The following is a 143,221-nucleotide window of genomic DNA, read 5'->3' as shown; positions in this document are numbered from 1 at the left end:
ACAGCCCTTCCAGCTGCCAAGCACACCTGCCTCCCCAGGAGGGACCCACCTGTTGCTCCTCTGCCTGGATCTCCACCTGTGGTTCATTTTCCTCAGCAGACATGGTGGAGCGAGATGTCCCTGCAAGACCCAAAAAGGAATATTGAGTGGCTACAGCAGGAAACAATGAAATCAATGTTGTGTAGGAACACCAGGAGAGCTGCCCCCGGTCCGTTCTCTCTGAGAGCCAGACCAGGTTGTCCCCCTGTAATAAGTCTCTCTCTACAGAGAACAGGCCAGGGCCTTAAACCTTTGATCTAAGGCAGGCTCAGAGACAGCCAGTTCTTCAAGCCCAGGGATGCACTTGTAATCCATACACCTTCTGGGTGTGTTCTTCTGTCCCATCTCGTGGCACCAGGACCAGTTGGAGAGACAGAGATTAACGCATCGGCTCTGCATCTTTAGCTAAGAGCCTTATGGCTTTTAGCTCATGCAGTATAGGCTCATGCATTTAGCTCCGGAGGACCCAGATTTGATCCTGCCAATCACCAGGGTCTGTTGGTGTTACACACTCCCAAAGCTTCTCCTCAGACTTCTAGACCCAACAATGCCTCCCAAAGGGAGCACCAGGGCACCTGCACAGCTCATCAGAGGCATCTTCCTAGTTTAGTCTTTTCCCAGATAATACCAGGGAAAATTCCATTTGTCCCAGAATACAATCACTGACAGAAGTTATCCTGCTGAAGGTAGTAGCCATTGACTACGCACACAGAACACTGAATTCAGAAGGTACCATTGGCGAGCCTTCAGGGACCTCCAGAGTGAGTAGTGTTTAAGTCTCCCCGGATTCTGAGTTACATAGGAGATGATCATAATGGTCCCTTCTGACCTTATGATCTATGAGTCTATATAGGACATGCCCACTACGGCAGGCTAGTTATTTTAAAGCCGATTTAGCTGGTAAAAAAACAAATCTTTTCTATTGTCAGTTAAAGACTGGTCTGGTAAAGAAACAGATTCCAGTTCAAATAAATTGACACCATCACCCCTAGAGGCGAGAGTGAGACCACTAACTAGAAAGCTAGGGCCAGGAAGCATTTCCCTTCCAGGAAGGCACCAGGCCTGTTTTCCTTTAGTGTTTCCTGCATTATCTGTTTCAGATACATATTGGTTAGCCAGCACTCCAGTCTCAGCTGAATCAGCCACCTCAGTCAAGTGTTTCCACCTGCAGATCATTAGGACAAACCAGAATTCAGACCACAGCCAGCAGTCCCAATCCCCATCCCAGAATGGGGGCAACATAGCTTAGCTCAGCTCAGGTAGAGAGGTGAGTGGAGAGTTTTTCCAAGTCCAAGCTCTAATTTAGTTCTCCTTGTTAAATAGTCTATTCTCCTCTAGGGAAGCCTCCATCTCCTAGAACATACCATTAATCCAGGCCTCCCAGTCTGGAAGGCAGACAGTTACCTTCCCTGGACTGTTTGCTCCAAAGACTCAGCTAGAAATGCTTTACACAAGTACAGCTAGAAAGTACTGAAAGTAGCTAAGAGCTTCTGATCATTCAATCCTAGCTATTACTGGCCACCAGGCAAGACATTGGGTCACAATCTGTGGAAGAAAGAGCCCCCATCTAAACACCCAAAGAACCAGAGACATAGTAGAGAGCTTAACCACACAACTTACCAAACTTCTACACTCCTAATCTTTCACCAATACTCAGACCTTCCCCCGGTCTCAGCCATTATATTCCTGTGATGATGTCATCATGGGGCTGGACACACTTGACAGACAGCTCAGGAGACCAATCACACAGCTGCATTCCCAACTTTACCCAGTGTGGGCTGTGAGCCTCTGAAATGTTACAGGGTTTTGGAGTTGCCAATTTTGGCTCCAGTTGGTCTCTCTGAAGAGCGCCTTTATGCTCCATTTCTCTGGTAACATTTTCAGTGTAGAAGGTTTTTTCTCACTAAAACAATCTAAGAGAGGAGAGTGCTGGTAGCTCAAAGAGAGTTAGGTTGCCCCACACTGGGCAATGAGGGGTTAAAGACTGAGGGCAGTTAGCAGTTCCAATATAAGGGTCAGTTCAATACGTGGAACCCCAGGCTCAGGGGAGCATTTGGGAAATGATGGGGATGATGCAGCCATAGGGAAGGACAAAGTGGGGAGACAAGCTCAGGGAAAAGTTTGGGCAGGGGGGAGTCAGTCATAGCCACTATGCTCGGCTCTACCCTCTCCCCATTGTCATTCCTGGCCTAGTTACTCCAGTGCCAGGGCCCTTCCCAGCTGGAGTGACAGCAGATCACAGCATGTATAACTTCTTCCCATCACCTCCCCATCGCCCTTCACACAGGGAGTAAAATCAAAGCAGGGAGTGACAGTGGCCTGGGGCTGAGGCAGGTGCTCACCTCCCTCCTTTAAAGCAAGCCTAGATGTTCACACTCATGTGTCTGTCCCACAGGGGGATGTGAGTGGGCCTCCATCCAGACACACGACCTTCAGCGGTTGCAAAGGCCAGAGTGGGGCAGTGTTAGGCCCTGATTCTACAATGAGCCCTGCACAAACCAGCCCCTGCCTTTACTCAGACCCCCAGTAACTTCAACAGGCAGTTGGGAAGAGTAGCTGGGTTCCAGAGAGCTCTGCACAGGTGCAAGTAACACCAGCACAGAGAGACCATTGCATGCTCAGGGCTTAGAAACCACCTTCCCATCCATAGCCCTCCCACACAGGCAGCCAGCAGAAGAAGCAAGCCCAACCATGTTCAGAGCACACTACAAGTCTTCCAACCTGGTAGCTACAATCACTAATTATGCAGGCAGTAGTGCCCTGGAAAAATAGCCAGCTGGGGGCAGGAAGCATCTCTTTCCTTTTCCCATTTCTCCTTCTAATATTCAGACCATTGGAGTGTAGCGAGTGTGATCTCTATGCTCACACCTTGGATCCTCCAACAGGCCTTTGGATTAAACACTTGAGCCTGTTGGTGGATCATGCTGGGGTTTGCTGAAATAACTCACTGCTCCTTGTGCCATAAATACTGCATCTGGTGGGTTAGTCAGTTACTGCATTTGCTTTGTATAACTTGAGATTGGTCCAGCAACTTTTTTGATGTGGTATCTTACGGCTGACCCTAGCTTGAGGATGTGTTAGAACCACCCCTTCCCTATGGAAAAATTAGCTGTAAGGGCTGTGCTGGGGAAATGTAGGCTGCAATGCTCTTCATGGTGTAAAGAAAATCCAGCTTCTTTCCAAGTTTGAAGCAAATATCTGCTGATGTGAAATCCACTCATTGACCTCACACATTTTATTAGACTTGGACGAAAGAGGAAAGAGCTTCACGGGGCTTGAACACAGAAGTCAGATTAGCTGACCAGTACTCCTGCAGTCTGTACTTCCTCTTCCATATCCCTAAAAGGAGCAGGCTAAGACCTTTACTCATTCCAGCAGGGCTCCACCTAGGTATTGCTTTTCCTCACTCTTCCCTGTGAGTTTGCTGGAGGGGCCATTTTTAATCCATAACAGAGCAGGGTTTAAAACACACCTCCAGTTCCACAGGCAGACTAGCTTCAGTAATTGCTCCCTGTCAGTTAGGGAGTTTCTGACTTTTCTGCAGAAAAGGACCTAGGGGTTACAGTGGACAAGAAGCTGGATAGGAGTCAACAGTGTGCCCTTGTTGCCAAGAAGGCCAATGGCATTTTGGGCTGTATAAGTAGGGGCACTGCCAGAAGATCGAGGGATGTGATCGTCCCCCTCTATTTGACATTGGTGAGGCCTCATCTGGAGTAGTGTGTCCAGTTTTGGGCCCCACATTACAAGGAGGTGGTAAAAAAATTGGAAAGCGTCCAGCACAGGGCAACAAAAGTGATTAGGGGACGGGAACACATGACTTATGAGGAGTGGCTGGGGGAACTGGAATTGTTTAGTCTGCAGAAGAGAAGAATGAGGGGGGATTTGATAGCAGCTTTCAACTAACTGAAAGGGAGTTCCAAAAAGGATGGATGTAGACTGTTCTCAGTGGTAGCAGATGACAAAACAAGGATCAATGGTCTCAAGCTGCCGTGGGGGAGGTTTAGGTTGGATATTAGAAAACACTTTTTCCACTAGGAGGGTGGTGAAGCACTGGAATAGGTTACCTCGGGAGGTGGTGGAATCTCCTTCCTTTGAAGTTTTTAAGGTCAGGCTTGACAAAGCCCTGGCTGGGATGATTTAGTTGGGGACTGGTCCTGCTTTGAGCAGGGGGTTAGACTAGATGACCTCCTGAGGTCCCTTCCAACCCTGATATTCTATGAACAGCTTGGTATCCTCAGTCAATTGGAGAACAAGGCAGGCCCTTTCCAAGGAGATGACCACTTTGTTACTAGTCTCCATCTTTGGGAGCAACACAGCCATTCCTGCTCATGGTGCTGTTGCAGTGCTGAACCCAAGAGACCTTTCTGTCCTAACTCAGGCTTGAGCTACTAAGGAAGAGGGATGGAGCTGCCTAGATGACACTACCTACTTGTGACTTCAAGCATAGACACAAGCTCTCAGGAAAATGCATTACAAGCCCAGCACTCGTCTGATTATGGATCTCCCACAACCCTGAGCCATGTGCCTGTAGTGTTATTGACCTGGCTAGGTTTACACTAGGAAGTAGGAAAGGTTAGGCAGGTGCTTGGCTAACAGCAGGGAGGAAGGACGCAGGCTGGCTGATGTCCATGCTTCAGCAAGACTGTCTGCTGCTCCCTATCTTGCAGCTAGTCTCCCTGTGTGTGCGTGCAGGGGTGCGTTTTGACAACTCCAGGCAACTGGGATTTAACAATTCACCATCCCTTTTCCTGGACACTTCCAACCTGTTGAGCTTCTTACACTGGATTAGAGGCAAAGCCTGGCAGTCTCCCACCCCTGTATATGACCCTTTTAAATTCACTCATTACCAATAGGGGTGTGTGGAGAGCTGAGAACCTACATTTCCTCTCAAGGCCATAGTGCCATAACACACTGGGCTCTTCCCTCTGTTACTTGGTCTCACAGTCTGTATTGTTGCCTTCCTACACACTGGAAGCCAGATGAGTGTTCTCAATGGGCTGTTGCCTCCTTCTACATGAGAAAAGTCTCAACGGAAGAGAGTCAAATGGAGGCACCTGAAGAGATGCCTTCACCCAGGAGACAAGCTCAGCCCATTCTGGAGCCCTGCCAGAGAGAAAGGGGGTGTGTGAAGAAGAGGGGGAATGGGGTCATCTGTACAGTAAATGTTTGTAGAGAGCACAAGTCGGGGAGGGAATCACATTAAGCAGACAGGAATTTGAATGCAGTTGCAGTTTATTGGGACATTAAACCCTTGTTTTACACATTACACAGCTAGGGAAAAGATCAAGCTCAGGAGCACTTCCTGTGTACAGAGGAAGACAGCTGTATGTCTGTCCTGAGAGAAGCAGACTAGCCCTGCAAGGGATGCAGTCCTGCATGACTAGTGATGCCACCCTGTAACTGGTAATACATGGTTCTGGGGAAGTGTGCCTGGGAAATGACATTCAGGTTCTGCAGAAGGAAGACCTGACCTCAGTCCACCATCTGCCAAAGCAGGACTACAGCCTCAGTGAGGAGACCCCACACTAGCTATGCAGGAAATTCAGCTGGATTCCTTCCAGCAGCAGGGGGAACCCTTCAGGCCTCCACCTTCTTTCCTTCCTCCACCAGCTCATCAGGACACTGTGGGGAGTCTCCCGTGGGAGTGAAGGGTCCCACGATCCAATCCAGGGGAATGTTCTGCGTCACGTATTCCAGGAGCTCATCCAAGGACTTCTGGGCCTTGGTCACCATCTCCCGACCCCGGGCAAGGGCACTGCTGGACAGATCCTGGAAAGAGCTGGCACTGGAGAAGGAGGCCTGGAGCTCTTGTATACTGCTCGAGACCTGCTGGGCCTTGTCCTGGATAGTGCTGGGAAGGCCCTGGATGCTGCCCAGGAGAGTAAGGCAGGTGGTTTTCAGTTGCTGGGTGAGGCTCTGGGACGTGGCTAGAGCCTGAGCTTCAACCTGCTGAAAGGAGAAAGAGAGACTGGAGTATCTACAGGTCTCCCCTGCAGATGGGGGGAGTTCACTGGAGCAAGGCTGTGAGGGCGAGAAGGAGGAGAATACCTTTGCGGAGTCTGGTTCCTCCTGCCCTTCCAACTTCCCCCTGCAGTACTGGAGCCACATCTGGTACAGACGGTCCTGGCCATTGTGAAGCTTCTGATCTACGGCCTGCTTGGCATGGCTGATCTGCAGGGGGAGAGGGCAGTTAGCTGGGAAGAGCAGGAGGCGGCTGGCCAGGGAAGCTCTCCCACAGCTAGGTGTGGGCAGCAGGCGGGCAGCACGACTGCAGCGACACAGCTGGGCCCCGGAACAAACAGTGCCAATGGCACTGAGCATGGGAGGCTGCAGAGACCGTGACCCACAGCAGCTACAGGGCAGGGGAGAGGGGTCGTGTTCCTACCAGGTCAATGATTTGCTGGAGCTGGGAGAGGGCCTCCAGGGTGCGCTGCCTGGCTTGTCTCATCTTGCCCAGGGCGTGCTGGTAGGCTCGCTGGCGCAGCGTGCTCGACAGGGAACCCAGACGCACGTAGTAACTCCGCTGCTCTGCAGGAGCCTCTCCAGGCCCCTCCAGGGGAGTTGTGGCAAGCTCAGCTGGAAGGGGGAAGGGGTCAGTTGGCAGCAGTGGTGCTATTAAGCCAGTAAGGTCAGGTACGCCGCACCATTAAGACATTTGTTGCTGGGATGACGTACTGGAATGACGTTCGGTAGCCGCTGAAAACCGCAGGGCTCTCAGGAACCGCAGCAGCGAAAGGAACAGAACGCTGGCAGCTCCTCCAGTTTGGCTGTACCACCCCCAGCTGGCCCCCCACCAGCCCTTCCACGTAGTTCCATCTCCTGTCTGGAGTCTGTAGAGACCCCCGCACAAGGCAGGGTAGGGTCGTTTGGGGGGGGTCACGTGCCTCCCCCCCGCTTTTGGGTCCCTCCCATGAGTTGCCGTACTGCTAAGAGTTAAAATCTACTTCCACCACCGGTTGGCAGGGCCAGGATACATGGCAGGGATGCGTTCAGCCCTCCCAAAGCTTGTGACCGATGCAATCTTCCCCAGGGCACGTTTGGGTGCCCTGCAGCACCGACCAGTAAGGTAGCGGGTAGCTGCACAGGGAGAAGCGTCAGAGCCATCAGACAGGGCAAGCAGAGGGCCCAGCATGAAGGAACTAAGGGAGGGCTAGTAGCCAAGCTAGGTTGCAAGCTAGCCCTAAGGAGAGGTGGCTCTTTTGGCAGCTCAGCTGTGAGCTCTGTGAACAGCTGTGAGTCCAAGCCGTGCCCGAAGACGCCAGGGTCACATTGGTTTGTTTTCAGCAGAGGGGATCTTACCGAGCTCCTCCTCCGTCATGGGGAGGTAGTAGTCCACCAGCTGCTCAGATTTCCCCAATGCTGTGTCTATGACACTCGCAGCCATCTGCCCCATGCGGGAGCCCATCACTGTGCTCATGCTGCTGGTCACGGCAGATTTGGTGACCTCCACGCTCTCCTGGACAGCCCCTTGGGCCATGCCCACCATGCTGGTCACTGCATCCTTGGCCTTAGTGACCGGGCTGCAGACTGCATCCTTGGCACCCACCATTGTGGCACGCAGAACTTCTTGGGCATCCAAAGCCACCTAGAGGGAAAGGGGTCAAGAGAGGTCACTGAACACCTAGCAGAAGTGAAGGGCCCACAGCCTCATCCTGCTCCAGGACCAGTCGTGACACTCATGTGGTTACCTTCTCAATCGGCTGCTGCAGGATGGGCAGCTGCTCCTCCAGTCTGTCCAGACCCTGACAGGCATGTTCATTGGCTGCTGCAACTGAAACATAACCACAGAACTCGTTCCCTTAATTCCTTCACGTCCACAGATCTCGTGGGGCTGCTAATCTGCGTACATTGGAGGACTGGTGTTCCTAAGCAAGTCTCCCCAGGTTACTGATGGGAGAGCCAAGGAAGAGGGGTTGGGCAAGTTGCCCAAGGCTATGGAGCCAGTCAGGTTCAGAGCCAGGTTTAGGAGTCAGGAGATCCGGCTGCCAGTCATCTGTTCATCCACCCCCAGCTTCTCCTAGAGGGTTTCAGGAGTCTCCAATGCCTGCCATGGGCTCAGATCCTTTTAGCATTGGAGCTGCTTCCTGTGCCCTCTAGCAGGTATTGCTCCATGGCATTAGGTGCCATACACAGTGCATGTGGCTGTGTGGTACTGGGCCAGCCACGCACACCAGGGATTGTGCGTGGGCACTGCCTGCCTCTAGGCTGGCCCAGCTCACCGCTGGTACCTGAGCAGGAATCCACCAGCAGCTGCTACAGCCGTCAGAACTCCTCCGCAGAAGGCCAATGCCTTGGCCAGATCACGTCTAGGAGCTCGCTGAGTTCAGGGGAGCAGGAGAAGGGAGTCTGTGGATTCTGTTTCCTGCCAGTTGGAGGCAGAGTTCAGTAGTGGGCCTAGAGCCACTGTAGGCTGAGCCTGCCCCCAGACCCACCTCCCCCACCACACACACAGGAGTGTTCCTGCCTCCCTTCCCTTACTCACGCTGTGGCTCCAGCTGGTCCAGGATGGGCCGTGCCCCAGTGATGGCAGCAGAGGTGATGGCCCTCACCCCAGTCTCTACTACCTCACAGACCCCTTTGATGGCTGGGTGGGTCTCTTTGGTGGCATCGTAGCTGGCAGAGGCCATCTCACAGGCAGAGCTGACCAAGGGCAGGCCAGCCACCCTGTCCCCTGCAGTCTAGGGGAGGGAAAGAGGAGTCAGTTGAGGAAGAGCTCCTGGCTTCTCAATGTGCCCCTCCTGTCTCTTTTCCTCTGCAACTACTGATTCTGTAGGAGACTGCCCAGCTCTGAGGACAGTCTCCTGTCCATTTCAGCTGGGTTTCAGTGGCCTGCCTGTGACATTAGTTACAGGCCCAGAAGCCTGGTTCCATTGGAACAGCTGCCAATATTCAGCAAGGTCTCAGGAATGCCGTTTCCATCCTGGCACACCCACCAACAAAAAAGAATTGTGACACGATCTCGTTCCGTCAGCGGGAGCAGGAATGGAGAGACCTTTTGTCTTTCCAAGTGCAGTCTCTCTCGATCAGGAGCCATGTCTCGGTCCAGCACCCGGTACAATGCCCCCACTGGGTATTGCAATCAACGGGATTTGCCAGTGTTCTAATGCAGACAGCATTCACAGGGTCACCTGTGCTCCTCCCGGATTCAGGAGGCACTTGTGGGCAGTGACTACGGCACTCAGAGCTAGAATCATTGCCTAGTGTTGTGGTTACGAGTCCCTGTCTCCAGCAGTGGAGACTTTCAAGCTAGAAGAGCCTTTCCAGCCGCCAAGCACACCTGCCTCCCCAGGAGGGACCCACCTGTTGCTCCTCTGCCTGGATCTCCACCTGTGGTTCATTTTCCTTAGCAGACATGGTGGAGTGAGATGTCCCTGCAAGACCCAAAAAGGAATATTGAGTGGCTACAGCAGGAAACAGTGAAATCAATCTTGTGTAGGAATACCAGGAGAGCTGCTCCCGGTCCATTTTCTCCAAGAGCCAGACCAGGTTGTCCCCCTGCAGTAAGTCTCTCTCTACAGAGAGCAGGCCAAGCCCTTAAACTTTTGATCTAAGGCAGGCTCAGAAACAGCCAGTTCTTCAAGCCCAGGGATGCACTTGTAATCCACACATCTTGTGGGTGTGTTCTTCTGTCCCATCTCGTGGCACCAGGACCAGTTAGAGAGACAGATTAATTTATCTGCTTTACGGTCTTAGCTAAGAGCCTTATGGTCCAGAGGTCCCAGGTTTGATCCTGCCCATTACCAAGGTCTTTTGGCGTTACATACTCCCAAAGCTTCTCCTCAGACTTCTAGGCCCAACAATGCCTCCCAAGGGGAGCACCAGGACACCTGCACAGCTCATCAGAGGCACCCTCCCAGTTTAGTCTTTTCCCAGATAGTACCGGGGCTAATTCCATTTGTCCCAGAGTACAATCACTGACAGAAGTTATCCTGCTGAAGATAGTAGCCATTGACTACACACACAGAACACTGAATTGAGAAGGTACCACTGGGGAGCCTTCAGGGACCTCTTGAGTGAGTAGTGTAGGAGTCTCCCTGGATACTGGATTACATAGGAAATGATCATAATGGTCCCTTGTGACCTTAATATCTATGAGTCTACATAAGAGATGCCCACTATGGCAGGCTGGTTATTTTAAAGCCAATTTAGCTGGTAAAAATACAAATATCTTCTATTGTCAGGTAAAGAAACAGATTCCAGTTCAGGTAAGTTGACACCATCACTCCTAGAGGCGAGAGTGAGACCACTATCTAGAAAGCTAGGGCCAGGAAGCATTTCCCTTATGGGAAGGCACCAGGCCTGTTTTCCTTAGTGTTTCCTGCATTATCTGTTTCAGATACATATTGGTTACCCAGCACTCCAGTCTCAGCTGAATCAGCCACCTCAGTCAAGTGTTTCCACCTGCAGATCTTTAGGACAAGCCAGAACTCAGACCACAACCAGAAGTCCCATTCCCCATGCCTGCGTGGGAACAGCATAGCTTTGCTCAGGGCGAGAGGTGAGTAGGAATTTTTCCCCTAGTCCAAACTCTAATTTAGTTCTCCTTGTTAAATATTCTATTCTCCTCTAGGGAAGCCTCTGTCTCCTAGAACATACCATTACTCCAGGCCTCCCAGTCTGGAAGGCAAATAGTTTCCTTCCCTGGACCATTTGCTCAGAAGACTGAAGTCAAAATGCTTTACACAAGTACAGCTACTAAGCACTGAAACTAGCTAAGAGCTTCTGACCATTCAATCCTAGCCACTACTGGCCATCAGGCAAGACATTGGGTCACACTCTGTGTAAGAAAAGAGCCCCCATCTTAACAGATACAGAACCTAGGAACCAGAGACATAACACAGAAGTTAACCACACATCTTACCAAACTTCCACACTACTAATCCTTCACCAATACTCAGACCTCCCTCAAGTCTCAGCCATTATATTCCTGTGTTGATGTCATCATAGGGCTGGACACACTTGACAGACAGCTCAGGAGACCAATCACACAGCTGCATTCTCTACTTTGCCCAGTGAGAGCTGTGAGCCCATGAAAAGTTACAGGGTGTGAGAGTTGCCAATCTTGGTTGGATGTGTTCCTGGAGGTCTCATCACATGACAATCTTTAATTAAAGATTAATCTTTAATTCCTGGAGAGTTCAGGACAATCCTGGAGGGCTGGCAAACCTAGTTTCAGATTATGAGCTGTTTGGGGCAGGCCTTTTACTCTGTGTTAAGACAGTACCTAGCACGATGGGATTCCAGTTCTGATTTTGGCTTTGAAATGCTACGGTCATACAAACAATAATAATGGTTCATATTCTCAGAGTACTCCGGTTGTTCTCTCTGAAGAGCGCCTTTACGCTCCATTTCCCTGGTAACATTTTCAGTGTAGAAGATTTTTGACAGTAAAACCATCTAAGAGAGGAGAGTGCTGATAGCTATTGTATTATTTTCCTTTCCTGCCCACTCCAGAAGAGGCTGGGGAAGTTATTCTGGCCCAGCTGGCACAAGATACTCCTCAGTTCATTTATAGCTTTCCTGTTGGTTGACTTGTCCAGGGAAGAGAACATGGCACAGGTTTTTAAAGGTATTTAGCTATTGCTCCTCTCAGCATTGCAAGGCCTAAGTGAGTTAGGCCCAGAACCTCAAAGAGAGTTAGGTAGCCCCACACTGGGCAACAAGGGGTTAAAGACTGAGGGCAGTTAGCAGTTCCAATATAAGGGTCAGTTCAATTCGTGGAACCCCCAGGCTCAGGGGGTATCTGGGGAGCATTTGGGCAGATGCTGGGGGTGACACAGCCAAAGGGAAGCACTAAGTGGGGAGACAAGCTCAGGGAAAAATTTGGGGGGGGGGTGTCAGTTATAGCCACTATCCTCGGCTCTGCCCTCTCCCCATTATCATTCCTGGCCTAGTTACTCCAGTGCCAAGGCCCTTCCCAGCCGGAGTGACAGCAGATCACACCAGGCATAACTTCGTCCCATAACCTCCCTACAGCTTTCACACAGGAAGTAAAATCAAAGCAGGGAGTGCAAATGCCTGGAGCAGCTGAGCAGAGTGACAGTGGCCTGGGGCTGAGGCAGGTGCTCACCTCCCTCCTTTAAAGCAAGCCTAGATGTTCATACCCATGTGTCTGTCCCACAGAGGGATGTGAGAGGGCCTCCATCTAAACACAAGATCTTCAGCTTCAGTGGCTGCAAGGGCCAGAGTGGGGCCATTTTAGGCTCTGATTCTACAATGAGCCCTGCACAAACCAGCCCCTGCCTTTACTCAGACCCCAGTAACTTCAACAGGCAGTTGGGAAGAGTAGCTGAGTTCCAGAGGGCTCTGCACAGGTCCAAGTATCCCTAGCACAGAGAGACCATTGCATGGTCAGGGCTTAGAAACCACCTTCCCACCCATAGCCCTCCCACACAGGCAGCCAGAAGAAGCAGCGAGCCCAACCATGTTGAGAGCACACTACAAGTCTTCCTACCTGGGATCTACAGCTACAATCACTAATTATCCAGAGGGTGCCACCCAGGAGAGAAAGCCAGCTGGGGGCAGGAAGCATCTCTTTCCTTTTCCCATTCCTCCTTCTAATATTCAGACCATTGGGGTGTAGCTGGTGTGATCTCTATGCTCACACCTTGAATCCTCCAACAGGCCTTTGGATTAAACACTCGAGCCCGTTGGTTTGGGGTTTGCTGAAATAACTCACTGCTCTTTGAATAAATACTGCACCCGGTGGGTTAGTCAGTCACTGAATTTGCTTTATATGACTTGAGAGTGGTGCAGCAACATTTTCCATCAAGTTTCTTAGGTCTGACCCTGCTTGGGGATGTGTTAGAACCGCTCCTTCTCTACGGAAAGATTAGCTGCAGGGGCTGCGCTCGGGAAACGTAGGCTGCAATGTTCTTCATGGCGTAAAGAAAATCCAGCTCCCACTTCTATCCAAGTTTGAAGCGAATATCTGTTGATGTGAAATCCACTCATTGACATCACACATTTTATTAGACTTGGACAAAAGAGGAAAGAGCTTCACTGGGCTTGGATACAGAAGTCATGTTAGCTGACCAGCACTCCTGAAGTCTGCACTTACTCTTCCATATTCCTAAAAGGAGCAGACTAGGACCTTTACTCACCCCAGCAGGGCTCCACCTAGCTAGTGTGTTGGAGGGGCCTCTGTTAATCCAGAACACAGCAGGGTATGTAACACACTTCCAGTTACACAGGCAAATTAGCCTCAGTGATCGCTCACTGTCAGTTAGGGAGTTTCTGACTTTTCTGCAGAAAAGGACCTCGAAGTTACAGTGGACAAGAAATTGGCTATGAGTCAACAGTGTGCCCTTGTTGCCAAGACGGCCAATGACATTTTGGGTTGTGTAAATAGGGGCATTGCCAGCAAATTGACAGACATGATTGTTCTCCTCTATTCAACATTTGTGAGGCCTGATCTGGAGTACTATGTCCAGTTTTGGGCCCTACACTACAAAAAGGATGTGAAAAAATTGGAAAGTGTCCAGCAGAGGGCAACAAAAATGTTTAGGGGACTGGAACACATGATTTGTGAGGAGAGGCTAAGGGAACTGGAATTGTTTAGCCTGCAGAAGAGAAGAACGGGGGGGGGGGGATTTGATAGCTGCTTTCAGCTACCTGAGAGGGAGTTCCAAAGAGGATGCATCTAGACTGTTCTCAGTGGTACAGATGACAGAACAAGGATCAATGGTATCAAGTTGTAGTGGGGAAGGTTTAGGTTGGATATTAGGAAAAACTTTCACTAGAAGGGTGGTGAAGCACTGGAATGCGTTACCTAGGAAGGTGGTGGAATCTCCTTCCTTTGAAGTTTTTAAGGTCGGGTTTGACAAAACCCTGGCTGGGATGATTTAACTGGGGATTGGTCCTGCTTTGAGCAGGGGGTTGGATTAGATGACCTCCTAAGGTCCCTTCCAACCCCCATATTCTAGGAGTCTATGAAAACCTTTGTAGCCCCAGTCCATTGGGAGTACAAGACAGGCCCTGTTCAATGAGATCCGGAGTAACTAGCCCTGGGAGCTGCATCCATCACCACTTTGATTACTAGTCTCTATCTTTGAGAGCTACACACCCATTCCTGCTCATGGTCCTGTTGCAGTGCTGAACCCGAGAGACATTTCCTTGCCTGAAGCTTATTAATAGCTCAAGCCGGAGTTAGGATAAGCAAAAGTGATGGAGCTGCCGAGATGACACTACCCCCTTGTGACTTCAAGCATAGACACAAGCTCTGAGGAAAATGCATTACAAGCCCAGCACTGGTCCTACTATGGATCTCCCACAACCCTGAGCCATTAGCCTGGCTAGGTGTACACTAGGCAGTAGGAAATGTTAGGCAGGTGCTTGGCTAATGGCAGGGAGGAAGGATGCAGGCTGGCTGATGTCCATGCTTCAGCAAGAGTATCTGCTGCTCTCTCTCTTGCAGCTAGTCTCCCTGTGTGTGTTTTGTTAAATCCCAGTTGCCTGGAGTTGTCAATTCACCATCTTTTCCTAGACACTTCCAACCTGTTGAGCTTCTTGCACTGGACTAGAGGCAAGGCCCGGCAGTCTCCCACCACTGTATGTGACCCTTTTAACTTTGCTCATTACCAGTAGTAGGTTCTCAGTTCTCCACACACCCCATTTCCTCTCAAGGCCATAATGCCCTGTCTCAACAACCTGGGTCTTTCCCTCTGTTAGTTGGGTCTCGGAGCCTGTAATGTTGCCTTGCTACCCACTGGAAGCCAGACGAGTGATCTCAATGGGGAGAACACTGTTGCCTTCTTCTACATGAGGAAAGTCTCAATGGAAGAGTGTCAAATGGAGGCACCTGAAGAGATGCCTTCACCCAGGAGATGAGCTCAGCCATTCTGGAGCCCTGCCAGAGAAAGTGGGTGGAGGGGGTTTGTGTGTGTAAAGAAGAGGGGCATGGGGTCACCTGTACAGTATATGTTTCTACAGAGCATGAGCCAGGGAGGGAATCACATTAAGCAGACAGAAATTTGAATGCAGTTGAGGTTTATTGTAACATTAAACCCTAGTTTTACACATTACAAAGCTAGGGAAAAGATCAAGCTCAGGAGCACTTCCTGTGTACAGAGGAAGACAGCTGTATGTCTGTCCTGAGAGAAGCAGACTAGCCCTGCATGGGATGCAGTCCTGCATGACTAGTGATGCCACCCTGTAACTGGTAATACATGGTTCTGGGGAAGTGTGCCTGGGAAATGACATTCAGGTTCTGCAGAAGGAAGACCTGACCTCAGTCCACCATCTGCCAAAGCAGCACTGTGGCCTCAGCAAGGAGACCCCACACTAGCTATGCAGGCAATTCAGCTGGATTCCTTCCAGCAGCAGGGGGAACCCTTCAGGCCTCCACGTTCTTTCCTTCCTCCACCAGCTCATCAGGACATGGTGGGGAGTCTCCAGTGGGAATGAAGGGTCCCACCATCCAGTCCAGGGGAATGTTCTGCATCACATATTCCAGCAGCTCATCCAGGGACTCCTGGGCCTTGGTCACCATCTCCCGACTCCGGGCCAGGGCACTGCTGGACAGATCCTGGAAACAGCCGGCACTGGAGAAGGAGGCCTGGAGCTCTTCTATACTGCTCGAGACCTGCTGGGCCTTGTCCTGGATAGTGCTGGGAAGGCCCTGGATGCTGCCCAGGAGAGTAAGGCAGGTGGTTTTCAGTTGCTGGGTGAGGGTCTGGGATGTGGCTAGAGCCTGAGCTTCAACCTGCTGGAAGGAGAAAGAGACTGGAGTATCTACAAGTCTCCCCTGCAGATGGGGGGAGTTCGCTGAAGCAAGGCTGTGAGGGCGAGAGGGAGGAGAATACCTTTGCGGAGTCAGGATCCTCCTGCCCTTCCAACTTCCCCCTGCAGTACTGGAGCCACATCTGGTACAGACGATCCTGGCCATTGTGAAGCTTCTGATCTACGGCCTGCTTGGCATGGCTGATCTGCAGGGGGAGAGGGCAGTTAGCTGGGAAGAGCAGGAGGCGGCTGGCCAGGGAAGCTCTCCCACAGCTAGGTGTGGGCAGCAGGCGGGCAGCACTACTGCAGCGACACAGCTGGGCCCAGGAACAAACAGTGCCAATGGCACTGAGCATGGGAGGCTGCAGAGACCGTGTCAAGGTTCCTCCCCGACTCTGAACTCTTGGGAACAGATATGGGGACCTGCATGAAAACCTCCTAAGCTTACTTTCACCAGCTTAGGTTAAAACTTCCCCAAGGTACAAATTAATTTTACCCTTTGCCCTTGGAATTTCCACTGCCACCACCAAACTAACTGGGTTTACTGGGAAACATAGTTTGGACACGTCTTTCCTCCCAAAAACCCTCCCAACCCTTGCACCCCACTTCCTGGGGAAGGTTTGGTAAAAATCCTCACCAATTTGCATAGGTGACCTCAGACCCAAACCCTTGGATCTTAGAACAATGAAAAAGCATTCAGTTTTCTTACAAGACGACTTTTAATAGAAGTAAAGGAATCACCTCTAAAATCAGGATGGTAGGTACCTTACAGGGTAATTAGATTCAAAACAGAGAATCCCTCTCGGCAAAACCTTAAGTTACAAAAAAGACAGACTGGGATAGTCATTCTAGTCAGCACAAATCTTTTCTTAGCTATTTAAAGAAATCATAATCTAACACATACCTAGCTAGGTAACTTACTAAACGTTTTAAGACTCCATTCCTGTTCTGTTCCCGGCAAAAGCAGCGTACAGACAGACACAGACCCTTTGTTTTCTCCCTCCTCGCAGCTTTTGAGAGTATCTTGTCTCCTCATTCGTCATTTAGGTCAGGTGCCAGCTAGGTTACCTTTAGCTTCTTAACCCTTTACAGGTGAGAGGACTTTTCCTCTGACCAGGAGGGATTTTGAAGTGGTTTACCCTTCCCTTTATATTTATGACAGACCATGACACACAGCAGCTACAGGGCAGGGGAGAGGGGTCGTGTTCCTACCAGGTCAATGATTTGCTGGAGCTGGGAGAGGGCCTCCAGGGTGCGCTGCCTGGCTTGTCTCATCTTGCCCAGGGCGTGCTGGTAGGCTCGCTGGCGCAGCGTGCTCGACAGGGAACCCAGACGCACGTAGTAACCCTGCTGCTCTGCGGGAGCCTCTCCAGGCCCCTCCAGGGGAGTTGTGGCAAGCTCAGCTGGAAGGGGGAAGGGGTCAGTTGGCAGCCGTGGTGCAAGTAAGGCAGTAAGGTCAGGTACGCCGCACCATTAAGACATTTGTTGCTGGGATGACGTACTGGAATGACGTTCGGTAGCCGCTGAAAACTGCAGGGCTCTCAGGAACCGCAGCAGCGAAAGGAGCAGAATGCTGGCACCTCCTCCGGTGTGTCTGTACCACCCCCAGCTGGCCCCCCACCAGCCCTTCCTAGACAGGAGATGCAACTACGTGGGTCTGTAGAGCCCCCCAGCACAAGGCAGGATGGGGTCGTTTGGGGGGAGTCATGTGCCCCCCCCCACTTTTGGGTCCCTCCCATGAGTCGCTGTACTGGTAAGCATTAAAATCTACGTGCACCACCAGTTGGCAGGGCCAGGATACAAGGCAGGGATGTGTTCAGCCCTCCCAAATCTTGTGACCGATGGAATCTTTCCCAGGGCACGTTTGGATGCCCTGCAGCACCGACCAGTAAGGCAGTGGGTAGCTGCACAGGGAGCAGCGTCAGAGCCATCAGACAGGGCTAGCAAAGGACTCAGCATGAAGGAACAAAGGGGAGGGCTAGTAGCCAAGCTAAGTTGCAAGGAAGCCCGAAGGAGAGGTGGCTCTTTTGGCAGATCAGCTGTGAACACGAAGTCCAAGCTGCACCCCAAAACACCAGGGTCACATTGGTTTGTATTCAGCAGAGGGCATCTTACCAAGCTCCTCCTCTGTCATGGGGAGGTAGTAGTCCACCAGCTGCTCAGATTTCCCCAGTGCTGTGTCTATGCCACTCACAGCCATCTGCCCCATGCTGGAGCCAATCACTGTGCTCATGCTGCTGGTCACGGCAGATTTGGTCACCTCCACGCTCTCCTGGACAGCCCCTTGGGCCACGCTCACCATGCTGGTCACTGCATCCTTGGCCTCAGTGACCGTGCTGCAGACTGCATCCTTGGCACCCACCATTGTGGCATGCACGAGGTCTTGGGCATCCGAAGCCACCTAGAGGAAAAGGGGTGAGAAGAGAGGTCACTGAACACCTAGCGGAAGTGAAGGGCCCACAGCCTCATCCTGCTCCAGGACCAGCTGTGACACTCGTGTGGTTACCTTCTCAATCGGCTGCTGCAGGATGGGCAGCTGCTCCTCTAGTCTGTCCAGACCCCAACAGGCATGTTCATTGGCTGCTGCAACTGTAACAACCACAGAACTCGTTCCCTTAATTCCTTCACGTGCACAGATCTCGTGGGGCTGCTCATCTGTGTACATTGGAGGACTGGGGTTCCTAAGCAAGTGTCCCAGGTTACTGATGGGAAAGCCAAGGAAGAGGGGTTGGGCAAGTTGCCCAAGGCTATGGAGCCAGTCTGTTTCAGAGCCAGGTTTAGCAGTCAGGAGATCCAGCTGCCAGGCATCTGTTCTGAAACCCTCTAGAAGAAGCTGCAGGTAGATGGAGTCTCCAGTGCCTGCAATGGGCTCAGATCCTTTTAGCATTGGAGCTGCTTCCTGTGCCCTCTAGCAGGTATTGCTCCATGGCATTAGGTGCCATACGCAGTGCATGTGTGTCAAGGTTCCTCCCCCACTCTGAACTCTAGGGTACAGATGTGGGGACCTGCATGAAAAACCTCCTAAACTTATCTTTACCAGCTTAGGTCAAAACTTCCCCAAGGTACAAAATATTACACCCGTTATCCTTGGAATGGCCGCTACCACCACCCAACTAATACTGGTTACTGGGGAAGAGCTGTTTGGACGCGTCCTTCCCCCCAAAATACTTCCCAAAACCTTGCACCCCACTTCCTGGACAAGGTTTGGTAAAAAGCCTCACCAATTTGCCTAGGTGACTACAGACCCAGACCCTTGGATCTTAAGAACAATGAACAATCCTCCCAACACTTGCAGCCCCCCTTTCCTGGGAAATGTTGGATAAAAAGCCTCACCAATTTGCATAGGTGACCACAGACCCAAACCCTTGGATCTGAGAACAATGAAAAAGCATTCAGTTTTTTACAAGAAGACTTTTAATAAAAAATAGAAGTAAATAGAAATAAAGAAATCCCCCCTGTAAAATCAGGATGGTAGATATCTTACAGGGTAATTAGATTCAAAAACATAGAGAACCCCTCTAGGCAAAACCTTAAGTTACAAAAAAGATACACAGACAGAAATAGCTATTGTATTCAGCACAATTCTTTTCTCAGCCATTTAAAGAAATCATAATCTAACACATACCTAGCTAGATTACTTACTAAAAGTTCTAAGACTCCATTCCTGTTCTGTCCCTGGCAAGAAGCAGCATACAGACAGACACAGACCCTTTGTTTCTCTCCCTCCTCCCAGCTTTTGAAAGTATCTTGTCTCCTCATTGGTCATTTTGGTCAGGTGCCAGCGAGGTTACCTTTAGCTTCTTAACCCTTTACAGGTGAGAGGAGCTTTCCCCTGGCCAGGAGGGATTTCAAAGGGGTTTACCCTTCCCTTTATATTTATGACACGCCCCCCAAATCTCAGCTAGGGTGGAACACTGGCTGGGATTTCTTCCTGGAGCTCTAGGAAAAACAGAGTTAATAAGACACATGCATCTCTAAATATACTACCAAGTACATAAAGACTAACAATATTTTCCACATCTCAAGGACAATTTTAACCAGTTGATTCTGGGAAACTTTCACGGGAGAGTGCATCAGCCACTTTGTTAGAAGCTCCTGAGATGTGTTGGATGTCGAAATCAAAATCTTGGAGAGCTAAACTCCACCGAAGAAGTTTTTTGTTAGTTTCCTTGACGGTGTGAAGCCACTTCAGTGCAGCATGGTCGGTTTGCAGGTGGAAACGCCGTCCCCAAACATATGGGCGTAGCTTTTCCAGAGCTTAGACAATGGCGTAACATTGTTTTTCAGTGACTGACCAGTTGTTTTCCCTCTCAGACAGTTTTTTGCTGAGAAACACTACAGGGTGGAATTCTTGATCAGGTCCTTTCTGCATTAAAACTGCTCCCACACCACGTTCGGACGCATCCGTGGTTACTAGGAACGGTTTGTCAAAGTCTGGGGCCCTTAGTACAGGGTCAGACATGAGAGAAGGCCTTTAACAAGCTTAAAGCGACAGACACTTTTCGGTCCACTGAACAGCATTTGGCTGTTTCTTTTTGGTTAGGTCTGTTAGTGGGGCAGCGATTTGGCTGTAGTGCGGTACAAATCGTCTGTAATAACCGGCCAAGCCTAAGAAGGATTGAACCTGTTTCTTTGACTTTGGGACAGGCCACTTTTGGATAGCATCCACTTTGGCCTGTAGGGGGCTGATAGTTCCTTGACCCACCTGGTGTCCAAGGTAAGTCACTCTGTTTAGGCCTATTTGACACTTCTTAGCCTTAACAGTTAGTCCTGCCTCCCTTATGCGCTCAAGGACTTTTTGTAGATGTTCCAGGTGGTCTGCCCAGGAATCCGAAAATATGGCCACGTCATCAAGGTAGGCGACTGCATATTCTCCTAATCCCGCTAGGAGACCATCTACAAGTCTTTGGAAAGTGGCGGGTGCATTTCGCAGCCCGAAAGGGAGTACATTAAATTCATATTGCCCGAGATGTGTGATGAAGGCTGACCTTTCCTTGGCAGATTCATCTAGCGGTACCTGCCAGTACCCCTTGGTTAAGTCCAAGGTAGAGATGAACTGGGCCCGTCCCAGTTTCTCTAATAGTTCATCTGTGCGTGGCATTGGATAGTTGTCTGGCCGAGTTACAGCATTTAGCTTACGGTAGTCCACGCAAAAACGTATTTCCCCATCTGGTTTGGGAACTAGAACCACTGGAGATGCCCATGCACTTTCAGAGGGGTGGATTACCCCCATCTGTAACATATCCTGGATCTCCCGTTCTATAGCAGTTTTAGCTTGAGGAGACACCCGGTAAGGTTGGACCCTAATTGGGTGAGCATTACCTGTGTCAATGGAGTGGTATGCCCGTTCAGTCAGTCCTGGGGTGGCTGAGAACGTTGGCGCGTAGCTAGTGCACAGCTCCTGGATCTGCTGTCGCTGCATACGCCCAAGGGTCATGGAGAGGTTCACCTCTTCCACACCACCAGCACATTTCCCTTCGTAGTAGACACCTTCAGGCCACTCAGCGTCGTCTCCTCCCTGGGCTGTAAACTGACAAACCTTTAATTCTCTGAAATAAAAGGGCTTTAGAGAATATGGTACACCTTAGGCTTTTGGTTGGAGGTGGGGAATGCTATGAGATAATTAACAGCTCCCAGGTGCTCCTAGACCATGAATGGCCCTTCCCACAATGCTTCCATTTTATGGGCCTGGAGCGCCTTTAAGACCATGACCTGGTCTCCTACTTTGAAGGAACGCTCTCTGGCATGTTTATCATACCAGGCTTTTTGCTCTTTTTGAGCATCCTGTAAGTTTTCTCTAGCAAGGGCTAAAGAGGTTCGGAGGGTGTTTTGTAGGTTGGTTACAAAGTCCAGAATGTTAGTTCCTGGAGAAGGTGTAAATCCCTCCCATTGCTGCTTCACCAACTGCAATGGCCCCTTAACCTCATGGCCATATACAAGTTCAAATGGGGAAAACCCTAAACTGGGATGTGGTACAGCTCTGTAGGCAAAGAGCAACTGCTGCAACACTAGGTCCCAATCATTGGAGTGCTCATTTACGAATTTACGTATCATGGCCCCCAAAGTTCCATTAAACTTCTCCACCATGCCATTTGTTTGATGATGGTAAGGAGTGGCAACCAAGTGATTTACCCCATGAGCTTCCCAAAGGTTTTTCATAGTTCCTGCCAGGAAATTAGTCCCTGCATCGGTGAGGATGTCGGAGGGCCAACCTACCCTGGCAAAAATGTCTGCTAGTGCCTGGCACACACTTTTAGCCCTGGTGTTGCTTAGAGCTACTGCTTCCGGCCATCGGGTGGCAAAATCCATGAAAGTCAGTATGTACTGCTTTCCTCTGGGTGTCTTTTTCGGAAAAGGACCCAGAATATCCACAGCTACTCGCTGAAATGGAACTTCAATGATGGGGAGTGGCTGGAGAGGGGCTTTGACCTGGTCTTGGGGTTTTCCCACTCTTTGGCACACCTCACAAGACTGGACATAGGTAGAAACATCCTTGCCCATTCCCTCCCAGTGGAATGACCCCCCCAAACGGTCTTTGGTCCTGTTCACCCCAGCATGGCCACTAGGGTGATCATGGGCTAAGCTCAAGAGCTTGGCCTGGTATTTAGTTGGAACTACCAACTGTCTCTGAGGATGCCAGTCTTCCTGGTGTCCACCAGAAAGAGTTTCCTTGTATAAAAGTCCTCTTTCTATAACAAACCTGGATCGATTAGAAGAGCTGAGAGGCGGTGGGTTGCTCCGTGCTGCCGTCCAAGCTCTCTGGAGGCTTTCATCTGCTTCCTGTTCGGTCTGGAACTGTTCCCTTGATGCTGGGGACATCAGTTCCTCATTGGATTGGGGACCTAGGCTTGGTCCCTCTGGAAGCGATATAGGGGATGGAGCTGTTTCTGTTGACTGTGAACCGCTCTCCGCTGGTGCACTATGTTGGGATTCAGGCTCCGGCTGAGCCTCTTGTGTAGGGTTATCGGCTGCTGCCAGTTCAGGTTCGGTGGGGCCCTCTGGTGTTGAGGTTGCAAGTACTGGATTCAGTGCTGACACGGGGTCTGGTGTTGGTTGTTCGGCTGGTTCCGGTTCTGGGACTGGTTCCGTCTGGGTCTCTGGGACTGGATCCACTACTGCTGTTGCAGACATTGGCCTGGGGTCCAGGTCCATCACCTCTGACCAGGTCCTGATAGAAGTTTCCGGAACAGAGCTAGGCCTCACGGCTTGTTTAGCCTGGCTGCGGGTGACCGTTCCCACCCTCTTGGCCTGCTTCACATGCTTGGCCAAGTCTTCCCACAACAGCATGGGGATGGGATAATCATCATAGACTGCAAAAGTCCACATTCCTGACCAGCCCTTGTACCGGACAGGCAACTTGGCTGTAGGCAAATTGAAAGAGTTGGACTTGAAGGGTTGAATCGTCACTTGGATCTCTGGGTTGATTAAATTGGGGTCCACTAAGGAAGCATGGATAGCTGACACTTGTGCTCCGGTGTCCCTCCACGCGGTGACCTTCTTCCCGCCCACACTCACAGTTTCCCTCCGCTCCAAGGGTATCTGGGAGGTATCTGGGCCTGTGGACCTCTGGTGTGATTCCGGTGCAATGAACTGTAATCTGTTGGGGTTCTTGGGGCAGTTGGCCTTTACATGCCCCAGCTCGTTACATTTAAAACATCGTCCAGCTGACGGGTCACTGGGGCGAGGAGGGTTGCTGGAGAACGGGGTGGTGGGACGATAAGGGGTCTGGAGGGTTCTTTGGGAGGTAGGTGGGGCTTTGGGCAGCCCCTGGTAATAGGGTGTGGTCTGGGGTGGTCCCTTCTGGTCTCCGCTCCAACTGCGACCAGTTTTCTTCTTCTCTGCCACCTCCACCCATCTGGCTCCAATCTCTCCTGCCTCAATTACAGTTTTGGGCTTCCCGTCTAGGATGTATCTTTCTATTTCCTCAGGAACACCCTCTAAGAATTGTTCCATTTGCATTAGGAAGGGCAAATTTACTGGAGAGTCAACACTTGTTCCTGATATCCAGGCATCCCAATGTTTCACAATGTGGTCATTTACCCGACATGCCTACATGTCTGGTTTCCACCTTAGGGCTCTGAACCTCCGACGAGACTGCTCGGGTGTTATCCCCATTCTGACTCTCACCTTGGATTTAAACAGTTCATACTTGTTCATGTGTTCTTTAGGCATTTCAGCTGCCACCTCAGCTAAGGGTCCACTGAGCTGCGGCCTCAGCTCTACCATGTATTGGTCAGTAGAGATGTTGTACCCAAGGCAGGCCCTTTCGAAGTTTTCTAAGAAGGCCTCAGTATCATCACCTGCCTTGTAGGTGGGGAACTTTCTGGGATGGGAAGTGGTGCTTGGAGAAGGATTGCTAGGGTTTGTTGGGATATTCCGCTGAGCCTTTATCTTCTCCACCTCCTCCACATGCTTCCTCTCTTTTTCCTTCTCCTCCAGTTCTTTGTCCCTTGCTTCCATTTCTTTGTCCCTTGCTTCCATTTTCAGCCGCATGAGTTCTATCTGTCTTTCATGTTCCCTTTGTTTTTCCGCAGCCTGAAAACTGGCTAATTCCAGCTTTTGTCGAGTCGTGGATTTTGTCATCCTAACCTCTCTGTTTTTAACTAACTTTACACCCGAGGTTTAGAAATAAACAAACAAAACGTGGCTGTAAAATTTTGCTGTGCTGGAATAGAATACCTATTCTCTGATGGTGATTGTCAGCCTACAGAAAAAGACAATTCCCTTGTCTCTGCTCTGGGCCCAAATCAAAGCAAAAAACCTCCAACTACTTGGAAACCTGCTTACCAGCAGCCCAAAGGAAAAAAAAATTCCTTTTCAAACCTGTGCTCCTTGTAAAACAAAAAAAATCAAAATCCTAAAAAAAAAAAAACCCTGCCACTTTTGTCTCCAGGCAAATGGGTAGAACACACACCCCCTATTTACTTTTAGGAAGAAAAGAAAAAAAAAAACTCTGGGTTGGAAGACTGAATTTCCCTGCAGGAGTTAAGTACCCTGCCTCCAGGCAAAGAAAACCTGCAATTCACAAAGATAATCCCCTTTTGTCTCTGCTTGGCCACAAAGCAGAGAGAAACTAAGCTGCTTTCAGTTTCAAAGCTGCTTTCTGGACTTCCTAAAAATTCCTTTTTAAAATCTGTATTTCTAGTTCAAAAAATCTCAACTGGATCTCAAAATGATTTCAGGTTAATCCCCCACTGTGCCACCATGTCAAGGTTCCTCCCCCACTCTGAACTCTAGGGTACAGATGTGGGGACCTGCATGAAAAACCTCCTAAACTTATCTTTACCAGCTTAGGTCAAAACTTCCCCAAGGTACAAAATATTACACCCGTTATCCTTGGAATGGCCGCTACCACCACCAAACTAATACTGGTTACTGGGGAAGAGCTGTTTGGACGCGTCCTTCCCCCCAAAATACTTCCCAAAACCTTGCACCCCACTTCCTGGACAAGGTTTGTTAAAAAGCCTCACCAATTTGCCTAGGTGACTACAGACCCAGACCCTTGGATCTTAAGAACAATGAACAATCCTCCCAACACTTGCAGCCCCCCTTTCCTGGGAAATGTTGGATAAAAAGCCTCACCAATTTGCATAGGTGACCACAGACCCAAACCCTTGGATCTGAGAACAATGAAAAAGCATTCAGTTTTTTACAAGAAGACTTTTAATAAAAAATAGAAGTAAATAGAAATAAAGAAATCCCCCCTGTAAAATCAGGATGGTAGATATCTTACAGGGTAATTAGATTCAAAAACATAGAGAACCCCTCTAGGCAAAACCTTAAGTTACAAAAAAGATACACAGACAGAAATAGCTATTCTATTCAGCACAATTCTTTTCTCAGCCATTTAAAGAAATCATAATCTAACACATACCTAGCTAGATTACTTACTAAAAGTTCTAAGACTCCATTCCTGTTCTGTCCCTGGCAAGAAGCAGCATACAGACAGACACAGACCCTTTGTTTCTCTCCCTCCTCCCAGCTTTTGAAAGTATCTTGTCTCCTCATTGGTCATTTTGGTCAGGTGCCAGCGAGGTTACCTTTAGCTTCTTAACCCTTTACAGGTGAGAGGAGCTTTCCCCTGGCCAGGAGGAATTTCAAAGGGGTTTACCCTTCCATTTATATTTATGACAATGTGGCTGTGTGGTACTGGGCCAGCCACGCACACCAGGGATTGTGCCTGAGCTGGGCCAGCCTAGAGGCAGGCAGTGCCCACCGCTGGTACCTGAGCAAGAGTCCAACAACAGCTGCTGTATCCGTTAGAACCGCTCCGCACAAGGCCAATGCCTTGGCCAGATCATGTCTAGGAGCTAGCAGAGTTCAGGGGAGCAGGAGAAGGGAGTCTGTGGATTCTGTTTGCGGCCAGTTGGAGGCTGAGCTCAGTAGTGGGCCTAGAGCCACTGTAGGCTGAGCCTGCCCCCAGACCCACCTCCCCCGCCACACACACAGGAGTGTTCCTGCCTCCCTTCCCTTACTCACGCTGTGGCTCCAGCTGGTCCAGGATGGGCCATGCCCCAGTGATGGCAGCAGAGGTGATGGCCCTCACCCCAGTCTCTGCCACCTCACAGACCGCTTTGATGGCTGGGTGGGTCTCTTTGGTGGCAGTGTAGCTGGCAGAGGCCATCTCACAGGCAGAGCTGACCAAGGGCAGGCCAGCCACCCTGTCCACTGCAGTCTGAGGGAGGGAAAGAGGAGTCAGCTGAGGAAGAGCTCCTGACTTGTCAACGTGTCCCTCCTGTCTCTTTCCCTCTGCAACTACTGATTCTGTAGGAGACTGTCCTCAGAGTTAAGTAGTCTCCTGTCCCTGTCAGCAGGGGTTCAGTGGCCTGCCTGTGACATTAGTTACACACCCAGAAGCCTGGTCCCATTGGAACAGCTGCCTATAGTCAGCAAGGTCTCAGGAATGCTGTTTCCATCCTGGCATGCCCACCAACAAAACAGAACTGTGTCACAATCTCATTCCATCAGTGAGAGCAGGAATGGAGAGACCTTTTGTCTTTCCAAGTGCATTCTCTCCCGATCAGGTACCATGTCTCGGTCCAGCACCCGCTACAATGCCCCCACTGGGCTTCTCAATCAGCGGGATTTGCCAGTGTTCTAATGCAGACAGCATTCACAGGATCACCAGTGCTGGTGCTCCTCCCGGATTCAGGGGGCACTTGTGGGCAGTGACTATGGCACTCCAAGAACTAGAACTTGGAGCATTAGCTAGTGTTGTGGTTACGAGTCCCTGTCTCCAGCAGTGGAGACATTCAAGCTAGAACAGCCCTTCCAGCTGCCAAGCACACCTGCCTCCCCAGGAGGGACCCACCTGTTGCTCCTCTGCCTGGATCTCCACCTGTGGGTCATTTTCCTTAGCGGACATGGTGGAGTGAGATGTCCCTGCCAGACCCAAAAAGGAATATTGAGTGGCTACAGCAGGAAACAATGAAATCAATGTTGTGTAGGAACACTAGGAGAGCTGCTCCCGGTCCGTTTTTTTCTAAAAGCCAGACCAGGTTGTCCCCCTGCAGTAAGTCTCTCTCTGCAGAGAACAGGCCAGGCCCTTAAACCTTTGATCTAAGGCAGGCTCAGAGACAGCCAGTTCCTCAAGCCCAGGGATACACTTGTAATTCACACACCTTGTGGGTGTGTTCTTCTGTCCCATCTCGTGGCACCAGGACCAGTTAGAGAGACAGAGATTAACACATCAGCTCTATAGTCTTAGAGAAGAGCCTTATGGCTTTTAGCTCATGCAGCAGAGGCTCATGCATTTAGCTCCAGAGGAGCCAGATTTGATCCTGCCGGTGTTACACACTCCCAAAGCTTCTCCTTAAACTTCTAGACCCAACAATGCCTCCAAAGGGGAGCACCAAGACACCTGCACAGCTCATCAGAGGCACCCTCCTAGTTTATTCTTTTCCCAGATAATACCAGGGCTAACTCCATTTGTCCCAGAGTACAATCACTGACAGAAGTTATCCTGCTGAAGGTAGTAGCCATTGACTACACACACAGAACACTGAATTGAGAAGGTACCATTGGCAAGCCTTCAGGGACCTCTAGAGTGAGTAGTGTTTAAGTCTCCCCGGATTCTGAGTTACATAGGAGATGATCATAATGGTCCCTTCTGACCTTAATATCTATGAGTCTATGTAGGAGACGCCCACTATGGCAGGCTGGTTATTTTAAAGCCAATTTAGCTGGTAAAAATAGAAGTATTTTCTACTGTCAGTTAAAGACTGGTCTATTTAAGAAACAGATTCCAGTTCAGGTAAATTGACACCATCACCCCTGGAGGCGAGAGTGAGACCACTAACTAGAAAGCTAGGGCCAGGAAGCATTTCCCTCATGGGAAGGCACCAGGCCTGTTTTCCTTTAGTGTTTCCTGCATTATCTGTTTCAGATACATATTGGTTACCCAGCACTCCAGTCTCAGCTGAATCAGCCACCTCAGTCAAGTGTTTCCACCTACAGATCTTTAGGAGAAGCCAGAACTCAGACCACAGCCAGCAGTCCCAATCCCCATCCCTGAGTGGGAACAGCATAGCTTAGCTCAGGTAGAGAGATGAGTGGAGAGTTTTCCCATAGTTCAAGCTCTAATTTAATTCTCCTTGTTAAATATTCTGTTCTTCTCTAGGGAAGCCTCCATCTCCTAGAACATACCATTAATCCAGGCCTCCCAGTCTGGAGGGCAGATAGTTTCCTTCCCTGGACTGTTTGCTCAGAAGACTCAGCTAGAAATGCTTTACACAAGTACAGCTACAAAGTACTGAAAGTAGTTAAGAGCTTCTGATCATTCAATCCTAGCTACTACTAGCCATCAGGCAAGACCCTGGGTCACACTCTGTGTAAGAAAGAGCCCCCATCTAAACACCCAAAGAACCAGAAACATAGTACAGAGTTTAACCACACATCTTACCAAACTTCCACACTACTAATCCTTCCCAATACTCAGACCTCCCCCCCCAGGTCTCAGCCATTATATTCCTGTGATGATGTCATCATGGGGCTGGACACACTTGACGGACAGCTCAGGAGGCCAATCACACAGCTGCATTCTCTACTCTGCCCAGTGAGGGCTGTGAGCCTCTGAAAAGTTACAGGGTTTCAGAGTTGCCAATTTTCGTTGGATGTGTTCTTGGAGGTCTCATCACATGACAATCTTTAGTTCCTGGAGACTCCAGGATGATCCTGGAGGGCTGGCAAACCTAGTTTCAATTTATGAGCTGTTTGGGGCAAGCCTCTTACTCTGTGTTAAGACAGTACCTAGCACAATGGGATTCCAGTTCTGATTTTGGCTTCAAAATGCTATGGTCATACAAATAATAAGAATGCTTCATATTCTCAGAGTGCTCCAGTTGTTCTCTCTGAAGAGCGCCTTTACGGTCCGTTTCCCTGGTAACATTTTCAGTGCAGAAGGTTTTTTGTCAGTAAAACAATCTAAGAGAGGAGAGTGCTGATAGCTGTTGTATTATTTTCCTTTCTTGCCCACTCCAGAAGAGGCTGGGGCAGTTTCTCTGGCCCAGCTGGTACAAGTTGCTTCCTCAGTTCATTTATAGCTTTCCTGTTCGTTGACTTGTCCAGGGAAAAGAACATGGCACAGATTTTTAAAGGTATTTAGCTATTGCTCCACTCAGCATTGCAAGGCCTAAGTGACTTAGGCCCAGAACCTCAAAGAGAGTTAGGTTGCCCCACACTGGGCAACAAGGGGTTAAGGAGCTGCTCTGGGCTCAGCCAGCGCCGCCCTGCCACACCTGTTGGAAATGCACCAACTGGAGGAGGAGTTTTTTTGAAGCAGGAGTGCTGCTTATTTTGGGGGACAGCAGGGAAGAGAGTGGATCCATACCACCTCCTCCCCTCCTGCTTTTCTTTCTTCTCTGTGGAGAAGAAGTAGGGTTACTCTTTTTCTTTAATAACTATCCATAGGTCCCTCCCTGAGGGAAGGAAGGGCCTGCTGCAGACACAGCCTGTGTGGGAAGCATTCCTGTTGGCTATGAATGTGGGACAGTGCTTCTATATCCTGGGAAATTTTCCACAATCTGGGAATTTTTGAGTAAAATGTTTTGAATGAAAATTCCCAATTTCCCACGTTGAAGCACTGCTGGGATTTTTTTTTACCAGATTTGGGAAGACGGGAAATTTTTAGTGCTAGGTTGGGAAAAGTTGGCATCGTGATATAGAAGCACTGATGTGGGTAGAGTCCCCCTTCAAGGAGGCTAGCCCCTGGTTCTGCCCCTGGGCAGCACTGACTAGGGATGGTCTGGCCACCTGGCTTGCGATGTTCTGGTGGGAAGGAGAAACATAGAATGAATATCAGCGAAATATCCTGAATGGAATTAGACATTCAGTCGTTCCAAACTAACAATCTCTCACATTTGTGGTCTCCTGAGTAGGATGAGTCCCAGAAGTGGGGAAATCCAGGAGAAGCTAGGTGCCAAAAGTTCATTACTTTTCCTCCTAGTTTGTACTAGTGTGATGATTTGTTGCCACATCACCTAGTGGATGGCTTGTTAGCCAGTGGATCATGCTGGGCTCTCAAGATTTCCAGCCCAGTATTAACTCTGTCAGATATGGCGGGAGGGATAGCTCAGTGGTTTGAGCACTGGCCTGCTAAACCCAGTGTTGTGAGTTCAATCCTTGAGGGGGCCGTTTAGGGATCTGGGGCAAAAATTGGGGATTGGTTCTGCTTTGAGTAGGGGGTTGGACCAGATGATCTCCTGAGGTCCCTTCCAACCCTGATATTCTATGATTCCTTCAGAGGTTGTAGGGGAGGGACGGGCAGGGACAGAAGAGAAGACAAACTCTGGAGTTGCAAGCATTCAGGATGGGAGAGAGCCAGCAGTTTTCCTTCTTAATTTACAATGCTTTTCCACCCTACTACCCTCCCCTGGGGTGGCATCACCTTCACGTTCATTCAGTTCTAGAATCACTGTGGCAAAGGCTGTTGGACTTTAGTTACAACAACTAGTCAATGTTAAACAAGTCAATGTTAAACAAGTCAAGTTAAACTAGTCAACTAGTTAAACAAGACAATGGTTGTCCTAACAGTTTCCATAGATTAGTTGGACACCTAGAACAGCCCACGATGTAAGACGCTTTTGTTTCTGTCTCAGAAACCATGGTGAAGTTGACAGCCATTGAACGCACAGAGGGGGGTTGTTAAGGTGTAGCAGCCAGCAAGTTACCCTGTTTTATAGCATGGCCAGATATGGTTAGAGTGAAGAGACAGTATGCAGTGCCTAGCAGTGTTGTTGCCCACTGACTGAATGCACCCAGCTTGCGTGGAGAGGGCACACAGAGACCCCCATTTTGGAATGCTGGTGTGAGAAGGTTCCGTGGCAGTTGGGAGTGACAGTTGGGCATCTCAGGCCAGCATGGGGGAGGGAGCAGCTCTTGCATGGCCATTTCCCTCATCCATCCTGGCCCACGGCACCCAGTGCTATGGCTGACAGAAGGGCTCGGCATCTCTGGGCTTAGCTCCAGGGGACCCAAGACAAGCAGCCTCCCTCAGGTGCAGGCACGCTCCTGGCTGCTATCCATAGGACACCAGTGGGTTTTCCTGCCCCGCCAATGTCTGCCACCTCCCAGTCACACTGCTGGAGCTGAACCAGCCCTCACTGCTGCCTGGCATGGAGGCGCCAGACTAGAGCCTGCCAAGGGGTGATGGAGGGTGTGGAAATGTAGAAGGAGCCTGCCCATGACCCAGTAGTCCACAGGCTTAGTCAGGGTCCTTATTTATTTAGCTTCATACCCTACATAGAAAAGCACCAAGCTAGGTCTCTAGGTGCCTTTGACATAGGTTAAGCAGGATGTGGATAAAAGTCAGATCCTGCCAGAAAATGAAGGATCCTCTTGGATCCATGGAGACTGGCTGGACTCCAGATTTGTTGGCACCATACCAATGGTTGGAGAAGTGCTTTAGGTGGTACAGCTTGGGGGCTTGGGCACAAAAATTGAGAGGATCTGTTATTTTCTGACAGGATCTGACTTTTACTCACACACATGATCTGGTGCCTAGCAGTGGCAGTGTAACATGCTGCATCTTGTAGCCCAGGGCAGCAGGACAACCGGGAAAGGGAAATATCCTGTGAAGGTCCCACAACCCATGGTGAGAAAAGAGGAAGTCCTAAGCATAGGTGTAGTTTGACTTCTGTATTTGGGGGAGCAGCTCCAGTCAGACCAATGGGGGCGGGGAGGGGGGGGAGCAAATTCCACACCTGCCCAAGGCTTGCAGTTTGCCCTCCCCAAAACACGCCCATGGTCCTAATGTCCATGAGGGAGAGGGGAAATAGGAGATAGTTGGGGACAGGTTCTTCTACGTGGTGAGGTCAGTGAGCATCCTTAACAGCTTTCTCTCCTCTCCTAGCTTCCTGGCTTGTGATCTCAGGCAAATGACTGTGGAGGTGGGCGTCTGCAGAGACAATACATTGGCAGAGCTCCAGCTACAAGTATGCCATCTTCCTTTCCTGATTCAGAACCAATACTGTCTACAGTATTTGCTGTTCTTATGGAGCCGAAGGATGTCCTTATGACTTGCTGTGACTTCAATGGGGCCAGGATTTAACACTGGGACTCAGGAACCCCACCTGAGAGCATAAAAGGAGCAGGAAGGTGCAGTGAAGAGGGAAGTGGGAGCTCAGGAAGCTGTGGTACAGAGTGAGACAAGCTCTGTGGGCAGTGAGGCCTGGGAGAGAGAGCAAAGGCCCCAGGCAGACAGGTCTGGGAGGAGCAAGAGAAAAACTGGGTTGTGTGTGGACTTTGTTTTGGAGAGATGTTGAGTTTTATTTGTACTCTTTTATATTAATAAACCCAGACCCCAAGGAGAGGTATTTCTGACCAAGAAAAAGCCTAAAGTGAAGTTTATTTGAATAGTCCAGGAGGGGACGCTGAGGCAAGTTGTCTATAGTGTGACCATAAGCCCTGAGGAGGTGCATGGGAGACAGCTGGCCTGTTTAGATTGTAGGCTCTTCAAGGACTGTGGCTCCCTCTCACTATGTGTATGTACAACATTTACCACAATGGTGACAATGTTTGATTGGGGCCCTCATGTACTACTGTGATATGAATAAATATCAATAGTTATTAAGAACTGTTATCATAGAATCATAGAATATCAGGGTTGGAAGGGACCTCAGGAGGTCATCTAGTCCAACCCCCTGCTCAAAAGCAGGACCAATCCCCAATTAAATCATCCCAGCCAGGGCTTTGTCAAGCCTGACCTTAAAAACTTCTAAGGAAGGAGATTCCACCACCTCCCTAGGCAACGCATTCCAGTGTTTCACCACCCTCCTAGTGAAAAAGTTTTTCCTAATATCCAACCTAAACCTCCCCCACTGCAACTTGAGACCATTACTCCTTGTCCTGTCCTCTTCCACCACTGAGAATAGTCTAGAACTATCCTCTCTGGAACTACCTCTCAGGTAGTTGAAAGCAGCTATCAAATCCCCCCTCATTCTTCTCTTCTGCAGACTAAATAATCCCAGTTCCCTCAGCCTCTCCTCATAAGTCATGTGTTCCAGACCCCTAATCATTTTTGTTGCCCTTTGCTGGACTCTTTCCAATTTATCCACATCCTTCTTGTAGTGTGGGGCCCAAAACTGGACACACTACTCCAGATGAGGCCTCACCAATGTCCAATAGAGGGGGACGATCACGTCCCTTGATCTGCTCGCTATGCCCCTACTTATACATCCCAAAATGCCATTGGCCTTCTTGGCAACAAGGGCACACTGCTGACTCATATCCAGCTTCTCGTCCACTGTCACCCCTAGGTCCTTTTCCGCAGAACTGCTGCCTAGCCATTCGGTCCCTAGTCTGTAGCTGTGCATTGGGTTCTTCCGTCCTAACTGCAGGACCCTGCACTTATCCTTATTGAACCTTATGTCATGATGATGATCTGAAAAGCAACATGTTAAGTTAGGACTATAAAGGTAGCTGTGGAAAAGACTTTAACTTTTAGGCATGGAATTAACCATCATCCTTGGATACAGGTTTGTATGTCATTAAGGACTTGTTGAAGCTCCTCAGTGGTATTGAGGAGCTGGGGACTGCTCAGATATGTGTGGGTAGAAACAGAACATTGAATACCATAAAGGGGCATGAAGAGGACCAGAAGTCAGTGAAGAATTAAGATGGGCATTTGTAGATAGAAGTAGAATGGCTTGGAGAAAGAGTGTGATAGGCTTGTCAGAAGAAGGGGACCTTCTTCCTACCACCTGCAACAGATTGACTAGAGGAAGGTCAACTATCTTGACCATCTCAGGGTGAGGAAGTGTGACAGGAAAACATAAGCATCCCTGTGCTGATCACAGCTCAGTGGTTTGGTAGAATGAGAGAGGCTGATTCACTCCTCTGAGCAGATCAGTCTTAGAAGTACATGAAGAAGAAGAGCTCTGTGTAAGCTTGCAAGCGTGTCTCTCTCTCTAACAGAAGTTGGTCCAATAAAAGACATTACCTCACCCATTTTGTCTCTCATCGGTAACTAAAAGCTATTAGGAAATGAGGCATCTGTTGTCAGCTACTTGTAACTGAACTGTAACTTTTTCAAACTCAGTGCTGGTGTTTCAAAGTTCATTGCACATTCATTAGTCCCTGCACAGGCTCTGGCACAGTTGGAAATTAGGACAAATAAAAGTTGTGCTTGCTGTGAGAGGCAAGGCTGTACAAAACCAAACTCACACCGGAGCCTTGTATTCAATGTGGAAATTCGTTTCTGTCCCCTTGAACTTGCACGCTTGGCAAAATGAGAGAAGAATGGTCCTTGACCCCACACAGTCAAGGAAATATTGGCCAAAACCAATGTATCTCTATTTGGTTTAAAACAATGAAAATGTTGCTGGGGTTTATAGTGATTTAACACAATTCACAGCTGTCTATTGGAAACAAATGTAATGCACAACAACCAATGACAGCAAGTGCTCCTGGACATCCATTCCCACCGCTCTCCTGTCATACCAGGGCTGAGAGCCCTAACTGCTCATAGTGTATAGCTCTGAAATAGAACTCCATCTTCTGAAAGTCCTAAGGGGCAAGTCACCAGCTGTTCGAGAGTCTTCCAGTTTCCACCTGCAGAGTAAGCTAGACACAGGGGTTCTGTGGCGCATCACTGGCACCGGACTGTGCGTTAGGCTTCCTGAGTTCAGTGAGCCTGGGGTTGTTGAGAAGGGTGTAGAGCAGCAACCACCGTGTCCTGGCTCTGGTTGACACTCTGGGTTCTAAAATGAAATACATACAGAACTCAACACACTCCACTTCTTTTTAAATCAACACACTCCACTTCTTTTTCTCTTGTAATTCAGAAACTAATGACCAGCTCCTCAGCTGGTATCAGTGGAGTTATATCAATAGACACGCACTGAAGATTCATAAATTCCAAGGCCAGACGGGACCATTGTGATCATCTAGTCTGACCTCCTGTATAGCACAAGCCAGAGACCTGCCCCACAATAATTCCCACAGCAGGTTTCTTAGAAAAACATCCCATGTTGATTTAAAAATTGTCAGTGATGACCCTTGATAAATTGTTCCAATGATTAATTGCTCTCACCATTAAGAATGTACACCTTATTTCCAGCCAGAATTGTCTAGCTTCAACTTCCAGACATTGGATTGTTAGATCTTTCTCTGCTAGACTGAAGAGCCCATTATTAAATATTTGGTCCCCACATAGGCGCTGACTTTTGCTGGTGCTGGTGGGTGCTCAACCCCCCTCTGTCCCTGGCCCCACCCTGACTCCACCCCTGCCCCACTCCCATTCCAACCCCTTCCCCAAATCCCTGCCCCAGCCCCGCCTCCTCCCCTGAGCGCACTGCATTCCTGCTCCTCCCCCCTCCCTCCCAGAGCTTGTTGTGCCGCAAAACAGCTGTTTTGCATCGGCAAGTGCTGGGAGGTAGGCGGAGAAGCTGGGATGCGGCACGCTTAGGGGAGGAGGTGGAGGTTAGGTGAGGTGGGGGGACGGGGAGGGGAGCTTGGCTGCCAGTGGGTGCAGAGCACTCACTAATTTTTCCCCACACCCTCGGAGTTGGCGCCTATGGTTCCCCATGTAGATACTTATAGACTGTAATCTATCTATCTGACCCAAAAGACATGAGGCCAAATTCTCCTCTCGTTTACACTGGGGTAACTCCACTGACTTGTGTGGAATAGCACTGATGTAAGTGAGAAGAGACTTTAGCTCAGAACATTGTCAGCACCACTTGATAAACAGCATGATTAATATCCTTCCTCCACCTGAGGGCCAACAGCTTCACCTTCACTGCATGCATTAACTCGAAGACACCGGCTCCCAAATATGACCCTTTGTAAAAACAAAGAGCATAGCAAGATTCAATAAAGGGTTATGGTCATAAGATTACAGGCCATTTTTGTGGGCCTTAGGGCTTATCTTTCAGATGCACATTTGAAGCCTGATTGACTTCAACTCAGTTGCACCCATTTAACGTTGAGCAGAAATGTCTCTTTACTGCATATGAATAAGAATAGTTTCTGCACTTAGACGTGCTGAGATAATATGACAGGGTCTATCAGTTCTCATACCTTGCATCTGATCATCAGCATGGGAAGCAGAGGGAGGTTAGAGATAAAGGATTCCCAAAGAGTAATATAATTTTAGAGTTAAATAGCTCATAGTACTCACTTAAGTGGCATATATGTTAATACTTCAGTCAAAGTGCTTACTTGATATATTATTGAAGATATAATATTTGGTGGATTTCTGCAGTTTTTTCTCAGTGGTTCCGGCCAGAAGAATGTGACAAAAGCTGAGGAGGGTGGGGTTAGTGTGGTAGTGGTCCATAAATATCATACCAACCCATGTGTTGAATCCTGCATTAAAAAAGGGATACATCTACAGAGACGTGCAGCTTAACTCCCTTCTCTCTACACGGCGGGCCCAGTACAGCATTCTTTGTGAACCTATGACTCCCATTCAAGTCAGTAGGCATTTGTGAGAACAAAGAATGCAGGCTCAGGCTCTTCATTCATATACAGCCAAAAGCTTTTCAACCCAAGTCCTCCCTGGGCAAGGTGTGGATGTAGGTAGCCTTTGACAGGTTGGGTGGTGCTTGCTCCACAACTCATCTTGAGGGGTGGGGGCACTGGAAGAGTTAGGATTCTTTCATTCCAAAAAGAAATCAAGAAAGAAACAATATTTGCTTAACAGACCAGTAGTAGTTTATAAAAGTTAGGCCATCCAATCAGGAAACAGAAACCATACCATGTGACTTAAGTGGCCATTCTGAATATCAAGGACAGTCTGAATACTAACTACAAAGAGTTTGTAAACAACCCTCAGCTCAAATGCGTTTGTGAACACACCAGGCCTTTGGAATAGTTAATCAATTGTGATCTGGTCTCCGAAAATTAATAAGCAAGGAGCAATAAATATATTGACCAGCTGTACCCTAAACTCACAAGTCCAATCCACAAATAAATTACTGATTCTACATTTTAAAAGAAAACTCCTCTCTTGGAGCTTTATTCTTCGGAAGCTTCCCCTTTTTTGAAAATGTCAGTCGGGGAAAAATAGTCATATAATACACATCCAGCTTCAAACCAATACTTGGCAATAATTGGCTCAAACCCATCATTGCGGAGGAGCAGAATATATGCTTCAGGGTTTACATCTTTGTGTAGTTTTTAATATTAAAAAAAGCCAAGGACAAAATCCTGAGAGAAGTGGAGTGGCCGCATCTGAGTAGAGTAACTGAGCTATTCTTCATGCACTGTTTTCTATAGCACCCATCACCATAATATCTATGATGGAGCCAGAGCGTGCTGTACAGTGCTCCAAGAAGGAGCATCATGTGCTCACCATAGTGGCTGCTAATGTAAACCACCCTAGATGAGGGGTCTTTGTCCCCTTCTACTGTCTGACCAATGGAAGCGGTTAAAGAGTGCAGCATCTCCCAGTTACGGCAATCAGGTGCTAGACGCGTGTGCTTTTAGAATGGAAGATCTTGGATTCAGACAAGCAGGATTAGTTACGCTATTAGCTCTTGGATACATGTAGGGAGGCCAAGGCCCTGGCCATGTACAGCCCGAGTGTGGCTAATACTATACTCTGCCTTGCTCCTTTGCAGGTGTGTTGGGCATGAAGAGGTTCCCTGTAGATACATCTGATGTTTGCTTGAAAAGTTCCAATATTCTTTATGAGAGAGCCACCAAATGGCAAATCCCCATACAAGCTATCCATGCAATGCTCTGACGTTTCATACACTTACCCATGTCAGCAGCTTCATACCCTTTCTGCATTATAGTCCTGTCTATCCGTGCAATCAGCCAAGTTCCCAACAGGATACTGCAAAGTAGTCTGAACAAACAAGCCCCCAGGCCCAGGAGCACGTTGTAGAAGAATAAAAAGTAATTGAAGTTGTGAAAAGCTTTTCTGCAAAAGAGGGGAAAATCCACTTTCACACTTAGTGCCCGATCATGGGTTTGGTTTGGGCTTCAGTGTGCCACAACAGCTCACAAGGAACTAACAGAGATTGACCAAAGACACAAAAGTTTTAGATCTTGATCCACCCCTAAACCCCTCATCCCCGGCCCCACACCAGATCCCACACCCCCAGCCAGAGCCCTACCCTGCACCCCTACCCCCTGTCCCAGCCCAGAGCCCCCTCCTGCACCCCAAACCTCTCATCCCTGGCCGGGAACCCCCTCCTGCACCCCAAACCCCTCATCCCCAGTCCCACCCCAGAGCCTGCACCCCCAGCCGGAGCCCTCACCCCCTCCTGCGCCGCAACCCCCTGCTCCATCCCAATGAAAATGAGCGAGGGTGGGAAAGAGCGAGCGACGAAGGGGGGATGGAGTGAGAAGGGGGTTAGGCCTCGGAGAAGGGACGGGGCAAGAGTGTTTGTTTTTCTGCAGTCAGAAAGTTGGCAACCTAAGATTCTTGGGGCTGAGCTTGTGGAGTCCTTGCACTCACAGAAGTATAGAGATATAGTTGGGGATTGGTCCTGCTTTGAGCAGGGGGTTGGACTAGATGACCTCCTGAGGTCCCTTCCAACCATGATATTCTATGATTCTATGACTGCAATTTTTCAATGAGGGCAGACTTTTAGGGCCCACTCCCCCTCTTCCCTTTTGCTAGACCCTGTAGCTTCACTTTCAATCCCCACTCACCACTGCATACCTTACCCCACCTTACTACTTTTGGATTTGGCCCAGATATCCACACACTCCCAGGTGCATGGTGTTTGAAATTCAGACCCTGAACCAAATTCCGTGGCTCGACCCTCTATGTCTACTTGTACCTACATTAGTTCATGTTTGTCCAGGCAGACATAGATCTTTGTATGAAAAGCCCCATGCAGTAGGAGATCCTTGTCTGGAGGATGCAAGACCATAAGGGCTGTTTCTTTCCTACCACTAACCTGTTATTGAGAGCTAATGGCTTCTGCTTATCATCTGGCAAGATCTTTGGCTGAAGGAAGAATCTCGCAGCGATCTTGATTTGTAATATCATGAGCCCCATGGCAATCCCAACTGTAAGACTGTAATGGAAAAGGAAAAGAGAAACATCCGATGAAGTGACCTGTAGCTCACGAAAGCTTATGCTCAAATAAATTGGTTAGTCTCTAATGTGCCACTAGTACTCCTTTTCTTTTTGCGACCCTTTTAATATAGATGTTGTGGTGAAAGGGGCTGGGAATATAGCCTATTAGAGTCCCTGGACAATGGGATGGGAGACCTGCATGTGATTGCCAGCCCCTGGGACTGATTCCCCACTGCCCTGTGCAAAGGAAGAGCAAAGCAGGCGTGAAATGCCACCATTCTGCTTTGTAGGGTTTTATGCCCACTTTGCACAGGTGTAGAGGAAGATGCTGCACTGCCACCATGCACTTACCTGTGCAGTATCTCAGAGGTTCTCAACATGTGACCTGCAGCCCCCCTCCCCCGGGGTCCGCAGACTATGTCTAAGGGGTCCGCGAAGGACTTAGATTGAAAACGGACTGACCAGAATTCAACTCTATGTAAAGAGAATCCATTTCCAAAGAGGTCTGGGCCTCCATTCTGCTCTCAGGGGTCTGTGAACGAGAACAGGGTGAGAACCACTGCTCTATCCTGTGGGGAATTTCTTCCTGACCCTCTGCATGGCCCAGACTGTGATACTCTTACTCACGGGGTAGTATCTCACTGCAAATAGCTCCACTGGCTGCAGGAGGGCTGCTCAGGGTGTAAGGTGTGATTCAAATTCAGATTCTCCAGTTGAAAGGGGGAGGCTGCAGGGAGCCAGTTGCCGCTCCCTGATCCTCAGCCACTTGGTTCTGGCACAAGAAAAGTGGCACAGGACCAGCAGTAACTTATGCAGCCGCCATACGGTTCCTCAGGGACCATAGGCCAGTGGAGAATCATGTGTAGCAAAGCTCCACTCGGCCATACCTCCCTCCTACCCCAAGAACTCCACTAAGACACCATCTCCCTCATGTTATGCTGAGGGTGGGGGTATGCAGCTGGCACAATCGGTATCAGAACTGCTGCCCACCACCTTTAACCCCACTGGAGAGCTCACCTGAGCAGGGGGAATTCTCTACCTGCTTATCTCTGGTAACTTTAAGGCCACGAGCCCCGAAGCGGCCTTAGCAAACCAGAAAATCTGGCCCAATGGGAATAAGGGGTATCAGAATCTAGCTGTCCTTCTCAGAGCACAAAATGAGCACAGAGGAGGTGTGGCCTGGGTAATATCCATCCGACCTAGTATCAGTGCACATACTGTCTAGTAGTCCTTTTTAATTCTTACGAAGATATAAAATCGTCCTCCTGCTTTACAATGCTCACAGAATAAGCCTTGTTATGATTTTTTTTAATGACTGCTCATTCGAATTCTGTGGCTACTGGTCTTATTGTCTGCAGTCACCAACTGGGCTGAAGATAATAAGCCAAAAGAGGACCGTCATCTGCACAGATTCCTGGGATTCCAGGAAGCGAGTGGCTTCAGGAGACTAATAGAGTCCTGTAGGGAGTTCCTGACAGAGGCTTCATTTGCTGGGGGGCAAGAAGGGCTGTTGCCGCCACCCCCAGATCTTGGTTTGTCCCTCCCAGATTTTTCATAGGTCTATAAGCTCCGTTATGTCTTCCGCTCCCACCCCCTGCCTCCCCCAACTTTGCAGGATATAATATAATTATATTTAATTTTTCCTGTGCTGACACAATTTTGCCCCCCTCCACCCTCAGATTTTTCTGACGATACCCTGATTCCTGAGATTGTGGGGAAAAGAGTGTAGTTGGCCTAGACAGATTACAAAAAGGCAGACCCTAGACCCATATAGGTGGGCTGGTGGCTCTGCCTTCAGGAAGTGGAATCAGCTGTTATATCTTATGAAGCCTTGAAACTGCGATACCCAATCTTTGCCAAACCTGAGGACAGTGCCGGCTACTTGCCAGGAGGCTGGGAGACACACTTAAGAGAAGAGTGTGGCTGGTTGATCTTTAATGCAGAGATGTGGGCCACGGAGATTGCAAGTCCAAGCATGAGATGCTTTCTTTAGATTGAGCAGTCAGGACATTAGATCAAAATGGAGCAATGCTTGCTGGGACCTCCTTGTCCACATTAAAGATGAAGGTGGAATATTGTGGACAATGGATTGCATTTTGGCTTAGCTTGTATTCTTATGTGCTTTCACCCTTTGATTATCCATTGTCAGTCAGTCCCCTCGTAGTCAGCATTTTCCTTAAGACGGGAAAACAGACAATGTGCTTAGATTGTAAACCTCTCAAAAATTCCCCACAGGGAAAGCAAGTTTAAAGATCTGCTGACCTTTGGAAAGGTTGCATGGCACATCTTCAGAGGAGGGCTGCTGGGGCTATGTTTAAGGAACATGCAGAATTTATGTTACGTGGCAGGGTTATTCAATAGCAGCGTGAAAAAAACTCCCCCCTGACCAACACAGCGCTACATCAGCAGGAGAGGCAGTCCTGCCAACATAGCTAACGCCACTTGTTGGGGGTGGTTTAATTATGCTGCCAGAAGAGCTCTCTCCTGCCGGCAAAGAGCGGCTACATTGGAGACCTTATAGCGTCACAGCTGCAGCAGTACAGCTGTGCCAATGTAAGATCCGTAGTGTAGACACAGCTTAAACATCTGTCACTGGAACCTACCGTTTTCAGATAGGTACCTCTTGTTATTTTATAGACCTATAAATCTAAATCAGCGCGAAGACAGTGAGATAACACCAGAAATGTGTGAAAACAATGCACTTACATCCCAATTCCCAAATCTTTGGCAACTTCCAGCCCTTGGCCATGCTGTATCGGCAAAACAAAACTGTACATGATCATTACACCAAACAGACACTGCACCACATGAATGATCAGGTAGCCTGGAAAAGAGAAAACACATTTCTTACCATAGAGGAAAAGGGCAACCGCTCTAATATTGGTTGAATGTATGCTTATGCTGAAGGCTTGGCACGTACCCCATAATATGTATGCAATTTGCCAACCAGAGTATCTTGCTATTGCGGCCTGAGTTTAAAAAAAGAAAAAGGACAGACATTTATGACATTGGAATTGCTGCATGTTTGATCAGAGAAACAAAATACATCCTTAGGCCCTGATTCTGGTCTTCATCCTGCTGGCTCCTTTATGCCACATTTCAATCACAGGGCCTGATTCTCCACTGCCCGGCATCTTATTCAGCATTCATACCAGTGCGGAGTGAGTGCAAAGTGGGTGTGAATTTATCCCATTCTGACTGGTGACAGTTTACCCCCACTCTGCACTGGGTAAGTCACTGGACAATGTGCAGGGCAACCAGGAATCCGTTCCAGTGTCCCTCCCACATCCCTTCATCACGGACCCCAGAGCTACATTGAAGCATACAGGAAAGGTGCAGAAGTGAACTGAAGTATGTGCTGAAAGTGGAAGGAGATCAGAGGAGCTTGGCTTGGACTCCTGCACAGCTTACACAAGGGAATGGAACAAAACTACATGTACCCAGAATTCTACCCACAAAACTGCCTTTATAACTGTTAGAACATGTCTGAAGAAAATAGGGACAAGAATTGTTTTCCCATTCACTTCTATGCAGAGTAAGGCTCCAGTCCTGCAAACATTCAATACGCTTAACTGTAAGCACACAAATAGCCCTATTTGCGTCCTAGTTAATGGAGCATTTGCTTACTTAACTGTCAGACTAAGCGATGGGGTGTTAGTCACCCATGTTCTAGTACCCTCACTTTCCTGGATGGCAATCTCCACTGAGTAAGGATTGTCATTTGTTATGTTTAGTACAAAGTTGATTTGAAAAGATGCCATTTCTATTGTTCTTTGGGAGACAGCTTCATCATTCTGAACGACAAACCAAACCACTGACATTGTTTGTACCAGATAATAAACTGCTACTGCTCAGGGGCAGCTTTCATCTGTGGAGTGCAAAGTTGAGGGGTGCAGTCAGTGAGTCAGTCTCCTCCCCTGCTCCATCCCTCCCTGAAAAGCCGACAGTGCCCTTACCGCATGTCAGCTCTGGAGGTGTGAATGCAGCACGAGGCGATCACTGCAAAGCCAGCAGTGATTATCTCCTGGTCCTTACACAATGGCGGTAATAAACAAATGTAGGGCACTTAGTGGTGATCAGGGTCAAGTTCCTGTGACAGCTTGTTATGAGAGATATCAGTGTTCGACTGAGGGCCAGTCTGCACTGAAGATTTACATCAGCATAGCCGTGTCTTTCTGGAGTGTGAAAAATCCACACCCCGAGAGAATAGTTACACTGACCTAACCCCCAGTGTAGACTTCCGTTGACCAAGTTACTGCCTCTCAGGGCTTGTCTACACTACAGGTTATGTTGGTATAACTTATGTTGCTCAGCCACCCTGAGGGCTTGTCTACATTACTCGCTGGATCGACGGCACAGATCTGTCATAGAAGCCTTTTACATTAGTTTTACAGTGTGAAGCCATCATACAATGAGATTAGCATGCTCCAGAATCAGGCCCATGAATATTGCACTGACCCATTAAACTATGGCCTCCTCTTGCAAAATACTGGAGAGCACGTGTAAACTACATTCACAAGTTCTCCCACTGAATTTCAAGTTTTAGTGGATCAGAGCTACTGGCTGGGAACTTTTGGGGAAAAGCAGTGAGAACTTACCACGCTTTGAGAAGAAGCAGGCTCACGAGACCTTAGTGGAAGGAAATGTTTCTCCCCTGCCCACAGCCGCTTCATGTGTTTTCTGAATAAAGGTGTCAAAATTAGTTTAAAAAAGTTTCACACAAATAAATTGGAGATTTTATTCACTCAATAACTTTGTTTGACTGTTTGATCACAGAGGAGCTATATCAGATGATTTGACTGAATGTCAAAGGGGTCAGCAATCTAGAGCTAAAGGCATCATGGATTAATGCAATAAACACAGAGCCAAGGGGCGCAATGGTGAAAAAATGGCAAACATTGTGTTTTATTGGGCATGCCACCCAAAGCACAAGTTTTGATTTATTACAACACAATACAATATACAACAATGAAGGCTTATCTTTTGCTTCAATAGGAATTTTACCTATCTAAGACTCAGTAGTACATCTGTAAAATAGAATCTGGTCTACATACAAGCTAAGAGCACTGTAATTACAACAGGGACCTTATATGAAAATTGAATCCAAAATTGTGATTTCAAGAGTAAAAGACATTTTACTTTGACAGAGGTAAAGTGTAACCTTTCACTAAGACTGTGTGTGTCAAAACTCCTGTTTAAAGTTAAACTGCTGATAGCTGCTGAGTACCAAAATACAAAAAGAGAAGTATCTGTCTGTAGACTAAGGTCTCTTGCTTAATCTTAGAATAAATAACTTTGTTTTATGTGTACGGTTGAATGAAGATGAGTGATTGATTTTTTCTGTTATTTCAGTTGCAACAGCTTTGTACTTTTTCCAATTTATTTTGGGTTCTTGTGTTGGAACTTGTATGGGATGGTTGAGATAATCTCTGTGGACTGACCCATACCCATGAAGAGTTGATCTTATCTCCTAAAATGTCTCAAAATATTTTGAGGTCTGCTGACTGATTGATTTTCTAAGCCAATGCTTACTGGCAAGGAAAGTCTCTTTATTTGCATAAAGATGACCTAATCCAGCCCCACTGGGTGATGTTTATGACTTCAGAGGGGGAATGCCCCATTCTGCTTTGCCAAGAAACTCCAAGAGTTTGCCAAGAGTAGAGTAGGAGTTCCAAGGGGGAGGAATCAGTCAGGCCACCATCGTCAAAAAATGGAAGGAAAAGAAGAAGCCATTGCTTCTGGCTAATAGCCTCTGGTGTGATGAGGCCACCAGGCTTGTCAAAAGACTTGTGCTTCCTTCCCTTTCTCAGACAGCCACTGAGATGCCAGAGTCCAGCAAAACACACCATCCAAAATTTGGCATCTACAGGCAAGCAACCTCTAGCCCAGCGGTTCTCAAACTGTGGGCCGGGACCCCGAAGAGGGTTGTGAACCTGTTTTAATGGGGTCATCAGGGCTGGTGTTAGACTTGCTGGGGTATAGGCTGAAACCGAAGCCTGAGCACAACTGCCCAAGGCCAAAGCCCAAGCCCCACCATTTGGGGCCAAAAACAAAGCTCAAGAGCTTCAGCCCTGGGCAGCAGGGCTCGGGTGGGTTCACGCTTTGGTCCCTGCTCCTGTGGTTGTGTAGTAATTTTTGTTGTCAGAAGGCGGTCATGGTGCAATCAAACCCCAGCTCTAGCCAGTCAGCAAGTCTGTTGAGTTAGCCAAGAAAACCACCAGCGAATCTTTCCAATCACATACTAATTTCCTGAAACTGAATGAAACCACAAAAGTCACAGCAAAGATCATGCATAAGTATCGACCTGATAAGGATTTTGTTTTGTGGTTTGTTTGTTTTTTTCAATTTTTATTAGTAGAGGGACACCTCCACCTTGGCATTCTCACCCTTGTCCTTTTAACTCTAGCAGCTGACAGTGTAAATGTGGATAGAACACACAGAATGTAGCTGAGTATGCTTTCTCAAACAGCCTGCTATAAGGTTCAATAGGCTCATGGCCTAATTGCTCATGGTTCAAGAGGCTCATGGCACACTCATGGGTTGAGTGGTGTGTGTTTAAATACTGAGAAACTTAGTTTCACATAAATTTAACTAGCAAACAAGAAGTTAAAAAGCTGTTTTATCCTGAATTGTATTGGAATGTCTGGTACAACCCTATACTGTGCAGGGAGAGATTGGCTATTACCTAACACCTATATTTTGTGCAGTCTGTCTTACGTAGCATCAGAGCTGTCGTCTAATATTTATCTCAACCTGGGAGAGATTTCTTCCTGCCCGTATCAGCTGTTTGTCTGGAATATCAGTAACTATCAATTAGCACTGAAATAAATAATGCCCTCTTTTTCCAACGTGTATAGCTAGACAAGGTCTGCTGCCCTTCCCACATGATTCGATAAAGTTTGCAAGCAATTGTTGTGCAGTTTGGATTAATTAGCCTGATAATTAGATTAAGCTGATGATATGTTATTAACCCACTTTGTTCTAATTTGATTAGTTTGTGTTTTACTTTGAGTTATTTAGCTTAGTTAATAAATTATATAAAATGGGAGCATTGTGTGGACTGATGTGTCTTCGCCACCCATCAGGGCCTAGAACTGCGTGGAGCTCAGGGTAGATAATAGAGACACTTCCCACTGAGTGCTGATGGAATGGAGAATAAAGTTCTAGGGCAATGGTTCTCAAACAGAGGTCTGGGGCCCCCTGGGGGCTATAAGCAGGTTTCAGGGGATCTGCCAAAATAAACCAGACAGCAGGGCCGGCGTTAGCCTCGCTGGGGCCCAGGGCAGAACATAAAGAACATAAGAAAGGCCATACTGGGTCAGATGAAAGGTCCATCTAGCCCAGTATCCTGTCTTCTGAAGTGGCCAATGCCAGGTGCCCCAGAAAGCTGAAACCTGAGCTCTGCTGCCCCGGGCTGAAGTCAAAGCTTGAGTAACTTAGCTTCGTGGGCCCCGTGGTGTGGGACGCCGGGCAGTTGCCCTCCTTGCTACACCCTAATGCCAGCCCTGGCTTTTAATCTACTGGATATGCAGAAAAATAGTTGTTGTGGCACAGGTGGGGCATGGAGTTTTTATAGCATGGAGGGGGGACTCCGAAAGAAGAATTTTGAGAACCCGCGAGGAGGGGACAATCCTGGGAGCTGTCAAGTGCCTGTGCTGAGTTGACTAGTGTCCTCAACTCCCAATAAACTCCATGGTACTTGAGGACTCTCAGCACCCCTGAGAATTGAGCACTATCTGCTGATAATCTACTGCATGTCCATACCTGTAGCAGGCCAAGATGTGAAATACGTAGCTTACACAAGTCAGGGAGGCCGCAAAGGTGGTGAAAATCCAAACACCTGGAGAAAAAGAAAAGCAACCATCTGTTCAGAATGTTTTCTCCGCAGCTCACATGACGTGATTACAAAAGTATTTTAACTCAGCACAAAGTTCAGAGCTATTTGTACACATAGAATCATAGACCCATACAGTTAGAAGGGACCACAAGGGTCATCTAGTCTCACCCTCTGCCAAGATGCAGGATTTGTTGTGTCTAAACCATCCAAGACAGATGGCTATCCCGCCTCCTTTTGAAAACCTCCACTGTCACTGCTTGGACACATTTCTACTTGGAACACTTTTTGCCTATACTACCCAGTCACTCAGAAATGCTTTGATTATTTGTTAATCATTGAATTATAGAGTTGAGCCCAAGCCAAAGCCCTGGATCAGAATTATGTGTTCAAACCCAAATTTATATTGGGCAGAACAAAGATCCTGGATTCTCACTTGTCAAAACTTGGAAGTGCAGGTTTTCCTACATTACTCTCCTAACATGCAGCTCAGTCTCCATGTCCATTCAGTCCTCGGTTTCTCTGCTGAGGCAGCAAACTGATAAAGGTAACGACTGCAATTCATGTTAGCTGTGATGAAGCTTTTTGCAACATGGAAAATTGTCCACTAGAAACTAGATTGTGATCTCCAATTCATTTTACAAATAATCATAGGCAGCTTTCAGACTCTTAGCCGCTTTCCACTTGGGCTCAGTGGATGAGAAGCTGGATATGAGTCAGCAGTGTGCCCTTGTTGCCAAGAAGGCTAATGGCATATTGGGCTGCGTTAGAAGGAGCATTGCCAGCAGATTGAGGGAAGTGATTATTCCCATCTATTCAGCACTGGTGAGGCCACATCTGGAGTATTGCGTCTAGTTTTGGGCCCCCCACTACAGAAGAATGTGGACAAATTGGAGAGAGTCCAGCGAAGGGCAAGGAAAATGATCAGGGGGCTGGGGCACGTGACTTACGAGGAAAGGCTGAGGGAACTGGGCTTGTTTAGTCTGCAGAAGAGAGGAGTGAGGGAGGATTTGATAGCAACCTTCAACTACCTGAAGGGGGGTTCTAAAGAAGATGGAGCTCGGCTGTTCTCAGTGGTGGCAGATGACAGAACAAGGAGCAATGGTCTCAAGTTGCAGTGGGGGAGGTCTCAGTTGGATATTAGGAAAAACTGTTTCACTAGGACGGTGGTGAAGCATTGGAATGCGTTACCTAGGGAGGTGGTAGAATCTCCATCCTTAGAGGTTTTTAAGGCCTGGCTTGACCAAGCCCTGGCTGGGATGATTTAGTTGGTGTTGGTCCTGCTTTGAGCAGGGGGTTGGACTAGGCGACCTCCTGAGGTCTCTTCCAATCCTAATCTTCTATGATTCTATGGTTCTATGACTAAGTATGTAGCTAGAGCTGGTCAAAAATTTTCCAGTTGAAAGTTTTTCTATCAAAAAATGATGTTTTTTTGAACCAAAACTTTTGTGGGAATGAGCCGATTTTCATGACATTTTGATTTGAGGGGGAAACTAGGAAAAAAGCATTTTGATAGTGTTGAAATACTCCATTTCAACACTTTCAGAGTCGACTGTTTCAATTTTTCATTTTGAAATGACTTTTCATTTTGAATGTCTGATTTTTTAAATTTTCTTTAAATTTAAAATGTCAGTTTTGAAATGACATTTTCCATCTCAATGTACCCAAGATGATTTTTGTTTTAATTTCATTTTATGGGAAATGGCTTTTTGTTTTCATTCCCATTTGGAACTGATGTGTCAAAATCCTGGAAGGAGTCCCATTGAGTAGGATGGGCTTTGGCTCAGCCTTAAGAACTATGAGTTCAGTCTGCTTTTTTAAATGTATCACACTCATTCCACCTTTAAAAAATGACATCTCTATACCTTCAGTGACATTAATAAACTCTTTCAGCTGCAGGACAGCTGGTACAAGTACTTCTGAGCCATTGCTAGAATCAACAAGCTCTTCAAATCTCTGATCCAATATCTTCAGCTCTTGGGAGAATTGCTTGTAAATGTAAAACTCAATAACAATAAACTGAGGAGAAATAGATAAAAACAGCAGCTTAGCAATCTTGTCATTGGCCACTTCTAGAGAATAACACTACATGCCATCTAATCACATGGGAACACACTAATCCCTGGTGTGACTCTATGGGAATCTGACCTGTTACATTTGATTTTAAACACATATTGCCCTTCATATGTGGGGATTCATCTTAACCTTTAAATGACAGCAAGTGGATGTAGACCAATTTTGTCCCTCAAAGAATGTTGTTGGAGTTAATCTCCACTGATTTTGAACCAGACACTGAGGAAGACCAGGATGCCTAGAATTAAGCAAACTCGTTAGTATTCACGGGGAACAACATAATATAAATACAGTCACACATGAGTATCATGTATTTCATGTGACACACACATACTTGGCAGCCTTTTCTTTCCTGCCTGCATCTCAAGCAACCTACCACGAACAAGATAAACTCCCACCAAACACCCATTGGCCTAGCTGGAAGGTACCCTGGTCAGGGAGCCAGTAAACTATGGATTCTGGTCTTAATGGAGCCATTGGCTCTGTTAAATGCATAGACAGTCCTTGTTTTAGTTTAATGGCAGAGATTTATGGAAGAGCTGTTTTTCAACAGCCTGGATTGAAATCCTTACTAAGCACACAAGGGCTGTGTGACATTGTGCTCCATTTGGGGCAATTCTTTTCAGGAAACAAGTGTGCAATTTACTTACAATGTACAGGCAGATTAAGGCTAGTGCAGATGTGCCAATCATTCTGCCTGGGAACTGAAAGCATGGGTCCCATTCGTACACCTTGTGCTGGAACCAAGATTTCCGAACCTGCCTGTTAATGGATGAAGATGGACAAACAGACCTGAAATGTTCAGTGATGACACAGGGACACTAGAGGCATTTCAAGGCCCAAAACCTACTCCAGCATACTCCAGCATAGTTCCCTCCCTCTCCATAAAAACAACCCACTGCACCTTCCTAACGCAATCTTCCCTCCCACTGGGCATGTCTGGAGAGGCCTCACCTGGCGCAAACAGGAGCCAGTCTTTCTCCTGCACACGCATTCTCAGCAGCCTACCTGCTCTCCAGCACAAAGCCACTGGGGGCTCACATCAGGATCCTCCACATTCCCACAGCGTCTGCTGCAAGGGCAGCCCCCTCCCACCTGCTGCATGCTGGCTTGGCCGATGGGGGCATCTGACCATGGGGTAGGTGGCTTTGAGTCTGAGGTGAAGGAGATGGGAAACAGAGTGCTCTAGTGCACTGCTTACAGATGTAGTTCAGAGGGGAGACGGGGCAAGCCCGTCACGGATGATCAGGGATCCTCCCAGTGGCTAGAGAACATGCCTGGTCCCTGGCTCACCCCAGGTGAGCAGGCAGGCCCCCAGCGTGCATGTCAATCAATAAGTAGCAGCAGATTTAGAAGCTCATCAGAACCAAATCTGAACTCTCTGTGGCTTGGTGTTCTGGATCTGAAAGGAAGATGCCATGCTCACCGCTCTTGGGGCTTCCTGACCAGACGCTTGACATGCTGAGCCTGATGATCCTCCAGGAAATGATTTTCCTGCTGTTTTAAAGGAACAGAGATTGTCAGCATATCAAAGAATGTTCTTCATTCCACTAGGGAAGAGACAGCAGATTCAAACATATAGATCCAGTGCTGCCTTATGGGTGCTGTATTAGGCCAGTCTAACACATGGAACTCATTGCCAGGGGATGTTGCAAAGCCTAAAACTATAACAGGGTTCAAAAAACAACTAGGTAAATTCATGGAGAATAGGTCCATCAATGGCTATTAGCCAGAATGGGAAGGGATGTAACCCCGTGCTCTGGGTGTCCCTAAACCTCTGCTGCCAGAAGCTGGGAATGTGCAACAGGGGATGGATCACCTGATGATTACCTGTTTATTCCCTCTGAAGAACCTGGCTTTAGCCACTGTTGGAAGATAGGATACTGGGCTAGATGGACAATTGGTCTGACCCAGTATGGCCATTCTTATGTTCTGATGATCTTAGTTATGAAGATACCTTACTGTGATGGGGGTACATCAGGCCTTTGCAGCCTCCTACCGGCGGCCCCACTGCTCTGCTTCACCCCACCACAGGAAACAGTTCTCTGAGAGGAAAAGAACAGCCATTTGGGGAACCAGGGAGATCTGGCGTTGCAGCAGCCAGAAGGGCTGGGAACCAACAACAGCCAACCAAGGAGCTGCCTACTGTCAGCAAGTCAGTTCCTTGCTGGAGCCAGAGGAGTGAGGAGGGATGCTCTCTAGGCTGCAGCAAAAGGACCTGAGCCAGGCCAGGCAGAGCTCACTGCTGCTCACCAGCTATGGCAGGAGTTCAGAAGGACCCTGCCAATTCAATTCCAGATGGGTCAGAAACTAGTTTGTTTGCAATTGGCCCTGATGGGAAAGGAACTGCTTCTATTTTGAGTTTGTTACCCCCCGGAAGGGGTTTTGGACTGTGTGAGGCTGGAGGGCTGAGCCACAGAAGACCTGTAGAGGTAGGCTGACACCTGCAGGGTTGCTGGGAACTGAAGAGAATGGCAGCACCAGACTCAGCTGGCAATGGGGTGTTCAAGAGGTGAGTGCAACCCACCACGCTTACACTGGCAGCCATAGGGAGAAGGGTGTGGCTAACAAGAGCTCAACCCTTAATACCTGGTGGGAGGGCCTGGGGTCAGACAACCTGATTACTGAAGAGGTATACCTAGGTTGGATCAGGGGATTCCTTACAAAGAGCAGCAGGAAGATGCATGGTGTGGCTGACAGGACAACGAAGCTGAGGCTAGGTCTGGTTGTTTGGATGAATCAGACTGGGATGGCAGAAGAGCTCTGTGAGTGGCAGAAGAAAAAGGGCTGACTATAAACTTTTTTGTTATGGACTTTATTTTGGGGACTCTGAATCATTTTTGACAGGTTTCAGAGTAACAGCCGTGTTAGTCTGTATTCGCAAAAAGAAAAGGAGTACTTGTGGCACCTTAGAGACTAACCAATTTGTTTGAGCATGAGCTTTCGTGATGAAGTGAGCTGTAGCTCACGAAAGCTCATGCTCAAATAAATTGGTTAGTCTCTAGGGTGCCACAAGTACTCCTTTTCTTTTTGTGAATCATTTTTGTTATTAAGGACCTTGAGGATTATTTGAACCTTTCCTGCTATTAATCCAGGACTGGGTGAAGGTGTTAGCCACAAGGGAGACTGTGTGGAGTTCTGAGGGGACCAAGGGGGGTAGAACATAAAGACCGTTCTAGAGCCCAGGCCTGCAGAGCTGCCAGGCAGTTGGCATCTCCAGGCTGCCACCCAGCAGCAGCTATAACCAGCTTGCGCTCCATTGCCCATGACTTGCTGTGGACACAGACCATGGGAAGTTCCTCCTTTTGATAGACAGCAGCCTCATGGCTCCTGATTGGCTCCCTGCCCTATATAAACCCAAGGGCCATTCCAGGCAGCATCCAAGCAACTGTGTGGCTCTTGTGTAGTTGCCATGACTGTTCCTGCATTCTTGGCTTTGACCATGACTTGTTCTCGACTTTGCCTCCTGACTCTGACTCTTGGTATTGACCCTGGCTTGGAACCTATGAACTTCTCTGCTACTCCCAGCAGGTTTGTTCCTGCTCTGACCCTTGGCCCTGACTGCCCTTGTTGGGATCCTGACACAGAGCACCTGCAAAGCAACCCCTGGCCATGATGGGGAGCTCAGTAAGCAGACACCCTGCTATGGCGAGGAAGGGCCACATTGCAGCAGGAGTCCCTTGGGAAGGTCTGTCTGACACAGCTCTGTTCCTCCTGCCTGCCCTTTAGTGGGGCTAATGGGTTTCCAGGCTCAGAGACAATGGAATGTGCTAGAAGAGGGAAGGGAAAGAAAACGCAGCACAAGCCTCTTGCTTTTAAGATGGAGCCAGTCATTGTCCTCCTGTCAAAGCCCAGGGTTATGTTCCCCTTGGCAAATGGCAGCCCTGCCTGTGTGGAGAGTCATTTTTGAGAGTCATAGCTGGAAGTTGGTGGACATGAAGAAGGGTGACAGGAAACAAGACAGGCACCCAATGCCCTTCCCTGCTGTCTTAGGGCCTTGCCAAGGGAGGGGAGGAGAGAATGAAAGAGAAGGGATGTGGGAAGACCCAACATTCCTGTCAGCAGGAACATAACAAGGAAGAAATAGCTGCCCAGTGCTGCTGCCCAGACACTGATTCACACTCACACGCCACAGGGCACTGGGAGCGAGAGATAAAACGAGGGAGGAGCGAGAGACATAGGAAATAGTGATGAGGAAATGAAAGACAAAGGCAGGAATAGCACAAAGAGACAAATGGCCATGCTCCTGGGGTGCTCACCCCATGTAACTCTGTGTATATCTACACTGCAATCATGGAATGCAGTATACCAACCTGCCCTGGGTAATTACTTGGGTGGCTAGCCAGCACTGAAGTCCATGCTGGAGTCCATGGGGTCTTGCAGGGGGAGGTGCTCTTCCATGTTTTAAATCAGGTGAGTGGTGATTTGTAGAAATGTGCCAAGATCTCTGGTGTGAAATCAATTCTTGTTACTGGCTAAAGGTGAAATTCACCCTGGTGCAGAGGTGCACCAGCACAAAGTCTATGCACTGGTTAAATTCTACTTAATCCTAGGGATCAGGGAAGGAGTTTTCCCGGGAGGGGTGGAGAGAGAGATTAATAAACTGGAAGCAGTTACCCAGGAATACTCACACTTGACACATCCATCTTTAATCGAATCCTCAGTGCTTTCACAAACATCAGGGCAAAGCGGCCCAGTAGGAAAATCAGACAGAACAAGGAAGGCCAATAAAATATGATCTTCTCATAGTCTCCCATCACCTGGTTAGGGAAAGCCAAATGTACAAATGTCAGAACTCCTGATGGTGGGATAAGTCCAAAGAGTACGGAGGGGAGAGGGAAGGACAGGCACAGACACGCTCGAGCAATGTGCAGCCGGACACCAGGGTGCCCCTGTTAGGATATAGATATTCAGGCCTGTCTGCAAAGGCCTGTACTTTAAGAATTTAGGTGTATTCTTATCACTTGGCTAGTTCTAGAGGTATAAAAGAAAGAATCAAAATCACTGTCTGCTGGTGTAAGGGACTTCTCCTACTGTGACAGCCTGAGGCCCTGTTCTTAGGCTAAGGCCTTTGGCTAAGCAGCAGAGGCAGCCATAAGCTGGGAAGTGAACGGTCACATCCTCACATTCCAAATTGAAATAAGGTGCTACTGGGCTGTTAGGCACTATCAGGACAGGACTGTATTCCTATCACCTCCAGAGAAAGGGAAGTGCCTAGAAAATGTAAACGGAAACTTAGTTTGATAGCATCCTGTCTGGCAAGAACTCACTTATCAATAGCTGGGATGTGAAATCCTCACTTCTGTATTGTTTTGTCATTATAGTTCCCACTTTGCTATTGTTTGTCTGTATAATCTCTGTCTGGTTCTGTGATTGTTCCTGTCTGCTGTATAATTAATTTTGCTGGGTGTAAACTAATTAAGGTGGTGGGATATAATTGGTTACATAATCATGTTACAATATGTTAGGATTGGTTAGTTAAATTTCAGGAAAATGATTGGTTAAGGTATAGCTAAGCAGAACTCAAGTTTTACTATATAGTCTGCAGTCAATGAGGAAGTGAGTGGGCGTGGGTGGGAGGGGATGGGTGTGTGAGTGGGGGGATGGGAACAGGGAATGGGGGTGCAGAAATTGGAATCATGTTTTGCTAAAGAGGGAAATGGGAACAGGGAATGGGGGTAAGGAAATTGGAATAATGTTTGGCTAAGGGCAGGAATGGGAACAGGGACACAGGTGTAAGGCTCTGCGGTGTCAGAGCTGGGAAGGAGGATACTAAGGAAGGAAACTGGAATCATGCTTGCTGGAAGTTCACCCCAATAAACATTGAATTGTTTGCACCTTTGGACTTTGGGTATTGTTGCTCTCTGTTCATGCGAGAAGGACCAGGGAAGTAAGTGGGTGAAGGAATAAGCCCCCTAACAGCCCCCTTAAAGAGGGACATGTCCCCCTGTGGGGTGACTTCTATCTCTTCCGCCTTGTGGTCTGTGGGAGTGCGGAGTTGCATTCCACAAGCTGTGGCTCATCACCATCTTTGTTATACAAACCCACTACCGCCAAACCAGAGCGAGATGTCAGCAGGCCTGTCTGCCTCCCTGCTTCTCTCACTCTTTCCCGTATTTGTACCGCACTCATCACCCTGGGATACAAGTGCTCAGCACAGCCCAGCGACGGCAACAATGTGCAGGCTTTTCCCCGGTCAGAGCTCTGATTGTTCCCTCTGCATCCCGTGATGGTGCTTACTGCTGGGTGGAGACAAGAGCACTAAAGGCCAGATTTGGGTGCTCGGTGCTTTTGAAAATGCCACTCTCTGCCTTTTCTGGCATCTAAATACCTGTAAAAAAACTGGCCGTAAGACCCAGATCAAGCAGCACACTTAAGCCCATATCAATTCCCATTGATCTGAATGGGCTTATTCATGTGCTTATGTGCCTTGCCGGATCAGCACCTAAAGTCGCGGCTGCTCCCTCTGTACCCGTAGGGTTTGCTGTGACAGGATGAGGGAAGAGGGAGAATGGGGAGCAAGGGTCACTTGTCTAAAAAATGGGGCACAATTTCTGACAAGGCAGGTAACTAGCCATCGGCACAGATTCCCAAGGGACATAGTGGAATCTCCATCACTTGATGTCTTTAAATCAAGACTGCCAGTCTCTTTCTACAACGTCTGCTCGAGTTCAACCATATGTTTTGAGTTTGATGCAGGAGTTCCCAAGTAAAAGGCTCTGACCTGGGCCATACAGGAGGTCAGACGAGCTGATCATAATTGCCCCTTCTAGCCTTAAAAGCTATGAAACTTTGACTTACAAGGTCCAGGGTTAGCTGGCAGCACAGCATGTTGTCTTGTTGGAGGAGACGAAGGGAATTGGAACTGTTATTGTAGCCCTTCCTGTTTGTTTTAGTGTAAATATATTTATTTGTAAATCTCGGTCTCCTTGCAGTCAGCCCAGTACCATGTCTCTGGACAGAGATGAGACTGAGGACGCTGTTGTGATGGGGATTCTCTACTGCGTCTACTGGACACAGTTGGACTTTGTGGTTCCCCAGCTCCCAGGTAGCTAACCCAACCAGCGAGGCCTCACCTCACCACTGGGGGCCTCCCCACATCCTAGGGACACATCCTAGGGACAGGGCACTGGACTAGCCCATGACAGGGCACTGGCCCTCAGAAGGAAATCCTTTTTTGTCGTGCTGGAACTGGGCTCTCAGCTGTTAGTGCCGTGGTTGCTGTGTCTTGCAGATGCACTGTACTCTCAGCCCCAGAAGACAGGGCAGCCTGTCCCCTGTGCGAGGCACTCAAGGAAGTGAGGCTCCATCACAGACACCAACAGTTTGATGCTGCACAACTACTTATTTCTTAACCTACAGAGAGGGCAGAATTTGCGGAAAACAAATGCATATCTCTACAAAGTTGTGATGCTTTCTGTCAGGCTCTGCGCTCAGTTCAGAATACTAGTGCTCACAGCCATTTTCCAGATCTGTGAGGCTGTCTCACCACCTTACCCAATCACAGCAGACGGGAAGTGTGCTCAGGCCTGAGTTTAAACCCTCTTAGCCAGGTTCTCAACTTGAGACCCCTAGTTCCAGGCACATACAATGTGCCCACCGTGACCCCAATCCTGCAATTGGATCCATGCTAGCAAACCCTTTACATTGGTGCAGAGCCCCACTGAAGTCAATGAGGTTCCATGTGGATCAGGCCCAAGGGTGGGAGCCCTGATTTCTTTGGAGAATCAAAGTCCTGGCATGCACACTATGTATTTTTGGGTTTGGGGGGATAATCTGACCTCTGACAGTCCAAGAGCCTGTGTAGGTATCTGATTTGCACATGCAGTCACAGGACTAGGTGTGCAACATAGGTGGACAATTACATGCTCATTTTTGTGCATGGCTCTAGGGTTCTTCCTCTTCCTGTGTCTGGAAGCTCTCAGCATAAGGGCTTTCTCAGTTGGGGACCCTATCTGTGGCATTTACTCCCCTCGGTGGCCCCTCCAAACCCCAGGCAAGGCATCTTCTGGGAAGGATGTTGAACACATTTATTTTCCTTAGTAGTGGATTGAAGTTTTGGTTGGATTATTTGGCTTTCTAGTTAAATCTCTGTTGCTAAAGTGCCCCAGGTGGCATCATAAACATTTGTAACATATAAAATAAAGTCACCATCAGACAGAAATAGAAACTTACTTGTCCATGTGGGCACTGCACAATGTTTGTGATTGTGATTATGAACCTGGAAAACACACTGGTGTTACTAGACTCCAATGGCAGTTGTTACAACACACACAATCTCATGGTGCAGAGCCTGGCCTCTGTCACAGGGTCCCCAGCCCTGATCTTGTAATCAGACACATACAGAGCACCTCTGCACCCCTTTGGAGAGAGTGGGGCTGTGCATTCAGATTGCAGGATCAGGGGCCAAGGCATTTCGAGATACTGGCATAAAATTACCTTCAAGGTTTTTTAATGTATTTATGAAATAATTTCTATTCTTCAAGTGAACTTTACACACTATAGCGGCTGGAAATGGCAGATGCTGCCTACATCAGGTAGGCTGGCCCTGCAGTGGGCGGTGTAATTTCCAGCTTGGGTAGACGCACAGATGCTAGTTTTGAGCTAGCACCCGAAAAATAACAGTATAGCCACGGAGGTGCAGGTGGTGATAAAGGCTAGCTGCCCAAATAGGTACCATGGATCTTGGACAGGATTGTAGTTGGGTGATTAGCCCACCATGCTGCTGCTGCTGCTATCTCTAGCATGCTCACGCTATCAAAGCAAGAGAGTGTCTACATGAGCTGGAAATTACACCTTCAGCTGCAGTGTAGACGTACCCATAGAACAAGCTGACTCCAACCCTCCCTGCCCCGCAATGACAACACAAAAGTGAGTGTCCCTTTACCCAAAGCTTTGGATGGGGGTGTGTTTAAATGTAATACTCCTAAAAGTGCCAGAGCAAAGACCTTCGTGACTGAAATCCTTTGTTTATCCACCATATGGCTTCCCCACTCTGCCCTGCCAATATGTCTCAGTCCAACTTTGAAAGGGCCACCCCAGGGATGGGAGGGGAGAGTTCAGTCTCTAAGGCCTATTCAGTTCAACTCATGCTGCTCTGCAGTGCCCCTGCCCCCAGCTCCTCCTATGCTGCTCTCCAGTACTGCCAATGATACCCCATGCTACTCTCCAGTACCCTCTCCCCCTACCCCAGGCTGCTTTCCAGGGTCCCCGGCACACTGCTCTCCGGTATAAAAATATGCAGAACACATACTCTAAACAGTGCGGTGGGTGGAGAAAAGCTATGAGTGGCCCAAACAGGGCTTAGTTCTGCAAGTGCTTCTTAGCACTGTGGCCCTGGTCCAGCAAAGCACTTAAGGACAAGGAGTCCCACTGAAGTCACTATTCAGTGCTTTGCCGGATTAAGCCCAACCAGCCAGGGGCTGGATCTCAGGGTAACATGGCTTACCAAGTGAAAGTGTAGAAGAATCCCAGTACAGACCCTGTGATCCGGAATTCCGTCGAGAGGCAGGCGAAGAAAGGGAAATATGAGAGGCCCACTTCAGTGCTGCCTATGAGAAGCACAATGGCTGGAGGGAAAGCAAATGATGCCAGGCTGTTATTGTCAGTTCTGAAATCCTTGCCTAGCCATAAACTACCGTTGGTCAATATCTGCTCAGCCCCAGTCTCCCCTCTCACTGGTTAGTGACACAGCAGGGAAAGTGGATGCATTCCAGTGGGGTCTGTGGAGTTACATCTGTGTTCTAATGAGGCCCCTGGGACCAGAATCAAGGCCCTGGTCTCCTCTTGCGGCTGAATGAGCTGCAGCTCTACACATGCACAGGGCACCTTCTCACTGTCAAGGACTCCTTGAAGCTAAGTGACCTTCCAACAGAGCAGGAAGGTGACCAAAATTCAGGACATCATGAGAGAATGAGAAATCCCCATGCCTATGACATTGCTAATCCCATCCCTGCCCTTCCCATCACTCCCCTTCGACCCAAACACCTTCAATATCTTCTAGTTTCCTTAAAAGAACAAACTAATTCAAAACCTACTCGGCTAACCCCCTACCTGATGTTAGAAAGTACAGCACCTTTGGCGATCCCAAGGGTACATCTACTGGTGACCAGTGGAAGCAGTTACACATGGGGGGAGGGATAGCTCAGTGGTTTGAGCATTGGCCTGCTAAACCCAGGGTTGTGAGTTCAATCCTTGAGGGGGCCACTTAGGGATTTGGGGCAAAAATTGGGGATTGGTCCTGCTTTGAGCAGGGGGTTGGACTAGATATGACCTCCTGAGGTCCCTTCCAGCCCTGATATTCTATGATTCTATGAGGTGTAAAAGGGCAGGAGAATAGCTAATAAGGGAGGCGTATGTCACAGAGTAGTACACGTTACCCTGTGCCTCGTGTCAGCATGCCCAGGGAGTGCAAGCTGGTTACAGGACTGTGAATTGTAGTATTTCACACCCACTTTGAACTCGCTTGGCACCAGCTTCAATGACAACACAGGGTGCCTAGCAGCAGAGAATCAGGTCATGAGCGTGCAAATGAGTATAATTTATAAGACAAGGGGGAGGGTGGGGCAACACAGCAGAAAAAGCAGCTAAGAGCAGGCCTCCAAAGGCCTGTCCACACTAGAGTAAAAAGTATATTTATTAAATGTGCATGGTAACACCTTTCCAAGCCCTCAAGTAGACAGGGCTAATTGTATTCGAACACGTTAGCTGGAGGTGGAGTAACCTCGGCTGCCCCCCTAAGATTCCCCTTGACTAGTCAACATATGTTAAGGTACGCCCTGTCTGCACTGTGGCTTTGGAATGTGTGTGTTAAAATGTGTTAGCTAACACACCTTTTATCCAGACCCTAACTTACAGTCCCCTTTTAGCTGCTTTCCAACTATGCTTCCCCTTCTGCCTCTTCAGCATATAGGTTACATGAGTTTTGCACACCTGCTGAGGGCCAATCTGGTGTAGGTTCATTGCTTTGATATAAGCATTGCTTTGATATAAGTCCATTAATGCTGACCCATTTGTACCTCTTAAGTAACTAACCTACCATATAAGTCACCACTGAAATTGGTCTTTTGTTTCCCTGGCTATAATAGTTGCTAGAAGTGTTGCCTATCTATGCTGGGACACATGTACCAGAGTAATAACACCTTTGCAAACCCCAGTGCAGATGCAATATGCCGGTGCAATATGGGGCTTGCAGTGTAAGGCTTGCTATTCCATGCTGACGCCAACCTACATTTACAATGTGCAGTGCCCCTACACTGGGATTTACACTGGTGTAGCTACAGCTGTGCATGTGTCCTCCGGTCCTGAGACAGCGGATCAGACTCTGATCTTAGTTACACCAGTTTAAATCCAGAGTAACTCCACTATTTTAACTGGAATTACTCAGTTTGCAAACGGCAGAGACCACTGGAGTTGGGGACAAGAATTATCTTCTTTGGCCAAGTGACGTATCCCAAAGGCAGCCTGTCCTTGCCACGGTGATGGGGTAGGGATGGGGGTGGAGGGAAAAGCCCACAGCCACCCCAAGCTACCAGCTCTTCTTGATGCTCAGATCTAGAGCACCCTAATGCTTCCTGGACCTATGCCCTTACATCAATCCCAGGCTTGTCCAAGGCCACATGCCCAGCAGCATTATTGCATGGGGAAGCCACCAGATCTCACACAAGTGCCCTGGCTGCCATGCAAAGGTAACCCTTTCCCCAGTTTTAAGGTTGCTCCAAGTGCCAGACTGAAGAGCTGGAGAAGGAAAAGATGGACAAATACCCCCATCTCTAGTGTGGTTTGTGTGATCTGCACCATACCTTGGGCCCACTGGGGCACTTGTAGTGGCCGGTAACCTTCCGAAAACAGGAACATAACTTTATTGGCTGTAGCTCCAAATGCAAAACCAAATGACCATCGGTTGCTGAATGTCCCAACGAAATCCAAGGGTCTGTGAACAAAGAGCAATTCCTGCTGCTAAATCCAAGGTTCCCACTCTGCTCTGCTCCTCAGACTTGATTTAACTGCAAACGCCACCCGTGACTCTTCTAATCCTCTTTCCCTTTGCTTGTCTTTCTAAACGGTGTGATGAACCTGACACAGGAATCATTGGGTGACGTTCCATGGCCTGGGTCATACAGGAGGTCAGAATAGCTGATTCTAATAGTCCCTTCTGGTCTATGAATCTATGACTCTGTTTCCCTTCATGAAGTGGCTTTATTACAGCTCTGTCAAGGTCTGTGCTAGCCTTTGAAAATTCTGTGGCTCCTCCATCAACCTCTTCAATAAAGCTCCAGCCATTTCCCTGATCTATGATGTCCTCTTCCTTTTGGCTCTGATTTTCAGAGCCAAATTTCAACTGACAAACTATTGGGCTGACCCTGCCATCACCATTGACCTGGAGGCAGCAGGACTCTGTCAAATGTGCCATGATTAGCATCAGTGTCCCTTTCTGCTGGAGATGGGTAGGCCCTCGTGGCCAGCATGGGCTGTGCACTGCACAGACTACCTGGGAATCCTGACCCCTAGCCAAACCTTGGCTGCCAGTGGGTGCTGAGCACACACTATTTTTTTTCCATGGGTGCTCCAGCCCTGGAACACCCACGGACTCGGCACCTATGGCTGTGCATATGGGGCAGTGAGAGGAAAAGCACTCATTACACTACATCACTCTTCTCTGCCATGCTCTGGACACCTGTGCCTACTTTGAACCCCACAGGACTTAACAGGTTGCCTTTGGTTCATTTTTTCTTTGTATTGACATCAGGCTCATGGTGTCATGCTGCTCTGGGCAGCAGTAACCAGCTCTTGGCAGACAGCTGCACCTTTCTGTGGGATAATTCAAACATTTCAGTGGGTCCTTTGGCATCCTTGAGCCAAATGGGAAAACACGGGCATTGGCTGGGCCTAGTGGAAGCTCACTTCATAGTAACAAATGGCCGGGCCCTCTAGTAAGGAGGTTCCCATGTGTGTAGTAGTTCAGTGATTCACACCTTTCCCTTCACAGAGTGTTCACAGCCATATGCACTGCTGGCTGGCTCCCCAAGTTTTCTCCTTAACTGGGTGCTGCTATATATTCCAGATACAGCCATCAGCCCCTTCATGGAGTAGATTTCTGTAGATTGGATCCCTTTCCATACGGTCTGAATTAAGCGGACTATGGAGACCAGTTAGCTAATAAGACACCAAAAGGATGGAAGCAGCTTGTGGGGAACATGTGCTTATCAAAACACCCAGTGCAGCTGTGGGTTAGCAAATCCCTTCCTGCAGAGAGGTTTGTAAGGACCCATGGGGAGGCTGTGTCTAGCACTGCATGGCTGCTCAGAGACAGGAGAGAACACCAGAAGTCCCTCCCTCATCTTCCACAGGGGCCCTGAGCTCCAGTAGGGTGAGCTTTCTGCAGCACTAGAAGTGATTTCAGCCTTTCCAGAAATGACCCAGTGACTAGCGGAGACAGGCAGGCATGTGGGAGTGCATTCCACTCTCTCCACAGGCAAAGGGCATTGGGCCTGCTTCAGAGACAATGGGCCTGAGTCTCCCCTCGGATCCTCTGGGTAAATCAGGAGTGACTGCACTGAGATGAATGGAGTGGCCCTGGGGTAAATCGGGTGTCAGTGAAAGGGGGATCAAGCTCATAATGTTGTTGATATTTCTGTGGCAGATGTATATAGTCAGAGCATCTGAATTTCTGACTGAAGCAGACTTCTTGTTTCTGGTGAAACCCAGCAGCAAGAGCTGGACATAGTAATGGGCTGCAGAGGCATTTCCTCTCCAAACTGAGCTTCCTGTATTAAAAGCTCATCATCATCTTATTCTCCTCCCACCTCTCCAGAGCACAGCAGCCTGCTATAAGAGATAAGGGGAGCATAGGGCAGCCATGTCTTTGGAAATGGCCGGGACCAGCCGTAATGGGTTATGCTCAGACTCACATCACAATTCCAAAGCGGCCATTGAGGAGGTGCAATTTTCCATCTATCTGTCTCCTGCTCACTCTTCTTTCAAGGAAGGACAGCACCAAAATGATGGCAAACTACAAGGAAAGGAGAATAACTGTGAGATGGGAGTGTAGGAGCCCCTGACTCTAGGAAAGAACACAGCCTACTAGGACCATAGAGATGGGGAAGATGCACTAAATCATAGACTCCATGACACTGGCAATGCAGAACAGAGCCCCTTACTGAGGCCAGATGCTCTCGGGTGTTATGCTGATACGATCACACATTGCTAGGCCTCCAGGTTTCCTTGGTTTCCTTTTACCACTTCGGAGCATGCCTTTCCTGTACCAGTATGTGATTTTTTCCCTCACTTGGATTGATGACAATCTGATTTTGACTTCTCTCCTCAGCCTCTCCCTCGTGGGGTGATTCTTCTACCCAACTACAGCAGGATGCTAACATGCTCCTTAAGAGAATCCCATCCAGCCCTCTGTGTAAGGAAGAGGGCCACAATACAGGGAACCAAATCCAAAGGTGAGTGTAAATGGCTGTGATTAAGCCTTCTTAGTGTGTAAGTTATTGACAGACAGTCACACTCTTGCTCAGCCTGAGCATCTCATTCTGGAAACACCACCACAAAAACCTGACCCTCAGACTCAGTCAGACTCATCTCACAGCTGGGCCCACGGTGTGCTGTGAGTATGAAAAGCAGAGATCCTTTGGGTTCCACAAAATTACAGAGGATCCTGCCCACCCAGAATGACTCCCTGTGTCTGCAAACATGACTGAATCAGTTCCCCCAGGCAATAAGCCTAATAAACTAACTCTATGAAAGTAAACAGGTTAAGTAAATCCCCCCAGTGCCCACACACAAGCTGTGTGTACACATAAGGTCTTAGAGTATATTTAAAATCAATATGAAGGAACACTGAAATTTGGCACATGTATGTTTGTAGATATTAGGATGGCTTGTTTCCCATATAGAATTGGTGTAAGCATTGTTCAGTTTCCTGCCAGCATTTTGCAGTGTTTCCATGTCTGATGCAATCGTAGCTTGTTTCTGAATTGAGAGCTGTGATTGCAGGAAGGAATCAATTGATCCATTATTGCACATAATCAAGATACATTCAACAGTACTTCTGCTGAGTATGGCAGGTCTAGGCTGCTGGTGACTTGGTTTACTTACCGATGGAATAAGGGAGTAATGCAGAACCAGCTCCATGTCTGTTGAACTCTCACAAGTGGCATTTGTCTGCCAGCCCCTGGAGACACGTGAGCAGATAATAAACACATTCATTTAGCACACACAAACTCCTCTCCTGGAGTATGCTCTCTGATAGCAGACCTTTGATTGTGAGTGTGTAGAAAATAACTCAGTGCACACATGCAAGAAAATCCAAATGGTTCCGATATTAACATGGCTATGAGATAGCCAGCTGGAAGATAATTCTGGATTCTGACATGCAAAGAGGCACCCCACACTCCCCCGTTTGCTTGAGAGTTTCCATATTCAGTACTGGCAAAATCAATACCTTTTCCATTTGGTATAGGGTTTGCTAAGTCCGTGTGTTTAACCATGGGTAAGTCTTCTCCTGTCAGGATCATCAGCATGGGGCTAGCAAACCATGAGTCCACAGGTAAGGTTGGGTTCCGTTTTGCACTTAAAGTATGGATTCCCCCTCTTCATTTTGTATGAAAAATCTAGTATGTCCTCCCGTCTACATGTGGTCCACTAGCTGTGTGTCTATTGCCATTTTAAGTATCTTTGATATGACAGTAGATATTGGCCTGTTACGTCCTAAAACCTAATGCCCAAATTTTGAAACTTTGGAAGCTAAGGGTAGGTTCCTAAATCCACAGTGAGGCGTACAAATAAATGTGGCCTGATATTCAAAGATGCCGAGCACCTGCAGTCCCATTGACTTCTATAGGAGCTGGGGAGTGGCAGGCACCTAATTCAGAATACCACCTTCCCTTAAGTGTTTAAATACGGATTTAGATACCTACTGCTAGGCACCCAAGTTTGAAATTTTGAGGCCAGTTTGCCTAGATCCCTTCTCCAAATTTGAAATAGACTAGACTAGACGGCCACCAGCTATGCACAGTTCTACACTCTATGCTTCTTTGTCTATCATTATCATTTTAACCATTGATTTTTAACATTCTTCTGAATCCACACTATTTTTAACAATGATTTTTCCTGCCCAGGCATTCCTCACCTCTTTGGGAGTCTTGTCTGACCCCAGTAATGTAGGTAGCATTGTTCCTTTGCCCTCCTGACAGCAGAGTTGCACCAGTTTGATTTCTTTGCATGTTCCTACCCCTTTTAATTGTGCAGCTCCCCTGAGATCCAGTCGCAAGCCCCGTCAGGCTGTGGGGATCCACATAGAGAAGGCATCCTCCAGACATGGTTCTTCTTCTGCCTGTGTAGAAGTGGGGCTGGGCTGCCTCCATAGTGTTGCCCTCCGTTATAGGGTGGAGATCATTGGCTGGGAGGAGCAGGACAATGGTGAGAGGAGCTGGGCCTAGGAAGATGCTCATAAGAACGGCCATACTGGGTTTCCCCAATGGTCCATCTAGCCCACTATTCTGTCTTCTGGCAGTGGCCAATGCCAGGTGCTTCAGAGGGAATGAACAGAACAGGGCATCCCCTATCATCCAGTCCCAGTTTCTGGAAGTCAGAGGCTTAGGGACACCCAGAGCATGGGGTTACGTCCCTAATCATCTTGCCTAAAAGCTACTGATGGACCTATCCTCCATGAACTTATCTAATTCTTTTTTGAACCCCATTATACTTTTGGCCTTCACAACATCCCCTGGCAACGAGTTCCACAGGTTGACTGTGTACTGTGCGAAAAAGTATTTCCTTTTGTTTGTTTTAACCCTGCTGTCTATTAATTTCATTGGGTGACCCCCAGTTCTTGTGGCATGTGAAGGGGTAAATAACACTTCCCTATTCACTTGCTCCACACCAGTCACGATTTTATAGATGTCTATCATATCCTGCTTTAGTCTTCTCTTTTCCAAGCTGAAGAGTTCCAGTCTTTTTAATCTCTCCTCATATGGAAGCTGTTCCATGCCTCATAATCATTTTTGTTGCTCTTCTCTGTACTTTTTCCAAGTCTAATATATCTTTTTGGTGATGGCAGGACCAGTGCTGCACACAATATTCAAGGTGTGCAGGTACCATGGATTTATATAGTGGCATTATGATATTTACTGTCTTATTATCTATCCCTTTCCGAATAGTTCCTAATATTATGTTTGCTTTTGTGACTGCCACTGTACATTGAGTGGATGTTTTCAGAGAACTGTCCATAGTGACTTCAAGATCTTTCTTGGGTGGTCACAGCTAATTTAGATCCCATCATTCTATATATATAGTTACTTGGGATTGTGTTTGTCAATATGCATAACTTTGCATTTATCAACATTGAATTTCATCTGCCATTTTGTTGCCCAGTCACCCAGTTTTGTGAAATCTCTTTGTAACTCTTCTCAGACCGCTTTGGACTTTATTATCTTGAGTAATTTTGTATGGTCTGCAAACTTTGCTACTTCACTGTTTACACCCTTTTCCAGATCATTTATGACTATGTTGAACAGCACTGGTCCCAGTACAGATACCTGTGGAGCCTGCTATTTACTTCTCTCCACTGTGAAAACTGACCATTTATTCCTACCCTTTGTTTCCTGTCTTTTAACCACTTACTGATCCACAAGAGAACCTTCCCTCTTATCCCATGACAGCTTACTTTGCTTAAGACCCTTTGGTGAGGGACCTGGTCAAAGGCTTTCTGAAAATCTAAGTACACTATATCCCCTGGATCACCCTTGTCCACATGCTTGTTGACCCCCCTCAAAGAATTCTAGTAGATTGGTGAGGCATGATTTCCCTTTACAAAAGCCGTCTTGATTCTTCCCCAACAAATAGTGCTCGTCTATGTGTCTGATAATTCTGTTCCTCACTATAATTTCAACCAATTTGCCCGGTACCGAAGTTAGGCTTACCAGCCTGCAGTTGCCAAGATCACCTGTGGAGCCTTTTAAAAAAATTGCTGTTACATTGGCGATACTCATATTAGCATCAGGCCTGCATCAGCCCCTGGGGAATCTGCAGCTAAGTTAACACAGTCTGACCCCATCCTGCATTTTCTAGAGTGCCGGCTCTCTTTCTAGTGCATAGCTCCCACGTATCTCTTCGGCGCCAAAGGAGGGGCCTGGAGAAGTGAGCACTGCACACGACCCAACACATGCAGTTGCACACAACCACTGGAGTTCAAATGTGCGCTAGACAATGATTGAGCAGACGCAATGCCAAAAATAGATTCATCGATACGAAGGTCAGACACTCTCACAAATCTTGGGAGACAGGCCAGTCCTTGCCTACAGACAGCCCCCCAACCTGAAGCAAATACTCACCAACAACCACACACCGCACAACAGAACCACTAACCCAGGAACCTATCCTTGCAACAAAGCCCGTTGCCAACTGTGCCCACATATCTATTCAGGGGACACAATCACCGGGCCTAATCACATCAGCCACACTATCAGAGGTTCGTTCACCTGCACATCCACCAATGTGATATATGCCATCATGTGCCAGCAATGCCCCTCTGCCATGTACATTGGCCAGACTGGACAGTCTCTACGTAAAAGAATAAATGGACACAAATCAGATGCCAAGAATTATAACATTCATAAACCAGTCGGAGAACACTTCAATCTCTCTGGTCACGCAATCACAGACATGAAGGTCGCTATCTTAAAACAAAAAAACTTCAAATCCAGACTCCAGCGAGAAACTGCTGAATTGGAATTCATTTGCAAATTGGATACTATTAATTTAGGCTTAAATAGAGACTGGGAGTGGCTAAGTCATTATGCAAGGTAGCCTATTTCCCCTTGTTTTTTCCTACCCTCCCCCCCCCCGCCAGACGTTCTGGTTAAACTTGGATTTATGCTGGAAATGGCCCACCTTGATTATCATACAATTGTAAGGAGAGTGGTCAGTTTGGATGAGCTATTGCCAGCAGGAGAGTGAGTTTGTGTGGGGGGTAAGAAAACCTGGATTTGTGCTGGAAATGGCCCACCTTGATTATCATGCACATTGTAGGGAGAGTGGTCAGTTTGGATGAACTATTACTAGCAGGAGAGTGAGTTTGTGTGTGTATGGGGGTGGGGGGTGAGAAAACCTGGATTTGTGCTGGAAATGGCCCACCTTGATTATCATGCACATTGTAGGGAGAGTGGTCACTTTGGATAAGCTATTACCAGCAGGAGAGTGAGTTTGTGTGTGTGTGTTTGGGGGGGGGGGGGAGAGTGAGAAAGCCTGGATTTGTGCTGGAAATGGCCCACCTTGATTTTCATACACATTGTAAAGAGAGTGGTCACTTTGGACGGGCTATTACCAGCAGGAGAGTGAGTTTGTGTGTGGGGGGGCGGACAGTGAGAAAACCTGGATTTGTGCTGGAAATGGCCCAACTTGATTATCATACACATTGTAAGCAGAGTGATCACTTTAGATAAGCTATTACCAGCAGGAGAGTGGGGTGGGAGTAGGTATTGTTTCATGGTCTCTGTGTATATAATGTCTTCTGCAGTTTCCACAGTATGCATCCGATGAAGTGAGCTGTAGCTCACGAAAGCTTATGCTCAAATAAATTGGTTAGTCTCTAAGGTGCCACAAGTCTCATAGAATCATAGAATTATAGAATATAAGGGTTGGAAGGGACCCCAGAAGGTCATCTAGTCCAACCCCCTGCTCGAAGCAGGACCAATTCCCAGTTAAATCATCCCAGCCAGGGCTTTGTCAAGCCTGACCTTAAAAACCTCTAAGGAAGGAGATTCTACCACCTCCCTAGGTAACGCATTCCAGTGTTTCACCACCCTCTTAGTGAAAAAGTTTTTCCTAATATCCAATCTAAACCTCCCCCACTGCAGCTTGAGACCATTACTCCTCGTTCTGTCATCTGCTACCATTGAGAACAGTCTAGAGCCATCCTCTTTGGAACCCCCTTTCAGGTAGTTGAAAGCAGCTATCAAATCCCCCCTCATTCTTCTCTTCTGCAGGCTAAACAATCCCAGCTCCCTCAGCCTCTCCTCATAACTCATGTGTTCCAGACCCCTAATCATTTTTGTTGCCCTTCGCTGGACTCTCTCCAATTTATCCACATCCTTCTTGTAGTGTGGGGCCCAAAACTGGACACAGTACTCCAGATGAGGCCTCACCAATGTCGAATAGAGGGGAACGATCACGTCCCTCGATCTGCTCGCTATGCCCCTACTTATACATCCCAAAATGCCATTGGCCTTCTTGGCAACAAGGGCACACTGCTGACTCATATCCAGCTTCTCGTCCACTGTCACCCCTAGGTCCTTTTCTGCAGAACTGCTGCCTAGCCATTCGGTCCCTAGTCTGTAGCTGTGCATTGGGTTCTTCCGTCCTAAGTCCAGGACCCTGCACTTATCCTTATTGAACCTCATCAGATTTCTTTTGGCCCAATCCTCCAATTTGTCTAGGTCCTTCTGTATCCTATCCCTCCCCTCCAGCGTATGTACCACTCCTCCCAGTTTAGTATCATCCGCAAATTTGCTGAGAGTGCAATCCACACCATCCTCCAGATCATTTATGAAGATATTGAACAAAACCGGCCCCAGGACCGACCCTTGGGGCACTCCACTTGATACCGGCTGCCAACTAGACATGGAGCCATTGATAACTACCCATTGAGCCCGACAATCTAGCCAGCTTTCTACCCACCTTATAGTGCATTCTTCCAGCCCATACTTCCTTAACTTGCTGACAAGAATACTGTGGGAGACCGTGTCAAAAGCTTTGCTAAAGTCAAGAAACAATACATCCACTGCTTTCCCTTCATCCACAGAACCAGTAATCTCATCATAAAAGGCGATTAGATTAGTCAGGCATGACCTTCCCTTGGTGAATCCATGCTGGCTGTTCCTGATCACTTTCCTCTCATGCAAGTGCTTCAGGATTGATTCTTTGAGGACCTGCTCCATGATTTTTCCAGGGACTGAGGTGAGGCTGACTGGCCTGTAGTTCCCAGGATCCTCCTTCTTCCCTTTTTTAAAGATTGGCACTACATTAGCCTTTTTCCAGTCATCCGGGACTTCCCCCGTTCACCACGAGTTTTCAAAGATAATGGCCAATGGCTCTGCAATCACAGCCGCCAATTCCTTCAGCACTCTCGGATGCAACTCGTCCGGCCCCATGGACTTGTGCACGTCCAGCTTTTCTAAATAGTCCCTAACCACCTCTATCTCCACAGAGGGCTGGCCATCTCTTCCCCATTTTGCGATGCCCAGCGCAGCAGTCTGGGAGCTGTCCTTGTTAGTGAAAACAGAGGCAAAAAAAGCATTGAGTACATTAGCTTTTTCCACATCCTCTGTCACTAGGTTGCCTCCCTCATTCAGTAAGGGGCCCACACTTTCCTTGGCTTTCTTCTTGTTGCCAACATACCTGAAGAAACCCTTTTTGTTACTCTTGACATCTCTGGCTAGCTGCAGCTCCAGGTGCGATTTGGCCCTCCTGATATCATTCCTACATGCCCGAGCAATATTTTTATACTCTTCCCTGGTCATATGTCCAATCTTCCACTTCTTGTAAGCCTCTTTTTTATGTTTAAGATCTGCTAGAATTTCACCATTAAGCCAAGCTGGTCGCCTGCCATATTTACTATTCTTTCGACTCATCGGGATGGTTTGTCCCTATAACCTCAACAGGGATTCCTTGAAATACAGCCAGCTCTCCTGGACTCCTTTCCCCTTTAAGTTAGTCCCCCAGGGGACTCCTTTTCTTTTTGCGAATACAGACTAACACAGCTGTTACTCTGAAATAAGGTCAGAAGGGACCATTATGATCATCTAGTCTGACCTCCTGCACAACGCAGGCCACAGAATCTCACCTACCCACTCCTGCGAAAAATCTCACCTATGTCTGAGCTATTGAAGTCCTCAAATCGTGGTTTAAAGACTTCAAGGAGCAGAGAATCCTCCAGCAAGTGACCCGTGCCCCATGCTACAGAGGAAGGCAAAAAACCTCCAGGGCCTCTTCCAATCTGCCCTGGAAGAAAGTTCCTTCCCGACCCCAAATATGGCGATCAGCTAAACCCTGAGAATATGGGCAAGATTCACCAGCCAGATACTACAGAAAATTCTTTCCTGGGTAACTCAGATCCCACCCCATCTAACATCCCATCACAGACCATTAGGCCTATTTACCATGAATATTTAAAGATCAATTAATTACCAAAATCATGTTATCCCATCATACCATCTCCTAATAGACAGCAGAAAATATTTGCAATTCACAGTCCCTGCAAATGTGGGGCAGAGGTTGGCTCCAATGCATCTCAGGACAAAACTGTTTTCATCAACATACAGCAGAGTGACTGTTGTCTTCTATGTCATTGCAGTGAGGCCTGGCACAGAAAGCTGCTGTAATATGGAGGATTCACACTGACATCAAGGAAGCTTAGCTGATTTATTCAGCTGAGGAGCTGGCCCAATGGGCCACATTTCCTTTCAATTGCACGGGTGTAGCTTCCTTTGAAGACAATGGGTTTCACTCCAGTATAACTGGAAACAGAATTTGTACCAGTATTTTACATCTGCATAGCACCTTCCATGCTGATAGGTCCCAAAGCCCTTCACAAGCTACATACACAGTATTCACCACCAGTGTAATGCAGCCATCTCTGAGAGGTTGAGAGCAGCAGCTAACTGATGTGAAGTAGGCTGCACTGTGTGAGGATGGAGTGGGCTCTGATTCTGATCTCACTCACTCCAGACAAGAATCAGAAGTCACGGAGATACAAGAGTGTAAACCGGGGTGAGCTCAGAATCAGGCTTCAAGACGATAACATTTTGGGCAAGGACCCTGGGAAAAGCCTCTGCACTTGCAAAGGGTGTCATGATGAGAGCTTTAGTGTCCACACAGCACAGGACCTTCATAGAATCATAGAATCTCAGGGTTGGAAGGGACCTCAGGAGGTCATCTAGTTCAACCCCTGCTCAAAGCAGGACCAACCCCAACTAAATCATCCCAGCCAGGGCTTTGTCAAGCCAGGCCTTAAAAACCTCTAAGGATGGCGATTCCACAACCTCCCTAGGTAGGAATCATAGAATCTCAGGGTTGGAAGGGACCTCAGGAGGTCATCTAGTCCAACCCCCTGCTCAAAGAATGACCAACCCCAACTAAATCATTATTAAGTTGTCATCTGAAACATCCCAAGAGCTCACTGTATGGCATGCATTTTATCTGCCTTGGGAGGATTAAGGGATAAGTCAACCTTGCTGGGATCTGTCCCTGGAGTTTAGACCACTAAGGCCCCTTTCCTATAGAAATCTTGAGGCAGTGCGTTCATTTGCATGGCAGTACCCAGAATGCTCTTCACGTTCACAGCTCTCTCACTGGTAAGCTGGTCTCTGAGCTGTGGAAACAAACTGAACTGCTAAGCTGTGCTCATGGAGGGCTGGGATCTTTAGCCCTGTTACACTGACTTTCCAAGTGAGAAGTGGGGACGGTTTTGCCTCCAGAAATGTGGTGAGTTTGAATCCTGGTGAGGGGGGATTTCTGGTTCTGTGTTGGACAGGTGGGTTACAAATCTAGCATTGTCTTCAGAAAATACTGTGCTTATACCATACACAGGAGTCCATTGTAGAGCATCATATCTCATCGATAAACAACAAATGGAAAACTTCCCCCTCTAGTTAAACATCTGCACAGTGCAATCAAGAGAAAGGCAAAGGTCCTGCTTAGGGAATCCTAATCTTATCAACTCTGCTCAGTGGGACCTGGCACTTTGTGTTTGATCACGACTGGCCTTTACATCAACACTTCCTTCTAGTTTGTATCTTCACCTGAATGGCTTTAGAGTTACAGGTAGAAAGAGTAATACTGACCTTCTAAATCCCTAAGCACCTTCCTCTGTGGGACAGGTTAACCGGGGGACCTAGTACCTCATTCTACTCTTAGGGAGACAGTGCACTGAGACTATGTTGGGAAAAGAGTATAGGTTGGCAAATGAAAAGAATGTCCTTTGATTTCTTTCATCATGCAAAGAGCTTGTAATATTCCTGTAAGTGCTTTGTTCTGTTGATTAGGACTGTTATTGAGACAGTAATGTATAGTTTGTACTGGATGCTCCTTTAACTTATAGATTCTAAGAACAGAAACGGCTATTCTGGGCTCCCACAGGCCAGAAAATTATACTCTGTGGTTCCTGCAAGAAGTCCATGACTTATGGTTCAGCTAGATATGAGCATGTTTTATGAAAATGTTATGGGTGTTCAAGAATTTCATGTACTGTCTGTTCTAGAACAGTAGCAATGACTTTGCTGTGTAGTCATTTTTCACTGTTTTTATAGCACTGTGGGATAATTTTCATGCATCACTATTTGCCAGTTTATTATCAAATGTACTGATTTTATACAAATTTAACACTTATTGCAAAATCAAGGCAAATACAAACTACCAATAACTGTAGCACATTTACTGAAAAAATACCCAGAAAAAAGAATGGATCTCTACAGATTGTGATGGTATCTATTAGACCAGGGCTTTCAAGTGCAGCACTGGCAGAAATGATTAACAGGCCTCTGCCTGTGTCCATGTGGGAGGGATTTGGCTGAGAGTGCATTTTGCTGCAGAACCCAGATACAGCAGGAAGCAGTGCAGCCAGTCCCAGTGAGTGTTTTACCTCCATTGTCGACACTGGTACTGATTCTCTTCTCACACAGGAGGCATCAGGAGTGCCTCATGGAAGCCAGTGTAGTTATACTGGGTAAAAGCAGTGTGAACTCAGAACTAGGCCCGCTGCTGTGTCTCTCCTTTTGCTCCTTGCTCTAGTTGTGGTTTATTTTCTTTTAGTTCCTCATTAATGCAGGCCTCGGGATCGCAGGAGCCGGTGACCCAGATAGAAAAAGAAACTAGATTCTGCAGACCACACACCTCTCGTTTGCATGACGTGTTGAAAGTACCGTATAAAATCTGCCCTTGTGGACCCAGGAGCTGGGCAACTGCACTTTAACCCACCAAAGCCAAGCCCATCCTCCCAGCTTTACTGCTTACACTTACCATGCCTCTGCAGAGGGCATCTTGGCTGTGCAGCAGAGAGCTCCACGAGGAGCGAATGGACTGTGCTGCTGGGTGCAGACGTGAGCAATGACTCAGCAGCAGTAGGTGTCAGAGACTTGGTGGACACACTTCCTGGCTGCTGTGCTGCAATCCTCTCAGCCTGCATTGGGCACAATAGGCACCTTGCCTCACTACTCCTCCCCAGCTCCGCTCAGCAGGAAAGCAAACATCCTGTCAGACACTGACTCCAGGGTAACTCTAAAGGAAGGGAAGTGACCTCGTCCTGATTTACTGGCCAGTAAGTTAGTTGCTTTCTCCCAGCTGTCCTGGAAGCAGAGACTGATTGGTTAGTTTTTGCCAGGCTTCTCACTGGGAAATGAATCCAGTTTTAACTATACTGTCTGCGCTCATCCTTATAAAAATGCATGTGGGATTTAGTTGAGGATTTGTCCTGCTTTGAGCAGGGGGTTGGACTAGATGACCTCCTGAGGTCCCTTCCAACCCTGATATTCTATGATTCTATGTGCATGTTACATGAATTCAGGACCATTACAAGTGAGATTTGAAATCCTTCTAAGCCAGGAAACCCAATATCCAGCTCTTGAGCACCTTGTAGGTGTATGAGTTTGGATATGGCTTCACAAGCTCTGAAATAGGTTTCCAAGGGAGGTTGTGGAAACCCCATGATTGGAGGTTTTGAAAAACACACTGGGCAAACATGTCCAGGGTGGCCTAGGCTTATTGGATCCTGCCACTCTGCAGGGGGCTGGACTTGATTACTCGTCAAGGTCCCTTCCAGCCTGACATTTCTTTGATTCTGTGATTGCATCTTCTTTGAAAAATCTGACACTGTCACTTACCCAGGTCAATAAATACCACGAGCATTTTCGGTCTCCTCATCCTCTGAAGAAAGATGGATGAGTGGATTCTGTGCCTGGCCTGGTAATTTTTCATCACCGTTTTGCAAGCCCACATTGAACAATCACATAACACTAGGCAATGTAGCATACTAAGTGGCATAAATTTACCTTCCACTGCCACTCGCAGTGGAGGTGTTTTCCAGCATGGCCATCAGGATGTGAACAGAAATAGGAAGAGAGGGACCATCAATGTGAAAACACCCCTCACGAGCATCAGGGTTTTGTGCCTGGAGGTGTCCTTACATGACAGCTCACCCAATGACGGGGTTCCACAGAAGAAATGGTTGATGACGTTGGGGCCACACTGGGCTGGCCACAGCGTGGTGAGAGGAAGGGCAGGCAGCTGATTGCCCAGGACACCACTGCTACGTTGATGCACGTTCTCCTGTTCATGACAGTGCGATATCGCAGCAGATTGCATATGGCTACGTCGTGCCGAAAGCCATCACTGTGAGCAGGAATTACTCAGCAGCCCCCAGGAACACAGTCATATATCCCTGTGCTGCACACAGCTCATAGGAATGCTCTTGTTGTTTGCTAGCATGTTACTCAGCATTTTGGGGACCACAGCAGATGTGTAGGAGATGTTCAAAAAGGACAGATTGCTGAGGAAAAAGAACCTGGGGATGTGCAGGCGAGAATCCATGGAGGACAATGTAATTATGGTGAGGTTTCCAAACAGAGTTGCTGTGTAGATTAGGGAAAACACCACAAAGAGGAGCTGCTGCCGTTCGGGCTGATCGGAAAGACCCAGAAGAATGAACTTTGTGACCATGCTGTGGTTCTTCCTTCCCAGTCTATATCCCATGCTGGAGCTGTAATTCTCTAGTGAGATTGTAAAAAGAAAGTACAAACCCTGCTGAAAGCAAAGAGAACATGAATGGAGGGGAACACCATCTGTGGAGTAAACTAACATCCTGGCAGTTAATACAGATGTTTGTATTACAGTGCTGTATAACAGGAACAAATAGCGATCAAACCTGGGACCTCTTGAGTTAAAGCCATGGACCTTGACCACATGAGCTAAGCAGAGTCATAGAATGTGTATGTGGACCAGTCACCAGAGTGAAACAAAGACTTGCACTGAGTCAATGTGAATTACATTTACAGGTGTCTCAGGTACGGAGGAGAAAACTACACACAGGTGTGAATGCATGAATCAGTCATAACTAGTGCAATGATCATCACATGCTCATTGTGTCTATATTGCCCTTCGCTTATAACTATCCATGAATGTACCATTTACCTAAACCACTACAAGAATCAACACTGCTACAACAAAGGCAAGCAGCCCGGAGAGCAATTTTCACCCCCCATCAAGGAAGCGGGGGTTAGCTCCCTATGATGGACACCCAGCCAGCCAGTTGGCTCTGGCCCTGAGTGGAGGTAGCAGGTGGGAGATTTATGCAGCTGATGATCATTTAGGGAGTTTTTACTGTGCCCAGTGGCTCATTAGAGACTGTTTCTGTCACCATGGGTCTCCACCAGCACTGTGAAAATGGCAGAGTGGCTTACCAGCCTCTCAGGGGGAGGACTTCCGTCTTGGCCTCAGTATTTTGCTTATGATGACTCTGAAATGAGCCAGGAGAAATAGTGGCTGAGTTGGGCACAACCCTGGAAGGAGGCAGAAAGATAATAAAGTCTGTGCTCACAAATCTGCTGGGCTCAGAAAGAGCTGACAGATGTGGCAATGTCCCTGGCCGATTGATATGCTGGAGCCTGTGCAGCAGAAGCAAGAAGTGATAATGAGGGCGATATCTCAGAGGGCGATATCACAGGCCATCCAAAAGTCAGAGAAGCCCAGAACAAACCAGACCTTTTTAGAGAGAAATGGCACACGTGATTAAGTGCATTAAAAGCAACCACAATACAGTGAGCCACATTGTTTATTCTCCAGGCAGCTTCATCAGCTCTGGTGGCTGTTCTTGGAGGTGTCCAAACTTTGGTTTATTCATTTGTCAAATGGCAGGTGAGCCGGGATGCTGTATTGCTCTAGCAGGGAGTATAGAAAACATCACAGTTACTTTCATTCACCACCGTGCCCTAGTAAAGACCAGCCTGAAAGCTCTTAAGTAGTGCCTCGGTGCGCCGTATAGCAGAGAGGAAAACAGCAACACGCACTGTTCCGGGCTGTGCCTGAAGGCACCATCTAGCTCTCTCTTAACTATATGATGCCAGCACAGGTCTGACAGGCCCTCATTGACTAAATATCCGCAGGAGGACTCTGGCATCATGCAAGATCTCACGCATGTCCTACAAACAGATTGGGTCAGCAATGAATGCCACATTACCTCACACGTCCTCTGAAGAGGACCATGCACCATGAATCATTCCATTTAAGTCAATGGGAGCTCTGAGAGAGTAATGGGCTCCTCATTGTGAGTAAGGGTATCATAATCTGGCCCTTAACAGGACTAGGGCTGAGAGGGCATTGGATCTCCCTATCCCAAACAGAATTAATTATAAATTTTCACCATGATTAATACTGAATGAAGGCTCCTTTCTAGGGACACGTGGCAAAAGAATTGGGGCTCTGAAGATTTACCCAAAAATAGTGTGTTCCTGAGGGTAATGTAAATACTAGTCTGCCTGGAAAAAGCACACATCTGAGAAGGGAAGGGAAGGGAGGCAGATGCATTACTGGCCCTTCAAGAAAATAGGGCTCACTAACTGAAGAACCAAATGTAGAAGGTAGAAAAGACCAGCTTGGTTTAAAAGCCTAAACACTATGGGAATTTCTGCAGAACAGGGAAAATTTGTGAACCCCTTCACTCCTCACAAGGATTCTAAAGCGAAGCATGACTCAAAGAGTGCCTGGCCAATATCAGTAACTAAAACCTCAGTTCTGACACGGGAGGGGTCTGCCCATGCAAAGTCACTTTTGGGGTTGGGGCCCTAATTCATCTCCGAGGACCAAAATCACTTGGGGCTCCATCCTTCAAGGTGCTGAATATCACAATGTAGTCAGTGGGAGCGGAAGGAGCCCAGCACCTGGCAGGATTAAGTCCGTAGACTGTTTCTGAGTCTATTTCTATAGAGAGAGTTCATAGCACAGTTCATCTGCTCCCTTTGGCAGACTCCCTGGACTGAGTCGGTTCTCTGCTGATTTCTACAAACATTTCCAATGGCTACTAGTTCCTTTTCTGACGGAAATTCTTAATGCTGTTTTGGAGTCAGGCTTGTGGCCTGAACCCATGACACATGCGGACATCTCAGTTACATAGAAAAGAGAGAGGCAAACAGCTGTTGTTCCTATCGGACTATTTCTCTCTGTAATACCAGTATTAAAATAATAGCTGTAGCTGCTCTATAACTAAGGTTGACAGGGTTTCTTTTCAAACTAATTTTGCATCCACTCTAAAATCCACATACATTCTCCTGTTGGCTTGAAAAGTAGCACACCAGTTCGGGGTCTAGTGTAGACTGTACAGGGCAAATTTGAGGACATTTGATGAGGGGTTCCTAAGATATAATTTTCCCACCCAAATTAGCTATTTTTAAACTTTGAAAAGTTTTCTAATGTTTTATGTGCAGAGATGGGGAAAAAGCAAAGAATGGGAGGCACCTGCAAATACATCACTGGAATGACCCTGCTAAGATCCAGTGCCTGATGCCAAAGAGAACATCCAGTATTTGACTCAGAAAAAATTATTAGCACTTGTTTATAAAACTAAGGAGTGGAACACTGCAGTGCTGTGGAAGTGGAAGTCCACCACGTACGCATCCATTCCTGCCTCATCTCCTGTCCCAGGATGCAGGTCAGATCCTTCACCCAAATCCCCAAAAATGCCATCTCAAAGCATGCTTACTCCATGACTTAGGGGATCTGAAATGACACGCTCAAAAGAGGTACAAAACATTTTGTTAAATAGCCATAGAACACGCCACACATACCTACATAAATGGAGGTGATTAGATACTTGGTGCCAACAAAACCAGATTGTATCAATCTCAGCCTCCTTACCCCTAATATTAGACTACTTGTTAGAACTTAAAAAGTGGGGCCTTTCCATGAGCTCAATAAGAGAACACCTCCCCACTATCACAGCGTTTCACTACAAAGTAGATGAATTATCAATCTTTGCCCACCCACTTACCAAACGTTTCCTCAAAGGCCTTACCAACATCTACCTGGAAGTGCAGAATCCTACTCCACTATGGAACCTCAGCCTAGAGTCCTTTGGGTCCTCAACGGTCCTCCATTTGAACCCATGGTGACATGTTTGCTACTACTCCTTTCCATGAAAGTAGGGCTCCTCATGGCCATTACACATCCACCGGACGAGTGGCAGAGTTGGGAGACCCACCACACACAATCTTTTTCAAAGATAAAGAGTCCGAACCCTCAGTATTTCACCTCAATCAACCCATCCACCTACCGACATTCTATCCCAAACTCCATGAGGATAGACAGCAGTCCACACTACATATTCTGGATGTACACAGGGCAATAGCCTTTTACATAGAACAAACCATTTCACAAGTCCCCAAAGCTGTTCGTCTCAATCACAGCATGAGCCAAACGGAACGCCATATCCAAACAGAGGCTATCCAAATGGATTTGATATTTCATCAAACTGTATTACTATCAACATGACCCTGCAGGGATTTGGACACATTCCACCAGAGCCTTATCGGCTTCCATAGCATTCCTTTAACAATGTTCCCATTACAGAAATCTGTAGGACTGCAACCTGGGCCTCAGCCCATACAGTTATGCAGCATTATGCATTAGAGCAACATGCAACATCTGATGCCTCATTCAGGCTCACTGTACTGCCATTTACCACAACTTCAACTCGAAAGCCCCCTCCTTCCACTGGAGGCACTGCTCTGAAGTCACCTAAAATGAAGCACCCACAGGGACATCACTTGAAGAAGAAGAGAAAGTTACTCACCTTGTGCAGTAACATAGGTTCTTTGAGATGTATGTCCCTGTGGGTATTCCATTACCCTCCCTCCTCCCCTCTGCTTTGGAGTTTCACAATAATACTTGGCAATAGAGAAGGAAGGGGCGGGGGGGTTGGTCGCACAGCACCAGATAACGTCCCGAAGCTGTGTGAGATGGGGACCACACAAGTGCGACCCAACCAGGCACTGCTACCACAAATCTCCAATTACGAGCGCCAGGGTGCACGGATACCTAAAGTGGAACACCCACAGGGATATACATCTCGAAGAACCTATGTTATTGCACAAGGTGAATAACTTTCTCTTGCTTACTTTTCAGCACAAGCCTGAAACGGCTCAGAGTGCTGATAACGCCCCCAAATGTGCATGAGTGGAAAGGCAGGGACTCCAGAGACGAGTGCAGGATGAGGAATAGAGATTAGCTGGACTCTCCACTCCTGGCCATTATGCTCTCTAGTCATGGGCAGTGGGTAGGAGAGTCTGAGCCTCCCCAAACAGCCAGGCATGTCCCCGCCCACACTCTGCCCCCAGGGCTCCGCTTTGGCAGTGCCACTGGGCTCCAGGGGCTGGGACCATGCCACCCGCCATCCCTGGGCTGAAGCAGCACCACGCGCTTTCCCCCACGGCGCTCCGGGTCTGGGGGGGGCTGCAGGCACTAGCCAGCCTGGGGCGTTGGAGGGACTCTGGGTTCCGGAGTGAGCGGAAGGGGTGGGGCCTTGGGTGGAAAGGGTGGGGCTGGAGGCTAGCATCCCCCAGCCAGCAGTTCACGCATCGTCCTTGTCTCTAGCAGGAGTTACCACTACTTTGACCTTGGTTCGTGTGTATAGTTATGAGGCTGAAAATGTGTCCTCATGGCTTAAAACAAGCGCAGGCAAAACTCTCCAGGAGCAGAGGGGGCAGTTCACACCTCCTCAGGGCATATGTGAAACAAACCCAGCCCAGCCTCACAGAAACAAAGGACACTGGCCTAGGCAGCAACAAAGGATCTGTTGGACTCTTGAGTGAGTCACCCCCCTTCCCTTGGTCAGTTTGGGACTACGATGAAGTAATGCTCACCTGACTCTGAAGGGGGGCACAGCCAAGAGGGAAGAAAGAACATGATAAAAGGGAGAGATGTTTGCCATGCTCTCTCTCTTCCACCTCCATCTACAGACACCACCAAGCAACTGAAGCGCTGATCAAAGGGGAGAGCCTGAAGGGCAACCAGCTAGCCTGTGGTGAGAAGCATCTTAGTTTGTAAGGGCACTGAAAGTGTTAAGATCACCTTAGAATGCGTTTTACTTTTATTTCATTTGACCAAATCTGACTTGTGCTTTGACTTAAAATCAATATTTTGTGGTTAATAAATGTTTGTTTATTCTACCTGAAGCAGTGCATTTGGTTTGAAGCATGTCAGAGACTCCCCTTGGGATAACAAGCCTGGTGCATATCAATTTCTTTGTTAAACTGATGAATTGGACACTGCAAGATGGAGATTCCTAGGGTTGTGTCTGGGACTGGAGATATTAGCTAGTGTCATTCGGTTGCACAATCCAAGCGGCAGCTGGCCAAAAGTGCTCACTCATGTAGCTGGGAGCAGCTTACATGCTAGAGGCTGTGCATGAACAGCGGAGCAGAGTAAGGCTGGCTCCAAGAGTCGAGAATTGGAGTGACCTAGCAGATCACCGGTCCAGATAACACCAGGGGAACGTCACACCTCAACAACTGTTGGGTAGGCCTAACCTTTGTTCAGTTTGCTCTCAGGTAAATTTGACACCTCTGTGGGTGGCTCCAAAGCAGCTTCCTTAGAGAAGCAGCAAAGCCAGGCTACAGCTCCCTCCCTCTGCCAAGGCTCAGTGGAAGGTGGATGGTTCTGAAGTGGCTTCTGTAGAGAAGCAGCAGAGTCAGCCTGAGATGGAGCAGAAGGTGAAACTGACACAAAACAGAAGGTGGTTAGTTCTGAAGTGGCTTCTGTAGAGCAGCACTAGAGCCAGCCTGAGATCAAAGCAGAGCAGAAGGCGGAGGTCTTGTAGAGTAGCAAAGTGTCTTTAGATGTATAACATGTCACTAAACACAGCAAAGAATATCACTTGTCAAATGTCAGCTCTATGTAAACTGAAAAACGTAGTCATTTGTTCAGTCTTAAGGTCCTAACTCACAAAGGGAATGAAGTAGGAGTTGAATTAACTATCTTTGGGGGATGTTTTAGCTCCTAAGGGCAGATGTTGTCGTTAAATATAACAAGGTGGGGAAGTATGGCTGGCTTACTTCCAAAGGAGGAAATCTTGATAGACGAGCCATTCCAAAAGAGAATACTCAACAATATTAGTCCTGTTTCATCAGCCCTTATAGCAACAGATCCTAACAAGTTACCTGTGATGGGGTGTACCTACTCAGCGACACTACCTATTTCCTAATCTCATCAGACTTGGCACGATAGGGAAGTAAGCCTGAGGTTTTAATATTGTTCAACAGACTTGCCTGATTTCCCTGTCTTATGTAGCACTAGACTGTCATTGCCACAGAAGTGTCTGTATTTAAACATTGTCTCCCAAAATAAATACTACAGCATTCAGACAAAGACTAGGGCTCATATAATATGTCAAAAACCTGAATAAGTGGTCTCCTTTTTTATGCCTGTTGGAGCAAGCGGAGGTACAGCTACATCTTCCTCCTCACCACTGACCCATAATTCAACCTTAATCTCATCATCAAGGTTCTACAGAAAGTGATGCTTGTTGAGTTTCTCTTCTAGCGCCACATACGTGACCACTCATGAGCTTCTGCCAGTACAGAAATGTACCTGTCGCTTTCTGGGTTGAGTCAGCTTGGGTCTTGATCATCTGTTTGGTGGGTAGTAAGCTACTACTTTCTTCCAAGGCCTATGTCAAGGTTCCTTCCCCACTCTGAACTCCAGGATACAGATGTGGGGACCTGCATGAAAACCTCCTAAGCTTACTTTTACCATCTTAGGTTAAACTTCCCCAAGGTACAAACCATTTTACCTTTTGCCCTTGTACTTTATCGCTGCCACCACCAAACGTCTAACAGATACATAACTGGGAAAGAGCCCGTTTGGAAATGTCTTTCCCCCCAAAATCCTCCCAAATCCTACACCCCCTTTCCTGGGGAAGGTTTGATAAAAATCCTCACCAATTTGCAAACCCTTGGATCTTAAGAACAATGAAAAAAACAATCAGACTCTTAAAAGAAGAATTTTAATAGAAGAAAAAGTAAAAGAATCACCTCTGTAAAATCAGGATGGTAAATATCTTACAGGGTAAGTAGATTCAAAACATAGAGAATCCCTCTAGGCAAAACCTTAAGTTACAAAAAGACACAAAAACAGGAATCTACATTCCATTCAGCACAGCTTATTTTCTCAGCCATTTAAAGAAAACAGAATCTAACGCATATCTAGCTAGATTACTTACTAAGTTCTAAGACTCCATTCCTGTTCTGTTCCCGGCAAAAGCATCACACAGACAGAGTGAGAGAGGCTTTGTTTCTCCCTCCTCCCAGCTTTTGAAAGTATCTTGTCTCCTCATTGGTCATTTTGTTCAGGTGCCAGCGAGGTTATCCTAGCTTCTTAACCCTTTACAGATGAAAGGGTTTTTCCTCTGGCCAGGAGGGATTTTAAAGGTGTTTACCCTTCCCTTTATATTTATGACAGCCTATTGCCACGATGTCAGTTGACTGACCTGGCTCTCTATCCATAGTACCCTGTCAGACATGAAAATCTTTCCCTGAATCCTGAGGTGGTATTACTCTGCTAGTATTACTGACTTACTATTCCTGCAACTGTCACCAGCCTTAGTCTCAACTGAGCATAAACTAAAGACACCCAAGGGTATAAAATATAGCCTTAGGTCTCAAATACTACTGCTTCTAACTGGAAGTGTCTCTGTTTCCTTGAGACATGACTTCACCTTCTAGTCCCAGTTTCTCTCAGCTCAGTTAGCATAGGCAGCTCTGTTGCTGCTTCTTGGAGATTCTGGGTGAAACTCTTTAGCAACAACATAATTTAGTAAACATGAAATAGGGATACCATCTGCTATGGCAGTACAGCTCCCCTTAAAAGTAACCAGCCATGAAGGACAAGGAAAGAATTGGATTTGTACCACCTGATGCAGCTGTGATGTATAAAGTGCCAAAAAAGCTATTCCTTGGGGAATTCTGTGCCACTGTGGGCACGCATAATTAATATGCCATGTATATTTTTTTCTGCAGAAAATAACTTCTGCCAGAAAGTTGCTGCAGTTCCGCCTTTTTCCCACCAGAGGGTGTTGTGGCACTAAAACAGAGCAACAGCTCCCAGCCAGCCCCCACTTCCATAGGGATGAGAAAGAGCCTGCCTTGTTCACAGCGCCTGTCAGGTCAGGAGACAGGGGATATGGGGAGATAGACGGCATGGGGCACATAGGGTTGCTGGGGGTCACAGACAGACATAAGAGCTAGTGGATGAGGACAGACTGGGGTAGGGGCTGAATGGGAGTGGAGATACAAGGTCACAGAGACTGCATTATAGTGCATACTACCCCCTTTTTGTGTCTCAAAGTACCAGCTGATGTGGTGTATCCCTCTGGACTATGGGCTGACTCTTGAAGAACCGGGTGAGGCAGACTGAGAGTGCTGTCTGTGGGACACTTTCCCTGCATCGCCAGAGAGGGGAAGACTCTGCCAGTGCAAGCTCCGGAATGGTCAGAACTCGGCTGAATAAACTTATTTCTTCAGAAAGCAAGCCTCCCTCAGCTGTAAAAACGAACGGGGACCTGATGCATCACAGCATTGCGAGTGAGCAATAGCGCGGATCACCTGCTGTCACCAATATGAATACAGCTCATCTCAGCAGGGATTAAAAGTTGTTCCCATTTAATGGAAGTTTGGTAGCCTCTATTGAGAAATGTGCAGTTCCAGTTTCCATGTCCCATATTCATGATTGTAGATTGTAAGCTGTTGGGAGTAAGAACTGTCCTTCACAATGTTTTTATACAGGGCCTAGCACAATGAGGCCCTTTAGGGAGATCTCCAGTAGGGACAGAATTGCCTTGCTTGCTATAAGTTGATGAGAGTTGGCAGCATTGTAAAGATCAGAAGTGAAAAAATCAGAAGAGAGCAAAACATTATTTAATTCTTAAAAAAAAACAACTCATCTGAACTTTTGGGATTGGCAATACTGTAAACACTTGCAACTACATCCAGAGTCAAAATCACCACACATCTGTACTGCAGACCCTTCGAGCTTCCCTCTTCTCCAACACCTCTTCTTTTGTTGTCTGTTTTACATCTTGCTTTAAGGGTCCGATCCTGCCAACACTTAGGGCTTGTCTACACTTGGAAATGTAATGAAATAACTATCTTGCTAAATTTCCAAGTGTAGAGTGGGACAGATATGGCAATTCCTGCAATATCTTTGGGAGATCTTATTGTATTAGGTTAGGCCAGTGACTGTATATAATTGCATGGGGGAGTGTGACCACAGCTCCTCCAGGAACTAAGAACCGGGGGAATTGATTAGGCAAATTAACTCAGGTTGTAACACCTCCAGGGAAGTACAAGCCCCTAGAGAGGCTTACATATACTAGTTCAGGGTGGATACTTTAGAAATCAACAGAGAAAGGACTTTTAAATAAATTGCCTGAGTTTAATGGCCTTCTTTCCAAGGAGGGTCCCAATCCTTCCTAGGAGAGGTTGGAAGGACTTTAGCCTATTTGAGGCCCCATAAGACTTGATGGGTGACCTCTGGTAAACCTTTAGCATGTGTGTATGAAAGTTTATTGTTTTTAATATTTTCTCCGGAATGCTTTCACTTAAAGAATAAATGTCCTTGCTCAGAAAGAGCTATGTGGTAACTTATAAATGCTGGCAATTACACTGTTCATAAGCCTTCAGAGAGAAAGCAAAAAGACACTGGCCTGTTTAGGAGTCTGGTTTGCTGGGGACATCACAGTATAGGCAGGGAACTGTGCAGCCTGAAAAAACCCAGGCCAGGAGGGAGAGAGATGCAGATCTCTGCCCAAAAGAGGTAACTGCTGGACAGTTGGGAGCCTAGAGTGCGTGCCCCTGAGGGACCACTGAAGAGAAGTACAAGTGCAGTTGCCCTGACCTGTGACAAGTCCTTACATGAGTAACTTTACATATAAGTTTCTAAGTTACTTATGTGGCCTCTTGCCATAGTATCTAAGTACCTTAGTCTTCTGGTTTGGATACCAATGCAATACAGCTGGCTATGTGAGGTTGGCTGATTGACCTTTAGCCTGATTTCCCATTGTAAGGCATCATCTCAAATTACGAGGTTGTTCTGATTTAAAGCGCTATTCATTGTGAGAGGTACCAGAGCCCAGCCTTGGCAGGCATATTTCCAACACTGTGTCTAAAAGGGGAGGAGAGAGAGGGACCAAAAGGACATGTAAGCACTTCTAAAGAAGAGAATTTAAAAGCAGAAATTCAAGAATCATTTGGTAATGGCAAGTCCAGCTTCTAGAAGGTAACAGGACACTACACAAATTGGCCAATCTCCACATGAGTATGCCTCCCTCACAGAATGAACTAGGAGACATTTTAAATGTCTGATGAATCTTGCCCATATGCTCAGGGTTTAGCTGATCGCCATATTTGGGGTCGGGAAGGAATTTTCCTCCAGGGCAGATTGGAAGGCCCTGGAGGTTTTTCGCCTTCCTCTGTAGCATGGGGCACGGGTCACTTGCTGGAGGATTCTCTGCTCCTTGAGGTCTTCAAACTACAATTTGGGGACTTCAATAGCACAGATATAGATGTGAGGTCTTTTTTAGGAGTGGTGGGTGAAATTCTGTGGCCTGCATTGTGCAGGAGGTCAGACTAGATGATCATGATGGTCCCTTCTGGCCTAAATATCTATGAATCTATGAATAAATCGGCGTACTTCATTCCATCAAGTTCAGTTTGTGGACTAAAAGCAGGTCAGTGACCTTAAATAACTAATTTGCAATGAGATAACTTTGCTATTTGCAGTATTCAAGGCATGTGGTAGGTACAAGAAAGTACTGCAAATGCTGAGGGACACATATCTGGTTATTTTAGGCAACACTGGCAAGTTGTCACCTCTGTTGCTGTTCAATCTGGCATTTTAAATACTATTCTATCTCCTGCCCAATAGCCTGAAGAAGAGAGCTTTGTCTGACATGCAGGTGTACTGTTTAGCAGAAAGGCTCCCTTCGCTAAGAAATCTATGTGAATTGAGAGGGTGGATGGGGATAGATAGGTAGATTGATAGACGGATAGAGGGGGTGGATGGGGATAGATAGGGGGAGGTGTAAGGGGATGGATAGATAGATTGATTGATAGACAGATAGAGGGGGTGTGTGGGGATAGGTAGAGTGGGTGTATGGGGATAGATACATAGATGATAGAGGGGGTGTATGGGGAGAGATAGATAGTTGAGGCGGTGTATGTGGATAGATAGATTGATATATAGAGGGGGATAGATAGGTAGATAGATAGAGGGGGTATATGGGGATAGATAGATTAGATAGAAGGGGGTGGATGGGGATAGATAGATTGGTAGACAGATAGATAGATAAATAGATAAGATAGAGGGGGTGTATGCAGTGATGAGCTGCCAAAATCTTAACAACTGGTTCCCTCCTCACCCCACGAGAGGGTTGTTGCCCACCCCCATGCCCCGGGACTTCTGCCCCATCCAAGCCCCCGCGTTCCTTGACGCCCCCCACGGGACCCCTGCCTCATCCAGCCCCCTCCCCTGTCCCCTGACTGCCCCCAGAACTGGGCAGGAGGGTCTCGTGGGCCACCGTAGTGGGTGCCCACCCCACCCCTAAGAGCCAGTTGATAGCTCAGTGGTTTGAGGATTGGCCTGCTAAACCCAGGGTTGTGAATTCAATCCTTGAGGGAGCCATTTAGGGATCAGGGTCAAAAATTGGGGATTGGCCCTGCTTCAAGCAGGGGGTTGGACTAGATGACCTCCTGAGGTCTCTTCCAACCCTGATATTCTATGACTCTACTTTTCCTGGAACTCAGTTAAGGCGGTCTGTAGTGCCATCTGTTGGCTCAGATGTGTCAACACAGACATTCCTTTTCTGACTTCTGGTTACAACTGCTATGTCATGCTGTCGGGCTATTGTATCTACCCGATTATTCCAGGTGGCCTCCATACCCGTTCCTTTACTGTGTGCCTTTACATGTCGCGCCTTTAACTGTTTAGGGTTCTTTGTTACCCACTGGTAAATCCATTTCCATTCCTCTGAATATGCAATATCCTTTCCATCTGTTGCTTTCCACCCGGTCCTATACCAATCATGTATCCAAAACTATCCCCTTCACACAAAAATTTCTGTAAGCATAAATATACACGGGCCGTGGGGAATTTTCAGATTGCCTTAAAACCTGATAAATTGTATGGAGCTCTGGGTTAATTAATAAGTAAAAAGTTATTTTATTAAATATAAAAAAGTAGGATTTAAGTGGTTCCACGTAATAACAGACAGAACGAAGTACACCGAACCCTCGCTAGAACACGCGTCTATATAGCACAAATTTGCATATAATGCAGTCGCAGCCATGAATCCCAATTTTAATTACTTTAAGGTAGGGACTGGCATTTCTACCAGGGCCCTTACCTTCCTCTGAGCTACCTGTCTCTCTTCTTGTCCAACAACTATGCCCAGATATGTAACCTGAGGTAGCACCAACTGAGCCTTGTCTACGGCTGTTTGAACCCCCTTTCCTGAATTAATGCCAGAACTTTTTCTCTTAGTGTTTGAGTTTGTGCCTCAGTTCCCCAAATATTAAAATGTCATCTACATATGTAACCTGAGGTAGCACCAACTGAGCCTTGTCTAAGGCTACTTTGAACCCCGTTTCCTGAAGTAGTGCCAAAACTTTTTCTTAGTGTTTGAGTTTGTGCCTCAGTTTACCAAATATTAAAATGTCATCTACGTATGAAAACACAAAAGGCCTTTCTTGTGGACTCAACTGGTCTAGCATATCCACAACATGCCAACGGGCAATAGCCGGGCTGTTGTGATATCCCTGGGGCAACCGACAAAAGGTCCATTGTTGCTCCTTTATTGTAAAGGCAAACCGATCTTGTGAGTCCGGATGTAGGGATATGACAAACAAACACTTGGCCAAATCAATAACTGAGAAATATTTAGATGTGGCTTGCACTTTTTCTATGACCTGTGTCATATCAGCCACAAAAGGGGCCATAGGGATGGTGCCCTTATTGATTCTTCTATAATCAATTGTTAAACGTCAGGATTGGCTGTCTGCCTTTAGCACTGGCCACACAGAGGAGTTAAAGGGTGAATTTGTTAGTGGTATTATTTAAAAACAAAACAGAACAAAACAAAAAACAATTTATCTTAAACCTACAAAACAGAGTTTTACAAGCCAAGAGTGTTGGTTTAGGTTCTAGACACTCCACATATTTACACAATATATTTATACACACCTGTATGTAGATTACATTTGTATACATTTGGGGGCAGTTAAGTTCCAATAGAAATCCTTTATGTTCCTTTAGCAAATTTGACTAAATTGTTCATAGTCAAACGATTTAAATCAGATTGTCTCTTTGCCTGGCTTATTTACAGACATTCCTTTGGAAAAGGGCCCATTTTCCCTTCAGACTGGCTGCGAAGAAACCAAGAATTCTCTTTCTATAACACTTTTCCTTTTTAACTTCAACTGCTTAATTCCCCCCAGCCTCTGCAGAATTAACTTCTCACTCTCTTTCCTTAAATCACTTGCTTATCTCCCACAATGACACCTTCATCAACTCAGATTTAATGATTCCAAGTATTGTCCCAGGGATCTGAATTCCCCGTGCCTGTACTTACTCCTGCCACTATGCCCCTCAGGGCTCCCAACCTGTTTTCCAATCTCTTTATCTGTTGCCTGCCTGCTTGTCTGGGCCTGATCCTGCTTTCCTCACTGAACCAACCCTTTTCATGGACACAGGCTTTGTTCCTCTACCAATTTAGCCAGGAGGTGGGCTCCTTAACTAGCCCCCACACCTCCTGGTCCCTTTTCATAAACATTTTTCTTAAAATTGTGAAATCACAACAATATCCTACACTCCTATATCCTTCAGAATGAGGTCTTACGGAAATCTACTCCTTTTTTGCCCACGCTTGTGCTTGGACTTACAAAACACAAAAAGTTCATTCGCACTTAAAATCACTACCAGTATTTCAAAGCAATCAGCTGTGCACAGCTCCTGCTCGACTATGCCACTGTGACGGGTTGGGTCACAGAGACCCCCTTGGGACTGATGCACTGGGACTACCTCTGAGTCCATTTTCCCTGGCAGCTTGGGACTTCAGTACCCTGCCTTGTTGAGCCAGACATGCTAGTCTGATAGAAACACAGACCCAGGTCTGAACCACTTCCCCCAAAAGCTGCAGGCTTAACTGAAAACAGCTTTAGAAGTGCTCCTGTCTCTAGCACCCAGATACCCAGTTCCCAATGGGATCCAAATCCAAAATAAATTCATTTTACTCTGTATAAAGCTTATACAAGCTAAACTCATAAATTGTTCGCCCTCTATAACACTGATAGAGAGATATGCACAGCTGTTTGCTCACCCAGGAATTAAGTACTTGCTCTGGGTTAATTAATAAGTAAAAAGTGATTTTATTAAATATAAAAAAGTAGGTTCCAAGTAATAACAGACAGAACGAAGTACACCGGACCCTTGCTAGAACACGCATCTATATAGCGCGAATTCGCATATAACACAGTCGCAGCCATGAATCCCAAATTTAATTACTTTAATTGGAATTCATTTTAACGTGGTCCCCACTATAACACAGTCCCCGTGTTAACGCGGTATCACGCATGGATCCCAAATCCCATGTTCTAGCGAGGGTCCGGTGTAAGTTACAAAGCAAAATAAAATAAAACACACAAGTCTAAGCCTAATACAGTAGGAAACTAAATGCAGGTAAATCTCACCCTCAGAGATGTTCCAATAAGCTTCTTTGACAGACTAAACTCCTTCCTAGTCTGGGTCAAGCAATCACGCACACTCCCGTAGTTACTGTCCTTTGTTCCAATTTCTTTCAGGCATCTCTTTGGGGTGGAGAGGCTACCTTTTGAGCCAGCTGAAGACCAAATGGAGGGGTTTCCAGGGCCTTCTTATATTCTCTCTCTTGTGCAACATCACAGCCACAAGATGGGGTCTCTAGCCACCTGGGCAAGTCACATGTCTATGAATGATTCACCGTTTTGCAGGCCAACACCATTGTTTACATATTAGTTTGAACGTTCCCGAAAAGCTCAGATGTGGATTGGCATCTCCCAAAGTCCATTGTTCGTTAAGTACACCCAATTACTTGAAGAAAAGGAGTACTTGTGGCACCTTAGAGACTAACCAATTTATTTGAGCATGAGCTTTCGTGAGCTACAGCTCACTTCATCGGATGCATACCGTGGAAACTGCAGCAGACTTTATATACACACAGAGAACATGAAACAATACCTCCTCCCACCCCACTGTCCTGCTGGTAATAGCTTATCTAAAGTGATCATCAAGTAGGGCCATTTCCAGCACAAATCCAGGTTTTCTCACCCTCCACCCCCCCCCCCCCCCCACAAACTCACTCTCCTGCTGGTAATAGCCCATCCAAAGTGACAACTGTCTACACAATGTGCATGATAATCAAGTTGGGCCATTTCCTGCACAAATCCAGGTTCTCTCACCCCCTCACCCCCCTCCAAAAACACACACACACAAACTCACTATCCTGCTGGTAATAGCTCATCCAAAGTGACCACTCTCCCTACAATGTGCATGATAATCAAGGTGGGCCATTTCCAGCACAAATCCAGGTTTTCTCACCCCCCCACCCCCATACACACACAAACTCACTCTCCTGCTGGAAATAGCTCATCCAAAGTGACCACTCTCCCTACAATGTGCATGGTAATCAAGGTGGGCCATGTCCAGCACAAATCCAGGCTTTCTCACCCCCCCTTTTTTCCCGGGGACACACACACACACACAAACTCACTCTCCTGCTGGCAATAGCTCATCCAAACTGACCACTCTCCAAGTTTAAATCCAAGTTTAACCAGAACGTCTGGGGGCGGGGGTAGGAAAAAACAAGGGGAAATAGGTTACCTTGCATAATGACTTAGCCATTCCCAGTCTCTACTCAAGCCTAAGTTAATTGTATCCAATTTGCAAATGAATTCCCATTCAACAGTTTCTCGCTGGAGTCTGGATTTGAAGTTTTTTTGTTTTAAGATAGCGACCTTCATGTCTGTGATTGCGTGACCAGAGAGATTGAAGTGTTCTCCGACTGGTTTATGAATGTTATAATTCTTGACATCTGATTTGTGTCCATTTATTCTTTTACGTAGAGACTGTCCAGTTTGACCAATGTAAATGGCAGAGGGGCATTGCTGGCACATGATGGCATATATCACATTGGTGGATGTGCAGGTGAACGAGCCTCTGATAGTGTGGCTGATGTTATTAGGCCCTGTGATGGTGTCCCCTGAATAGATATGTGGGCACAGTTGGCAACGGGCTTTGTTGCAAGGATAAGTTCCTGGGGGGTGGAGGGTGAGAAAACCTGGATTTGTGCTGGAAATGGCCCAACCTGATGATCACTTTAGATAAGCTATTACCAGCAGGACAGTGGGGTGGGAGGAGGTATTGTTTCATGTTCTCTGTGTGTATATAAAGTCTGCTGCAGTTTCCACGGTATGCATCCGATGAAGTGAGCTGTAGCTCACGAAAGCTCATGCTCAAATAAATTGGTTAGTCTCTAAGGTGCCACAAGTCCTCCTTTTCTTTTTGCGAATACAGACTAACACGGCTGTTACTCTGAAACCAATTACTTGAATAACCCCTTCACACTATGTTGACCAAATCTGTCTTACGTGTTTCCTACAGCAAACACTTTAAATACAAGCATAGAGCCAACACTCATAACTTCAGATATGAAAATGATACATGCATACAAATAGGGGAATATATTCAGTAGATCATAACCTTTGCAAAGATATGTTACATGGCATATCTATCATAAAACATATTCCAGTTATGTCATGTTTACACTCATAAGCATATTGGTATAAAACATTATGGGTAGCAACATCACAACAGGATACTGGGCTAGATGGACTGCTCTGACCCAGTATGGCCATTCTTATGTTCTTATGTTTTCATGTTAGTTACCACCCTTTACCTTGTACATGTTGGTTCGATCAAAACATCTCTATCCAGCATGCTCTCATCTGACCTTATCTTTAGGAGAGGCCAACGTGTCCTTGTTATCTTTGGGGAGAGTGTTTTTACCCTACTTGGCACCAGGGTGTTCTTGTACCATCCTTTTGGACTGCATTTATGTCCTGTGCCTAGTAGGTCTCAGGAACATGTGTGTTTTTGCAATACCAGCCCTGGTCTTGCCAGGTTCGGTGAGCTTGCAAGCGGGCATGTTGTATACTGGCCTGATTTCTGCTCACACCCTGACTTTTGCTCACTTTGGTTTATATCAGCAGGGCCTGACTATCACTTTAGTCCAGGCCTCAGGCCTCATACTGGGCCTCTTATACAAGTCCTCCTGTCTCAGGCTCTCTCTTTCTCCTACGGCAGCTGTGGGAGGAAATGTTTTGAATAGAGCTAGTCAGGAATTTTCAACAGGACTTTTTTGCGGGGTGTGGGGGGTGGGGAGGGCTTGGAAAATACTGCACTCTGCATGTCCTAATGGTTCATTTTAAAACCATTAGGTCCCCAAATACTCTGCAGTGATGGAATGGAGGGTTCCACTAGCCAGTGTGTTGATTGGTAGGCACTGTTCAGTCCCCAACCTGCCATGAATAAAACAGCTTTATTGAGTCCGCTTCCCCTTCTGAGGTAGGAAGCTGTATGCTGCAGTGGTAATTCCGCTCCATTTTGGCTCCCTATGGCTACCTTTGTGCCACAATAATATATCTCCTCCTATTCTTCAAAAGACCAAGGGAAGAAATTCCTGTGCTATAATAAAAGTAACTTATCACTTGGTGGGACTATTGTCTTCTTCCAGGCACGTCATCAAACAGCAAGTGTCTGCTCCTCTTGTATGTCTTTGTTAACAGTCATTATTAATGAATATTAATGAGATGAAGCAGAAGAGAGAGGGGACCACAGAGACGTGATTAATTAATGAACTCGTTTTTAGAAGCACCTGATTATTTCTGAGACTCCCCTAAGCTCCCCTGCTCCCGCTGTGCCACTCAAAAGAACAGGGATTTTTTTTACACACGAATAATTACATAGCTCTATAGGACTGGACCAAACTTGTTTATATACAGCTCTCCAGGGCTCCTTATGGTTGTCTAGAGTCTCATTATGGCCCCCACTCTAACCGTTCGTCTCTTCCTAGAGCAAGAGAATGGCGAAAGAAATTAACAGTTAAGCTTTTTAAGGAAAGGGAGCCAGCAGAATGTAAAGCAAAGCACTTAAACATTGGACGGTTTGACACACTGGGAAGTGGAATGCTGGCTAGAAGGAATGAGCTGACCCAGACTCCACAAAGACATTGTTTATTTGGTTGCTGAGGGTCTAGCCTCATGGATATGGCAAAATTTCACTGGGGGGAGGTGGGGACGCATCCCGGTGGAACTCATTTGACACCGGACTTGAAGTGTTCGGCATCGTTACAATAAATAACTGTAGCTGGCTGTTGCCAAAGGATGTGTCACTTCAGTGATCAGCTGCCTTCTTCAGTTTCTCCAAGTGCACTGTGACGCTGAGAACCTCAGCGTTGAAAGGGAAGTGGACTCTTCACAGCAGACTTTACTTTGGCCTATCTTCCAAAACGGCAGCGCATATTAAATGCAGCACAAAAGCCCCACTGGTGTATTGATACCGTGTTAACTGCCTGACGTAAACGGAGAAATCTCAGGGAGTGCCTGATTCTCTGCCGCCGTGCCTCTGGCATACTGACATATACCTGTGCGGAATGCCAATCCAGTCTGGTTGGTGGTGTTTTACAGCCACTTTGCACAGGGAGACTCTGAAAAGTGCACGGCAATTGTGAATCAAGCCTAGGGGATTCCCAAGGGATTACTCTACAAATACTTGGATCTCGACTACTTCAGCATTACACCACTGTAATCCCTTTGGGCTAGAGTATGCCCAGGGATGAAAGTAACTCAGGACACTTACAGGTATGGGGCTGGGGCCAGCTTCAGCCCCTGGAAGGGGCGGGGCCTTGGGTGGAAGGGGCGGGGCTAAGGGTCAGCAGCCCCCAGCCAGCCCTTCCAGGCCACCTGGCCTGCACTTCTGAGGCTCCCGGGGCGATTTAAAGGGCCCGGGGCTCTGGACGCTGCTGCTGTGGTGCAGTGGGGCAAGTGCTCCCTTCCCCACCCCTTGGTGGCCGAGGGGGGACCTAGTGGGAACGGCTGACGGGGGGCAAAAGGGGCAGGGACGTTAAAGCACTGCAGGGTCCATTGCCACAGCAGCGCTTTAACCTTGCTGCCCCTTCCCCCCGCCCCCCACGCGTCGGCCCTGCTGGTACAGACCCTACTAGCAGGGCCGCCAACCGGGGAGGCAAAAGGGGCAGGGACATTAAAGTGCTGCCGTAGCTTTAACGTGGGCTGGGTATGGGCTGGTGCGGGTTCTTACCGGTATGCCGTACCAGCCCTCACCAGCTCACTTTCAGCCCTGAGTATGCCGCCTCTCTAGCAAAAGGCAGTGCAGAGCTGTCCATTGGGAGCACCTGGAACCATTCCTCCTTGAAGTCCCCAGCATCTCAGGGAGCATGAATGCTGCTACAGCCCTTCATAATTTCAAGCATATGCCCCTTGGCTGGCTCATGGGGGTGACCAGAGCGATTGCTTTGCATCCTCCCTGCCTCTCTTCTCCCTTCCCCTTTGAGGCGGTGTACACCCCAGTGGAGTAGGGAGGGAGCAGTTTGTGTACTCCCTTGTGCACAGGGGCTGGATTTCTGATTGGTCCTTAAGTGGGCAGCATGAGTGGGGTTGGAGATTTCTTACTGCCACCCCTCCCATTGCCTACGGACCAGGCAGAACCTGGCCTTCTGACTTCACTGGAGTCGCGCCTACATTACCTCAGTGTAAATCAAAGCAGAGGAAGGCCTGGCTTTTAGTGTGCTTCTTTTGGTTTAACCTTTACCCCACTTCCTTTTCATGCAAAAACTAGAGTAAGTCAATATGGCCAACTCTTGTAATTTTGTCCTGCTGATTATTTCCATGTAGTTTGGCATCTTACATTTAATTTTTATGGGCAAGTCCTGCTCCACCTATCCCACAAACTAACGAGGCCTTGCATGGAGCGGAATCAATTAATGCAGTTTCACTGTGCGGAGAGACCGAACTTTTGCGAGCCGGGGCAGGAAATGTGCCCCAGCATGGGCTCCTGGTTCACTAGCACAGACACAGGCATAGCATAGGAATGAGGTGCATCTAGTGCATCCCTGAGTATGCAGATAGACCAGACTTCCTCCCCTGCATGGGGGGTAGCAGACCAATTGCAGGCACCTCTGCAGTACTGAGCTTGCGGTAGTGGTTTGCACATCACCATGGGGGACAAGATTAGTTCCCCACTCCTGAAGTATATCCCTAGTGAAGAGTGAAGTTTCTCAGGCTGCACCCTGAGTAGAGGTGGCTGGGAATGTTTCAGCGAAACATTTTTTTTGGTCAGAAAATGCTAATGCATCCAGAAGATTTCTCAGGCCCAGGATGGAATTTCTGGCAAAATGAGAGAGCGACCAGCCAAGCCAAGGCATCAACCTGGGAGAGGCAGGCTGAAGTTCTTATTCTACCTGAGTCATAACTTGAACTTTGATCTCCCACATCTTAGACGAGTGCCCGGACCATTGGATACAGAATCAGCCTCTTGTGAACGCTCCTCTGTTGGTACCGTTCCACTTTTTGTATATGTAACCTTTCTGCTGGGTGGAACCAGCAGCAACAAGGGCCAGGTTCAATATCTAGGGGTTCCTTTTCAACAATACAACACAAAACCGGCTCGAGCCCCCACCCAGGGACCTGGGACAATTACACACCACCCCCCTGGGCCCCTCTAAGAGGGAATACTTCCCCTCTCACAAGCACAGAGTCTGAGTGTAGCAAAAACTTTTAATAAAAGGGGGGAATTAACTCAGCATTAATTTGGGAAAACACCACAACTAGGGCTCATAAACACAAAGCATGAGCAAAAGACCTACCCCCAAGTAAGTTGGGCAGTGTCCTTTCCCCCTCAGGGTCTTAAGTCCAGCAACCTAAAAGTCCCTTTAATGTGCCCATCCCTTCGCTGTATCCCACTCACAGTTGCTGTCCTTGGCCAGTGCAGCTCCAGAGTTCAGAAGTTCATCTGCAGAGTTCATCTCCCACCCTGTGTGGAAGGCTGGGGGTGTGTGTAAGGAGGCACTTTACACATTGCCCTGCTCGGGAACTCGCTTGTGGCCCCAGTGGCCTATTGCCATGCCTCTGTGGGGCTCTGCTCTGGCCCTCTCCAACAACCGCCCTGCTAGCCGCTTGCCACACCTCTCTGCCAGCCACCCCGCTGGTCACGCCTCTCTGCCAGCTGCCCTGCTCACCAAGATGTCTTCAGGGGCCTCCCCACACTTAGCAGAGCTCTCAGTGATTTCAGCTGTTAGTGGGGGAGCCTTGGTGCTGGTGCACACTGGGCAGTCTCTTCTAGTAGAGAGACATTGTCCCAAAGGTATCAGTGATTTCAGCTCTGCAGCATGTAACTCTCAATTGAGTCTAAATTAGCTCTTTTATTATACCATGGAGAGAGAAAAGGTCAAATGGTGTCTCAGACTGACTCTCTCAACTCTTTGGGCTTTGGAACCCATGTCCCCTGCCTAGCGAGTGTTGTTCAGTTGAGGGTGAGTCTCTCTATTGGGGTATGCCATGTACAGTTCTGCTACCCTTGGTTCACACAACAAGGATAACAACCCTTTACTACTCCTGCCCCAATGACAAGAAGACTGGGAATCCAACACCAGCCACAAGTGATCATTTGGGCCAGCAGTCCCACCATGCTGAGTACCTAGGCAGAGTGAGTGTGTCCATGCAAACGAGATCAGCTTCTGAAGTCTTTTTGCACAGCTCACCACTAGATGTCAGGGAGAGCTCATCCAGGCTCTGCTTACATATATAATGAAATATTCATTGGGCTATAGCACAAAATTGACTCTATAATAGCCCGTTGGATAGGGCACTGTCCAGGGATGTGGGATCTGCCTGATTCAGAACAGGACTTGAACTGAGGTCAACTACAGCCCAAGGAATTCCCTTAACCATGAGGGTGGGCTCTGTCTTGTACTTTTCCACACTTTTTAAAAAGGTCTAGTGTTTGTTTTTGCTTTTGGGCCAGCCCTAATGCTGGGGACGCAAGCTGGCCATGAAGGGCAAGATCCAAAGACCACTGAAGGTAATGCAAAGACCCCTTCTGACTTTAGTGGGCTATGTTATCAAATGTCTTACAAAATTCAATGGTTTTAAAAAAAGTCATTTTTCATATAGCTAGTTAAATCAATCTTGATATTAGGGGGGCATATTCCAGCCCACAGGGCCTGCCTGTTAATGAGGTGTTTCATCTCAGCGAGCTTTGCTTGTGAAACCACTTGTAGATTTAAATTAAACAAGAAATCCAATCTTCCTGCCTCCGATAGTATGTAAGAGCTAGGGACAAATTTTCTCCAAAACTTGCTGCTGCTATGCATTAGCTAAAGCAAGAATGATATTCTTTTATTAAAGTGTCTATGGGAATGAAAATACCAACCAAGGGAAGTGCATCCTTATTTGTACGATAGCAGGTGAAGAAAATAGATTAAAATTATAGACGACATAAAGGGATTTCTAATGCAACAGATTTGGAGCCTTGTTCTCCATTTGTGCTCTGTGTACAGTGGGGAGCTCTGAAAGTAACTGCTGCACCCTGGGGAGTGTTAGCTTCACACTGTGGTTTCTCAACAAGGAAATGCAAGTTGCTAAACTCCTCTTGGGTTCCTGCCCTCAATTATAAGTCAATTAGGCGTAGTACCACAGTGATGGTTTGAGTACCTGGGACTTCCCTTTTCAAGAGCAAATGGCTTCTTTGCTTTAAAAAGGGCAGTGGATTTTTAAAGGTGGAAATGTGCCTTTTCATTCTGCATGAGATAACTGACAATAATAATGATCGCAGATATGTTCAATGTTATCTAGATTACATTGCTAAGACGAATGTATAGACATGCTAAGGAACTTGATCGTGTGGTTCAAATGCCAGATTGGAGAGCAGAAAATCTTGGTTCATTTCCTGTCAGGGTCACAGACTTCTTACGTGACTTTGGGCAAGTCACTTCCCTTCTCTCTGCCTTAGTTTCACCAGCTATAAAATGGGGCTAACAATACATCCGTGTGTCTATTTAGACTCTTTGAGGCAGGGACTTCCTAGTTTTGTGCAGAGGTGTCTCGCACAGTGGGCTCAGTTGGGATTTCTAAGTGTTAATGCAATAGAAATAATTAAGTGGATGATTGGAGAGGCTGGAGAAACATTTGTAAACAAGGGGCCTGATCTTCCTGTCTCAGGATGAGTAATTCCCTGAGGGAGAGTTAGATTCCCTGCCTTGTCAAACAAGGGGTTAATACCAACTTCTGCTCCTGCAGGAGTTCCTGGCAAGGTCAGTTAATGCAGCTGCTCCAGGAGTAGAGGGGAGGAGATTGTATGGAAGAACAGTAGTTCCTGACTTCAGTGCTTGTGGGTCTAGGTAAGGAAGTCTGAGTGTGTGTGTGTGTCTTTGTTTTATTATGTGTTCTCTTTTAGCAAGGTATCAAGCTGTTACTGGAGGAGAGAGTGTGTGTGCATGTACATGTAAGTGTGTCTGACTTGCTCTCGTGTGCGCTGGTGAAATTCAGTCTACATCCTAGGGCGGGATATCTGAGCCCAGAAGTCACTCTGAGCTAGATTTTTAAAGTATTTATATGCCTAAATCCCTATAAAAAGCTGGCCCTCTGTAACCAGACTTGTCCTTGCCTTTTTAGAAAGCTATTTTCCCCTTGCTCAGACCCTCCTTCTCTCCATCCCTTGGTCTCCCACCCCTACTAGCAAAGCGGATGGACTTTTTTATGCCCCCTTCTTTCCATCCTCCTGCAGGAAAAGGGATTTAAAAATTATATTTAGTAAATTTAGTAAAATTCCTACTTAATCACTGTCGAGTCCTGTTAATGCTGGTCCAAAATATTTTGTCAAAAACATTTTTAAAGGAAACTTATAATTTCCCTTGAAATTTTTATCAACGCCCCCAACCTTTTCCGGTTTGTTTGCTTTTCAAAGTTTCTCTCCAAGAGCAGCTGGTTTTTTACGGATTTTGTTTTCATCAAGTCTAGTGGTCATGAAGCAGGAAATGGAGGGGCTTTGCACAATCCTGTTTGCAGTATTTAGTGTACATAACAAGCTACACTCACATATGGGTTCTGATTTCAGCTGGTTGGATGGTCGAAATGATTATCTGGCAAATTTTGACTTCAAATTGGAAAGGGGATCCTGATGGGACTATTTTATCTTTTTAGGTCAACTTCCCACAAAACTTTGGAGAACTTGAGCCTTAACCAGTTTAAAGTGAATTTCAAGCTCAGTGGTTTGAATGTTGGTTTTACAAACCCAGTGCTCCAGCCATGGCCAGTGGTGAATAATAAAGACTACAATCACATGTACAATCTGAAATATGTTCTGCTCGAGACATGTCACATGGCATTATTTCTGGTCCTTTACTGGAATCATGTAGTTAATTAAGACAATGCAAATTGTCTTCTGCAAACAGAATTTGCAATCTCTAGATCATGAATTAGACACTAAAGAAATCTGTGAATGCTTTATGGTATTTCATAAGAATTTCATGATTTGTTGAGGGACAGTTCATATATATGAAGAAAAGGAAACATTAGATCTATAACTTATTATTTGTATTACAGTAGCACTTAGAGGCCCTAATAGATAATGTAGTCTCATTTTGTAGATCAGTGCCTAGCATGTACTAAGAGAGGCCCAGATGGACGTTAGAAGTCTAAATACCTTTGAGGGTCTGGTGCCCCCTGTGTGAATGGGGAATCAGAGACATAGACAGGTAAAGTAACACCTTTCCTTTCCATGGGCATCTCTGGAGGATGTTAAATAGCAGCTACTAAAGTTAGATATTTTTAAATAAGCAGGTCTAGATAATTTGTCTCTAAGAGTTTTAAAAGAGTTGGCTGAGGATCTTGCTGGGCCATTAATGTTGATTTTCAGTAAAGTCTTGGTGCACTGGAAGTTCCAAAAGCCTGGAAAAAGCTAATGTTGTACCTATTTTTAAAAGGGTAAATGGGATAACTTGTGTAATTATAGACCTATCAGCCTGACTGATCCTGGGCAAGGTAATGGATTGGCTGATATGGGATTTAATTAATAAAAAATTAAAGGAGGGAAATATAATTAATGTAAATCAACATGGATTTATGGAAAATAGATCCTCATCAAACTAAAGTGATATATTTTAATGATATTAGAAGTTTGGTTGATCCAGGTAATTGTGTTGACATAACATACTTAAAAAAAGAAAAGGAGTACTTGTGGCACCTTAGAGACTAACCAATTTATTTGAGCATGAGCTTTCGTGAAAGCTCATGCTCAAATAAATTGGTTAGTCTCTAAGGTGCCACAAGTACTCCTTTTCTTTTTGCGAATACAGACTAACACGGCTGTTCCTCTGAAACATAACATACTTAGACTTCTCTAAGGCATTTGAGTTGGTACCCATGCCACTTTATTTAAAAAACATTAATGATATAAAATTAACCTGGCACAGATTAAATGGCTAATAGGTCTCAAAATGTAATTGTATATGGGGAGTTGTCATTGAGCAGATGCGTTTCCACAGGAATCAGTTCTTGTCCTTACGGTATCTAACATTTTTATGAGTGACCTTGTGAGAAAACATAAAATCATCACTGATATAGTTTGTGAATGACACACAAATTGAGGGGGAGGTAGATAATGAGAGGACAGTCTCTGAATCAGAGCGACCTGGATCGCTTGGTGAACTGGGCATAAAGATTTAACATGGCTAAAAATAGAACAGTAAAATACCTGGAAGATCAAGATCTAATATTTCAATTCTAAAATGCTGCCATGGTGTCCGATGGGAGGTATAGATCAGATGCCTCATGCACCCATTCTCCTATATGGACCAAGCTCTGCGGCGGGACTTAATTTCCCAAGATACACAGTGGTTATATGACTGTCTGTCATTATGTACTATTGTAGAGGGGCAGTTACCCTGCTCCTAGGGAAGAAGGTTAAAGACTGAAGGTTAAAGACACCCAATCAGGCCCTAGCCGGCCCGGATATAAGGGCTAAGGGAGGAGCTGGGTCAGTCTCACTTCAGCCTTGGAGTGGGAAGGGCTAGCTGCCTGGGAGCACAGGGTACCTGATACAGAACAGTGCTGGGGAGCTCCAGCCTGGCAACTCCCCAGGCTGAGGCCTTGTTTAAGGCCTGAGGAGGTACTGGGGCTGGGAGGTGTAGCCCAGGGTTAGGCAGAGGCAGGTGGTCCAACCCCCTTGCCAATGGTGAGTGGCCATTGCAGTTTGCCCCAGAGAAAGGGGGCTAGATGATGATTGGCAGGAGACACTGAGGCAAGGTGGGTATAGAGGGTGGGAGTTCCCCTGGGAGGGGAGACCCAGAGAGTGGGGGTACTACAGTGGGCAGAACCCCAAGGTAAAGGGGTACCAGAGTCTGGGAGGGACATGGGGCCTGCAGCAGGTGAGACACTGGCCAGCAGGGGGTGCTCTGAGGCTGAGGAGCTAATTGCTGGATGACCAGCAGGAGGCGCTGTGGTGGTGAGTTCTCGATCTGCTACAACTATCTACTGTCAACAAGAGAGGGTGGACCATGGCTCATTATGGGAGATGTTGTACCAGGGAGAATATATATATAGAGAGAGAGGAGAATGAGAGTGTGATGCATTGCAGCAGCACATCTGTATTAAATATTTTTAATTTGGGGGAAAAAATCCAGCTTTATGCTCTCCTCTCCCCTCCCCCCACCCTCATTGCAAAAATTGAAACTTAATATGTGGGTGGAACTCAATTTCCAACCAACTAAGTACTTAACTTTGAGACCTTTGAGAGTTAGGCTTGGGGCTACTGTGAAAGAGAATTAACCAATTATCTTAGTTTTTACTTGGTGGGTGAGTGCTACAATTGCTTTTCATGTGAGTCTAGGTGGTCTGGCATGATACTAATGAAACTCATCGGTAACTGACACCTGCTGTCCAAGCTCAGTTAGGAGGGAGGGATAAGGAGAGGAAAATGCTCTCGGATCGAAAGTGCTCCAAGGTGTATAACAAATTACAAACCAGAGATTAGTGGAAAATGTAAAAAGCAATGATAATGACAATGTTTATGTTCTATTGACAAAGCAGTAGCTTTTATTACATTGTTTATGAATAGAGGAGAAAATGCAAGCTAGCTAAAGCAGGATTGTGAAATCCATAAAATATTTTAAACTTAATTCTAATTCAGTGCCTCCCTCACCTCAAAAAAACCTACACATAAACATTTAAACTTACTCAAAGATCTAATTTAACTGCTTGGGAGCGAGAAGATAATGTTTTAGTATGTTATACCATCTTTGACTGAAATTGGAGGTCTAGAAATTTTAAAATTCAGAAGCTATTTTATGCTACGCTCTTGCCTGTGGTTTTCCCGAAGTAAGCACAATGGGACTCGGTAAGGACAAAAGACTAAACCCTTATCTCAAACACCAACTATTGAGCTGAAAAGTAAAACTGATTACGCAAGATTTAGATGGATGGCTCCTTCCACTACCTACTCAAACCCAAATCCAGATATATCCTGCCAAGTGCAAACTATTGTGACTGACAATGTCTGCGTAGGCGACATGGTGGGAGTACAGTTCCTGAAACTGGATATTTTTATTAAGGAAGTAGGTGTCTTACACTGAAATGATTCTTCTATGCTGTCCCCGCATGTTGATAGATGACAGAAGTTCACCTACCAACTAAAGCCAAACTCTCCTCCATGCATCTTCTCACATAAGTCCCATAGCTATGGAACCAGGCTGTGACTGACCTGGTCAGGGCTGGCTCTAGGTTTTTTGCCCACCCCCCCTTTGTGTGTGTGTGTGTGGCTTTTACACATTTGCACTTTGCAATTTTTTTTGGACTGTTTAAAATTTAAAAAAAAATGAACAGAGAATTTGTAGTTAGTGAAATAAAACAATTTCCTACCAGTGTGCTCATTTAATTTTAACAAAATCACAATTACAAACAATTTGGGTTCAACTATACGCTGTAATGAAAAATGTTAGTGTCTTCCGGTGCACCCAGTTTCTCATCAATTAAAAGAATTTATATGAACTGAATTTTTCTGTTTTTTTTAATACTTGAGCAGTCTTTTAATAATTCAGTGAAATCTAAATGTTTTGCAATGGTACTTTCAATTGAAATTAACGCAAGTCCTGACATGATTTTGAGACACGGTGGGCCTCAAATAAGTCTTTAGTCATTTCAGTTTTGAGAAACTGCGCTCACCAGAAGCCACTGATACTGGTAATGTTAAAAGAATGCATAATGCTAGAGCAGTGTTTAGAGTGAAAAAAATCATTTCTTCCTGTAAATTCTAATACTTTTAGAGAAGTTTTAGGACTTATTAGCTCAGATAAAGCTATTAATTCATCATACAAGTCTACTCCATCAATGTCAGCAGCGTTATCAAAACTGAGCGCTAAACGTAGGTCTTGGCAGTGCTTCATGAGGTCGTCTTTGGAAAACTGATTTTTAATATTTCCAATATCATACAAAAAGATCAAAAGGTTCACAATGACCATGCAACTGATAAAATCTTTCTTCAATGGATGTTATAGCTACATCCAAAATACAATAGAAACATTCAACTTTAAACCTTTCTCTTGGATCGAGAATAGAATCACCATGAGCCTCATAACAAAACTGTCTTGTTTTTTTTCAAGGACGAATGAATTGTTGAGGTGCAAATGTCGCTTCAAAATCAGGATCCTTTGCTATTGTTGTTGCTTCTTTGACAGTTTCTTCAAATCCTTCATCTGAATGGTATTTTTTTAAATATTCCAGCGTTTTATTCAAAATCATCTTGGCCTTGGATATGTCTGTGGTTATGTTCTGCATAACTTTGCTGTCAAATTAATTTGATTTAGAATATTACGCCAAATAACTGTGCAACATGAAAATTGAAACTGTATCATTTTCTGAGCCAATGTTTTGCTTCATGTCAAAATGAAGGCTCATACAACAAGTCCTGGCTTATTTCGAATAGTGCATCGTAAATCTCTCCTGATGAATATCGGAATGGTCTAATAGCCTCCATCCTGCCCCAGCTAGTTTGACTTAGAGGTTTAAGTGTGAGGTTTTTGTTTAAGATGCTTCTTCAAGACTACCCAATGGTGTGTGGAAGCACTAAAAAAGTTGTAAATTGCTTGCACTGTGGTAAAATATGATATGGCATCTGTCATAAATATAAAGGGAAGGGTAAACCCCTTTGAAATCCCTCCTGGCCAGGGGAAAGCTCCTCTCACCTGTAAAGAGTTAAGAAGCTAAAGGTAACCTCGCTGGCACCTGACCAAAATGACCAATGAGGAGACAAGATACTTTCAAAAGCTGGGAGGAGGGAGAGAAACAAAGGGTCTGTGTCTGTCGGTATGCTGCTCTTGCCAGGGACGGAACAGGAATGGAGTCTTAGAACTTTTAGTAAGTAATCTAGCTAGGTATGTGTTAGATTATGATTTCTTTAAATGGCTGAGAAAAGAATTGTGCTGAATAGAATAACTATTTCTGTCTGTGTATCTTTTTTGTAACTTAAGGTTTTGCCTAGAGGGGTTCTCTATGTTTTTGAATCTAATTACCCTGTAAGATATCTACCATCCTGATTTTACAGGGGGGATTTCTTTATTTCTATTTACTTCTATTTTTTATTAAAAGTCTTCTTGTAAAAAACTGAATGCTTTTTCATTGTTCTCAGATCCAAGGGTTTGGGTCTGTGGTCACCTATGCAAATTGGTGAGGCTTTTTATCCAACATTTCCCAGGAAAGGGGGGTGCAAGTGTTGGGAGGATTGTTCATTGTTCTTAAGATCCAAGGGTCTGGGTCTGTAGTCACCTAGGCAAATTGGTGAGGCTTTTTACCAACCCTTGTCCAGGAAGTGGGGTGCAGGGTTTTGGGAAGTATTTTGGGTGGAAAGACGCGTCCAAACAGCTCTTCCCCAGTAACCAGTATTAGTTTGGTGGTGGTAGCGGCCAGTCCAAGGACAACGGGGGGAATATTTTGTACCTTGGGGAAGTTTTGACCTAAGCTGGTAAAGATAAGCTTAGGAGGTTTTTTCATGCAGGTCCCCACATCTGTACCCTAGAGTTCAGAGTGGGGGAGGAACCTTGACATAGTGGCATAGTGGTGGGATTAACCTGAAATCATATTGAGATCCAGTTGAGATTTTTTGAACTAGAAATACAGATTTTAAAAAGGAATTTTTAGGAAGTCCAGAAAGCAGCTTTGAAACTGAAAGCAGCTTGGTTTCTCTCTGCTTTGTGGCCAAGCAGAGACAAAAGGGGATTATCTTGTGAATTGCAGGTTTTCTTTGCCTGGAGGCAGGGTACTTAACTCCTGCAGGGAAATTCACAGTCTTCCAACCCAGAGGTTTTTTTTTTCTTTTCTTCCTAAAAGTAAATAGGGGGTGTGTGTTCTACCCATTTGCTTTTTCTTTGGGCTGGGTAAGCAGGTTTCCAAGCAGTTGGAGGTTTTTTGCTTTAATTTGGGCCCAGAGCAGAGACAAGGGAATTGTCTTTTTCTGTAGGCTGACAGTCACTATCAGAGAATAGGTATTCTATTGCAGCACAGCAAAATTTTACAGCCAAGTTTTGTTTGTTTATTTCTAAACCTTGGGTGTAAAGTTAGTTAAAAACAGAGAGGTTAGAATGACCAAATCCTCAGCTCGGCTACAGCTCGAATTAGCCAAATTTCAGGCTGAGGAAAGACAAAGGGAACATGAAAGACAGATAGAACTCATGCGGCTGAAGAAGGAACAAGAAAGGGAGGCAGCGAGAGAAGCAGAACAACACCAAGCGGCTGCTCACAGGAGAGCTGTGGAAGCGAGGGACAAAGAACTGGAGGAGAAGGAAAAAGAGAGGAAGTATGTGGAGGAGATGGAGAAGATAAAGGCTCAGCAGAATATCCCAACAAACCCTAGTAATCCTTCTCCAAGTACCACTTCCCATCCCAGAAAGTTCCCCACCTACAAGGCAGGCGATGATACTGAGGCCTTCCTAGAAAACTTCGAAAGAGCCTGCCTTGGGTACAACATCTCTACTGACCAATACATGGTAGAGCTGAGGCCGCAGCTCAGTGGACCCTTAGCTGAGGTGGCAGCTGAAATGCCTAAAGAACACATGAACAAGTATGAACTGTTTAAATCCAAGGCGAGAGTCAGAATGGGGATAACACCCGAGCAGTCTCGTCGGAGGTTCAGAGCCCTAAGGTGGAAACCAGACATGTCATTTACCCGACATGCCTACCACATTGTGAAACATTGGGATGCCTGGATATCAGGAGCAAGTGTTGAATCTCCAGTAAATTTGCCCTTCCTAATGCAAATGGAACAATTCTTAGAGGGTGTTCCTGAGGAAATAGAAAGATACATCCTAGATGGGAAACCCAAAACTGTAATTGAGGCAGGAGAGATTGGAGCCAGATGGGTGGAGGTGGCAGAGAAGAAGAAAACTGGTCGCAGTTGGAGCGGAGACCAGAAGGGACCACCCCAGACCACACCCTATTACCAGGGGCCGCCCAAAGCCCCACCTACCTCCCAAAGAACCCTCCAGACCCCTTATCGTCCCACCACCCCGTTCTCCAGCAACCCTCCTCGCCCCAGTGACCCGTCAGCTGGACGATGTTTTAAGTGTAACGAGCTGGGGCATGTAAAGGCCAACTGCCCCAAGAACCCCAACAGATTACAGTTCATTGCACCGGAATCACACCAGAGGTCCACAGGCCCAGATACCTCCCAGATACCCTTGGAGCGGAGGGAAACTGTGAGTGTGGGCGGGAAGAAGGTCACCGCGTGGAGGGACACCGGAGCACAAGTGTCAGCTATCCATGCTTCCTTAGTGGACCCCAATTTAATCAACCCAGAGATCCAAGTGACGATTCAACCCTTCAAGTCCAACTCTTTCAATTTACCTACAGCCAAGTTGCCTGTCCAGTACAAGGGCTGGTCAGGAATGTGGACTTTTGCAGTCTATGATGATTATCCCATCCCCATGCTGTTGGGGGAAGACTTGGCCAATCATGTGAAGCAGGCCAAGAGGGTGGGAATGGTCACCCGCAGCCAGGCTAAACAAGCCGTAAGGCCTAGCTCTGTTCCGGAAACTTCTATCAGGACCCAGTCAGAGGTGATGGACCCGGACCCCAGGCCAATGTCTGCAACAGCAGTAGTGGATCCAGTCCCAGAGACCCAGACGGAACCAGTCCTAGAACCGGAACCAGCCAAACAACCAACACCAGACCCCGTGTCAGCACTGAATCCAGTACTTGCAACCTCAACACCAGAGGGCCCCACCGAACCTGAACTGGCAGCAGCCGATAACCCTACACAAGAGGCTCAGCCGGAGCCTGAATCCCAACATAGTGCACCAGCGGAGAGCGGTTCACAGTCATAGAATCATAGAATCATAGAATATCAGGATTGGAAGGGACCCCAGAAGGTCATCTAGTCCAACCCCCTGCTCAAAGCAGGACCAATTCCCAGTTAAATCATCCCAGCCAGGGCTTTGTCAAGCCTGACCTTAAAAACCTCTAAGGAAGGAGATTCTACCACCTCCCTAGGTAACGCATTCCAGTGTTTCACCACCCTCTTAGTGAAAAAGTTATTCCTAATATCCAATCTAAACCTCCCCCACTGCAACTTGAGACCATTACTCCTCGTTCTGTCATCTGCTACCATTGAGAACAGTCTAGAGCCATCCTCTTTGGAACCCCCTTTCAGGTAGTTGAAAGCAGCTATCAAATCCCCCCTCATTCTTCTCTTCTGCAGGCTAAACAATCCCAGCTCCCTCAGCCTCTCCTCATAACTCATGTGTTCCAGTCCCCTAATCATTTTTGTTGCCCTTCGCTGGACTCTCTCCAATTTATCCACATCCTTCTTGAAGTGTGGGGCCCAAAACTGGACACAGTACTCCAGATGAGGCCTCACCAATGTCGAATAGAGGGGAAAGATCACGTCCCTCGATCTGCTCGCTATGCCCCTACTTATACATCCCAAAATGCCATTGGCCTTCTTGGCAACAAGGGCACACTGCTGACTCATATCCAGCTTCTCGTCCACTGTCACCCCTAGGTCCTTTTCCGCAGAACTGCTGCCTAGCCATTCGGTCCCTAGTCTGTAGCTGTGCATTGGGTTCTTCCGTCCTAAGTGCAGGACCCTGCACTTATCCTTATTGAACCTCATCAGATTTCTTTTGGCCCAATCCTCCAATTTGTCTAGGTCCTTCTGTATCCTATCCCTCCCCTCCAGCATATGTACCACTCCTCCCAGTTTAGTATCATCCGCAAATTTGCTGAGAGTGCAATCCACACCATCCTCCAGATCATTTATGAAGATATTGAACAAAACCGGCCCCAGGACCGACCCTTGGGGTACTCCAGTTGATACCGGCTGCCAACTAGATATGGAGCCATTGATCACTACCCGTTGAGCCCGACAATCTAGCCAGCTTTCTACCCACCTTGTAGTGCATTCATCCAGCCCATACTTCCTTAACTTGCTGACAAGTCAACAGAAAGAGCTCCATCCCCTATATCGCTTCCAGAGGGACCAAGCCTAGGTCCACAATCCAGTGAGGAACTGATGTCCCCAGCATCAAGGGAACAGTTCCAGACCGAACAGGAAGCAGATGAAAGCCTCCAGAGAGCTTGGACGGCGGCACGGAGCAACCCACCACCTCTCAGCTCTTCTAATTGATCCAGGTTTGTTATAGAAGGAGGACTTTTATACAAGGAAACTCTTTCTGGTGGACACCAGGAAGACTGGCATCCTCAGAGACAGTTGGTAGTTCCAACTAAATACCGGGCCAAGCTCTTGAGCTTAGCCCATGATCACCCTAGTGGCCATGCTGGGGTGAACAGGACCAAAGACCGTTTGGGGGGGTCATTCCACTGGGAGGGAATGGGTAAGGATGTTTCTACCTATGTCCAGTCTTGTGAGGTGTGCCAAAGAGTGGGAAAACCCCAAGACCAGGTCAAAGCCCCTCTACAACCCCTCCCCATCATTGAAGTTCCATTTCAGCGAGTAGCTGTGGATATTCTGGGTCCTTTTCCGAAAAAGACACCCAGAGGAAAGCAGTACATACTGACTTTCATGGATTTTGCCACCCGATGGCCAGAAGCAGTAGCTCTAAGCAACACAAGGGCTAAAAGTGTGTGCCAGGCACTAGCAGACATTTTTGCCAGGGTAGGTTGGCCCTCCGACATCCTCACAGATGCAGGGACTAATTTCCTGGCAGGAACTATGAAAAACCTTTGGGAAGCTCATGGGGTAAATCACTTGGTTGCCACTCCTTACCACCATCAAACAAATGGCATGGTGGAGAAGTTTAATGGAACTTTGGGGGCCATGATACGTAAATTCGTAAATGAGCACTCCAATGATTGGGACCTAGTGTTGCAGCAGTTGCTCTTTGCCTACAGAGCTGTACCACATCCCAGTTTAGGGTTTTCCCCATTTGAACTTGTATATGGCCGTGAGGTTAAGGGGCCATTGCAGTTGGTGAAGCAGCAATGGGAGGGATTTACACCTTCTCCAGGAACTAATATTCTGGACTTTGTAACCAACCTACAAAACACCCTCCGAACCTCTTTAGCCCTTGCTAGAGAAAACTTACAGGATGCTCAAAAAGAGCAAAAAGCCTGGTATGATAAACATGCCAGAGAGCGTTCCTTCAAAGTAGGAGACCAGGTCATGGTCTTAAAGGCGCTCCAGGCCCATAAAATGGAAGCATCGTGGGAAGGGCCATTCATGGTCCAGGAGCGCCTGGGAGCTGTTAATTATCTCATAGCATTCCCCACCTCCAACCAAAAGCCTAAGGTGTACCATATTAATTCTCTAAAGCCCTTTTATTCCAGAGAATTAAAGGTTTGTCAGTTTACAGCCCAGGGAGGAGACGACGCTGAGTGGCCCAAAGGTGTCTACTACGAAGGGAAATGTGGTGGTGGTGTGGAAGAGGTGAACCTCTCCATGACCCTTGGGCGTATGCAGCGACAGCAGATCCAGGAGCTGTGCACTAGCTATGCGCCAACGTTCTCAGCCACCCCAGGACTGACTGAACGGGCATACCACTCCATTGACACAGGTAATGCTCACCCAATTAGGGTCCAACCTTACCGGGTGTCTCCTCAAGCTAAAACTGCTATAGAACGGGAGATCCAGGATATGTTACAGATGGGTGTAATCCGCCCCTCTGAAAGTGCATGGGCATCTCCAGTGGTTCTAGTTCCCAAACCAGATGGGGAAATACGTTTTTGCGTGGACTACCGTAAGCTAAATGCTGTAACTCGCCCAGACAACTATCCAATGCCACGCACAGATGAACTATTAGAGAAACTGGGACGGGCCCAGTTCATCTCTACCTTGGACTTAACCAAGGGGTACTGGCAGGTACCGCTAGATGAATCTGCCAAGGAAAGGTCAGCCTTCATCACACATCTCGGGCTGTATGAATTTAATGTACTCCCTTTCGGGCTGCGAAATGCACCCGCCACTTTCTAAAGACTTGTAGATGGTCTCCTAGCGGGATTAGGAGAATATGCAGTCTCCTACCTTGACGATGTGGCCATATTTTCGGATTCCTGGGCAGACCACCTGGAACATCTACAAAAAGTCCTTGAGCGCATAAGGGAGGCAGGACTAACTGTTAAGGCTAAGAAGTGTCAAATAGGCCTAAACAGAGTGACTTACCTTGGACACCAGGTGGGTCAAGGAACTATCAGCCCCCTACAGGCCAAAGTGGATGCTATCCAAAAGTGGCCTGTCCCAAAGTCAAAGAAACAGGTTCAATCCTTCTTAGGCTTGGCTGGTTATTACAGACGATTTGTACCGCACTACAGCCAAATCGCTGCCCCACTGACAGACCTAACCAAAAAGAAACAGCCAAATGCTGTTCAGTGGACCGGAAAGTGTCAGAAGGCCTTTAACAAGCTTAAAGCGACACTCATGTCTGACCCTGTACTAAGGGCCCCAGACTTTGACAAACCGTTCCTAGTAACCACAGATGCGTCCGAGCGTGGTGTGGGAGCAGTTTTAATGCAGAAAGGACCTGATCAAGAATTCCACCCTGTAGTGTTTCTCAGCAAAAAACTGTCTGAGAGGGAAAGCAACTGGTCAGTCACTGAAAAAGAATGTTACGCCATTGTCTACGCTCTGGAAAAGCTACGCCCATATGTTTGGGGACGGCGTTTCCACCTGCAAACCGACCATGTTGCACTGAAGTGGCTTCACACCGTCAAAGAAACTAACAAAAAACTTCTTCGGTGGAGTTTAGCTCTCCAAGATTTTGATTTCGACATCCAACACATCTCAGGAGCTTCTAACAAAGTGGCTGATGCACTCTCCCGTGAAAGTTTCCCAGGATCAACTGGTTAAAATCGTCCTTGAGATGTGGAAAATATTGTTAGTCTTTATGTACTTGGTAGTATATTTAGAGGTGCATGTGTCTTATTAACTCTGTTTTCCTAGAGCTCCAGGAAGAAATCCCAGCCAGTGTTTCACCCTAGCTGAGATTTGGGGGGCGTGTCATAAATATAAAGGGAAGGGTAAACCCCTTTGAAATCCCTCCTGGCCAGGGGAAAGCTCCTCTCACCTGTAAAGGGTTAAGAAGCTAAAGGTAACCTCGCTGGCACCTGACCAAAATGACCAATGAGGAGACAAGATACTTTCAAAAGCTGGGAGGAGGGAGAGAAACAAAGGGTCTGTGTCTGTCGGTATGCTGCTCTTGCCAGGGATAGACCAGGAATGGAGTCTTAGAACTTTTAGTAAGTAATCTAGCTAGGTATGTGTTAGATTATGATTCCTTTAAATGGCTGAGAAAAGAATTGTGCTGAATAGAATAACTATTTCTGTCTGTGTATCTTTTTTGTAACTTAAGGTTTTGCCTAGAGGGGTTCTCTATGTTTTTGAATCTAATTACCCTGTAAGATATCTACCATCCTGATTTTACAGGGGGGATTTCTTTATTTCTATTTACTTCTATTTTTTATTAAAAGTCTTCTTGTAAAAAACTGAATGCTTTTTCATTGTTCTCAGATCCAAGGGTTTGGGTCTGTGGTCACCTATGCAAATTGGTGAGGCTTTTTATCCAACATTTCCCAGGAAAGGGGGGTGCAAGTGTTGGGAGGATTGTTCATTGTTCTTAAGATCCAAGGGTCTGGGTCTGTAGTCACCTAGGCAAATTGGTGAGGCTTTTTACCAAACCTTGTCCAGGAAGTGGGGTGCAGGGTTTTGGGAAGTATTTTGGGTGGAAAGACGCGTCCAAACAGCTCTTCCTCAGTAACCAGTATTAGTTTGGTGGTGGTAGCGGCCAGTCCAAGGACAACGGGGGGAATATTTTGTACCTTGGGGAAGTTTTGACCTAAGCTGGTAAAGATAAGCTTAGGAGGTTTTTCATGCAGGTCCCCACATCTGTACCCTAGAGTTCAGAGTGGGGGAGGAACCTTGACAGCATCTTTAGATTTGGCGGCATCATTGACAACCAGATGGAGCAAATGCGCATGGCAAAGAACAAAAAAAGGCTCAATTATTTAAATTCAGTATTCTTTGCTGTACACCTGCATGTCGTCCTCGCGGGTCTGAGCTGTTATCGTACCCTTGGCAGGGCATATTTTCTAAAGGTATTTCATAGTGTTCCAATTGCTGTAGAATTACATCTGTGAGGGCTTTCCCAATAGTTTTGTTCACTGGTATAAATTCTAGAAAGTGTTCACAAATTTTCACTTCTGCATTTTCATCAATTTTCACAAATCGTAAAACTATTGATATTTGCTCGGTTTTGCTCAGATCTTGAGTACAAACGATAATTGAGTAATATTTGGCATGTTTCAATCCAATAAAATTTCATTACCCACTCCATTAGAAATTAATTGTATTATCTCATTTTGTGTATGTTTACCCAAATAATGGGTGTGAATCTCTCCCTCTTTCACTCTTCATACCTGCTCAGCCATAACACTATCAAATTTTGCCAGTAACTCAACCAATTTCAAGAAATTTCCATTGTTCTCATATAAAATATCCGAGGATCCACGGAATGCGAGGCACTGTTCGGCTAGGAAATTAATGATTGCCAGTAAACGTTCCAACACAGCTTGCCAACGTAGAATTTCTGAATTTAGTAGACGTTGCTGTACCGCATCGATTGTTGTACCGGAACATAATCTGTTTGACAGCTCAATCCAATTTGTCAACGATCGTAAATAATTTTTTGATGTTTTCATGTTCTTTCAAATGCTGATGCAAATTTCACCAGTCATTAAAACCTGCAGTTGCCAGAAGAATGTCTGAGTTACAGAACAGTTTGCAGCAAAACCAAAAAACATCTTTGGTAATTTGTTCCCCATTTTTATTTTTTTCTTCATACTGGATGGCACAAATCGATGATTTGACTCATTAAATGGATATTCAAATGTAGGATCTAGTTTTGAAGGACCTTTTTTCACAATAATCATTAGCATTGCATCAGTAGTTATTGTCGGCCATGTACTTGGATCTGATCCTATGTCAGTCTCTCCACCTTCCAATAATTGTTCTTCAGTTTTTTAGATTTGGATAACAGTTCTTCGTTTCTGGACTGTTCAGCTGAAGAAGTAAATCTTTGGATGGATTGCGATTGTTCATCTTTATCAGTTAGCGAAGATAATCTTTGGTCGGATTGTTTATCTTTATCAGTTGATAAAGATACTCTTTGGTTTGACTGGTCTTCATCAGTTGATGAATAATCACTTTGAATGCATTGCTTAGAGGAGGGGTTCGCAACCCATGGCAAGCATGCCAAAGACGGCACGCAAGTCAATTTTTAATGGCACGCTGCTGCCTGCCAGGTCCCAGCCGCCAGCCCGCTGCTGAACCCAGGCTGGGACCCCATCAGGCAGCAGTGTGCCATTAAAAATCCTGCCCGCCCTGGCCTGCTCTTCTCCACCAGCGCCCCAGCAGGATGAAGAAGCTTGGTCCTGCTGGCTGCTGTTGCAGGGCAGGCAAGCTCTCCCACCTCTTCCCCCCAGCATGCTGGGTTCCTGCCCCTCCTCCTCCTCTCCCTGCCACCGATCAGCTGATGGCCCTTGCGTGGGAGGGGGAGAAGAGGAGCTGCAGCGCGCTTGCTCCGGGGAGGAGGCAGAGACGAGGTGGGGACGGGGCCTTGGGGAAGGGGGCTGGAATCAGGGCATAACCCCTCCAGCCCCCTGCCTTGAGCCCCTCTGAGCAGGGGGCTGGGAGCACCCACACCCCCAGCCCTCTGCCCTGACCCTTACATCCCCCCAGCCCCCCCATGCCCTGCCTCCTGCACCTCCCACACATACCCAGCCCCCTCACACCTCATATCCTGACTCTTGCACCCCCCACATTCCCACCCTGAGCACCAAACAGGAGCTCCTGCACCCTCACACATTCCCCCCCTGCACCCCTCGCACCAAATGGGAGCTGCCTAGGTAAGCACTCCACACCCAAACCTCTTGTCCCAACTCTGAGCCCCCTCCCTCATTCTAGCTCTTGGCCAGACCCTGCACCCCAACCCCCAGCCTGCTCTTTCACCCCCCAGCCCTGTGCTCAGTGCACTCCCACCCTCAGCTCAGTGCAGAGAGAGAGGAAGAGAATGGCTAGAACCAGGGAGAAGGTAGGTACCCACTGTATGTGGTCAGGGCCAGGATCCTAGACTGGCAGCGGGCTGAGCGGGGCCAGCAGCCAGGACCTGGCTGGCAGGAGCCAGTGGACTGAACCCCAGACTGGCAGTGGGCTGAGCCGCTCAGCCCACTGCCAGTCTGGGGTCCCAGCCACCAGCCATGCTCAGCCCCCTGCCGGTCTAGTGCTCTGGCTGCCAGCCCGTTGTCAGCCAGGATCCCTGCCGCAGGCCTCGCTCAGCCTGCTGCCGCCCTCAGTGAACGGAACCTCAGGCTGGCAGCGTAAGATCAGCATTTTAATTTAATTGAAGCTTCTTAAACATTTTGAAAACCTTGTTTACTTTACATATGACAATAGTTTAGTTATATAATATACAGACTTATAGAGAGAGAGACCTTCTAAAAAACGTTAAAATGTATTACTGGCACGCGAAACCTTAAATTAAAGTGAATAAATGAAGACTCAGCACACCACTTCTGAAAGGTTGCCGACCCCTGGCTTAGAGCTTTCTCCTTGATTGTCGACTTTTTAAAAATACTTATTGGAAGTATGAGAGCTTTTCTAATTCTTTTTGCTGTTTCTCTCTTTGTTGCCAGTTGGCAGCACCAGAAAGTGGTTTTTGTTTTTGTCCCGGCATTTTAGCCCTTTAACCACTGGCACCAACGCGACACGGAAATTGGCCCGAATGGCGCCAGCAGGGCAGCACAGTACACACAAGTAAGCGTGATTTCTGATTTGATTAATCAATAACCATTAACCTAAGGCCAGACTATGATTTATGCACTTTCACATTGGGTGTCACGATGTGACACAATATTTTTCACGTCACGCTCCTATCGCACTACTGGAGATTTTTTTGATCTTCATGGTTTTGTGGTTTTGTGGGGTTTTTTTTGGTAGATTGGTGGATTTTTTCAAAAAAAAAAAGATGGCTGGAACGCCGCCCCTGGAAATGTGCCACCCCAAGCATGTGCTTGCTTGGCTGGTGCCGAGAGCCGGTCCTGGACCAGGTAGTGTTATCACAGGTATGTGGATACAGTCAAACCCTCGTGTTTGTGGAAAATAGTTGTACAATTAACCATAGATTACTCCCTCTTCATGAATCGATCAATAACTAGTTGCCAAAAAAAGTCTCTCACTCAATAGGTCTATCATGTCTTGTGTATCAGTGATGGACTCCTCACTTACAAAAACATGTCAAAACACCTCCCAGCTTAGGAACATCCTTGTGTCAGAGAATCCTTAACAACACCGTGTTTCAGACTAACAGATACCAGAAGGCTGGCTGCTTCTCACGACATGCATGACAGTGGTGCAAGCACCCTGCCACACACAATTGCTTCTTGTCAAGTTGCGTCATTCCACCTGCTGTCTTGACATGTCTGGCATGATGAGATATATCCACTTCAAGTGGTTCTCATCTTGTACACTCGTATTTGTAGCTCACTACTTTAAAGAAGGCAAATTCTACAAGGGTTGTGAGTCCAAGATTGTTGGAGGGATAACATGCGTGTGTGCACATACATAGAGTCTTAGAGTATATACTGTAGGGACTTTGAATCATAGAATACCAGGGTTGGAAGAGACCTCAGGAAGTCATCTAGTCCAACCCCCTGCTCAAAGCAGGACTGATCCCCAATTAAATCATCCCAGCCAGGGCTTTGTCAAGCCTGACCTTAAAAACTTCTAAGGAAGGAGATTCCACCACCTCCCTAGGTAATGCATTCCAGTGTTTCACCACCCTCCTAGTGAAAAAGTTATTCCTAATATCCAACCTAAATCTCCCCCACTGCAACTTGAGACCATTACTCCTTGTTCTGTCATCTGCTACCACTGAGAATAGTCTAGAGCCATCCTCTTTGGAACCCCCTTGCAGGTAGTTGAAAGCAGCTATCATTCTCATACCTCATTCTTCTCTTCCTTAGACTAAACATCCCCAGTTCCCTCAGCCTCTCCTCATAACTTGTGTTCCAGACCCCTAATCATTTTTGTTGCTCTTTGCTGGACTCTCTCCAATTTGTCCAAATCCCTTCTGTAGTGAGGGGCCCAGAACTGGACGCAGTACTCCAGATGTGGCCTCACCAGTGCCAAATTAAGGGGAATAATCACTTCCCTCGATCTGCTAGCAATGCTCCTACTAATGCAGCTCAATATACTGTTAGCTTTTTTGGCAACAAGGGCACACTGCTGACTCATATCCAGCTTGTTGTCCACTGTAATCCCCAGGTCCTTTTCTGCAGAACTGCCGCTTAGCCGGTCGGTCCCCAGCCTGTAGCAGTGCATGGGATTTTTTTGTCCTTGTTGAACCTCATCAGATTTCTTTTGGCCCAATCCTCCAATTTGTCTAGGTCACTCTGGACCCTGTCCCTACCCTCAAGCATATTTACCTCTCTCCCCAGCTTAGTATCATATCTTTTCCTGTAATGTGTGGTGGAAAGGAGTGTAGAGGAATTGGAATTGCCGGACCACTGGTGGTTCCTAGAGACATTCTGTGTAGGGAACTGAGAGTGGTACAATGCCTTTGGGATGCAGTGGGTAATGCACTGAGTAGTTCCTCAACCTCCTCTTCTAAGTTAGCATGTGCTCCACCAGTGCTGGCCACTGTGTATGACACTGGGGCATGGCCCAGATCTGTCCTACATGGCCACACTTTCTCTAGGGAGCCCAGCACTAATGACTAACGCACCAGAGTGTTTCAGCACAGGCTCTAATTTACTGGCTGCATATGAATGCTAATATTGCCTGAACATATTTGTTAGGTGGTGGGAAATGATGAGAAAATCTGCCTTCATTGGAGAGAGGAAGAGACAAAAAAGTCAGATGATTCAGGACACTATGATAGTAGCCATTGTCCAGTCACTGGGACAGATTGCTGGGTCCTGTGTTAGGCAGGAGGTCAGACTAAATGATCACGGCCACACTGTCTGGAATGATTCATGACTGAGTGCCAGCCTAAGGCCAGACTCTCAGAAAACAGGGCAGACATCCCAAACTGGTGATATGTTCTATAATAAGATTTCACCAAGCCAGTAACAAATGTGAACTCCTGGATCACTATAACAGTCTTGCCAAGGAGTCCCAAATCATGCCTTTGGGCATTCAGTCTATCTTGCCACTTGGACAAGCTGGACTTAACAATAATGGTCGCTTACACCAAGATCACAAAATATTCAGGTTGCTTCCAGTCTGAAGAGACTAGTCACTTTCCCCAGGTGTACCTCAGATCTCACACGGAACACAATGCTTGTAGCCAATCCTATAGTAAATTAACGAAGGATTTATAAACTAGAGAAAAGAGAGTTAGGTACAGGTTCAAGAAGGCATCATATACGTACAAAGGAGTTACAGTCTAGTTCCAAACTGTGTCAGAGTTGCAGGAAGCTGTCAGCACTGAATGCCTTTTAAGGCTCACCAAGGTTGACCCTGGGGATCTCTGCTTTTGTTTCCTAGCTCCAGCCCTGTGAGAGTTGAAAGAGCAAAGAGATTAGGAATTTTCACATGAGCTATCTTGATTTTCTTCTCCCAGACTTCAAGTTGATGAGACCAGCTTCCTTGCAGTAGCACCTTTACGGGTGTGTGAGAGCCGTTAGCCCAGTCTTTGTATCACGATGCTTCAAGATGGTCCACTTAGTTTTCATGGGCCTCCTTGATGGGGGAACCACTCTTCCTGCCTGAGTTCACAAGTTCAGAGCAGGCATCTTTACAGTTGTGAAGCAAAACTTACGTATTACCGTGTAGCATGGAACGCAAACATTGCAAGTAAGATTAATGCATGCACGAACTTACAGGCATTTTATAGACTTTAAATACTAACCATATATCCTCACACGTCTAACAACTGTCTTGCACAATACTAACATACAGTCTGGTTTCCAGTAGGGTGACCAGATATCCCGATTTTATAAGGACAGACCTGATATTTGGAGCTTTTTATTATATAGGCACCTATTCCCCTGCCCCGTCCCGATTTTTCACACTTGCTATCTGGTCACGCTAGGGTTCCAGCTATCAATCTGTCTGTGCTCACCTGACACCTACAGCTTTGCCAAGAGCAGGTACCTGGTCTACCAGCATCATAATCTTGATGGTCCCTTCTGGCATTAAAACCTATGAATGAATGATCTTATTTAGACTGCTATGGCCTAGTTTTTTGTTTTCTTCAGATGGTAGATAAAACACAAAATATAGGCCCCAGAGAGACCCCAGTATTGTACATGCAATTTGCTGCACATGTGGATGCGAGTCAGAAGGAAGAAAGTTGGGTAGGTGCCCAAATAACTATTTGCATAAATGGTACTTCTGTAAGTGCAACCCTAATATGTCTGCACAAAACGGTGGCTATGTCTGCACAAAACGGTGGCTATATCTTTGCACAGACAGATCTAGGCATGGACCACAAGTCTCCATTTGAATACCTCTTCCTAAAGGAGAAAAGGTGAACTACCCGAAATAACTTCTTGCCAGTTAAAGGTAAAGAGCCAGACTTCTGTAGTTACTTAAAAAAATTGTGAAATGTTACCCTCCAGACTACATTGGAGTGTTTTCCCCCCTAAGTGTGTACAACTACACAAGCTATGAAGCAGTAGAGACAGGCCCAAAAAAGAAGCAATGGCATGCATTGAAGTCAGTGGGGCTTTGCAGTGCTAAAAGGATCTCCCTGCACAGATCCAACTACAGGATTGGGTCCTGTAGAACTTTTGTATAAGGTGGCCCAGGGGAACCACCTTATGCAAGAGTACAGATGTTCACATAATCAGTTGTGGGTTTGTTTGTGGTAGTCTGGCAACACCAAAAAATCAGGGGGGGGGCAGGAGATTGTTTTTCAGTTTCCTTAGTAAAATAAAACAGACAAAAATAATTTAGGGTCAAATGAAACATTTTTATTTAACCTGAAATGAAAGGTTTCATTTCTATTCGGGGCATTTTAAATTGTTTTTGTTGTTTAATGTAAAAGGATATTTAGAAATGCCACCCTCAAAACTGGAAGAGGTGGTGATGGTTGTGCATCCCCCTTCCACCCCCCGCTTAGCCCATTGTTTAGTGCTTTGAAGAGAGATATGGGAAGCCTGGGTTCAAGTCCCCACTCAGTCTGATTTGGAGCAGGGATTTGAACTGTGGATCACTGTGCAAGTGAGTGCTCTAACCGTAGGGCATAAGATGGGCACCGCCACTTGTGTTTTTGTGAATGGCACCAAACTCCTTGTGAATCTAGCCTGAACATTTTTTTAAGCTATACGCTGAATTCATTTCACATTTGCAAATGATATGGTCAGCCTGGAATTGCATTATTTTGGGTGAACAAATGATTAGCCTTAAACATTTCACACAGATCATCTTATCTAAGCCTAGCAAGCTGTTCCCAAACTAAGACATTTGGGGTCAAATTTGTAAAGGTTTTTGGGTGCCTAAAAATTGAGCTAAGCACCTAATGGTATAATTAAAAGCACCTAGGTATCGAACTCTGTCCTTCATCAAATCCCAAATCAGTTCAGCAAGTGGTCTTATGGATGGCAAAGGGGACAAGTTCTAGATGCACCGCCTCCTCCACTGGGGAGAGGGCAAATGCAAATTGTGGAATAAAAGTGGTGTCTAGAAGACCTCTATCACAATTCATTTAGTTTTGAGTTCAGAGGCTTTTTACCTTTTCTTTCTATTTTTTTCTGCCATTGTGTGAAGTATTTAATCATCAGCTAACTGATAACATCAGTAAAATGGTTTGCAAGATAGAACAAAACTAAACAAGCAAATTTTTCTCTATCACCAGTGAAATGCCTCTTATTCTCCTTGCTCAATTTGGAATTTCTTAATCATTCTGGATCCAGTTCTGCTCCTAAATGGGCTGTATATCACCTCAGGTATTTCCATCCTTAGCGATTGCCTCTTCCTAGCAGCTCTCACACTCAGAGGATGAGATTACAACACTTTTAATTTCCTCATCCATGCAAGGCTGACGAAAAATATTTGTTTTATGATACACTTTCAGTGTATCAAATATCCAAGTCAAATATCCAGTCCAAAGCACTAGCTATCTCCATTTTTGTAACGCAGCTGGCATCACACGAATAACTTGAGGAAAAAGGATAATTGGGAAAGACACATACACCCCCAAGCCAGATTGACAGCAGCAATTGGAAACCAAAATAATTAGAACTCATTATCCAAATCCTAACTGCGTGTGTTCAAGAGTGGAAAGAATAAGAGGAACTCTTTCCAAAGCATGTTCTCTTCTCTCCTCCCACCAGTTCGTTGAGTTACCAAAGGGTTGATGAAGCAGAAATAGTGTTAAACTTTTGTAATGAACCTGCTGAGAAGAGGGCAATTAAAACAGGCCTGAGATCCCTCCTGTTGTTTTCCCTCCAAGGCCTGACACTGAGTCAAGAGATAGTGGCTACAGTTATACAAAAATATGGGGAGGATGAGAGCGCTCCAGTCCTGTTGGTTTTTGTCATACCAAAGGCCATTTGGAGCACAGGGCTTAGTGGTGCCATTACAGGGAATCAGTAGAGGAAATCACATTTTAAAGACAGGGTATTTTGCAGGGCCGGCCCACAACATTTTGGCACCTGAGGTGGGGAGCTCAAATGACGTCCTCATGCTCCCTCACCTGGGCCAAAACTTTGAAAGGTCTCAATTCTGCCTTCTTCCTGTTCTACTCCTCTCCTGGTACTGCTCTGCTACCTACCCCAATAAAGGAGAACTAACAACTTAAAATGCCTTGTTCAAAAATTTTAAGTAGCACTTACATTTGCTGTTCAGGTGTTTGAAAGTTAACTTTTCTTGTCTGCATAGTAAACACTGGCATTTTTATCTGTTTGAATAATCAAAGTGGTGCTTTCCGTGCCTTCTTGGTTGCAAAGATTTGAACTGCTTCCTGCTGAAGGTCCACAGTCTGGGCCAGCTCATGCTCTGTTGAGATGATTGCAAGGCCGACCAGCCTCTCCTGTGTCATTGTGGAGCGTAGATGTGTTTTTTATTAACTTCAGCTTGGAGAAGCTGCGTTCTCCACTGGCAACTTTTACAGGAAGTGTTTAGAAGCAATGAAAGCATTTGGAAAGAGGGTGGTCATCTTATTTGTGCACAAATATTCCAGAGCAGCCTTTGGAGTTGATCCTGCTGAAATTTATCTTGAAAGGGCTTTCAGTTCATCACCTAAATCACTCGCATCAATATTGCGCATGTCATCATGTGTCAACACGGTCTCTAGTGCCCTGCATTGCTGGTGTAAGTCTTCTTCAGGTACAGTGAGGAGTTTTGGAATATCATACAACATCCCAAATATACTGCTGTGTTCCTTGAGCTGCATGAAATGTTCTTCAACTGACTGTATTGCACAATCTAGCACCTGGTTAAAGAATTCAACTTTGAATTGTTGTTTGGGGTCTCTTATGGGATTATCCCATGCCTCGTAATCAAAATGTCGTCGTCTTCAGTGACTCTTGTATTCTTGAATGGGTGGGAAAATAGCTTCAGTGTGAAGTTCCTCTGCCAACTTCTGTGCACTCTTCAGAACATTTTTAAAATCCCTCATCTGACCAGTAAGACTGTAGGTATGACTTTGCTTTGTCCAGTTCTTCCATTGCTCCAGATATATCGAGGTCAACACCTTGGAGTGTCTTGCTTACAACATTTATTTCAAACAGTATGTCATGCCACAACACTAAGCCACACAGAAATTTGAAGTGATGTATGTTTCTGGTGATTCCATTTCCCTCTGCCACTGTTCTCCCACGAACAGTTCCTGTCATAGCATTATCCTCCATAATGGCAACGATGGCATCACCTATCTTCCAGGTTTGGTGTTTGATAGGCTTTATCGCCTCCGCTCGTCTTTCCCATCATGTGGCACTCAGTGGTTTCAGTGTCAGAGGATGTTCCCAGATGTTGCTTCAAAATTTGCCATCAATGAGTTGATGCAGAGAAAAATACATAGATTCTTTGAATTACATTACAAAATTCAGCAGCCTCACTAGAAGCTGATGCTGCATCACTGACCACCAAGTTCAATGAATGAGAACTGCATGGGACAAAAAAAGCTCGAGGGTTTAACTCTCAGATCAGTGTCTGCTCTTCTCTGTTCTTTCCTCTCATGTTAGCACCATTATCGTAGCCCTGACCTCTCAGGTCAGCTATCGCAATTCCCGTCTCTTCCAGCTTTTTAAGAAGCACATTTGTCATACCAGCTCCTGTAGTATCATCAATGTCAATACATTCGGTTGCACAATCCAAGGAGCAGCTTACACGTTAAAGGCTGTGTGTGAACAGCCCAGGAGTGGGGGTTCTCACAGCAGTGCAGGGTAAGAATGTCTCCCAAAGCCAAGGACTGGAGTGATCACTGGTCCATATAACACCACGGGAACATCACAATATGTGTCTGTTGCAGCTACAGGTACAAAACCTGGCTCTTTAGTTCAAGCTGTAGTGCTCATCATTTTAGCTCTGGAAGTCCCCATTTGTTGGCCAAAAGGGCAGGTATCCTATAAGTGGGGCATCATCAAGGATTCTGGTGTGGGCCTCAGACTTGCTTTGTTCAGAGGAAGTATGTAACCCACTACTCAGTTGTGCTATGCATCCCCTTCTGTGCCCAGTCCATAGAGGATGTAAGTCTATTACAAGCCGTCGTTCTTTAGCTTAAGCTGTAGAGTGTTAGGAAGTAAGGCACAGGTGGCCTGGCCTAATGGGAGTGGCTTGGATAAGTGGTCAGGAAGCAAGTTGGAGTAGGTAGCCAAAAGACAAGTCAGGAGCGGAGCTAGGACTGGTAGCCAATGGTCAGGAGCAGAGCATAGGGGTGGGAGCCAGAGGCCAGGAAAGGGTCAGGAATGCAGCAGGAGCAAGGCAAGAACCAGAGACAAGGGAAGGGAGTGAGACAGGAAGCAGCAACAAGACAGGAGAGAGCAGGAACCAGGGCTGGACACAGGTGGCAGGAGGTAAGTTAGAGCCGGTCCAATGTGGCGGTAACCAAGTGTCTGCGCAGTTGCTCGCCTATCCCACTCGGATCTCTTCCTGGCTTAAGTAGTGGGTGTGAGCCAATTAGGTGACCTCACACTGTGGACATTGTGATAGACTTTCTGTGGAGCCTGATCTTCCAGGACTGGTGAGGGGCTGCTTTGTATGTCTCTCTTGGTGTGACAAGGGAAGTGTCAGACTCAGGGCTGCCACACTCTCAGATTCTAGACCCATCAAAACTGAGGATCCAAACCTTTACCTAGAGCTGAGAGCAAATAGTGGATTTTTTGGTTCAGGAACCCAAACAAACAAAAGGTGGGTTCATTCAAACAAAGCTCCCTCCTCCCCCAAATTTTTCATTTTTCATCAAAAAATGACTGAAAGAATTTGGGTTGACTTGAAACAATTTTTGTTTGCTTTGATTTGACCCCTTTTTGGCCAAATTTGAAAATGAAATATCATTTAGGGAATCAAAATTTACCATTCAATAGGCTTGATATTGCCTCCACCGAACTAAATTTGGCCCAGATGATCAGCTGGTTTGGATGTTTATTTCCTAAATGTATGCTCTAGGAATTATTTGGGGGAAGTTCTATGGCCTGCATTACACAGACTAGATGATTACAATGGTCCCTTCCGGCCTTTGAATCTAAGATATAAATCAGCATAGCTCCACTGAAGTCAAGAAATGTTTTGCTACTAAGGGTATGTGCCCATTGCAGCTGGGAGGTGTGATTCCCAGCCTGGGGGATAGGCTTGTGCTATTTCTGCTCTCACTAGCAAGCTAAAAATAGCTGACTGGAGGCTGCGGCCTGGGTGGTGGTTCAGTCTAACTGACTGGCTTGGACTTGGGCAGTTAGCCCAAGCCACTGCCCATGCCCCAGCATCCACACTGCTATTTTTAGTGTAATAGTGTAACCCCCACACCTCCTGGGTGTCGTGTTCTGTCCCATTTAGTGCCACTGAGACCACTTAGAGAGAGAGAGAGAGAGATTAATGAGTCTGCTCTCCAGCCTTAGCTAACATCATATGGCTTTTAGCTCATGCAGTAGAGGCGCATGCCTTTTGCTCTAGAGGTCTCAGGTTTGATCTCGCCCGCCAACGACTGGGGTCTGTCAGCATTACAATAGCTTGAACTGAGCCAGTGCAAATCTATCTGCACTGGGAATCAGACCTGTTAGGAGGTGGAAGACATATCCTGAGCTTTAAGGGAAGAGAATCAGGCTCAAAGTTCTTAATTTAAAAAAAAAGAAAAGAAACTTAAAGGGCAAGGGCCCTGTACCTCTGCATCTCCTAAAATACTATGGGCCTGATTCTCATTAAATTAAGGGGCCTCAAAATGGGTTTGAATTACCCCTACTTTAAGAGGAAAGGAACTGTACTGTAAATAAGAATCAGCCGTATGTAGGTTTTAAATCGGTGTATTTATCCATCCATATTCCCTGGCAATTTACACATTATGCCAAGTAAAATGTAATATTTGGATCTTCAAGGAGGTCTCTTTAGAGAATAATTACACTCTGTAATCTTAGTAATTTGGAAATATATCTGATGAGACAATATGACTCTTTGGATGTGCATAGATTTTCAATTTCACCTTATCTCTAAAGAGTGAATGATAAGTATACAGCCAGAAGAGAATAAATGAAGTGAGGTGACTGTGTTAGTTCTTTTTTTGAAAATACCTGATCAAGGAAGCCTTGGGCAAAGTAATTATTTCAGAATTCTCATTTTCACCAATTTAGTTATGGAAATTAAATCACAAAGAGCAATGTATACATAATAGTACAGATCTGAATTTAAAACCATAACAGTAGTGTATGAACTGATAGCTTGTGATAACCAACAAAGCCGTTGGATTACAAGAGTGGAAACAAGTAATCTAAGACGTATTAACACTGTAATTATTAACACAAAATGTGAAATTATTGTCCTGAAATGAGCTCTCTCGTGGCAAGAACCAGATCAGGAGCAATGCATGTACATGTTATAAGCATACACCAGATAGTCAGCTGGTTCCATTTGGCAAAATAATAATACCTAGCTTTTAATTAGTAGATCTCCAAGCACTTTACAAAGAGGCTCAATATTGTTTTTACACATGGGGAAACCAAGGCATGGAGTGATTAAGTGACTTGCCCAAGGGCACCAAACAGGCCAGTGGCAGAGTAAGGAATAGAAACCAGGCCTCCTGAGTCCCAGGTAAGTGCTCTATTCATTAGGAAACACTGCCTCCTATTGACTTCAAAACAATTCCACCCATAGGCACCAGCTGAGGACGTGGCCCATTAAGTTATGGGAAGCTAAGGACTTGTTTACTCTAGAAAGTTTTGCCACTTTAACTATACTAGTATAATTAAAGTGACCCCTCTACCAGTGTGGACACAGTTAGCACGGTATAAATGTGCTTAGACCAGTATAGCTTATTTCAGTTTGGAAACCCAAATAAGCTATATCAATATAAGGCCTCTCTATGCTGATATAACTGCATCTACACTAGAGCTTTAATGGGCATAACTATTGGAGCAAAAAAATCAGAACCCAATGGACATAGTTATGCTGGTAACGTTTTAAGTGTAGACCAGCCTATAGTGGAATCTAGAACTAACAGAATATTTTCCAGTGGAACAAGTCTTCTTTGGAAAATGCTGATTTGATGACATCTAAACATGTCACAGGAATGCATCAATGTAGTCCATTTTTGTGGGAAATTATCAGAATGTTTAATTTGATAAGGTCAAAGCGTTGTGTCAATTTTATCATTTTGACGTGTTATATAATTGTGTGCATGTATATACTGTATATATTGCACTTATAATTATATATAATGTAAAAGTCAAAATGATTATTATTGAAACAAAACATTTTAATAAGGTTGAAACAAAGAAGTTCCAGAATATTTCTTTTCGTGAAAAATTCCAAATTGACTTTCTGTCTTGGATTTCTCATAGGATGGAAATTCTGAATTCTGATCCGCTCTGTTGGGAACATTAATAGTCCATTAATCCTAGCAGCTAATATCAATTTTAATGGCTGAAATTATAAATACAATATCTTCAATAAAAATAAATCCTAAACTTTCCTAAACTTGTCTCCTGGAATGTGGGCTATAAATTGTTTGGCAACAAATATTCTGCTTGTTTTCCTGACCATTCTTCTTTTTTCTTTTATTAATAATCTGGAAGAAGGAGCAAAAAGCACATTAATTGCATTCATGTAGGATACTAAATTGTGAGGTTTTACAGTCACCAGAGAGAAGAGAAAAATAATACAAGGGACCTGATTCTCACTGATATTGAGACTTCTTTAAGGCCCCTCTACTGTGGTATAAAGTGGGTATAAATTAAATCTGCATCCACTTTATGTCCCATTTACACTATCAGAACAGTAAGAAGTGGCCTTAGTGTAAGCCTGGTCTATTCTTAAAAGTCAGGTCAGCATAGTTGCAGAGTTCAGAGGTGTGAAAAATTCACACTCCTGAGCACTGTAGTCATGCGGACCTAACCCCTGGTGTAGATGCAGCTAGGCCAATGGAAGAATGCTTCTGTTGACCTCGCTACCACTGCTTGGGAAGATGGATTGCCTACAGCAAAGGAAAAAAACCCTTCTGTCATGGTAGGCATTGTTCCAGCGCCGTAGTTGTGCTCCCGTAGCAATGATATGGCCAAAATGAGTATCACAGTGAATGAGACTGAGGGTCCTATTCCTACAACAAGCTAATCCCCTCCTGCACTAAGCTAAGTGCCCTCCGCTCCTTTGAAACTATTGTGCAAACACCTCCCTTTCATAAGGATGCATATTCCTATAAAATTCAGGAAGGTAACGGCAGGCCCTGATCCAACAGAGCATTTTAAGCACATGAGTAAATTTAAGCCTGTGAATAGTCCATTTGATTTCAATGATGCTACTTACATGATTACAGTTAAGCATGTGGTTGAGAGGGCTAGATCCACAGTGCAATTTAGGCACCTACCACTTTAGGTGCCAAAGTTAAAAATATATATATATTCTCCAAACCTGCACTGAGCTGCCGCTCACCTAAAATCCCTAGGCACCTACATTTCTGCCAGAAAGTCCATTAGCCACCTATGTTTCCGCACAAAGCGGCTGAAGTCCTGACACCAACTCACACCTAGGTCCTGACGGGATCCTCAAACTAAGCATTCCCCCACGTATCTTGCTGGCAGGGCCCCATCCGGCAGGTGTTGTCTGAGGCTGCCTTAGAGCCTGTCTGCTGGATCAGGCCTCACCCAAAATGTGGTGCTGGTGGTGCCCCTCTTCTACCCCATATTGTACTTAAATAATTGAGTCAGAGAAAGTGTATGACTATATAGCCTAGCGGTTAGCACACTGTCTTCGGAGACCCAGGTTCAAGTCCCTGTTCCAATGAATAAAATATTCCATACAAAGTGGAACATCTTCAACAGGGGGAGATGGCAAGAGACCTACCCAGTAGCTGGGTGTGACATTCTATCCCCTGGGGGAGCATACTGTAACCCCCGTAGTCCTCATTTTCATATAATTGTGATCTTACATATCAAGCATGCCTTGTAAGGTATCAGGGGAAAGGTTGCGATCTGCTGAAAGTCATTGCTCTAGCCATCGATGTGTATCATTCATGCATATGAAGTTATGAGAATTGTGTTGTATGGTGGTCAGTAAAACATGCTGTAAGTTGGGGAATCAGGCAGATATTCGCTCCCCAAAGGCAACAGCAAGGAAAGTAACCAACGGCCGGGTGGGGGGGTCAAACAACCATCACCAGCCATTGTCCAGCAAGGGAGCTACTTGAGGCCACACCAGGAGAATTGCTCAACCCTGCTGGGTGACTCAGCAATGCCCCCCAGACATGCCTGGACTTGTGTTCCCCAAGCACATGGACTGAGGTTATAAAACAGAGTGGACACACACGGGGCCCTTCTCCTGCCCTCACCTTCGCTGCAAGCAACTAAGACACTGAGAAGAAGACAAGACTCCAACAGGAGACTGGCCCAGGTTTAAGGAACAAACATGTATATTAAGGACTGCAATATCCACTGGGGTGAGAAAAACTGCTTAATCTAGGTGTTGCCCAGTCTAATAGGGTTGAGAGTTTAGACTGTGTGCTTATATTTTCTTTTCTTTTGGTAACCACTCTGACTTCTTGCCTATCACTTAAAATCTACCTTTTATCGTCAATAAATATGTTTAATTGTTTATCTTTACCAGTGAGTTTGTACGAAGTGTGGGGCAAATCTGCTCAGGTTGGCAAAGGCTGATCTATGTCCACTTTCCATTGCTGAAGTGGTGAACCAATTAATAAATGTGCACTGCCCATCTTGAGGAGTGCAAGATGGTATATTCCTGGGGTAGAGTGCTGGGAACTGGGGGGATTTGGCTGGTGCCTTTCTCTGTGTGATTCATGAGAGGCTCTGGGAGCATTCATGCAATCTAGCTGGGTGTGGGGTTCCACATGCGGTTGTGCTGAGTGATCACAGCTCCTGGAGGGGTTGGCTGCTGGTCACTAGCAAGTCCTTGAGAGAGACAGCCCAAGCTGGGGAGAGTTCAGGGGGCACAGTCCCAGGCTGCATCCCAGTCCCAGGCTGCACCCCTGGGGGATTCCGTCACACTGGGATACTGTCTTGTGGGGTGGTAGACCTGGGTTCAAGTACCTGTTCTATATGAGGCAGAGTGGGGATGTGAGCCTGGGTCTCCCACATCCTGCATTAGCCACTGGGTGTAAGTTGGTCCTCCTCCGAATTTTTCTTTCCTTCAGAAATGGCTGACTCCAGGAGAGAGTTCTCAACTGTGCATCCCAAGCAGAGGTAGGCAGCTCCTTCCAGCCATGAGTTAGGTGTCGATGCATCCTTTGAAAGGGTGGGGCTTTGGCCTCACCCCTCTCCTCAACATTTCCTACTGGCTAGCATAGGTGACTCAGAATGGTGGCTTTTGTGAATGCCGTTCTTAGCCACCTAACTCTCCCATGCAATGTAAAGGGAATCTGATTTGGAGCTGTGGTTGCCATTTGGCACTGAGGGAGACTCCACTATGGGGAAAAAATGAAATCTGACCTCTCTGGTTTATTACTGTATGTGAGAGATGTCAGATATTTCTGAAGTTAAACAACCGGATGGCGATGAAAATTGTGGGGATAATAGCTGGCCTATATTGCTCCTTAAATGAGTCTCTTCTGATCCTGTTGAGACAAATCTAATTTCACTAATGAAATGTATGGGTTAGCATTACAAAAGCTAGGAGAGAGGAGGTCATATTAGGTGTTTCCACTGGAGGCCGGAGAGAAATTAAAATATCATAGAATATCAGGGTTGGAAGGGACCTCAGGAGGTCATCTAATCCAACCCCCTGCTCAAAGTAGGACCAATCCCCAACTAAATCATCCCAGCCAGGAATGATCCCATATTTCCCTTAATACCATTACATTAGGGTTGCCAACCCTTCTGGTTTTGCCGGGAGTCTCCTGGAATCAATTTCTATCTCCTGGAGGCTACTGAAGCCAAACCAGGAAATTTTAGGCTGTTAAAAGTCCGATGGCACAGCGGGACTAAGGCAGGCTCCATGCCTGACCTGGCCCCGCGCTGCTCCTGGAAGTATCTGGCACATCCGTGCAGCCCCAGGGGGTGGGCGCACAGGGTCTCCATGAGTCCATATGCTTCCCGCACTCCAAATGCTGACTCCAGTCTGCAGCGGTCAACGGGAGCTGCAGGAGCGGTCCAGCCGCTTCTGGGACTGGCGTTGGGCCAGGGCAGGCAGGGAGCCTGCCTTAGCCCTGCTGCGCCGCTGACCGGGAGCCGCCCGAGGTAAGCACCACCCAGCCGAAGCCCGCACCCCCTCCTGCACCCCAACCCCTTGCTCCAGCCCTGAACCCCCTCCTGCACCTAAACTCCCTCCCAGAACCCGCATCCCTCACCCCCTCCTGCACCCCAATCTCCTGCCCCAGACCTAAGCCCCCTCCAGCACCCAAACTCCCTCCCCGAGCTTGCATCTTGCACCCCCTCCTGCATCCTAAACCTCTGCCCCAGGCTCAGCCCAGAGCCCCCTCCCACACTCCAAACCCCTCCGCCCCAACCCAGAGACTGCACCCTCTCCCACACTCCAACCTCTTGCCCCAGCCCAGTGAAAGTGAGCGAGGGTGGGGAAGAGTGAGCGAAGGATGGAGTGGGGAATGGACTGAGTGGGATGGGGTCTTGGAGAAGGGGCGGATCAGGGTAGGGGCCTCGGGGCAGGGGCTGGGCGGGGCAAGGGTGTTCGGGTTTGTTTGATTAGACAACTGGCAACCCTACATTACATACTATGTTAGCAATAATTTTCTGATGGCAAATTCTCTGTGATCTTTAAACCTCCATCCCAATATGGAAATTAAAGGATTTCTGTTTCCACCTACCTATTTTAGTAAGATAGCTCAGTGGTTTGAGCATTGGCTTGCTAAACCCAGGATTTTGAGTTCAATCCTTGAGGGGGCCATTTAGGGATCTGGGGCAAAAATTGGGGATTGGTCCTGCTTTGAGCAGGGGGTTGGACTAGATGACCTCCTGAGGTCCCTTCCAACCCTGATATTCTATGATACTATGTTAATAATAGGGCCTTGTTAACCAAACTGCATACTGGAACAACACAGAGGAGCAGATTTTGCTCCAATTTATAATGCTCCTTTGGTTTTGACTGGATTCAGTATTTGGGCTAGATCCTCAGCTGCTGTAAATCAGTCTAGCTTTATTGAAGTACCTCGATCAGTGGAGATACAGTGGTTTCCCCCAACTGAGGATCTAGCCCATGCACTTCACATCCTCGCATATAATAATGCGTATGCCTGATCCTGCCCCACTGAAGTCAATGGGACCCTTACCATTGATTTCAGTAGGGACAGGATTAAGCCTGTGTGATGTTAATAGGAGGTGGGTGCTTAGTGGGATTTTCAAGAGCAGCTGTCTTCACCTACAGAGCATACACACCTTTTCAAAATCTGGCCCTTAGGGTAACATTTTCAAACTTGGGTACCTAAAGTTAAGCACCTAAATAAATGGTGCAATAGAAGGAGGTGCTGAGAATCTATCACTCCCTTTGAAGTCAACTCAGCACCTCCCCAAGAGATACCCCAAAGGTATGTTTACTGAACCTCACTATTTTGATCAAATTCTGGGTACAATAGTTCTATGTATGGTACTTATATGCCGCCCATTACTGTAGTATCTTATCACATCACAGTCTTTAATATAGTCATCCTTATGCCATCCCATGAGATACTATTATCCCCACTTTATGGATGGGGAAACTGAGGCACAGAGATACATGATTTGCCCAAGATCACATGAGAAGTCTATGGCAACACAGGGACTTTGAATCTGGCTGTCCTAAGCCCTAGACTAGTGCCCCACCCATGGGATCATTCTTCCTACAGATAATTAAAATCCAAAAATTATCATCAATTTTCTCAGCTAGGCATCAGGAAAAACTATATTATAATCCCGGTAAAGAAGTGAGATACAGCTGAAAAGTGAGGCATGCTCCCTTTGAAGGAGCTGTTTGTACATCTGGAAGGATTTTGACAAATATGCTGTTTGTTTGTTTGTTTTTTCTCCAGGCCCATCCATGTAAATTGATGGCAGCTGCCCAGTGGAATTAAGATGGTATGAAAACAGGAAGAAAGATGATTTTAAGTGTGATGAGGCCATAAGCTGTACCAGAAGCCATCCATCATTGTCACATAAACACGCTACTCTAGTCTGAAGATCTTCAGTACTTTGAATTAGGCCACACTGCTTTCCCTGCCAAGCTGATTGTGTCCAGCTCAGCTTTACATGGTCCTCAGAAGAGGTTAGCCCATGATGACAAACACTGATCACGTCTACTATTTGGCTTTGAATAGCTCCATTACGGCTACCTACGGCTGCTTCGTGATTAGCTAAATTACATCTTAGGAAAAGGTCCAGTGCTGCTTCCTCATGTTCTGCATTGAAGCGATGAGGAGGATTAAGTGCTTTCCGCATTTTACTCAGGAGAATTTTTGCAGCAGTTCATTTTAAATCACTGCATTAAAAGCGAAACCAAGCTGCGCTTTAGTCGGAGACTTGGGTACTTTCGAACAACAGGGTCTCTGATGCCTTTGTGGGTATTAAAAAAAAATCCCACCTCTCATTTAGAAAATATCTCCCCGAAGCAGGCACTTTACAGGAGAACAGAATGAAAACAAAATTATTTCCTTTTAATGTGAACTGAGCTACAAGCTTCCAAACATTAAAAATGGATTTTGTTTTTATCCCCTTGCTAGGGGCATCTTTTCATGCCCTTCTGTATGGGCTAATCTGTTTCTCAACTGCAGAATTGTGCTAGTAGAAAAAACCCTGGCATCACAAGGTTAATTACCTACATGCCCATCTATAGGTACAGAAGCTGGCTGCAATCTGTGCGTAGCAAGTTGGTAGTAAGCAACATGCAGCAGAGGGCAGGTTTACATTTTCATGGGTAACGCAAAATAACTTCAAGCACCTATTACACTGACGGCCCTAATCCGGCAAAGCACGTATTAAGGAAATTTAAGGACTTACTTAAAATGATGCTTTTATAGGGTGTTTCCCCTCTCTTGCTTGCTTACACACCCTTGAAATATTTTTACAACAAAATATCAAATTAAAGGGGAAACCCCCCAAAAAAGCATGAAGTGTGGAAACTGGCTCTGTGGGATAGAAACACAGCCAACTAAAGCATACTGAGAATAACCTTGATGAAAGGGTTATATATTGAGTGAATTAATTAGGCATTGAAAATCTCTTTGGCTATTGATGCGATCCTTGTTTATTAAGGAGTAGACATTGAATTTAGGCACAGGCTTGATCCTGGGGTGGTGCACAACTATATCACCCCAGGAGTAGCCCTGGGAGATAATGTGCTTGAGAGAAATGCCCCCATAGACTCCGAGGCGTACATCTTCAAAGATACTTGACGTTCCTCTTCTCAGGGGTGCCACACCTAACCCATAAGCAGCCTGCTAGTCACGGAATCCTCAGTCCTGAGCTAGGTGCCCATTTGTCCATACGATGGATGGGGAGGGTTAGGTGCCTAAGAAAGGGATCTTCAGAAGCCAGCAAGCTGTGAAAAGGCAGGAGAAAAGTGCTGAGGCGAAGGGACTTAGGCACCTAAGCAGCTGCCCTGGTGTGTCTGGCTGCCAGCCCACAGATAGGCACCTCTCTCCACAGGATCCTCAACCCTCTCCTAGAGTTAGGCCCCTAAGCCCTACAAGCCCTGCTTAGGTGACTCGTATTCTAGCAGCTGAAACTATCTCTGTCTCTGTCTCATGCTCAATACCTCTCTCATTCTAGCCCTACATGTCCCTGTACCCTCAGCCACGGCTCTACCCATTTCCCCGCATCATGGAGGGTGGCAAGGGGCACATTGCCCTGCCTAGTCCTGCATATTCTGCTCAGGGTGTCCCACATCACATCCCAGCTCTACATGTATGACCATTATTTAATTGGCTAGATGCTGCCTCTGTGATGTCTGTGTACCACAGGAATGAACACAGCTCCATGACAGAAATGAGGGAGCAGGGGATATGCCAGCGGAGTTGATCCATTCTGTCACAGAATACGCAGGGCTCTGCAGGAGGCAGACAACATGCAAATCAGTTTTAAAAATGCAGACTACTGCACAAGGAGTGAATTGTTTCCTAGCAGATTTGCCAGCCGCCTGTGTGTGTGTGTGCGTGTGTGGGGGGTTATTTCAAATATGCTGCTAATAGAAGAAGCAATGGATTAATGTAATGGTGGAATTGAGAAGCCAGTTTGAAGTGCACTCATAAGTGGTGTAGTCCAGAAGAGTGATTTATCCCTAGATACAGAAGCTGGAGGCAGAGGAAAATTTTCTGAGATGGTATTTATTACTAATTAACATTCCCCATTGGCTTCCATTGTCAGCTGAAAGTCAGCATTATAGGCAAATGCTCCTACAGCTGTTTTTAAATCAAAGGGTTTTTTTCTACCCATCAGGTCTGCCCCATGCATATGCACTTCTAAAGTAATTGAACTTTGAGAGAAATCTAGTATTTGTCTCTCCTGTAAATTAAGTGAAAGCAATCAGTGCTCACTTTTGTCTGGCTGTCATGCATGTTGGCAACAATCCTCTCAAACCTACCAAAGAAGAGAGAAACTATAATCAGTTATCAAATAGGAAGCAGTGTAGCCTAGAACCCAGGACACTGATCTGGGAGTCAAGAAATGTGGGTATCTCTGCTGGGTGACCTGGGGCAAGTCACATTGGCCCAGATCCTGAAAGGTATTAGGTGCTTAACTCCCATTCAATAGGGGTTAGGTCCCTAAATATCTTTGCGGATCTGGGCTTTCATCTCTCTGTGCCTCTGTTTCTCCTCCCACTCTGTCTTGTCTACGATATTTGAGGCAGAGACCATCTCTCACTGTGTGTTTGTACAGCACTTGGTACTATTAGGCTTCCAAGCTCTCCTGTCATAAAAATAATGGAGTGGCCAAAGATGGTCATGAGAAATGCGTGAACCAATCCAGGTAAAGTAGTAAGACAACCAAATCTTGTATGCATCACTGCAGAGCCCAGCACCTTTGCAAACCTCTGCTTAGGCCAGGACTGCCACATTGCTTGCATACTGCATAGTCTGGGCAGTGCAATTGACTCTGCAGACCATTGTCCCAGGCATGCTAGCTCTGGAAGCATCCATGTGTCGGAGATGCAGGATATTGTCCTTGAGTATGGAAGCACCTCTTCAGAAGTGGAGGAGGGGAAGGTGGTGGGATCAGGCTGCTGGTTTCTGAAGGCTGCTGTCTCCAGAAAGTGTGTAGATGAACTTACCACGTGAAGATGAACCACTAGGAAATGAAGTACTTGTGGCACCTTAGAGACTAACATCTCACTTCTGTAGCTCACGAAAGCTTATGCTCAAATAATTTGTTAGTCTCTAAGGTGCCAAAAGTCCTCCTTTTCTTTTTGCGAATACAGACTAACACAGCTGCTAGGAAATGTACAGTAGCAGGTAAATAATATTAATGCATTTGATTCAAAACAGACTAACTGATGACAAGAGGGAGCTGTTGCTCACAAAGATTTCCATAACAGCATTATCCACTCAGATACAAGAGTAGTCATTTTTAAATTAGTCTATTTATGTTATCACCCCAGCACAATCTATTAAAAATTACCTTCACTGGAGTACTCATAGGCCTGCTGCCTGGGCTTTAGAAAAATCACTGGCTTATTTATATAAGAGAAGGAAAGTCAAAGGTGATTATTGTTTATGTGCACTGTAGCGACACCCAGGAGCCCCAGTCATGGACCAGGAAACTATTGGAGTAGGCATTATACCAGGGGTCAGGGACATCCCTAGCTATTTTGGTGCCCTACACAGCTACCCCATGGGGGCCCCAGGCCTGCATGGGCGGGGCTGGCCCCAGGCCTCTGCGGGCGGCCCCAGGCCTCCACTGGGGAGAATGGGGGAGGGAGCTGGCCCCAGGCTTCCACAGGGGCTGGGGACTGGCCACTTCCTGCGGGAAGTGGAGTGACCCTGCTCCAGCCTGCTCCACTCCCCTAGCTCCCAGGCATGCCGTAGGGGCAGGGGCCCTGGGGAAGAGGCGGGGCAGGGGCTGGAGCAGCACACAGCTGCGCAGGGCACCAGGAAATTTGGTGACCCACATTTCCTGGTGCCCAACGCAGCTGTGTGCTTTGCGTATGGATAAGGATGGCCCTGCCAGGGGTGGCCAAACTTACTAACCCTCCGAGCCACATACGACAATCTTCAGAAGTTTGAGAGCCAGGGCGCGCCTGCCAGGGCTCAGGGCGAGGGTTGCCAACTTTCTACTCACACAAAACCGAACGCCCTTGCCCTGGCCCCGACCCTGTACCCTCTTGAGGCCCCGCCCTGGCCCCGCCCCTTATCTGAGGCCCCACCCCCACACACTCCATTCCCACCCTCGCTCACTCGCTCATTTTCAGCGGGCTGGCTCACGGGGCTAGGGTGCAGGAAGGGGTAAGGGCTGGGGCCAGAAATGAGGAGTTCAGAGTGCAGGAGGGGGCTCCAGGCTGAGTTAGTGGGTTGGGATGCGAGAAGGGGTGAGGGCTCTGGCTCAGGTTGCGGGCTCTGGGGTGGGGCCAGGAATGAGGGGTTTGGGGTGCAGGAGGGGGCACTGGGCTGGGGGGCAGAGCCAAGGGGTTCAGGGAGGGGGCTCTGGGCTGAGGCAGGGGGTTGGGGTGTAGGAGGGGGTACGGGCTCTGGGCTAAGGGTGTGGACCATTTTGCCGCCACGGGCCATTGACCACCAAAAAAAAAAAATACAAAATCAATTGTGGGCCACTCACCCACTTGCGGGGGTGGAGGCTCAGGGCTTCCCCTTCCAGCGGGGCAAGCTGGCGCTTGTGACTCCAGCCCCGCGGAGGTGTGGGGGGGTGAGGAGTGTCAGGGCTTCCCCCTGCAGCAGGGCAAGCTGGCGCTTGTGGCTCCAGTGGGGTGGGGCGCGGAGGCTTGGGGATTCCCCCCACAGTGGGAAGAGCTGGTGCCATGGCTCCAGCCCTGTGGGGGCGGGGAGGGGCAAGACTCAGGGTTTCCCCACCACAATGGGGTGAGTAGGGGTGATGGTGCCACAGGTCAGATGAAGTTAACCACGGGGCCTGGTCCAGCCTGCATGCCCTAGGTTCTCCACCCCTGCCCTACTCAGAGGAGCCAGAGAGGAGACATGCTGGCTGCTTCCTCGGAGGGAGCCTGCCAGCCTCGCTGTGCGGTGCTGCCAACTGGCCAGTCAACAGCCCGGTCAGCAGTGCCGACCGGAGATGCCAGGATCCCTTTTTGACCAGGTATTCCAGTGGAAAACCAGACCCTGGTCACCCTACTCAGGGCTTCCGCCCCATGGGGGGCAGAGGGGGTGTCTTGGGGGCTTCAGCCCCACAGGAAGCACTCGCCAGGGCTCAGAGCTTCAATCACATGGGGCATGCTTGTTGAAGTCCCAAGCCCTGGCAGGAGCACCCAGCGGGCCTGAAGCCCTGAGCTCCCCCTCAAGTCTGGTAGGCGGAGAATAGTGGTGAGTGTGAGAGGCTTTGCAAGCCGCACTTTAACTGTAAAAGAGCAGGAGCCATGGTTTGGCCACCCCTGCACTATACGAACATACAACAAAAAGTCCCTGTCCCAAAGATCTTCAGTGAGTAAACAAACCTGTCTTCTCTTTCACAGCAGTTGTTGCTAAGAAAGGTAGGGAAGTCTGCTGGAATTACTTGTGGAGAATAATTTCCACGTGTTGTATTGTAACTCGCCAATAGTCCTGCTGCTCTCCTCCTCTTGTTCCACCCAGCTTGCAGCCCTCCTTAGGCACAGAGGAGAATGCTGCTTTCTGATAGCATTCCTGAGCATGCCACACCCTTCAATGACATCCTCATGGGCTTAAAAGTAGAGTGGTATACTTCTCTCAGTATGACAGGTTTCAGAGTAACAGCTGTGTTAGTCTGTATTCGCAAAAAGAAAAGGAGGACTTGTGGCACCTTAGAGACTAACCAATTTATTTGAGCATAAGCTTTCGTGAGCTACAGCTTCACTCACCCGATGAAGTGAGCTCTAGCTCAGGAAAGCTCATGCTCAGATAAATTGGTTAGTCTCTAAGGTGCCACAAGTCCTCCTTTTCTTCTCTCAGTATGGACTCTAAAGGGCGGGGGATGAAACCAGGTGAGAGGGAGGTCAAACAGAGCCTCGTTGTGGTTTAGGAGATAAATTTAATTTCTGAGTCAGATGTGCTATCTTTTGCAGTGGTGGCTGGAGTATTAGAATCATAGAATCTCAGGGTTGGATGGGACCTCAGGAGGTCGTCTAGTCCAACCCCCTGCTCAAAGCAGGACCAACCCCAACTAAATCGTTAGTTTGGTTTATATTGCTTTGGGTGGTATGGTGTGAAGTGGCTAATGTAGTTTTGTGCTTGGTAGCTGTTAGGGTTTAAGGTAGTCTTGGTGAAACTGTGAGTTGGTTGTTACTTGAAGATGGCAGTTTTAGCTTTTTGCAAATTTCATATGGTTAGGGTAAGTCATTTTGGTATCCTAAAGCTATTGCATCTTCTGGGGGGCGGGTTCTCTTCAGTGGCAGAAGTGATTTGCATAGTAAAGTAAAATGATTTCGGATTGGCGGTATGATTGTATTACCCCTGTCCGGTGTATTCTACTACTGGCATCTTGTAGGGCTTCTGAACCTAAGAGCTCAAAAAATGAGACAAGCCCTGCAAATACCTCAGTCATGATTTATAGCATTGTTGCTAGATAAGGAGGAGGGGTGTGAATTTATATTGTTTCTTGTTTCGCTTTACTCCATACTTCTGAGAGCTGTATTTGTTTTTGATGGGAAGGCAAAGTCAGCAAACCTGGAAAAAGCTACTTTGCTTAATAGCTTCCAGCTGTACATCCTCTGGAGAGGAGAGGAGGAGAAAAAAAAAGTCAGTTTTAAGATCTGAATTAATAACACTGTCCTGAAAAGAGCACAGAGAGGAGGGGTTAGTATAAAAGTAAAATGAGGTGATTTTAACGATCGGCTCTGGTTCCAGAAGTGACCAGACCAACAGCACCCAACTAGCAAAAATGTTCCTACTGCTAGGAATAATTGTATTCCAGGGATGGAGAATTAGACTACTTACGATAGCTCTTTTCTATCGTAACTCGGAGTTAGGTTGAGGTAGATGTAACTCCTTGCCTATGGTTGTGTAGCATGTAGCTCTCAAGGCTTAACTAACTACAGATAAGAGCAAAGGTTTAAGCAATATTTCTCTTCTACATCTGAACATGGAACAGGGGATGCATAATGCCAGAGAAAGTGATCCTGGGGGGAAGAAAGGGGGCACACCTCTTTTGTGTAGGCAGCTTCATATCTCTAAAATGTTCCAAAGCACCAAGACCTTGTGTAGAGGTGTGCCACTTGCTAGCAGAGATGCTGTGGGGCAGTCGTCTTCTTGATATCTATATTTTTAGGTGCAGTGACAGAACAAGCTGGTGGCCATGAACGTCTAATTATCTCCCATCTTGAAGCATAATGCTGTTTAGTCAAGTTGTCAGTCACAATCCCTTGTCCTCACCCTTTTGTACTTCCAGTTGCATCCAATCTCACTATGTGTTTCACTGAAAAGGAAATGCACGCCACTCCCTGAGAGCAATGGAGTGCTGGGACACGAGAACTGCAGAACTCCTAAACTGGTAGCGCCGTGCTTGTATCCTCGCTCGGAAGTAGTCTAGGCAAAATGGTGATAATTGTTTTAGTGCCACTAAAACGGGTGAACATGGAGGCTAAATAGGGCTGCCAACTTTACACTTGCACAAAACTGAACACCCTTGCCCTGTCCCTTCTCTGAGGCCCTGCCTCCCCCACTCACTCGATCCCCTTTCCTTCTGGCACTCGCTCTCCCCACCTTCACTCGCTCATTTTCACTGAGGACTGAGGCAGTGGGTTACGGTGCAGGTTAAGGGCTCTGGCTGGGGGTGAAGGCTCTGGGGTGGGGCTGAGGGGTTTGGGTTGCAGGAAGGGGCTCTGAACCCCTCAGCCCAGAGTGTGGGAAGGGGCTCTGGGCTGGGGCAGGAGGTTGGGGTGTGAGGGCTCCGGCTGGGGATGAAGGCTCTGGGGTGGAGCTGAGGGGTTTGGAGTGCAGGAGGGTGCTCTGGGCTGGGATAGAGAGGTTCAGAGGGTGGGAGAGGGGTTAGGGCTGGGGGAGGCTTTGGGGTAAGGGAGGGGATCAGGGGTGCAGGCTCCAGGTGGCGCTTACTTCGGTCAGCTCCCAGAAGCAGCGGCATGTTCCCCTCTGGCTCCTAGGCAGAGGCTCTATGCAGTGTCCTGTCCACAGGCTCTGCCCCCACAGCTCCCGGCCACTGAGAGCTGCATAGTTGGTGCTTGCAGCGGGGGCAGCGCGCAGAGCTCCCTGGCTGCCCCTATGCCTAGGAGCCAGAGGGGACATGCCACGGCTTCTTGGAGCTGTGTGGAGCTGACCGGACTCTTAACAGCCTGTCAGCTATGCTGACTGGAGCCCTCAGGGTCCCTTTTTGACTGGGTGTTCTGGTCAAAAACCGGACACCTGGCAACCCTGAGGCTAAAGCCTCTTAGTGTGCCACACAGGCACAAAGTATCAACCAGTGAAGTCTCTTGGTTCTCAGCTCCTCATATGACATCTAGGAAGCCCTGTTAGACCCGCAGCAGGAATCTCCCTATGTGTAGGGGAGCAGGCAGATACAGGACACGGTGTTGGTGTATATAATACTCTTTATTGCTTACGAAATAAACCTCACTGACTCCACATTCATACCCCACGCATACTACACCAAGTCAGAAGGAATCTCGATGGCCAGACAAGGTTCAATCCGATCACAAGATGCGGGGAGCTGGCATGATCACATCTTAATTCAAACGGGGCTCTGGATCCACGAATGACTCCAAATTGCGAATGTATCAAACATCTTTTTATAATGTACTCTGTCACATCATTAGTTGTCTGGGCCCTTCACCCACAATTTCAAAAAGACAGTCCTGGGCAAATTGCCATGACCCAAGATGTTTAGAAATAATCCCAGGCAGGTCACCATGACCCAAGAAGTTCCTCTTTCCCCAGTTCTTGTTTACAACTGCAGCAGTTACATTCCAACAGGTACATTGTCAGGGCAATGCCACCAATGTTATTTCCTTATCTGGTATTTCTCCATCTTTTTCATAAACATAACAAAGTTGTTTTGCACAACCAGCTCTTGACCGCTTAAAACCTGAAATTCTCACTTCGGTTGTCAACATGCAACTCACGCCAAGCAGCCCAAGCTTGTGAAAAGCAATGTTGGGTTAAAGTGGCAATTGCATGTTGATGTGGTTAACTTCCTAAGGTCCTCTATGGCCGAATGATAAAAGAATAGCATTTTATGAGATCTGATTGTACTTATGAATCTCACTGGTATGAAGTGGACACTAATGAACTGAATGTTCGTTTAACTATTCAGAAATATGAGTAGAAGACTACTGGCCAACCTCAAAAGAGATTTAATTTGGATTGCATCCGTTTCTTATTGCCACACTGGCTGTTTAGTAAAGATAATCAATGGAATTAGTATTATGACAGCTCTTGCCCCCCAGCCATTAATGTAGGGGGTTACTATTTGGGCAGGCCACTCTGAAGATGGAGGACACCTTATTCGGACACCATCAGAGTCCATGAAAAGACTCCCACTCATTACAGGGGTTCTGGCTCAGGGTCACACTTACCTGTATTTATGCATTCTCCACTACTCGAACCAAAAGCCCGACCCATATGGCATCTAGCCCAGATAATCATAATAGCCTTGCCAGGTCAAAGCATGTATGTGATGTAGAAATGGTGGTGGAGGGAAGAGTGTCTGCTGGTACTATGGGTTGCTAACTTGAACTAGTGATGTTCAAGCCATGGGGGCCAAGAAACCATATGC

General features: G+C 46.9%; 4 protein-coding genes across 7 annotated transcripts in view; all 4 read right to left on the bottom strand.

Moving 5' to 3' along the window:
- Positions 1 to 124, bottom strand: part of LOC142072054 (perilipin-3-like) — a 5,936-nt gene extending 5,812 nt beyond the window's left edge. Inside the window, exon 1 of the mRNA XM_075128265.1 lies at positions 50 to 124. Within this exon, the coding sequence (XP_074984366.1) occupies positions 50 to 103 (54 nt within the window). The 5' untranslated portion in view covers positions 104 to 124. The remainder of the gene's footprint in view (positions 1 to 49) is intronic.
- A 5,492-nt stretch (positions 125 to 5,616) lies between these two features.
- Positions 5,617 to 9,504, bottom strand: LOC125637213 (perilipin-3-like). The gene is made up of 7 exons (XM_048851416.2): positions 9,340 to 9,504; positions 8,522 to 8,717; positions 7,728 to 7,810; positions 7,339 to 7,624; positions 6,425 to 6,615; positions 6,088 to 6,210; positions 5,617 to 5,985 (listed from the first exon to the last, which is right to left on the bottom strand). The coding sequence occupies exons 1-7, from the start codon at positions 9,502 to 9,504 to the stop codon at positions 5,617 to 5,619; spliced, it is 1,413 nt and encodes a 470-aa protein (XP_048707373.2).
- A 5,869-nt stretch (positions 9,505 to 15,373) lies between these two features.
- On the bottom strand, positions 15,374 to 27,145 carry LOC142072231 (perilipin-3-like). Its single transcript, XM_075128869.1, has 7 exons — positions 27,071 to 27,145; positions 26,239 to 26,434; positions 18,266 to 18,348; positions 17,875 to 18,160; positions 16,972 to 17,162; positions 15,843 to 15,965; positions 15,374 to 15,742 (listed from the first exon to the last, which is right to left on the bottom strand). Exons 1-7 carry the CDS (start codon positions 27,122 to 27,124, stop codon positions 15,374 to 15,376), a joined length of 1,302 nt encoding a protein of 433 aa, XP_074984970.1. The 5' UTR covers positions 27,125 to 27,145.
- A 7,469-nt stretch (positions 27,146 to 34,614) lies between these two features.
- On the bottom strand, positions 34,615 to 74,403 carry LOC125637250 (stimulated by retinoic acid gene 6 protein-like). Of its 4 annotated transcripts, none has more exons than XM_075128867.1 (18): positions 74,163 to 74,401; positions 64,245 to 64,320; positions 63,053 to 63,153; positions 60,944 to 61,074; positions 58,591 to 58,711; positions 57,318 to 57,363; positions 53,774 to 53,902; positions 50,569 to 50,639; positions 49,793 to 49,904; positions 48,935 to 49,088; positions 47,000 to 47,075; positions 43,834 to 43,915; positions 42,156 to 42,204; positions 41,942 to 42,059; positions 39,114 to 39,233; positions 37,962 to 38,050; positions 36,418 to 36,564; positions 34,615 to 34,955 (listed from the first exon to the last, which is right to left on the bottom strand). In XM_075128867.1, the coding sequence occupies exons 1-18, from the start codon at positions 74,180 to 74,182 to the stop codon at positions 34,819 to 34,821; spliced, it is 1,779 nt and encodes a 592-aa protein (XP_074984968.1). In that variant the 5' UTR covers positions 74,183 to 74,401; the 3' UTR covers positions 34,615 to 34,818. The 4 variants fall into 4 exon arrangements, with proteins under 4 accessions (XP_074984968.1, XP_048707454.2, XP_074984969.1 ...); XM_048851497.2 differs by having other exon boundaries at positions 37,962 to 38,125; positions 74,163 to 74,400; XM_075128868.1 differs by lacking the exon at positions 36,418 to 36,564 and having other exon boundaries at positions 37,962 to 38,125; positions 74,163 to 74,403.
- Between the last annotated feature and the right edge of the window lie 68,818 nt (positions 74,404 to 143,221).

This window comes from Caretta caretta, chromosome 5 (genome assembly GCF_965140235.1).
Source record: "Caretta caretta isolate rCarCar2 chromosome 5, rCarCar1.hap1, whole genome shotgun sequence".
Classification (NCBI taxonomy): domain Eukaryota; kingdom Metazoa; phylum Chordata; order Testudines; family Cheloniidae; genus Caretta; species Caretta caretta.
The sequence above is the reverse complement of the archived record's forward strand: the minus strand, read 5'-3'. Positions and strand labels throughout refer to the sequence as shown.

Bases quoted from the DNA above. Each gene is read 5' to 3' on its own strand.
- LOC125637250 (XM_048851497.2), bottom strand. From the start codon at position 74,182: ATGCCCTCTGCAGAGGCATG. The intron at 53,903-57,317 runs GTAAGTTTCTAT...TTCCCTAACCAG, and splicing joins TGCAGTGCCCACATGGACAA to GTGATGGGAGACTATGAGAA. The intron at 47,076-48,934 runs GTATAGAGATGT...CTTTTTCTCCAG, and splicing joins GTTTATTAATGTCACTGAAG to GTGTTTGGATTTTCACCACC.
- LOC142072231 (XM_075128869.1), bottom strand. From the start codon at position 27,124: ATGTCCGCTAAGGAAAATGACCCACAGGTGGAGATCCAGGCAGAGGAG. The intron at 17,163-17,874 runs GTAAGATGCCCT...TCCCCCTTCCAG, and splicing joins CATGACAGAGGAGGAGCTTG to CTGAGCTTGCCACAACTCCC. The intron at 15,743-15,842 runs GTATTCTCCTCC...TCCTTCCAGCAG, and splicing joins AGGATCCTGACTCCGCAAAG to GTTGAAGCTCAGGCTCTAGC.
- LOC125637213 (XM_048851416.2), bottom strand. From the start codon at position 9,504: ATGGACCGGGAGCAGCTCTCCTGGTATTCCTACACAAGATTGATTTCA. The intron at 7,625-7,727 runs GTAACCACATGA...CTTTCCCTCTAG, and splicing joins TGCAGCAGCCGATTGAGAAG to GTGGCTTTGGATGCCCAAGA. The intron at 6,616-7,338 runs GTAAGATCCCCT...TCCCCCTTCCAG, and splicing joins CATGACGGAGGAGGAGCTCG to CTGAGCTTGCCACAACTCCC.